Genomic DNA, 144179 nt, shown 5'->3' with positions numbered 1-144179 from the left:
CTGGCGGAATCACTGATCTCGTCTCCTGTTCCAAGTGACTAGGGGTCTCCTTCTTCTGTTGCTCCCAAGGTACCGGTTGTGAGTGATACTCTCCTTGTTATTCCGAGTATCCAACCGATTAACTCTCGTGCTCCAGAGGACGAGACTTACGAGATTCACTGGAACCCCATTTGGGAGCCTTCCGAAGAAGATATTCCCATACTCCTCCTAGCATTTCAGTCCCAATGTCTTCTTCCAATATGGAGGACACATTCCCCGTCACAAGTGAAGAATCCGTTGCGACGAGCGATGAAATTCCCACCTCAACAAAAACTCCACCTTTTCGTATCACCCCTCTTGGTGTTATGTTTCCTTTATGCTATAAGGCGTTGAGGGATGTTATGTCTTCTAGGCCCCCCCCTACGAGTTCTATGTGGTTGCACACCATCACTCCGACCTTGGAGTCCTTTATTCCTCAAATTCACATTGTGTCTGTCACTTCCGTCTCGACTATTCCAAACGTCTGTGTGGCTTCTTCAACCCCTATCGTTAGTGCTGTTACTACATCCTCAGTTGTGACCACTGCTGTTGGACCTTCTTCAGGGTCAGCAAATAGTGGTCCATCAGCATCCGTACCTGGAGCCGTTGATCCTACACTAAGTGCCCCACCTTCTTCTGGTTCTATTCCAGCAGGGGGGGCATACGATCAATATTTGCATGCTCTTCAGAATGTGGATCCTCAAAATACGTTTCATTATTATGATTCTAGAGGGGCTCATATCTATTATCGCGAACCTTTGCCACCTCAGCTTGCGGTTGAGGTCACGGTCCCATTATCCATTGCCTGGACCACCACTGGTTATGGCGGTGGCCAAGTATCGCGTGCACATCTTCAAGGACCAACTCATCAAGGCCAACAGTCTCACATGAAAACCTCTTATGGGAAGCAGTATTACGGGTAGTCTTATCTAGGGTAGCCTGGAGGCCCACAACGACAACCCTTCCCAGGAAAACCTTCAGCCTCTGGTGGTCTGTCTTTTACCTATTTCGTGCAACCTTCTGGTAATCCGGGACAACCTTACATGCAGCAAGGTCAACCTGGTATCCAGCAAGGCTACCCTTCTGGGCAAGTCGGTCAACCTTACGTTCAGCAAGGCCAACCCACTGTCTAGTATGGTCAACCATCTGGACAAGTCGGTCAACCTCAAATCCAATTAGGTCAACCAACTGTCCAGTCTGCTCAACCATCCGGTCTATCAGGACAACCCTCAGTTGTGCAAGGATAGCCCAACACCCAACAAGCTCAACCTTCTGGGCAGATGGGTCAATCTCAATCTCAACTAGGTCAACCTTCTAGCCAGATGGCTCAGCCTCAATTCTCTCAAGGACATCCTTCTGGGCCTGCTCAACTTGGCACTCAAATGATTTTTGCTTCTCAAGCTCAACCCGGTTTTCAGCCCCAGGCTGGGCTCCAGACCCAATCTGGTCTTCAAATGCAGGTTGGATCTCAATCCCAACCGGCCTATCAAACGCAGCCTGCCTCTCAGGCTCAGTTTGGAGCCCAGCCGCCTTATGGTTTCCAGCAATCCCAAGGGAAAAATCAATTTGCCGCATATCAAAATTATCAACAACTGCAGGTGAGTCCTTATCATAATTATCAGCAACCTTATGTTACTCCTACAGGCCAAGTTGGTAATCAATGGAATGCTGGGGGGCAAATCCAGGGTCAGCCATCCTATAACCCCTATGGACAAAATCCCTACGGACAAAACCCTCCTGGGCCAAATCCATCTGGACAAAATCAATGGGGGCAACCAAAAGCTAGCTGGAACTCTAGTACTACCTCCTACCCACGGCCTCAGATGTCCTTTAACCCTCAATTACCCTTTTTAGCAACGTTGGAATTACCATATGTGTCCAAACTGACAAATGATCCTATTCTTCATAATCCGTATTGGCCCCGAGTTCAAACTAAGATTCCCGGTGATTGTCCCAAATTCATTGGTAAAGCTGGAGAAGATCCCCAAGCTCACGTCATGACTTATCATCTATGGTGTTCATTGAATTCGTGGCTTGATGATTCAATCCGGCTCTGCCTTTTTCAAAGGACTCTCACTGGCTCTACTACTAAATGGTATATTGAGTTATCTCGCAGATCTTTTCAGGATTTTAACTCATTGGCCATGGAATTTTTAACTCATTTTCAGTTGCCGATTCGATATGAAATAGGCACACACCTCCTGACATCCTTAAAACAGACAATGCCTACGCATATCTCTGATCATATCCATGAATGGAGATGGCGTCGTTGTTTGATTAAGTTTTGGATTCCCGATCAGCTTCTCACCGACTGGTTCACGACCTCATTCGTTAGTCTGATAGCACGAGACATTGCTATGGGGGCATGTGTAACTAAAGAGCAGGCTATTGTGCACGCTCAGTACCTTGACTTGGTTTACTCCCAGTCCGGTACGCTATATGATTATTTGCCTGATGCCCCAAGACCCAAAATTTCCAATGCCCCACCAATGTCATCTGTTGACGGTATCATCAGTTCCGTTAATCCGCCTTCCAAGAAAACTTCCGCGAACCCTGGGAAGCAAAAGTTGAATGCTCTAAATGAAAATACTTCTCAAGGTGTATCCAATTATGGTAGTACTTCCGAGGTTAACGCTGTTCAGTCCACCACGGCGGACAAAGCCTCGAAAGGAAAGATGAAGGGAAAAGGAAAGAACAAAGCGGATCAACCTGTTATCTCAAAATCAGGCATTGGAAGGCTGTAGACCAGGAAGACTTCAAGTAACTGTTTCAGACCAATCTTTTAGCTAAGGCTTAGCCTCCTTAGCCTGAGAGGGCTCTCTCAAAGGGTTTAAGGTTTGTGATTGTGATTGAGATGGCTAACTCTTTTTATGAAACAAATAAGAATGAGGCTAGTAAGATCTAAATCAGCAAGCATCCATTGGGCTCATGGAGTCATATGTCATTTAGCATCCACAGTGAATTGGTTTTGCAATGAAATCAAGGCATTCAGACTTCAATATATATAAAGTACAACAAAGACAAAAGAGACAGTATATGAGTACATGAAAGAAATTAGAACACAACATGTGATTTCCAAGTAATCAAGTACTCATCCAACTGTAAACAACAATGAAAGACAACAAGAGGAATTCATACATTGAAGTCACTATGATTCTTGAGCAGCAAAAACCATTACTGTATTACCAAAAGAACATAGTCTTTACATAAGCTTCACAACAGGGATTTTTTACATAAACTTCCAACCCTTTGTGCATTTTTCTTTCTCCTATTTATAGAGTTCTTCTACCTGACTGAGATTCCTCCTTAAACATTAGGGGAACTCGAGAACTACTTCTAATGACACCTGTTTAACTTTTAACTGCTTATTAAATGTAACAAACTTCAACTAGACCTTCTAGATATCTAAATCAAGTAGGACTCTAATTCCATAACAGCCTTGGTCTACAATCATCCTCGTTCTTTGACATCTGGTCCCCTTCTAGTTTGGCTGTGATGGATCTTCAAGGCTCCATGTTGGTCTTCAATGTCACATGTTTTCCAATGCCCTGAAACATAGGAAACTACCCCTGTGTACCGGTCTTTAGTTTGCCTCAAAATGTTCGGATCCAACGAAGTATATCCTTTATCTTTTAATTACCCAAAATGGAGCAGACTGCCACGTCCTTGATGTGTTGTCCACCGTTTTCATGCGTGAAAGCCAAAATTCTTGCAAACTATTTCACATATCCTGAAGTGTGGTAAATATGCTCACTTTATGACAAAAATCTAAAGTTGGATTCGAATACATATTATCTCCACCTGTCTTGACCTGGTTGAATCTTAATAGCTTCAGTTGATGCCTTGCATACCTTGTAGACATTCCCCTTTCAAAATTCCCACTCATATTCAAAACCGGTTAATTGAAATTAGACTGTGTTGCTTTAGCAGTTTCGTAGCGCACTACGAAACTGTTGTGTTGTTCTAAAAGCACAGCTTGAACCAAAATTTTGCCATTTTTTAGCCTTTTACCATTTAAGGATTCTTTCAACAACTCCAAAACCTTTCAAAACTGAATGAGATGTTTGATTCTTCAACAAGGATTATACCAATCAAAATCATCAAAACTTTGAAACATAGCCTTACGTGTAGTGATATTTCTTTATGAAGATTCTTGTAGCTGGTTCAACTATATCTTTAAGTCTTCAATTTGTTTCTTCATTACTTTGATCCCTGACCTGAGGTTTGTGTTTACCTTTCGGATAAATTGAGCTTCTTTTATTGCAGGAGTAGTCCAGCTACGAAATTGAACACTAAAATCCACCACTTCAGGAATTTGAAATGTTTGGTCTTCCCACCGAGCTTGCATTTGGTTGAAATAGGCTTCTTTAAGTGCAAATTTTCTGGCAGCCTTCTTTAGTCTAGCAATTTCAAGGTTGGCCAATCCCAATTTCTTTTTCAAGTCTTCCATATTGCCTTCTTCTTGGGTGGCAACTGTTTTGCCTTTATCCTTTCTTTCACGAGGCCGAGTCTCCTCCCCTGTTTCATCTGCCCTTGGCGGTACCTCCTGTACTTGCTTGAACTTCCTTGTTATGGGTCTCCTGGGCTTGAAAACAAATTGTTCAACTTGCTCATCAAACTTGAGTTTCTTTGAGGCTTTAACTTTCTTTGTCTTCTCTTTTCCTGACTACATCAAATCAGCTTGAACTAGTGGGGACTCTTCAATGTCAATTTCTTGCAATAAATCATTTAAGTCTCCCTTTGAAACAGGGCTTTCTTCAACACTCACTAACTTACCTTTTTCTTTGGCCACCTGGCTCCTAGTTCTTCTTCTTTGAACTCCTCCACCTGTGCTTGATTCATGTGCAGTTTCTTTGACCTGAGTTTTTTCTTTAATTGACTGCTAGGGTGCATCCTGAATAGTCAGTGGCTTGGTAGACTCTCCAACTTGTTTCCTTGCTTTTAACTTTGAAACTCTCTTGGCTCTTGTTTCTGTTTGAGGACTGGTTGTTGTTGAAGGTTCTTTTGCCGTTGGAGCACTGAGACCGGTCTTGCTCTTGAAACCAGACATGAATATGAATGTGTCCCAGTCTCTGCCTACCCTCTGGAGTTCATGCAGAACCATTAACTTAACCAAGGCATGGTGAAATAGTGAAGTCTCACTGGCTTCCTTTCTCAGTTGTACCTTATCACACATTTTACTTAAGCTGCAGAACAAGTAAAAAGGTAGATGAATAGATGTTTTCCCTGTGAAATGCAACAACAGTTTAAAATGGTATGAATACACTTTGTTATATTTCCCTTCATAGGTCAGATACTTCTGTATACAAGAAATTGAGCATATGATTCTTTAACATAACTTCTAGGAACAGACTTGCTCAAGTCTGAGTTAATGAACTGCTGCTTTAGAAATTCTTTGCATGGATTCATGTCGAATTTGAAATTCTTGAACAAATTTTCTTGCCCTCTTGGTATTTCAGTAACTGTGGACATCATGTTTGGTAAGACCTGCAATTCCAACATGCCAACCTTTGAGTTTAGCCCTGTGAAATTCAGTGCAAATTCCTTAGTCACTTGTGCATGTCCTCCCTAGAGCTTCTTGCAAAAATTCCAACATCCAGCTTGTTTAAATGCCTATTCAACCTCTCTGTTCTTCAAGGTTATATCCAAACCTTCGGGCTCGTTTCTCAGACATTTGCCTGATCTATGGTCTTCCCTTTTTACTGATCCCTCCATGAAGATTCAGTGACCTGTAGGCTGGAAATGCTAGCGCTGCTCAAACTCCAAACTCTGCCTCACTTGAATGGCTGCCTCGCTTGATGACGATGTTTTCAAATTGAAATCTAGTAGATTTGTTTCTCATGCAAGGCCTACAATCATCATTAAAACCGAGCATACTTGGCCTTTTTTGGAACTTGTATTTCGTGTGTACCAATGTACCTAGTGATTGCAATGATGGAGATAAGCAGTTGGAGATGATGTATGGAGTGCATAAACTGACAATGAATGACGTAGCCATAGGTTAACTTGACAGATTTGACAGTTGGGAAAGATTCACTGCGGAATGCCCGAATCTCCGATTTCGGAGCGCGGTCAGTGTAAATTTTTAATAATGCGCTGTGAAATCACCTAAAACCTATCACGCCACAAAAACACCTAAAGGACTTTTGCGCTGCGTAATCACTTAATGGACCTTTGCGCTGCGAAAATACCTCAGAATGGTTACATGCACTACGCAATCACCTAAAAAGGCTGTGTGGTACATAATGATTTTTAAATCAAACTGACACATGGCTATGAGATTGGTGATGAATGAGGGTGACCAGTGATAAATGAGAATGCATGCTTGACTTAAGACCTCCTAAGGCTCAGACTTTAAGGAAAAACGAAATCAAACTTAGACTAACACTGACCTTTATCATCAAGCTAGTATGAGAAATTTTGGCATTAGGATTCTTAAGTGATAACACAACCTAAGCAGGATTCCCCTAAGCCTCCACCCGAGGAAGGCACCAAATGCAAGCCCAAGTACCCTTGTCTTATCTATGACGAGGATCACTATACCAAAGACTGCCCAAGGTGGTCCGAAGTTAGTCGTTTGTTGAAGGGTGCTCCCAGGACTCCTGCTGTGCTCAAAGAAGCTTTTCCCTCACAGCAAATGCAAATGGTGGCTGATCCATCCCAATCCTCTTCTCCCTTTGGTTCTCAAGTATTTATGGCTGGGATGATTCCCGTCCACATCAGTACTCGGGAAAAAGAGTATCCGTCGCCTACCGAGAAAGAGCATGAGGTCCCCTCTAGTGCTCCTCCGTCCAGTTCTAGTCCACTCCATATCGAGAGACCTAGCACTGAGATGCTCGTTCAACCCCCTCCTAAAGTTGTACTCCGGAAATCTTCTTACAACCCTAATGCTCGTGCTGCCAGACATTACAGCATCATTGAGGATTTAGCCCAGGCTCCATCAGCTATGTCCGCTTTAGAAGTACTCCAGAGCTGCCCCTCTCAGAGGAAGTCCTTGCTATCGGCCATCGGTGGCATAGACCTGGCTAACTCGGATCTGATTACTTTTGACCTGGAAAGCCATATACCGAGATTGCCTCACCAAATTTCCTTCCCTGTACAGGTCATCATCAATTCCAAAACAATTCATCGTACAGTCATTGATGAAGGTGCTTCAACTTGTATCATGTCTGTTGCCTGTTGGAAGGCTATTGGTTCTCTGACTCTAAGCCAGTCTCCTACGACCTTGGAAGCCTTTGAGTGGGAGAGAGTATCGCCCTTATGGTATACTCCAATGGTTGCCCATTACTTTGGAAGGGAAGACGGTCGAAGTGGAAGTTGAAGTTGTTGATGCTAATATTACCTACAACCTCCTAGGACGTAACTGGACATATGCCATGCGAGCCGTGGTTTCATCTCTATTTCATGTTATTCGTTTCCCTCATCAGGGGAAGATCATCACCATAGACCAGCTATCCTTCTTCGCCTCCTCTTCCAAAGGCAACGTACATTTTGTGGAGCATACCTCCATCCCATATGAGAGTGTGGGAGCTGGAATTTTTAAATATCATGCCCTGATGGGTGTTTTTTCACTCCCACCTCCTAACATCGCTCCTATCAACATGATTTCTGTTCACTCTGATCCATGGGTTCTTTCCCCTACTGATCAGATAGAATCTTGGGGCGATGAGATGCCGTTGAGTCCTATCGAGCTCAACTACGTCGAAATCGTTTCTGCATCGGCTCCACCTTCTAAACCTGCTCCCTCAAACAGAACTCCCAACTCGTACGCTCATTCCCCTTGGCTTGGAGATGACGCTTCTTTGGATCCGTTAAAGGAAATATTTCCTTCTGATGAAGCTATTATTGAGACCATGTCTCTTGAGGAACCCACTTGGTCTGATCATCACCATCATTCCTCGTTTCTCCCTGCCCATCAGGAAATGCTTAACTGTCTCGAGTGGTTTGCTCCTTGTCTCCCATCCCAACCCCTTCAGACACCCATTCAAGTTTATCAAGTGTCTTCTGAAGGAAATAGGAAAACATCACACAGACCCAGCCCATCGACATCTCTGTGAAATCAGCGATTGTCGAGCATATCCATGTCGGAGTAACTTGTACTCTGGAGGAAATTTAGCTCTATACTGATCTTTTTCACGAATTTCGTGATGTCTTTGCTTGGTCCTATGAAGAAATGCCTGGCATTGATCCTAGCATAGTGGTGCATGAGATACCTACATATCCGGGTGCTAAGCCTGTTCGCCAGCATCTACGCCCTGTGCACCCCCGAAAGGCTGCGGCTATTAAAGCGGAAGTTGAAAAGCTTCTTAAGGTTGGTTTTATTTACCCCATCCCACTCACAGATTGGGTTTCCAATATCGTCCCTGTGACTAAAAAACAGGGTACTATTCGAGTCTGTGTTGATTATCGTGATATTAACCGGGCCTGTCCCAAGGATAACTTCCCCACACCCTTCATTGACCAGCTCATTGATGAGTGTGCTGGGAGCGAAATGTATTCATTTATGGACGGTTTTTCTAGGTATAACCAGATCAACATTGCACCCACAGATCAGCACAAGACTGCCTTTATCTGTCCGTGGGGCACTTTCGCCTACAAAAAACTCCCTTTCGGTTTGAAGAATGGTGGTGCTACCTTCCAACGTGCAATGGCTTATGCATTCCATGACATTCGTCACATTGTAAAACCATACCTGGATGATCTACCAGCTCATTCAACAAAACGCCAGGACCATCCTGCTCATCTTCGCGAAATCTTTCTCCGCTGTCGACACTACCGCATCAAGCTTAATCCTCATAAGTGTGTCTTCTACATTGAGTCAGGAAAACAGCTCAGGTTTATCGTCTCCTGAGAGGGCATCCATTTGGATCCCCTTAAAGTCGAGGCTATTCGGAATCTTCCTCCCCCTGCCTCTTTGCAACAACTGCAGAGTTTGCAGGGCAAAGCGAATTTTTTAAGATGATTCATTCTGAACTATGCCGAAGTGGCTAACGGTTTCATGCGGTTATTAAAGCGAGATACCCCGTTTCATTGGGATGTCGCTGCTCAAGAGTCCTTCGATCGTCTCAAGGGTCTCCTTGTTCCCACTCTGTTGTTGCGTCCTCCGAATTATCATCACAACTACACTCTGTATTTGGCCGCTGCCGATACCACTATTGGCATGCTTCTTGTTCAAGATGACGATGATGACACTGAGCATGTCATATATTATCTCAACCACAATCTTCTAGATACGGAAACTCGATACGCTTACGTCGAGAAGTTGGCATTGGCTGCCATTTGTTCCATCCAACGTTTCCGCCATTATATCTTGTTGCGCACTATGACTGTGGTTTCTGATTGCAACCCGATGATGTACATTCTGTCACGTCAGTTGCTAGGGAGCAAGTATTTGAAGTGGATCATTATCCTCTAAGAGTTCGACTTGGAATTCACCACCGCCAAGTCTAAGAAATCCCTTGTCTTTGATGAGTTACTTTGCTCTTTTCCATCTCCTACCGCACCCTCTCGGTCAAAGGACCATATTCCTGACGAAACTTTGTTCCTAATTAGCACCCCCGATCCCTGGTACGGGGATATCATTATATATCTGCAGACATCCTCTTTTCATCCCGATGTGTCTAAGGATGCTCGGCGATAGATTCATCATCAGTCTCAGCCCTATCGTATTATTGGAGAGACCCTGTACCGTCTCGGCGCTGACTCTGTTCTCCACTGATGCCTAACATTCAAGGAAGCTGAGCACGTTTTGAATGACTGCCATTCTGGCGCCTGTGGTGGTCACATGTCTGGATATGCTACTCCTCAAAAGATCCTCCATGCCAGTTATTTCTAGCCCTCCATCTTTAAGGATTGCATTCTTTCCATCCGCTCCTGTCACGAGTGCCAGATCTACCAATGGAAGATGCGTGCGCCTCCCACTCCATTGCACCCTGTTGTTACCATCGACCCTTTTGCAAAATGGGGCATTGATTATACGACCTGTAACCCTTGCTCGGCCGGGGGGCATGGGTATATTATCATTGTCATTGATTACTTCACAAAATGGGCCAAGGCGATGCCCACATTATCTGAAGACGGTCACACAGCGGTGCAATTTTTTTTTAATCATGTCATTTCACGATTCGGAGTCCCTCAGGATATTGTCACTGATCACGAGAAGCATTTCCATAATCACATGATGACTGAGCTAACAACCCAGCTAGGCTTACGGCATGATAGTTCGACTCCATAATATCCTCACGCCAATGGCCAAGTAGAAGCCGTCAACAAGGTTCTAGTTACGATGCTTCAACGTACCTTTGGCATGCACAAGTCTAACTGGCACTTGATGTTGTTCTCTGCCTTGTGGGCCTACCGAACTTCTGTGAAGGATGCCACTGGTTTCACCCCATTTCAATTAGTTTATGGACTAGAGGCTGCCCTTCCAATTGAGTGCGAGATCCCTTCTTTGAAATTGGCCGTTGAATTACTCCCCAACACTACTCCAGTAGAAGAATGCCTTCTTTACCTAGAACGACTGGACAAGACCCATCGGCTAGCCTCTCTACCTATCGAAGCACAAAAGAAGAGAGTGAAAAATCACTTCGATCATACTGTCCATCCTCGTTCTTTTGTTGAGGGAGATTTAGTCCTGCTCTACGATCAAGTGAATGATAAGCTGGGGGCAGGCAAACTCGAGCCCATGTGGCATGGGCCTTATATTGTAAAGAGAGTTTTGCAGAAAGGGGCCTACAAGCTAATTGATTATGAAGGGAATCCTCTCGATAAGCCCCGAAATGGGCTTTACTTGAAAAAGTACTATGCGTGAATTCCATGCACTTTGGTTTGTACATACGTGTGTTTTTAGCAGGTGTGTTGAGTGTGTGTTTTTTCATGTTTTTGGCTTGGTGTGAAGGCGTGATTGCCGCTTATTATGTCTTTTGCTTCTTGTGCAGATGTCTGGTGCACCTTACGTTGGTTTCTCCGATGGTGCCTGCCGTAGTACTCGCAACTTGTCGTCTGTGGCGTGGGTGATCTACGATCCTCATGGTGAGTTGATAGACCTTCAAGGTGTTTGTTTAGGTTGTACCACAAACAATGACGCTAAATATAGTGCTGTGATTGAGTTACTAGCCGAGGCGATTAATCTCGGTATTCATGCATTGGTTGTGAACCTGGACTCTCAGCTTGTCGTCCACCAGCTCAATGGGTGATATTCTGTCAAAGAACAACAGATTTTAAGGTTGTATTTACGTGTTAAATTGTTAGAAAGGAATTTTGATTTCATTACATATCATCATATTCCACGACGACTAAACACGTTAACTGATGCATTGGATAATCATGTATTAGACAGACATTTGCGTAACATGTAATCAAAACAGCATACAAGAAGCATGTAAAACACAATAATAGACCATAGGAATATGTATATATATATATATATATATATATATATATATATATATATATATATATATATATATATATATATATATATATATATATATATATATATATATATATATCGTGTGGCGCACCAAGGCGCTCAAAAATAAGTGTACATGTCCAAATAGAGTCTGTGTTCTCCATACATCTGAGACACATGTCTTTCAAAAATCACCAGTAGGAAATAAAAACCTAGGTGTCTACTGCAGTGGGTTGTGCTCCCTATAGTACACCGCCGCTCGTGTCACTTGCCTCAACAGGCGGTGCATCCTGGGTTCCACTCTTGCTGTGTGGATCTGGGACGCTCTAGGGACCTCCTTGATCCCCATGTAATCTAGAATCCCTGCTAACAGGCCCTCAAGGTTCTGGATCACTGTCTCCATCATATCATCAACTGGAGGGGCCAAGGCTAGTGCTGCAATGCCCTGCGCATCCCTCCGCGCCTCTGGAGCCACCCCGACGGGTCTCACTGGTCCTACATCTGCATACCATAGCATTCGTCATAAGGAAATATACATGAAAAAATAAAAAAACATCATAAAAATCAAAATCAAAAAATGTGATCAAGTGTCTTACCACTGTCATCCCACTGCTCTCCAGCAGGCAACTGCATGTTAGGATCTCCGCGGAAGTCCATGCTGGCATATGGCCAATCCTCCATGAATATCGTCTGGCGCTCCAGCCACTCTCGTAACAGTGTCCCCCACGCTACTGGCCGTCCACCACCTCCTCGTGGTATGACGTGAGACCATCGTGTGGCCCTTGTCTCACGTGGCCTCGGTAAATCCAAATCCATGTCCTGTAACTACAGTGCCAGCACCCGCTCTAGCATGAGCGGGACTAAGATGGATCCATAACCAAACTGCTTCGTCTCTCCTCGATGAAAGTTGGTGAGTTGCCTCTTTATGTTCGCCGTCACCGTCTCTGCCCAGTTAAACATGGTGGGATTGAGACACTCGAGAGCCAGCCGGAGTTGGGTCTTCGAAGCCTCATGTTGGGCTTGGGAGCCCGCTGCCCATGTCACCATGAAAAGCATAGCACGAAGGACTACATCGTCCACTGTTGGGATTGCCACCTTCCCACTCCTCATCTTGCATGCCTGTGGGCACACTTGAGCCATCAGCATCTCTAAGGAATCACCCCCGGGTCGCTGCCCCTCCAGAATGGGCCTCTCACCTCGACGGGACAGCCCGGTCAAAAAATATATGTCTGTAGCGTCAAACTCGATATCCCGGCCTCGGATGATGAATTTCCCATCTGTGGGATTCCAGGCCCTAATCAGTAGCTCCAGCAAGTCAGGTTGTGACCGCAGGTGTGGAGTTAGGAAGAATTTGAGCAATCCGCATGCCCATAATGCGTTTTAGCACCCCACATTGGCAAAAGCTTCTATGTCGTTGTTATCATGCGTGCGTTCTTTCCAGACAAACGTCATTTGGAAAATTCAACGAGAAAAGTTGGATTAGCACTTCATTTGGAAAATTCAACGCGAAATTTGCATAAAAACATATGTTTGCATCGCCATTGCGTCTATTTTTTAAATAGATGCGATGGCGCGAGGTCGCTAGTTCAAATTTTTCGCGGTCATCTTGGAAGTACACCACTTTCCCGCGATGATTGGAGTGCACCATGTGTAAATTTTTTCGGTCATCGCAGACCCGATAGGGTATACCCGCGATGACCAAGCGGCGGAGCCTAGTTTGAAAGCCCACCTAAACTAACACATGGAACGTTCAAAACACATGAAAAGAGTATTAAATTGAAGTGTAGGGCAACGTGTGTCTACCTGGAACAAGTTTCAGGACGAATGATACACGAACGGGGCCAAATTCAGCTCGCCAACTTCAGTGCTCCAATTTGCTCCACGGTGAATTGAACAGTACTATGGTAAAAATGAATGAGTTAATCCCTTTTTATAGTAATTTTTGCAAATTTAAATTATATTTTATAAATGTTGGTTTTTCTCATTGTTTTGCCACATGGTTAGTCAAAATTTGACTTTTTAACTATGTTTTTTATGTATATTGTTCATTTTATCTCGAATGGATTTACGTGTGACATGTTTTTGTGCAGAGCTTCAGGTAGTGGAATTTTGACAGTTTTGTATACATTTGATCTATAAAGTCATCTTTAAGCTCTTTTCCTACCTAAAAAATGAAAAGATAGCCGAGTTTTCCTCTTGACTCATTAAAATGAATGAGAGGCGGTCGCCTTTAAGCTCTTTTCCGACCATTTAAACACAAAAGGATTGTCGGGCTTTTGTAATTTCATGCTCGTTATCGGTTACGAAATGACGTGCTTATGATTGCTTTTCTACTTTTTCGGGTCGAAGTCACTACCTACGAAAAGTACTCCTTGATCGTAATGGTTGGGCGGTTCTTTCGAGTATTGTTTTATACCTTTTCGGGCTCGAGAGACACAACTCTACGAAAAAGGACCCCCCTGTAGTTTTCTTTTTCGTGTCTTTTTCAAACTCTCTAAACATGAAAAAGACTCCGAGTTTTACCTATTTCAGACTCGTTAAATCCAGACGACATTGGACTTGTCACCATGACGAGACTCGAGCTTCTCCTTCCTAGGGCTCATTAAAATATTCATGTTGGACTCAACAACAGGTTTATCATTGATTATCTATGGTAGCTAGTCACTCTTGAACATCGACACTTTTGCTTCTTGTCAGGTTGGGACATCCATACATTTTCATTTGGCCTTCCGCAGGTTTGGGTTATCATTCTAGCCTCATTCCATCTGATTCATGCTGTTTCCATTGAGCTTCTGATCCCTTGATGCCTGAATGTTGCCCCCCCCCTCCGGATTCGTGTCGCCGATATGTTCAAGAGTATAATCCTTCTGTATTTTACACCCTCATATTCTCCTCTGATACTCTGTTTCGCCATCTACCACTTGTTCCTTATCTCATGTCATTGATGGGGGAAACATTATGGCCCTCCTGCGATGGGTCATCTCCTGTCGACATCAGCTCATTATCCAAGATATTGATCTAGAGATCCCCTTTGGTACCTTAGAGCTTGCATGCCTCAATGGGAAGTTCTTCGCACCTGATGGTCGACTTTCATCATTTGTCGTTGATTGGGTGATTCCATGAGTGTTTGACTTCAACTCGTTTTTCACACTTCGTGGATTGTGCCAGACAGTACCTTGGGAGCCATTGGCATTATTGATGGTTTCTCTCGCGCTTGTTAATGGTTTTCATCAATGACCGGTAATCAAGCGACTTTCTATCATGCTCGACCTCAGCACATCTATTCACATGTTAGAATCTGTACTATGATCGGATGGGTTCAAGACCCTGAACTTAGATTACACATATTCGAGCTGCGTGGATTGGTTTATTATTTCATGACTCATTGATGGATGGCTGCAACCATACCTGAGTCTTCATGGATGACTGCGACCATACCTTTATCATCATCATGGTCTCATTAGCTGGATGGCTACGTCCATACCATAGACCTATTTCATATGTCTTTTGGATGGTTGCGCCCATGCCTAGACTACATGTACTTCATTATCAGAGATATCAGTTATATTTGCATGCAGGTCCTTCCAGATGGTGTTCCAGCTCAGTCAGTTTCATAAAGCATTTCACCCCTCCCTCTCTCTCGGGCTTCATACTTTAGGGGGCATCTGTTACATAGTAATTTGTCACTATCTTCACTCCAGTCTTCCCACTGTGTCATGTGTCCAAGTTGTACATGCTCATGTTAGACAAATGCTCTCTGATGCTACCAAATGACCCACTTTTCCAAAGGTTTCTGCCTCATCACATATGTTGGCTAAATAAATGCGCTGAAGGGCGCTCCAAAACAACCCAGAAGCGCTGCCATCACAGAAGTACACCTGATTCCCGTGATGGTCAGATTTTATGTGCCAGCGCGACTGTCACTTGTAAAGTTTTGCGATGACCTGACTAGCTACGTTATTCAATAGCGATGTCAGCGCGGAAGGCCAGTTATGTGCCCCCGATGATCCAGGTTGGGTGAATTTGTTCCAACAGTCAGCCTTCTAGATGACTCCAGACCTGGTTGTTGGCCTAGTTTATGTCGCCCTCCTTTCTTTGGTGTGGCTGTTCTATCATTTGTGCTACCTTCCTTGGAGATAAGCTCATTCTCCCACCTTTCATGGAGACTCCTTCTCCTATTTAAACTCTCACCATTGCTATGTGCTGCTAGTTTTGGAGTTCTTAGTCTTTGGAATGGTTGCTGATAGTGTTGTTAGTATTTGTGAGTTTGTTAGATAGCTGGTGTGAGTGTGACAAGTGTGGGATTGTTGATAGCTTGAGGAAGGTTGTGAAGTGCCTTTGATCTTGTGTAAAACTTGTGAGTGAGAGAGACTTGTGTATTGGGAGATCCATCTTCAAGAGTGAATGCTTGAAGAACATGCTGGCTGGATCCCTCTGAGAAGGCTTGTGATGTCAAGACTTTGGTTGTAAGCTTACTCTTATTTCATAATTAATGCAATCAATGATGTTTTCCTATGTCTTGTATGTAATGTATTTGATAGCTCATGACTACTTGACTTTGTGAGTAAATAGATCATTTGTTGTTTTGGTTATGTGCTTTGTTGTATTTCCTTTGCATTGTTTCAGGTTGATCACTCGTTAGGAGAAGGAAGCGGAGGCTGGAGCAGTGCAATGCAACTCCATCGACCACCAGTTGAGGTAGGCCTCCAACTGTGACTGTTTAAGGAAAGCTATTGTTGATCTGTCCTTTTTTGTGACTAGACCCACTCTAGGGCTAGAGGGGTTGCCTTTGTCTGCAGAGGGAACACTTTCCTGCATCACAGTGTGGGTTGTTGATCACTGGACCGATCGAATTATAAGAGGATTCATTACAGAATTCGCAATTGATACCTTAGTCAACTACAACAAATCGGAGCAACGATTTTTCAAGGGACTGCGAGGTAAGTATTTAAAATATTTGAATACCCAGACTAAAATGTTGTTATGTGAAAAATGGGTTATGCCATTTCCTTGATGTTCAGAGCTACGGAAAGTGGAAAATATTCAGAAATCGAGAAGGATCAGGGCTGGAGTAAAGTCTCTTGATTGGAACTCCTGTAAGTGACGACAAAGGGGCATAAAGGACTCCATCGCGAAGTTCTGTCTAGATGACAATACAGGGTTTTCCGCAGACACATCATCCATCCACTCCACCTCCACCACATACACCTTCGTCCACACCTCCACCACCTCCACAACTATTCAACATGTTGAACACAATGAAGTTGCCGATTTTCAAGGGCATAGCGTTTGAAGATACAGAGTAGTTTGGTTTGTTGTGAATGGTGTTTGGATAGCGCAATAGATTACTGTTAACAATATAAAGAAGGAATAGTTGATTACCACTTTGTAGGATCATGTGCTGACTTTGTATATTAAGTATTTTTTTGATAATCCTTTGGCAACACTAGCAGAGACTAAGGCTACTTTAAACAAAGAGTTTAGTAAGCTTAAGTCTAACTCACAGTCAGTAGTTTGATTTAATGAAATCACGATGAAGGTTGATGAGACGCCTTGGGAATTATATCAAAGGTTGAAATGTGTGATTCGAGAAGCTAACATGTAGCTCACAGATGGTTAGCATCGTGAATGGTTTATAACTTCACTTCTACCACACCTAAGGATTTCTCTGTTGCAATAGAAAATAGGAACTCAGACAGAAGCCCTCGAAATCACGATGAGATCGCATGTAACCCCTATTCAGGAAGCGACCTTGGGGTTACAACAGATTGACTCTCAGTGACAAAGCCTATGCTTGGAATTGCTAAGCTTGAAGAAAGACAAGGAGACTAAACCAAAGGTGTGCGTAGAAGTCTAGTGTCTGAAGTGTAAGATCTAGGGGCATGATAAAGACCATTGTACCATATTCGCGAACTATATCACAAGAGCCAGACCAATTCCCCTAAGGCAAGAAGGTCCGGCAGGGCTGACCATGGCAGCTGTGCTATGGTGAGCTATTTGTCAGGTTGCTGGACAACATGTGAAGCATAACTGCCATTTGTTGCAAGATTTCATCCAAACACCATAGCAGTTGTTTTGTAACTTGTGCAAATCAGTGGGCCACGATGAGTGCCATTGTCACAGATATGAGATGATCATGGAAAGAACACCTACATATTAGATTCAATCAGAAACTCGACCTCTAGAGTAGGGTGATGGAGGAACACACGAAGGATATCAGGGATGAGGGTAAGGTTGAGGAGGAGGAGGGCTTGATAGAGGCTAGGGATAGGTTATCTATTACAACTACAGAACATCAGGGCACTATGTGCTAGAGTGTCAGAATCAGACACGCTCGTCATGTCAATATTGCAACCAATTTGACCACACTATAGAAGAATTCTTGGTGCTGATAGCTAAGATGTAGGAAAAGAAGGCACAACCTCAACTGTTGGACACCTAATCCTAAATGGTTAGTGTCGAAGTTTAATGGACAAAAGCAGTCCAAGAGACCTTGGGATCTGAAACCCAAGAGTCACGTATTGTACTATAAATGTATATCTGATGTTAATAAAAAAAATGTATTTGCATGATTTATCTTTCACATTGTCTTTGCTGTCCATGTGAGTTTAACATGGTATCAGAGTGGGCGATCTCCTGCCCTGCTCCATTGTGAGCCACCTATTTCTGTGAGCCACCTATTTCAGCGCTTCCATTCCTCTGTTGTGAGCAGTCCTGGCCCTCTGCCATATTCTTTTCAAGCACAGCCTTATAACGCCTCTGTCATCAACGGCTCTGTCACCATTGCGCTCTGTCCATAAATGCCCCATTTAAAAGCACTGCTCCACCTGCATTTAATACGCTACTCTCTGCACACGAAACGCTCCTTCACCCAGCGCAATTTGTGCCATTCTTTACCTGCGCCTGACATTCACCTGACATGGGAACGTTTGCGCCTGACATTCACTTGACAGAGGAACGTTTGCGTTGTTCATCCGAATAAGTTGATTGCTCTCTGGCTGTCCTGACATAAAATCCATAAATGTTTCATAAAAGCGCTGGTCCGACCTGCCAATACACTGTCCATACTATGATTGTGATTGAAATCATCTCTAATTTCTGAACCCTGCGTGCCCTCCATTGCCGACAAAATATTCTCTTTCCACCGCACAAAGGTTTCACTGGAGGCTCCGCCATATCCAAGAGAAGGTTGAACTTCTGGACCTGTGCAGCAATAGCAGCATCAAAGGAATCCATATAATGTAGAAACGGTTGAGGACGGGCACCACTGTTGACAGAATGGCACTCGTAGCTGTTGCCATGCTCTGTGCGCGATGCCTCATTCAAAAGATCTCCAATGCTTATGTTGGTTAGACTGTCAACCCAATCCATTGTTGACAGTAGTGCACCATTATTAGATTTCAACGTCTCCTGTAGGAACTTCTGATCACTATTGGGCACTGCACAAGCCTCTACAAATTCAGAAGAATCGGGCCGACTATGTCCAGAATTCATTGCCTGCTTCTCAGCTCCATAAACATCAACCATCCCTTGTCCAAGTTCATGCATTCTTTCTGAATCGACAGACATTTTCTATCCTATGTTATCACTATCAGTTATAAACAAAGAATTATTTCCGCCTTCTTTGGTTGAAAATGAAGAATGGACTTGTTGATCCTGACTATTTACACTAGTATTTACTCTCTTGTGACTTCCAAAAAAAATGAGCAGTTCTGAAATGCATCTAAACTGCTAGCAATCAGCCCACTTAAACTGATACTAATATCTCCTGCAATCAAGTCCTGACCATGTGTTCCAGAAGGGCGAATACCAATATCCAAGGACCCTAATGAATCAGCCCAATACAGTTCATTAGCTTGGTTTTCTTCTATTGGATGTGAACCCATTTTCAGGTCTTCTGTACAAGGTTCCTCCTCAGGGATTGAAGCATCAAGGACGTTGGAAGGACATAGCCAATGTATTTCTTCCGTTGTCTGGGTCGAAAACGATACTATTTATTCTGCCTCTTGGGACCATTCAGTGCGGAGTTGGGATGTTGAAACTGGCATTAATTCATTGACAGTGGGTTGCTGGAAAGCACTGCATTGTCTGAGTATCGGTGGTGAAGGCTCTTCACTAATTGCTGCAGGCGGGGCTGATTCTGTGCTTCGAATATGGGATCCGCGTATGCTAGGGACTTTTACTCCCATTCTTCAACTTTCATCGCACAAATCCTGGTATCACAACCGTTTTAAACGCTGCCAATACGTTTTGAAGCTGCTGCCATTACGTTTTGAAGCTGCTGGATTTAAAAGGCGTATTCGTGTTGCGCTCAATGGTCTCAGCGAAATGGTGTGTGCGCCCTGAATAAGTTTTGAACGCTGCTCCGATTAAGGTATATGAACGCTGTTCCATATACGCAGTCCAGAACCTGATCAACAACAGTTGAGAGAGATCCTTCTTACTCCGATGGAAACTTACGAGGAAGATGGACATCTCAAATTCGAGTTATCCTTTCGTCATGTAATATAATTCAAATATAGGCTATTTGTTTCTGCATGTGTATAAAGGGAAGGAATATTGTACTTGCATGGATAAACAGCGTTTAGTTTTTCTATATTTCCCATTTCGAGGCCTTAATGTTTGTTCCATTCAAATACGGCCTCTATTAGATTTGTTGTTGAGTTATAGAAAGTGGCTTCAGAGGCACTTGCATTAGTATTATTAATATGCTCCGTTGATTGCGTTTGGAAGGAATAGAAATTTGCGCGATCAATTTGTCTGCACAAACGTGTAGGGAAAATGGATCATCTCAAGCATTTCCTGATTTGTTTAAATTTAGCTTGTGAGACCAGAAAGTAATTTGCTCAGACACACAGTCAGAGCCAGTGGATCCATAGGAGCAGAACTTTTTGATTGAATTCTCTACGCCAAGAAAATCATAAACGTCATCTTCAAATATTGGATCAATATGTTGTAGTTCATGTAGAGAGAGTTCTGAAAGTTGGCATTCTACTGGAGAGCTGACAGAGAAGATGTTCACATGAATATAGAAGCAGCACTTACAGATTCGATTGGAGAGCCAGCGAAAAAAAGCTTCATACTGCAAGAAGTCGAAATGATCAAGTTTGCACTGATGTGCGTTTTACTTTGCATTCTCCATATTGAAGACACTCCATATTTATTTCTCTGTCTTGGAGCTGAATACGTTGCATATATTATCACTGTGGTGTTTTCTCTGTAATGATGGAGCTTCTTTGATGTTATAACACTTATCTACAACCACTGTTCTTCCTAACATTTGCTGGTTATTCTACTTCAGATCTCTGTTATTATTAGAGTTGATATATCAGAGGTATATGTAATCCATTCCTGTAGTTGAAGTTCGAATTTCAAAGAAGGAAGAAGTCATCTAGTTGTGCATCCATACAAAGCGTATCTTGGTATACCTGAGCATCTTAAGAGTGAAACATATCTATTGTATCTGTGTTGGAAGGACTTTGAGCCTCTCATTCTTGCTGGACACAAATCTGTTAGTGATTGGCTAAATTCCTAGCTGGAATCTCTGCATTTTGAGGGTAGAATACATAAAAAAAGCCCTGCTGAATTTTTTTACATCATTGGGGTCATTTCCAATAAAAAGAAAAAGAAGAGGTTGAGATTCTTGGATTTATGATTGAAGGAAGAGGTCGAGCTACCCTTGTGTATATTCGTGGAGTTTGAGCCGTGTCTCCATTGCTGGTATTCGCGGATTTTTTATTCTTTTTGCATTCCTGAGCTTCCAGAAGGGATATAGAGGCAAGTTTTATAAAGTTTGAAGGAATCAGCTACAAAGTCTAGTCAGATGTGAAATTTCTACAGAATTTAAAGAACAGAATCTCTGAAAGACTGGTATTGGACAATGTATTTTTCAAACTGATATTCTTAATTTTTGAAATCTTCAATAGCTGGGGTTTGTCTAGGCTTGCTGAGTGTTCATTTCTTTGTTGAGACAATGGCTACATTTGATGATGTATTAGAGTTACTGAATACACTAATACACTCCACTATTGGTGGGAAGGTAAATGTTAGCAAAGACACTCTTTGTGACATTCAGACCTGGCTGCATGATGCACAGGAAAAGATCGATTTTTTGCAGCTTGAATCACAGCTACAGCAAGAAGAACTACATCAAAATAGACACCATTCTGAACCTGTTTTTGTTCAGAACATTGAGACAACCACCCATCAGCAGCATGTTAATAATGTTACAGTTCATTCAAATAAAGCAACAGTTGTATATGCAGATGCAGAAACTCAGTCTGCACTTCCCAAGCCCATCATCAGACCTTGGGAACAGCTTGTCCACAACAAGCACAAAACTGGTCTTGGATATGACAAGGACTTGTCCTTTCATATTCCAGACTATGCCAAGCCCATTCAGTTTCAAAGTGCTGGATTCATTCATGACAGTTCACCTGCTCTTCATGACAGTTCAGCTTCAGTTGTTCCAGATTCTGCCCCTCTTCCACAGCAACAACAACAATAAAAACAACAGATCGTGAAATGCCAACACTGTGACCGAGTTGGCCATCTGAAAGATCACTGTTTTGATCTTCATCCATGTAAGCACTGTCATAAAACCAGCCATTCTTCACACAGATGCTTCAGAAATAAACATCCTACAAGAACAAAGATTCATCTTGGATGGATCGCTTCTTGGCAATGGGCATCAACAACCAAGAAGATATTCCAAACACATGTCAGAACTTGTTCTAGAATATTGAACAGTCTTGCAGTTGAGTTTTCTCCATCTTCTCACCTTGTATATGACAGGGGGAAATGATGGTCATCTACAAGCTTCAAAGCCACATCAAGCGAGCCTGAGCCACAACCTGCCACACCAGTTTCAGAGTTGTAGCCAGCGACAAAGATGCCCGTGAACATGCCTTCAGTTGGCAATCTGGGACACTTCCTCTAGCAGAAGACTTCAACTTCTTGCCAGTTTTGGAAGAGTTCCAGGAATTGCATTAAGCATTCCAGAGTTGTTGGTTATCCTTAAACCATCACAGGTTGAGACTTCCCTTTTCAGGTTGAAGTTTTACCTTTTATGCGGGGTGAGACCTCCCCTTTATGGTTGAAGGTTTCCCTCTTTAAAACAATAGGATCACTTCCTCTAGCAGAAAACTTCAGTTTCTTGCCAGTTTTGGAAGAGTTCCAGGAACTGCACTAAGCGTTCCAGTGTTGGTGGTCATCCTTAAACCACTGCCCTTTATACCAACATTTCATAGAGCACATTCAGCCTAGTGCTGCCATGCATTTTTTGCACATGTTGTATTACAGCTCTCTTCTTGGACTCATACATAACCCTTCGGATTAAGGGGGGGAATGTTGGACACCTAATCCTAAATGGTTAGTGTGGAAGTTTAATGGACAAAAGCAGTCCAAGAGACCTTGGGATCTAAAACCCAAGAGTCACGTATTGTACTATAAATGTATATCTGATGTTAATAAAAAAAATGTATTTGCATGATTTATCTTTCACATTGTCTTTGCTGTCCATGTGAGTTTAACATCAACAACCTATGTAAAACTTATAGACTATGAAAGACGATCCTTGCGAGGAGGATCAGAGCGTGAATATATTACTAAGAAGTGGAATAAAAATTGGTGATGATAAAGGAAAAGAGCCTAAAGAGGACAAATGGGTTTGAAAGACCCTAGAAAAGGAAGTTGGTTTTGATCTAGACCGCGTGAAGGAAACATTTATGGAGGCAAGGAAATGATTCGCTATGGCATCCACCTCAGGAAGTCAGGACAAGATGTAAGACACAAACACGCATGCAGATGTTGATCCCTCTGTGCTTACCACTTTCTTGGAGACCTGCATGAAACTATTTCGCAACCAAAAATCTGTGAAAGGCTTGCAAGAGTTAATAAACAAATGCGCCAGAAAAGAAAATGCCCTTGATGGACACTGCATAGTTAGAAAAATTAGCAAAGATAAGGCAAGAACAGGGCATGAGATGAGGCTCACCGCATGTATAGGAGATTATGAGATGGACCAAGTCATCTTGGATATTGGGTCTGATGCAAACGTCTTGCCAAAACAAACATTGGAAAGAATGGGGAGACTTGCGCTATAGTGGTCTTCGATTCAACTTAGAATGGCGAACCAGCAGAAGATCATCCCTATGGGATGACTAGATGGAGTAATTGTTGACATCGAAGGCGAGCACGATGACTGACTTTAAGGTGATAGAGATCATTGATGACAGTAATCCATACCCTGTGCTCCTAGGAATTAACTAGAACATTTACATGAATGAGTTCATCAACTTGAAAAAGAGGACATTGTCGTTTGAATGGAAATTGCTTCGGGTTGTAGTGCCATTGGACCTTGCAGAAGGAGCGCACTATAGTGAACCAGTCTGCAATTGTGAATAAAGTGAGGATGAATTGGATCAAATCTACAAAATAACAGCATGAGACTAGGACTAGATCAATCCGACGATATATGGATGGATTGCATCAGACTAGGAGAGTTCCTGCACCTCTGATTCAGATGAAGAGTTGGAGCATTGGTAGAATGGGCTTCATGAAGTATCTACATTATGCTGCAACATGATGACTAAATCATTATGTTGAGTTTCGTTGAAGGTAAGGAACTTACGTTATTATGATGGTTTAACTAATGTGGATATTTTTTTGGATATGTTTTAGCCTGAAGCCCCTGAGCATGACCGCTTCCAAGCATTAAATTTAGCATTGTGCACTACGCCCACATGATGGTGGGGTATGCACAAGGATAGATTTGATGGATGGCGGGACTATAGAAGAATGATGAGGTTACGGTTTGGGAGCCCTAACACTAGATTGACTGAGAAATATAGCAAGAAGGATGATCCCCATGATCACCTAGCAAAATGGACTAAAGCTTATGGAACAAAGTCGCAGCCGAAGTGGGTACGTTTATTTCTCCATAATTTGGGCACAATCCCCATGAACTAGTATTTGGAAACAAATCTCTGCCATGGCACTACGGAGTGGGATATATTGAGGGAAGGGTTCTTATTAACCTTTAGTTTTGAAGATGGTTTCGCGAGCATTGATGAAGCCCTATAGGAAATTAAGGTACTTATCTTGAGAACGCTACAAGAACCTCTGGAATGGCTCTAGCTAGATTGGAGCATCCAGCTACACCATGCGCTAGAATGTTATAATGTGGCTGCTAAAGAGGAGGATGAAGATCCAAGAAATTTTAATATTCTAGAGCCAGAAGGGAATCGCGAAGTCGAGGGCCCACAAATAGACAACCCAGACATCACTGCATCGTTGAAAACTAAGCAAGTAAACATTGGGACTGAAGTAGAACCAGAGTTTGCAAAGATTGGAGTATTAGGATGGTGCTACTATGGATAAAGTTGTTGAGTTACCCTGTGACTATCAAGATCTATTCCCTACCAAGTTTTTAGATTTGAAGAGCATAATAGGTGATTTAGATGTTATGAAAATCACTCTGAAGCTGGATGTGAAGCCTATTAAACAGAGGTTGTATCGCCTTAATCCTAAATACAAGGAAAAGATTCGTCTAGAGCTGGACAAGATGTTGGAAGCAAGCATCATATAACCTATTGAGGAATATGATTGGGTGAGCCTGATGGTGATTTAGGAGAAGAAGCAAAAGGGGGAAATAAGGATTTTCATATATATGTGGAAACGTAACAATGCGTGTGTCCATGATCCATTCTCAATGCCATTTACCGATGAATTATTAGACAACGTTGGAGGAAAGGAGGCCTACTCGTTCATGGATGGGTTATTTGGATATCATCATATTAAGATCACGCCTAAGGATAGGAGAAAAATGACCTTCGTTACAGAATGGGGTTGTTTTCAATACACTGTGATTCTGTTTGGACTTAAGAATGCACCTACAATATTTTTTCGCATAGTCATCACAACATTCAAGGAGTTCATTCAAAATTTCTTGGAAGTATACATTGATGACTGGACAATGTTTGGATTAGTAAAGCTCCTTGTAGCAAGTTTGTGCCTGATGTTGGATACATGTTGCAGATACCAGATTGCATTGAATTTGAAGAAATGCATATTCTATGTTCCCTTTGGAATCTTGCTAGGTCACATGGTGTACTACAAGCTAGGGCTGATGGTGGACCCGAAAAATATCGCGGTGTTAGTGAATATAGAGGCCCCGAGGAACATAAAAGTAGTTGCATGCAACGTTGGGACATACGAGATATTATAGGAAATTTATAAAAGCATATGCTCAGATTACTTTGCCTATGGAGAAATTACTAAAGAAGGATGCAACATTCTGTTGGGAAAAAGGAATGTCAGTGCAACTTAGATGTCTTAAGAGAAAATATGGTCACCACATTGACCTTGGTATTCTCGGATTGGAAGAAGAAATTTCACATACATGTCAATGCCTCTTGTATTGCATTGGGTGCAGTATTAACACAACCTAGTGAAGGAGAAATGGACCATCCTATTTCCTTCACGAGTAGGAAATTATTGAAGGCCAAGAAGAATTACTCAATGACTGAGCACGGAGGATTGGCCCTGGTGTACGCACTGCAAAAATTAAGGCACTATCTGTTAGGAGGGCATTCGAGGATGTACACAAAGCATTCTATCTTCAAATACCAGGTCAATAAGCCTGTGTTGCGGGGCAAGATCTGTAGATGGTTGCTATTCCAGGAGTATGACTTTGAGGTAATTGTGAAGCCAGGGATGTTGAATGTAGGACCTAACCATTTGTCACGGATCGAAACAGGAGAGGAGCCCAATAATCTAGAGGAAGGGTTTTTAGACACGCAGCTCTTCGTGGTGTGCATAGTGGATAATCATTTGGTAGATATTATTCACTTTTTTACTAAGGGGATGGCACCAGAAGGGGATACAAGTTAGGAAAAGAAGGAACTAGTAGTGTGTGCGGTAGACTTCACAGTCACTATGGGACATCTGTATAAGATGGGTGTTGATGAAATATTGTGAAGATATGTGCCCAAATTTAAGAGAAATAGCATTCTTATTGGAGCTCATGGAGGGGTTGTGGGAGGACATTATGCAGGAAGGGTGACTGCGCAGAATATTTTGTGCACAGGTTTGTGGTGGCCAATGGTACATAATGATTCCAAAGTGTATTGTACGGCATGCGATGCATGTAAGAGAATGGGAAGACCATTGCGAAGGGATGAATTTCCATTACAACCTCAAGTATTGTTGCATCCATTTGAGAAATGGGTGATTTATTTTGTTGGGCCAATTCAACCCTTAGGGAAGAAAAACGGTGTGTGTTATATCATCACCGCGACAGAGTATCTAACCAGATGGGTGGAAGCACAACCAGTTAAGGATTGTATGGGGGCTACAACAATAAAAAAATTGTTTTAGTATGTCTTAACCAGATTTGGCTGCTTGAAAGTGTTGATTAGTGACTTGGGTACGCACTTTCAGAATGAAACGATCAACGCGTTGATGGAAGAATTTTAGGTCTATCACTAGAAGAGTATACCGTATCACCCATAGGCCATTGGAATTATTGAAGCTTTCAATACAATTTTAGAGGATGCACTGACGAACATCTGCAATGCGCAGCAAAATGACTGAGATGTGCATGTACCTGCAGTACTCTAGGCTTATAGGACTACTTGCAAGAAGCTGATAGGACAAATGACGTTCAGGGTGGTCTATGGGGTAGAATATGTAATGCAAATGGAGTATATTGTGCCTAGTATGTGCATAGTAGCTCTCACAGGTATGGTAGATCGCGAAACCCTGAAGGCATGACTCCCACAACTGATGAAGCTTGAAGAGGACTGATTATTGGCTGGATTCCATCAGCAAGTATAGAAGGAACGTGAACTGGCACGATCTCCACATCAAGCTCCACACGTTCAAGGTAAATCATCTTGTCTTGTTATATGATAGTAAGTTCACTAAGTTTCTAAGGAATTTTAGATGCATTGGCTAGGGCCATATATTATGAAAGAAATTACGGATGGAGGCGCAATGTAGCTCACGAAGCTAAATGGAGATCCTTTTCCTGGAAGAGTGAATGGGAGTTGATTGAAGATGTATATAGGGATTCTACATAATTACTATATGGCAGTGGGACAATCTTAGTGCTCCACGCAGTTGCAAGGGAGTGTGGGACTATAAACTACACTGCCATGTTTGGAGGACTACGCAGCAGGAGGGTTGTGTGGAAAATGTCAAAGTTGTAACATATGACGATGTGTGAAGGAAGATGTGCCATGAAGAAATGTGTCGTGCAATATAGTAGAAAAGTGGTCGTTGGAGTCATTGTTCATGATTTGACGGCCAGAAGATGGTTAAGAGGAGTGGGCTGATGGAATTTAAGGCCAAAATATTTGAAGATATGCCGCCAAAACAACATTAATTGTCAGAGTTTGGGGGGAACAATCGGATTTGAATTCAAACACCCTATAAATTACGCGTGCTAGTCTGACATAAAACACTTTGTGCCCTTAGAGTTTTTGTTGAAATTTGTTGTCTGTCACTTATGAGTCAAGCATTTTGGGAGGAATTCTTCACCCACACATATGTTTCTCGAGAAGTCCGTGAATTGTTTATGGAAAGGATGACTGCCACTAACCCCACCGAAGCATTGATTGGAAGCAACTTCAAGTGCACGTAGAGGGGACATAGAAGAAGGATGCCTTGTTAAAGGCTAGGCTGCAGCCATGGTTGGAAGAAGTGTATCAAATCATGACAACCATCCACGATAGGATGAAGGGCTTCCAGTAGACACAAAAGACAATGTGGATGGCCATAGAAGGCCCAGCTATAGAGAAGCTAGTTGAATAAGTCATGAAGGAAGCAACGCAGAGCATTGCCGAGGTTGCAGTAGTTCAGGTGGAGCAAGGGGATATTTGTAGTAAGATCATAGCGCTAGCCAAGTGACTCGAGGTTGAGTCATGATATTTGTGTTGCGGGCCTATTGGGATGGGGTCCCCTGGGTTAGTTTTGAGGTTAAAATAACCCAAGTTTTGATGTATTTTTTAAGTAATATAAAGTCTCTGTGATTTGTTGATGCAGAGTGCATAGATCATTAGGAGTTAAAGGGGTTTTAGCCCCTTGTTTATGTAAATTTGAGTCGATTTTAAGATCCAGCCATGGCCCGTAGACCATGGGATTGTATGAAAGAGGCTATAAATAGGTGTGTCCTAGAGAGTCTAAGGTAGGTCTATGTGGATAATGAATGGGGTCTTAAAAGACATAGTGTAGAGAAGTGGGATAGATAGGAGAGAAAGGCTCTGCAGATGAGTGTGTAGAGGCCTAGGCAGAGTCCGCAGTTGAGTCAGTAGACCCCTGCAATTGAGTGTACAAGATAGTTTTGAGTTTATAATACCGTATTGAAGATCAATAAAGAATATTACCGAATAAATATTGCATATATCTGTTTATCTCTGTTTATTTTTGTTTACGATATATGTTGTGGATGAATAATGTGTTTATCAAATATTGATATAATAATGCACAATTATATTGAATAACTGCTAGATGATGTACGCAAGCATGTTTATGTAATTTCATGAAGAATATGATGAATAATCTGATGTTTATTAATAACATAAGCTTATCAGCGCAAACTCTAATTGAGGATTTCTTTCTAATGCGTGTAAGTGGATAAATTGACTATTAAGGGTCTGCAAAGATGGGTCATAGACCTTCGCTAAGGACTGAAGGCTATTTTATTAGAATTATAGTACGAAGCCAAGAGCTTATCAATCTACGTGAAGGTAGAGCTAGGGCGCTAAAAGTCATCAAACTCATCTCAGGATGCAAAAACATGGTTCTTTCATCCCCCCATATTGCTTCAGGTGAGACAATAGCCTGTGCTATGCAAGTTGTTTCTGAAAGGGCCAGTAGTGTAGAGATTTGTCAGTTTGCATAATTAACTCTGAACCTGGGTTAGGTCCCCCCTAAGGCAACAATAACCTTGGCCACTGGTTAATCACCTTCCTGAGCTCTGACTCAAGCAAGACCCAAAATATATTTGTCTCCATTACTCATGCAGGGTCTTTGGTAGCCCAAAGCGAAGCAAACTTCACGACCTCAGGTAGGTCTAAGTCATGATGAGGGAATTGGCTTTCTTCAGGTGTTCTCCAAGCCACCAACATGACCAACAATAACATCCACCTGTATTGGAGTGACTTTCCATCATCCTGGGCCTCTCTGTAGTCTTCCATAAATTCATGACATAAATATTGAGCCCAGTTATACTAGACTCCTTTGGCGCACTACATAGCTAAACAAATGATTGCCACTGACACTTCATCAGTGCAACACCTCCTCATGATCTTACCAGGCAAGATCTATGTAGAAAACTGCACCATGCGATCTGATATGGACTGAATGGAATATCTATGTGACTTCTTGACCAGATCAAACTTACACTTCATTTGGTCCGCCAACTTCTTTTCCTGTGACTTTCCTATGAAAGCCTCTGCATGGTCCACTCCTTAGGATGGAAACAAAATTATTCAGTGGATTAGTATGTCAGTGATTGGGATGGACCCTCCCAACCAGAGGCACCCATCGTGCATCCATGTCAACAATTGGCTCACAAAAACTGTATTAATAGTGGTGCAACTGAAGTGCGGCACCTGTTATCACTCATAAATTTCTCTAGAAGTTATTAGAAGAAAGAAGATGACCGAGGTAACCACAAACCAACTTTGGGGCATAGGCTCTAGCCAACCTAGGCTCAGAGAGGGCTCTCTCTATATGATTTAGCTTTGTTTGCTTGGATTTCAGGCTATTTATGAATGTTCTAGGGGTTTTTGATTTATATTCAAGATTGGGTGGTGGGATCCTTGAAACAAATGGATAGAATGATGTCTTTAGACCATTGGGATATGGAGTCAACAGATGGGTAGCAGAACTAGATCAACTCACTGAAGGGAATGTTCAAAGGGAAAGCTAGAAGAATAAAGTGGAGGTCTTTGGAACAGGGGGGTGAAATGGTTTTAATTAGGGTGAGAGAGCAATTAAGGGTTCTCAGATCGAAATGTAAATGAGGAATAGAGGGTAATCGAAATCAAATGGAAATTAAGAATCCTTTGATCTAGATTAACAAGAAACAACCTAAACTAAGGAGTAATTAAGAATTCCTTAACTTACATATCAGTTGAAAACATTTATATGCATAACTGTTAAAACATAGTGTAATTAAACAAATTTTGAGATATTGTTCCAGTTATAACATTCGGATTCAGAAATACATTAAAGATTGTGAAAAGAAATTAAGAAAGATAACAATAACATAATAAAATACTTGTCCGCACTTCGCTCAACACATGAATCCTGTGAAATATCCCGTCTTTATTCATCAATTCAGCTTGCTGGCTCAGTCAATGATACAATAGCTTTACAGTCACTTTGATCAAAATTCTATAGAAATGTCTAAGAATCCACCCTACATACTTCGAATTGTGAAGTATTTATACAAAAATTATTACAAAATATCTCAAACTAATTTGATATTTAATCCACGGCATAAAAATATTGTCTTACAAGAAGATAGAGACAACTATTGAACTGCTTTCATGTTGTCCCATTTATTTTTGTACTGTTGGCCTTTATGGTTTGATTTTAGCCCTTTGTGTTGCTTTGTTGTTTGATCCTTTACGCTAGAATATTCATTTACTTTTGGCTTTCATCTAATACACTTTGACACTAATACTCTTTGACTTTGCTGACTTGTCTTCATCCTTTCACCTGGTTGTTTTACTTTTACTATAAACTAAAATTTTTACTGCATATTTCTTATAGTAAATTAGTCAATTTTTCCCGTGTTTCAACATTAGGTAATTAGATCTTCAACATCCTTCTGTATATTTCATCTGCGTCAGTGTACTTGGAAAAAGTAGGCTTATTGACAAACAAGTGTTTTACTTCATGCTGGAGGTAAAACAAGTTTTAAGACATTTGGTATAGTATTTTTCCTGTTGGCAATGCCTTCATTGAAGTGTGTTTACTTGGTCTTTTTCTAGCTCTCTAAGTTTGTTGTTGTAATCCTATTGTGTCATAAGCTTGTCGTTTATGACTAAGGGACTAGGTAACCCTTTCTCTCTCAAAATTTGAAACTTAGTCATAAATCTATCAATGGATACCTGCATATTCTGACACTTGTCCTCCAAGTTTAACATCAAGTTTCTCTTGGAAAGGACCTTCCTCACTTCCAAAATTGTTTCAGTTTTGTCCTCAATTTCCAATTCCTGAAGTTCATACTTGTTTTTAATATTAAGGAATTGGATGATTCTGGTAGCATCTTCGAACATATCTCCTAATTCCTCTTTCACGCTTTGGATGGCTTCTGTAGCCATCTTTATTAGATCTATCTACTCAAAAATTACCTGAATAGATGGCCAAATATCATTGACAGAATCAATAATATTAGCCCATAATAGTTCCTTAGCTTATCGAAGAGGTTCTTTTAGTGTTAGGTCCTTCTCCATGGCTTGTAATATTTCATTCATTCTAGAAGCCTTTTGCACTTCTTCCTTGTGCATGATTTTTGTAAGCTTGCAATAAGTTTCCAAGCTTGTCACCTTTTCTTTCAGCTTATTCATTTATGTAGCCTATATGGACATTTCCTCCATAGCTCTAACTAATTTTACTACTTCATCTGATGTACCTGTTGTTGATGTAGACTGTGTTGAAACCTGTTCTGTTGTGGCCATAGGAGCTGTGGGAGCCAATGAGGCAACCAATGTGGAAGGAACAGCTGTTGAGACTATTGGGATGAAATTCACTGAGGTTGTAGCACTATCAGTCTGCTTCAATTGGATTAAGGTGTCCAATTCCTTATCTATTTCCCTTAAAGGATCATCAAGTTTGAGGACTATGTCCATCAACTCTTCATGTCTCGTCTGCTTTTCCAAGATTTCTTGTGTCTGGGGATGCTTCAGCTGAGGTGTCTTCAATTGTTTTTTGAGTGCTGCAATGTCATCATTCTTCTTCTTAATTAGTTTCTCAGTGGCTTTGATGTTTTTGGGATCATGTCCCAATTCAATCACTAAGTCTTCTAAAGACTTAATTCTGGTATCCTTGGCATATGAGGAGGCCTTGTCTAACTGATATTGAGCTGAGGTATTGGTCAAATAATTCTGCAGTTGATGGGCAGTTAAGGCTTTACCTGTAAGGGTGGAGTAAATCATTTCTCCAGCTTGTTTGTGGAATTCAATTTGGTAAATGGGATGAATATCCCTTGCCAATACCTCAAAATCAATCTTTTTATAATCTGTTGATGTCCTTGGTGGTTGCACAGTTCGCTTTATGAAAGGCATTTGCATATTTCCCTCCTTGATGTCAAAAGCTGACATCAATCTAGTTTGGTTTATAGGTGTAAGCTTGAGATATTGACCATAAGACTCTGCCTTCAGTTTCTCATTTCTCATTTTAATTTCTTTATACTTGTCTTTAATGTATTTGTCTTTGTCAGCAGGCCTATTGAATGAGGAGACTTCTACACTGATATGCCTTTCCAACATTTGAGTCTGTGATGTGGATGGATCTTGGGTTTCTCCAAATGGAGTTGTGTGCCTGCTCATGTCAAACTCAGTATTAGTTACCTCTGTTGATCCTTCGGTGTCTTCCTACTCTGAAATAGGATTAAGCCTTGGTCTTTTGCTATGGTTTCCTTCATACTACAGGTTGGATGTGTCCATTCCTGAAGTGGAGGCTCCCTCCCTATTCCTTTTGGGATTCCTTTCCTCATTCTAAGGAGTCTGCAAAACTGTAGGGGTACTCATGGTTGCTTCTTGTTGTCATGCCTACAAGAATGAGTTTTCATCAAGTTGTCTCTCTAAATCAATCAAGGTATTTTCCACAACTAACTTTGTACTATTCCTATCTACAAGAATGCTTTCCAACCACTCAGACTGATTTTCATATATTTCAATCTCTGGTATGGGATGATGACTGGCCCTAATTTGACCTTTTGTCAAAGTTTGGTCATGAACCCTTGAGGGTCATATCTCCACATAAAACTGTTTTGGAACTTCATCTGCTGCAGAATTAGATCTACCTCCTACCCATCTTCTCTAGAGTTGCAAATGAAAGGGCCTAACTGGTTTTTGAATCTGAATTGTGTTCTTTTCTTGGCTGAGACAAAATTGACTTCATGAGAGTTCGTTATTTGCCTATAGTACTCTATATAAAATAACCTCATCGGGAGGTATTTGGGAGTTTGTATGGGGCAATTTGGCACCCATAGATTCTTATTTCTATGTGCTTTTGGTAAAGGTACCAATCTCCCACTTTACTTTTCTTGGACAACTGGAGGACTCTTTTGATATCTTGACTTATTCTAGGTGGAGGGCTTCCTGTTAGCATGGTCATGACTGGATGGACAAAAGAATCAATGAAATATGTATAATTGTATGGTGATGAATATTTGTGGAAAACTGGTGTCCAAAATATGACAGACCTGGGCTGGCCTCTAGTATCAAGCTTTTGGAGGGTAAAGGGAAATATGTCTGACTGATAATATAGAAACATATGGTAAAGTGTAGATGAGTACTTGAACACACTCTCATTATGCATTCTAGTAAACTGTTCATTCATTCTTTCAGTTATGAATAGAGCATAATTGTATATAGTAGCAAGAGGCTTTCCTAGGGTGAAAATGGACATGAAGGCCAGGATTAGCTCATCAACAAATTCATCAGTGGTATATCCCAAAACACATGATATCATACTGATAATATGCTTGCCCCTTTTAGAGAAAATGGCAAAAACATATGGAGGGGCATCTTTGGGACTGTGTTGCTCTTCTACAATGAAAGTTTAGAACAGTTGGGCCATTTTTTATTGACTCAACTTGGTGTACTGGTCTAGCAAATCTCCAATTGAGAGTGGGGTTAGGTTTGGACCTAGTTGGACTTGTAACATCTGATTGATTGATTCAAGTGTGATGTTAAACTGGACTTTCTAGTTAGGGGACATTACAACTCTCTGGATGGGAATGTAACATGTATGACACATATGGACAATTTCAGGAAAAACATGTACTTGGGGAAATTGGTATTTGGGCAAATTGGATTCGCAAAGACCAATGTCATCAGAATGGTTTAGATATCTGTCCCTACTCAAACAATGAAGTCTGAGCAGGACCTCATATGCACTTGTATCTCTAATTTGAAAATCCCTGTCTGCCAGGTGTAGGTTTTAACCTCGTATAGAAATTACCTGCATACAAATTCTAAAACACAGAAAATAAACAATGTGAGAGCATAACACATAAAACACATATACACAAAAATTTTCCCTAGGATCCCAAAATCGGGACTACTAGCTTGACTTTTCATTATGTTCCTTTCAATGTTACAATAAATATTTATACATGTCGAAGCATCCAATACCATGGACCGAAAACCATCGCGTCCAAAACCATTGACCGAAAACCATCGCATCCAAAACCATGTGTGAAAAATCATGCACAAAACCATAGGTAGGTCCGGCGCCCTTCTAACCCCCTAGTTAACTACGTGGGCTAGTCATGGAAAGAATATAACACAACCCAAAATTCTCCCACTTGTTGTTTTCTTTCCACAGGGGGCCACAAGAGAGCTCAGTCATTTATCCAGCCCTGCAATGCTCATTATTTCTATACACCAAGTGAACTTCTCAGAGCTCACAGATTTTGTCAATGCATCTGCAGTATTCTTCAAAGTGTCCACCTTTACTAGCAACACCTTTTTGTCTTCTATCATATCCCTTACAAAGTGACACTGAACATCAATGTGCTTTGTCTTTGAATAATATGCAAGGTTCTTTGCCAAGAAAATTGCACTTTGGCTGTCACAGTCTATCCTTATAGCTCCCTGTACTAACCCCATACTTGAACACAATATTTGCAACCAAACTGCTTCCTTGCTTGCATGAGTGGCTGCCATGTATTCTGCCTCTGTAGTTGATAGTGCCACTACAGATTGTTTCTTACTCATCCAATTGACTGCACCTCCAAATCGGTTAAACACATACCCACTTGTAGATCTTCTCTAATCCATATCTCCAGCTCAGTCTACATCAACAAAGCCACAAATATCCAACACTCTGTCCAATCCTAGTCTTCCTTGGTAGCACAAACCATAACCACTAGTGCCACGCAAATACCCGAAAACCTGCTTCATTGTTGTCCAATGCTCCTTCCCTGGGTTTGACATAAACCTATTCAATACTCCAATTGCATGTGCAATGTCTGGTCTAGTACAGACCATCGCATAAATTATGATACCGACTGCACTTACATATGGAACATGGGACATGTCCTCTTCCTCTTCTTGTGTCTTCGGACACTGTTCAACAGATAACTTTACACCTACAGGAATAGGAACCTTCACCGGTTTACTATCCTATGTATTAAACCTCTACAATATTGTCTCGACATAGCTCCTTTGGTTTAATCAGAGCTTCCTCTTTTTCTGATCTCTTTTAATTTCCATAACCAAAATATAGTTTACAGCACCAAGATCTTTCATGTCGAATTTGGAGGACAAATGGGTCTTCAAATCCTGGATAATTTCTTTGTCATTTCCAACCAGCAACATATCTTCCACATACAAGACTAGATAAATAACACGGTCAACAATTAATTTAAAAAACACATAGTGATCTTCTTTGCTTCTGGTGAAGCCAATTCCTCGTATAAATTTATCAAATTTCAGATACCACATCCTTGGTGACTGTTTTAACCCATACAAAGACTTAACTTGCATACCATTTCTTTATTACCCTTCACCGTACCTTTAGGTTGCTTCATGTAGATCTCCTCTTCTAGATCCCCATTAAGAAATGTTGTCTTCACATCCATCTATTCTACCTCAAAATCAAAAGCAGTGGCAATAGATAAAATTAATCTAATAGAAGTTACCTTGGAAACATGAGAAAAAATATCACCAAAATCAATTCCCGACACCTGGGAATAACCTTTTGTTACCAACCGAGCTTTGTATTTCCACCTTTCCTTTTGCATTTGTCTTCATCTTGAACACCCATTTTCTACCAATGGGTTTCCTTCTAGCCGACAACTCCACCAGATCCCAAACCTCATTTTTGGAAAATATGCCATTTCATCAACCATGGCTTCTTTCCAAAATTTTCCATCCTTTGAATCTACTGCTTCCTTCACAGTTCTGGGATCATCATCAGTAATAGATAAAGCAAAGTTTGAAGGGAAAGCAGATGGACTATACCTTTCTGGTTGCCTTCTTTCTCGAACTGATCTTCTCACACCTGGAGTTTATGGCTCTTCATCTTCTGATTCCTCCTATGTTGTAGAGTATGATTCTTCCTCCTTTATCTCAAACTCTATCTTTTCAGGTTCTTTTGGTTGGACTTCATGTTTAATAACATCTTTTGCCTCTCTGAACACCACATCTCGACTGTACACAACCTTCCTTGTTACTGGTTTCCAAAGATTATAACCCTTTAAACCATCCTTATACCCAATAAAGATGCACTTTTCAGATTTACTATCCAACTTGGTTCATTTCTCCTTTGGAACATGTACATATGCATCACATCCAAATACCCTCAGATGTGAAAGAGAGGGTTTCTTACCAGTCCATACCTCTTGTGGAGTCTTATCCTCCAACATTGATGAAGGTGATCTATTGACCAGGTAACATGTTGTCTCCACTACCTCTGCGCATAATTCCTATCCTAACCCGACACCATTGAGAATGATTCTTGCCCTTTCCATCAACGTCTTGTTCATTCTTTCTATGACTCCATTTTGCTGAGGTGTATATGGAGTAGTCTTCTACCATGCTATACCACACTTCTTACAAAATTCTTCAAATTCCTTACTGCAAAACTCTCCACCGTTATCTGTCCTCAGCACCTTTATCTTCTTCTCTGTCTGGTTTTCCACCAGAGCCTTAAATTCTTTAAACCTGTCAAAGACTTCAAATTTATTCTTAAGGAAATATATCCATGTATTCCTTGAGAAGTCATCTATAAATGATACATAGTACACAGAGTCACCCAATGATGGAACCTCCACACGTCCAAACACATCATTGTGCACAAGCTCTAATATCTGTTTCGCCCTCTTACCACCAGAGGGGAAACTCACCTGATTCTGATTCACATATACACAATTTTCACAGAAATAAAAAACCAGAGATCTATTACTCATACGTTCTACCATACCTTTACGATGAAGTATTCAAAGGCTCTTCTCTCCAATATGTCCAAGCCTTTGATGCCACAACATGGTCTTCTCTCCAGATACCACTAGATTTTCTGCTCCACTTTCAGGAACCACATAACTGTTGCACCCATCAACAACAATGCTACCTTGTAGCTTGTATAGAGTTCCAATCTGAACTCCCAGCATCAATACCAGTGCTCCCTGAACCATCTTGTAGGTATCCTTCTCAAACATTGTTTTTACACCTGCATCATCCAGCTTGCATACAGAAATCAGATTTCTAGCCAATGTAGGAATATGTAGAACACCTGGAAGTGTTCTAACCCTTCCACCTTACAACTTCACCTTTACTTTTCCACAACCAACGATTATAGCCTTCCTATCATCTTCTAAGAAGACATCACCACCATCGTATTTCTCATACTCGCAGAACCACTCTCTATGGGGAGTGAAGTGAAAGGATGAACCTGAGTCAATCCACCATGCCTCATGATCTACATGTGTACTTGAAGAAGCCAAGTACACATCCCCACCTTCAACTGAGGTAGTTTTTGCCTCTATAGAAAGAGCATCATTAGATCCCTTTCCTTTGTCAAGAGCTTTAGATTTACAGTCCCTTTTGTAGTGCCCTTCCTTTCTGCATTTCCAGCACACCACCTTTATAGGTTTTCCTTGAGATTTACGTCTCCCTCTAGATTCAGATCTCCCACTCGATGACTTATTTTTGTTTCTATTCTAGGACCGTCCTCGTACAGAGAAGGCATCACTACTCTGGCTCTCCATATTTTTTCATCTCATCTCCTTCATCAGCAAGGATAAGATTATTTCATCAAACTGCCAAGTAGTTGCATTGCTACCTATTGCAATAACCAGACTATTCCATGAATCTGGTAAAGAACACAACAAACTAATGCACTTATATTCATCTGAAATTTTGATATCAACAGATGATAACTGACTTACCACAGTATTAAACGCATTCAAATGCTCTATCACGGAGTCTCCATCTTTCATCCTCATGTTATATAGCTTTTTTTATAGGAACCGTTTATTCACCAGAGACTTAGATTGGTACAAAGTCCCTAACTTGTTCCACAAAGCCTTACCGTAGCTTCCGCTGATACATTTAGCCATACTGAATCTGAGACACACAATCGTATTTTGCTCTTTGCCTTTCGATCCAACTTCTTCCATTCTTCATCGGACACTCCCATTGGTTTAATTCCTGGATCTATCGTGATCCACTGATATTTATCCACCAACAGATCCTCCATCTTGAGTTTCCACAACTCAAAACTCTGACCATTAAATTTATCGATCTCTATCTTTCCACTACTCACCATCTTCTTTCACCACCAGAATCGATCTCATGGATCTCCCACTGAACAGGGTTTACCACAGGCCCGAGTGAAACCCCTCAACAATAAAGGCATCCCCTTGAAGCAAAAACAACTCTGATACCAAATGTAGGTTTTAACCCTGTACAGAAATTACCTACATACGAATTCTAAAACATAGAAAATAAACAATGCGAGAGCATAAAACATAAAACACATATACACAGAGATTTGCCCCTGGATCCCAAAACTGGGATTACCAACTTGATTTTTCATTATGTTCCTTTCAATGTTACAATACATATTTATACATGCCAAAGAAGCTAATACAATGGACTGAAAACCATTGCATCCAAAACCATGGACCGAAAACCATCGCATCTAAAACCATGCGCGAAAAATCATGCACAAAACCATAGGTAGGTCTGCCCAACCTAACATAGGGTCCAAAACCAAAATTTTCTGGGGCACTGCTTCGAACCCCACAGAGTGGGGTTACCTGCACCCCTCAAACCCCCTGTGACTCCCCCCGCTATGAAATCGGTGCAACAAGGGGAGGGATCCATCCCCCTTCTAACCCCCCAGTTAACTACGTGGGCTAGTCGTGGAAAGAATATAACACAACCCAAGAATATTTGTCGCTACTCAAACAATGAAGTCTGAGCAGGACCTCATAGGCACTTGTATCTCTAATTTGAAAATTCTTATCTTCCAGGGAGAGGTGGTCTAGGTCCAAATGAGGAGTTGTGATGGGTCTAACATCCATGGTGACAAGGGTAGCCATAATTCAGTTCTTGTGGATTTGAATTTGGTAGGGTAGGTTTGTATCAGAGGGTTTGACAGAAACTGGTAGTTTTGAGAAGGGTTTGGGTAGCAGACTTTCAATTTTGAAGTAATTTTAATTAATTTTACTTAATTAAAATGCTTTACAGGCTGAACGTTTTCAAATTTGAAAGGGTGAGTGGTAATTCATGGTGAAATACCTCGAATTGGGTGAATTATCTTCAAATTTGGAGTTCATGGCAGCTACAAAAGTTCGAATGGCTCTGGTACGGACTGACTGGTTGATTGGGGTCTCTGCAACTCCTTTAGGAATGAATTTGGAGTTTAGTTGGTGATTCATCGTTTGCAGGAATGACGCTGGCTCACAGAGTTTCACAAAGAAAACAAGAGAAAAAGGCGAAAAAAGGGCTTCTCGGCCTTTTTATGGAGCAACGATTATATTTTGGTGGGTAATTTATGAATGAACAGTTGGTGGTTTATCTGTTTGAGCGACGAGGTGGTTTCCCAAGCCATCACACCACTTTTGTGGAGGAGGCAGTATTGAGGAGGGGTCACCTGCTCTACTCCAGCAATTGACACGTAGCAGTTGGGGGGCTGGGGAAAACCGCTTTATCGGGCGAGTAAAGGTCGGTCATCAGGTGTAGTCAATATGGTTGTGGACCATCGGATGAGGGGGATGGTGATTGGACCATAGTTGAGTGAGGGAGGTGTACGAGTGATAAGATATCGAGATTTATATAACAAAGTTAAAAATTAATATGAAATGAGCGGAGTGAGCATACCCTTAGAATAAATGTAAAACATGCACATTTTATTTCATACTTTCAATACCTAGGATAAAGTACTGTTGTGGGTGTTTTTAGTGAAATAAGATTTACATGGGGTTTATTTACTTTTCCTAGGAAAATGAAGTTTATCCTTAGGAAAAGGGGTTTTGTTAGGGTAGTGAAGGGGATTCTAACACTTGATGTCCATAAGTAATTAATTCGAGGGTCCAGTCCCACCAAAAATTAGGGAAATGCTTTGATCCTATTTGACTTGAAGGATTTAAAGTACTAGAACATACTTGTGGATGGGAAATTAGTAAGTAAGGGAAAAAATGAATGAGGGGGAGTTAATCACATTAACTTGCAAACTTTTGTTTTTTCTTCCATAATTGATCATACATATTAAAATATGTGTTTAAGCATGATGCATGTGTTTTTATCCAATCAAATTTATACTTCAGCAACCTTTCTTCTACTTACCTATTTACTTACCCTACCATTTTTTCTTCATTTTATTTGGGTGCATTTAGACTAGCAAACCCCTATCATCCATTTTTCTTTTGAAAAGTAATCTATCTAATTTCACCTTTATATAATCCAAGGGCTTAGATTAAACTGATGAGCTCCTTTTATTTTCTCTACCTATCTAATGATCTACCAAGATTAAACTGTTTGGTCAAATTTTATTCTCTAACTATAAACATAAAATTCAAAGCATGAAATAACCAAGATTAAAGAGTTTGATTACCATGGATTATGGCATGAAAAACAAGTTGCACACAATCATTATTATGCATAAAAGAAAATAGTAGTGGCATTTAGACTTGCACACTTTCATGGTCTCTTTTTGTTTTTGGGGTTCATATGTTTTCATTTTTTGACCTTCTCTTATTATTTTCTCCTTTGATATTTCTTTTAGGACATACCCCCTTTATATTTTTTAATTTTTTAATATGGAAAACATTTGTAGAAAGAAAAGGTATGTACAATATTACAAGGCTTAACCTCAGTCATTAAAAATTATGACTCCTATTGGTATAGGAACCTAACAGTGGCTCCACTTGGGGATGGCATTTTATAGTGAAATGTCAAGAACTCTAAAGATCAGTAGCCTTTGAATTGTTGCTGATGTTACATTGTAAAGTGTCCTTCTATGAATCTACATTATTGATACTTATGACAATAAATATTTTTAAAGCTCAGGGCCTTCTCTTCGGGCTTCAACTTCAAAGATCACCATCCAATCCAAACTATACTTTGTAAATAAAGTATGTACAAATGGGAAATGAAAATTAGTAACATGGTTCAAAGTAATGTTTTAGCATTTGACCATTCACTGGCCCACCTTCTACATTTCTACCATTAATTTCTATCAAGAAGAAAGCATTATTTCCTCTGTAAGCATAAATGACATAGGGACCTTTCCATAGGAAATCAAATTTCCCATGTTTTCCTTTGTCTTCCCTCCTTGAATCCCACATAAGCACTTTTTCACCAATGTAGAAATCTTCAGCCTTGGTTCTCTTATCAAAAATATTTTTAATCTTTTCCTGCACAACTTGAGACTTGACATAGACCTCTTCTTTGGTTTGTTGTAGGTGAATAGTTTGGTTGATTCTTCTTTCGATACTATTTAGTTCAGCCTGCAATGCTTGAAGTATCTTCATTACTAGTACTCCCAAATAGGATGGAAAGACAACTTCCATTCCATAAACTCGTTGATAGGGAGAAGTACCAATTGATTTCTTAGTAGTCAATCTGTCTTCCCATAAGGCATTGACTAGCTTTTTATTCCAAGTTTTCTTATTGTCCTCTAGTAACTTCTTGATGATATTTACTAGGCTTTTTTTTCAGGATTCTTCCAGTCCATTACCTTGAGGGTAATATGTTGTGGAATCGCCAAGGGTGATATGGTATTTATTGTAGAAATCTATCATTCTTTTGGATTTAGAGGTCGCTGCATTATCAGTAATTAGGTTAGTTGGACGTCCAAATCTTGATAGAATATTGGTTTCAAGGAATGTTATGATAATAGTATCTGTGGTTTTCCTTGAAGGTATGGCCTCTATCCATTTTGTGAAGTAGTCTGTGCTATGAGGATCCATTTGTGCTAGGCAGAGGAGGGTGGGTGAATTTCACCAATGAAGTCTAAACCCCATTGTTGAAAGGGTATTTCTGCAGAGATTGGCTTGAGGGGTAAAGGTAAGAGCTTTTTCTTCCCCTCAAAAATTTAGCATTTGTGATAGGAGGTCATGTATTTTTTTACATCAGCAAACAAGGTAGGCCAATAGAAATCAGATCTAAGGATTTTATCTGCAGTGGTCTTCCAGTAGAGGTGTCCTCCACAGTCACCTGCATGAAATTCTTCGAAAACTTTGTTAGATACTTCTTTTAATAAGAAATTGAGAATAATAGCTTCATGATCTCTCCAAAACAGAGAATTGTCTAATTTACAAAATTTGAAGGATTTCATCTTCAAAAACCTGCTTTTAGTCCTAGATAATTGAGGCGAAGCTTGCAAATTCAATAAAACATAAATAATATCAGCATACCAAGGTGATTCATTTAAGGCTAGGTTGATTAGTGGAGTCACCACCTCCTCTTCATTATCTATTACCGCAATAAAGTTTATATCTAAGGCCTAACAATTTGATTCATCTATGAGTTTGGATAAACCTTGGCCCTTGATTAACTTACTAGGTTTGATTTCTATATCATACTCTAAAATTGTAGCAATCCACTTTCCCCTCTTTCCATCAGGACCATCCCGATTTAGGATGTCTTTAACTACTGAATTAGGAACCTAGGCTACTATATGAGAATATAAGATGTATACCCTAAAGTCCTTAATGGCTTTGACTAAAGCCAAGTCTCGTTTTTCCATTATATTATATTTCAAGGGGGGCATCTCTCAGGGCTTTGCTGAAGAAAGCAATGGGTTTTTCATAGCCCTGGTCATTTTTCTGCAATAGAACTGTAGTAATTGTGTGCTTAGAAGCAAAGGAAAATAAGATGAAATCTCTGTCAAATATAGGATTGATTAACATAGGTGTTTTAGTCAAGGCTAGCTTAATTTCTTCAAAGAATTTATTAGCCTCAACAGTCCATTTTAAGGTGGAGTCCTTTTTCAGCATGTCGTTTAGTGATCTAATTAACTCTGCTAGATTAGATATAAATCTTCTAAGAAAAATATTTTTTCCTAAAAATGTTTGTAACTCTTTAATGTTCCCACGATGTTTTATTTGTAGGATGGCTTCTATTCTAGCAAGGTCTATTCTTATACCATCTTTTGAAATTATGTGACCTAACAACTTTCCTTCTTCTAACCCAAACAAGGACTTTTTGGGGTTTAAGGAGATTCCAAATTTCCTACATTTAATAAAAGCTTGCCTTAGATGATCCAAATATTGATTTTTGGACTTTGAAAATACAGTAATATCGTCTAGATATATCACAAGGAAATCATGAATTTATTTTGCAAAGGCTATATCCATAGCCCTTAGGAAAGTGGCTCCTGCATTCATTAGGCCAAAAGGCATTTTCACATACATAAATGTGCCCCAAGGAGTAGTAAAGGCAGTTTTGGGTTGGTCATCTAGATGAACCACGATCTGATTGTAACCAGAAAACCCATCCAACAATGAGATTCTAGTTCATCCAACTACTCTCTGTAAAATGTGGTCCATTTTTGGGAGAGGGTAATTTTCTTTTAATGTTTATTGAGCTTTCTGAGAATCACAGAGTCTGATCTCACCAGTTTTATTTCTAGTTGGCACCAAGTTTGAGACCTAATCATAAAATCTAATTGGTGCAATTATTTTGGCATCATACATCCTCTAAATTTCTTTTTCAATTGTAGGTAATAAGACAGGATTAATCCTTCTAAGTTTTTGTTTGAAAGGCTTTTGATTTTCTTTAATAGGAATTGTGTACTGGATGATGTTGGTGTCATAGGATTTGAGGTCCTCATAGCTCCAGGCAAAGACATCTTGAAATTCTTTCAACAACTCAATGTATTTCACTTTTTCAGTTGGGGGTAATGATTTTGGAAGTTTGATCAATTTAGGATTTTCATCGGGGCCTATATTACATTCCTCTACATTAGACCTTGAAGGTTCCATTTTAGGTTTCCTAGTAACATCATTTGAATCAAATAAATCTTCCAGAGGGGTTAATCCCTTTGGTAAGAAATTATCTTTGAGATTAATTACTTCGGTTTCTTCACTAATTATTCCATAAATCTCAATTTTCTCTAAGTTATCTAATCTAATTTGGTAAATTTAGTTGGGTGGAGTCTATCTATTTCATCACCTTCTATTTCATTTATTTATAACTTATCTTTAGTGTCAGGCTCTATTGATGTATCATTATCTATAATGTTATTGGTAAACTCTTCTTCTAACATTAAAAACTTATTTATTTGTTTATCATTAGAAAATATTTGCCAATTCTTCAAATTATTTGGAATTGCAGGTCTGTGCCTAACCTCAGCAGTGTACTGATGGTTGGGCTAGAAGGGTAATTTGCAGGTGCTGGAAAACATTTCTAAACTATGGGCTTGCATGTTATGTTTTCTAGGAATTACTGCAAGCTTTCTTTCTAGGAAAGAGTTAAGTATTTCTATGATAGTACCCCTATAACAACTTAATCTAGGGTCCTTTGTCATATATACACCATCAATCTGTTTTACAATTAGTTCAGAGTCTCCCATGACAGAAACTCTTTGAGCTCCTAGATTCCTAACTAAATTAAGACCTAAAATTAATGCTTCATACTTGGCCATAATATTGGTACATTTAAAATTCAATCTATATGCATGGCCTTCTGAGTAATTATTTTCCAAATTATATATCCACACTCCTGCTCCTACTCCTAACCTACTAACTGATCCATCAAATTCTAAATGCCATAATATCTCATGATCTATATCTACACTATCTGGTGCAAAAAACTTTTCATCATTTATACCAATTTGACCGTCTTGTTCATTGAACAATTCTGCAATCTGGTCAGTTTCATTTTGTGTAGAAACTGCAATTTCTTTTGGTTCTGTATTAGTATTGTCTAAAAATTCTTCTTGTGTTTGATCAACATTATACAGGATAAAATAATCGATATCTGAGCGTATGGAGTAGATGGGAAAGTTTGAGGCTGATCCTGGATATTTACCATATATTTCATTAAGGTTTCTCAGTATAGTTTCTTAGGTTGTCCAAAAACAGAGATTGTTGCATATGACATATCTAGTTGTAAGGATCCATGAAGTTTGGCTCCCCATGATCTGGATAACAGCATGCCATACTTCGGTCGAATGTCAGCAACTACAATATCCATAAGAATGCTTTTGGTAGGATATTGGACTAAAGTGACACACGGGTCTTTAATCAATCCTAGACACTTTACCTGACTGGAGTCAAATGAGAATAAGTCTTTATAAGGCCTTGTAATGTCTAGGTTTAATTTGTCCATCACCGATTTGGGCATTGAGTTGTGAGAGGCCCCAGAATCCAACATTTCATTGTGTAGAATTTTTTCATGGATAATAAGGCTAATGTAAAAAGGTGGAACTCCTCCTTCTAATGGTTTTCCATTAACATCTGGACCAAATATGATTTCTGGTTGGTCATCAAACAAGTTGATTGAATCCTCATTTTCAGCAATGTTTAAGGTTTGAGTTATTTGTGATTTATAAGTTTTATTCTTGATTAGTTCTATTAAAGGAACTGAAATATTTAGCTTTGCTATCTCTTCTCCCAAATTGAATGGCAAAGAGACTTTTTCTATTTGAAGGTTTTGAATTTTCGTAGCAAGGATTTGAGTAGGCTTGTCTTCTTTTCCTTTATTAGGGACCTCCTTATGTTCATTTTTAAATATGATGTTTTGAGCTTTATCCACTAGTTCCTTAGGTGGAATTGAAGTGGATGGTTGATCAACAGAAGGTTGATCAGAGGTTATGTCTACAATTGTGGAGCTAGAAGGCTTTGGGTTTTGCCTAGGGAGAATTTGGAGAATTTTTGAAACAGGGGATTCTTTTACTTTCTTGGGTTGATTTTGTACTGTTTTCTTAGTTTGGTCAGGGACATCAGCATTATTTTTGCTTCTTAGGTTATATTATTTATGAACTTCAAAGATGGCAAAATCATATCCTTGTTTGTAATCAAATGATTTCCCGAAATGTAATTGTAATTGCTGCAGCATATACAGTTCCTGCTCATCTTGGGTTAGAAAAACAGTGTCCTCATCTTTTATTCCCATTAGGTTAATTTGTGTATCTTGTTCTGGATCTTCAGGATGGGATGTCTCTGCACAATTTTCTTGAAAAGGAGGTCTAATTTTCTAATCCGGTCCATTTTTCCCAATGTTTTGGTTTTTTCTAAAATTTGGGTTTCTAACTGGAGGTTCTTGTTGGTTATCCCATTCGGGTTTCCTTTCTATGTTATCTATTCTATCCATTAGTCTTTCCATACTTTTGGCTAAACTATCTATTTTAATGTCAGATGGTGAAGTTTCATCCTTTGTAGTTCCTCTCCTTTCATTGCTAACTCTAGCCCTTTTAGCTAACAAATTAGCTTCTACACTGATTGCTACACTTTGAATTTCTTCCAATGTTGGGAGGTTTCTTTACCTAAGTTGGTATGCCATATCTATGTCAAAACCATCAGGGAATTTTATTAATGCTAAGTCAGGTGGGGTTCTAAGGTTAACTGGGGTTGCATTATATATATTATTGAATCTAGTGCAGTAATCTTGAACAGTTTCATTAGACCCCCTTCTAATATTCTCATATTCTGAAAGGATTTGTAGGGGATTCTTTTTCTTTTCCCACTTATCAATAAATAATCTTTGAAAATTTTCTAGGTCTGCAATATGGTTGGCAGGAAAGGCTTTGAACCAATTCTTGACGTCACTAGTCAAATTTTGGGCAAAGAGTCTCATCTAGACATCTGCTTCATCTATTTCATGCAATTAAAAAAAGTCATACATCTTGTTTACATGTTTTTAGGTAGTGTAATGATCAGTAGCATCAAACAGGAAAATATTACTCTGATAATCTGCAGGCATAACATGAAGTGGGGTAGGTAAAACAAGAGGAGCATATCTGTTTGTCATTGTTGTGAGTTGGAAGGGGCTGAGATGTGGGGTTGAGGTACTTGGAGATGATGCAGCATTGGATGAAGAACTAGGACTAATAGATGTTGAATGAGTAATGATAGGTTGGTGAGGGAGTGTAGCTATAAATGGTGGTGAAGAATGGACTTCATAAGGTATTATTGTTGAAGTTGAAGGGAACAATGGTGAACTCAAAGTAATCGAAAATTGTTCAGAAAGCTCAGGGGTTGTGGTAGTATTAATGGATGATTGTGGAGATTTCAGAATGTATTCATCAATTGATTTGTTGGCCTGTTGAATTTCAACGTCTGTAATAAAATCAGGATCTAGAACTGTTTCATCGAGTGCATTTTCAGATTTTGTTCTAAATAATGAAAGATCAAATGGCACATGAAAGGGATGTTCTTCTAAAAATAACCACTCATCAGGACATGAATTAGCTTTAACTAATGGTATTTGGCTAACCAAACATTCTTCTTTTTTAGATTTTCTTGAAATTAGGTTGGGATTATCAACTACTTGGGAAAGGTTTGGATCTAGATTAGCCCTACTAAAATGAGTCTTCCTAGAAGCCAAAATTTCAAAAATTTTAATTGTTTTTGTGAGATTTTTTCAATATAACATCTAAAAAATGACTTTAAGAGGCTCAGAATGTAGATTCAGAATTTTCTTAAAGATTTATTAGGACTGAGGATTGGCTGGTCCCTAGTGGAGTCGCCACTATGCTATCACTCAAAAATTTCTCTAGAAGTTATTAGAAGAAATAAAATGACTGAGGTAACCATAAACCAACTTTGGGCCATAGGCTCTAGCCAACCTAGGCAAGAGGGCTCTCTCTATATGATTTAGCTTTGTTTTCTTGGATTTCATGCTAGTTATGAATGTTCTGGGAGTTTTTGATTTATATTCAAGATTGGGTGGTGGGATCCTTGAAACAGATGGATAGAATGATGTCTTTAGACCATTGGGATATGGAATGAACAGAAGGGTAGCAAAACCAGATCAACTCACTGAAGGGAATGTTTAAAGGGCAAGCTAGTAGAGTAAAGCGTAGGTCTTTGGAACAGGGGGTGAAATGGTTTCAATTACGGTGAGAGGGTAATTAAGGGTTCTGAGACCAAAATATAAATGAGGAATAGAGGGTAATCGAAAGCAAAGGGAAATTAAGAATCCTTTGATCTAGATTAACAAGAAACAACCTAAAATAAGGAGCAATTAGGAATTCCTTAACTTAGATATCAGTTGAAAACATTTATATTCATAACTGTTAAAACATAGTGTAATTAAACAAATTCTAAGATATTGTTCCAGTTATAACATTCAGATTCATAAATATATTAAAGATTGTGGAAATGCTTCAAGAAATATAACGATAACATAAGAAAATACTTGTCTACACTTCCCTCAACACATGAGTCCTATGAAATATCTTGTATTTATTCATCAATCCAACTTGTTGGCTCAATCAATGATACAATAGCTTTACAGTCCTTTTGATCAAAATTCTATAGAAATGTCTAAGCATCCACCCTACATACTTCGAATTGTGAAGTATTTGTATAAAAATTATTACAAAATATCACTAACTAATTTTAGATTTAATCTAGGGAATAAAAATATCTTCTTGCAAGAAGATAGAGATGGCTATTGAACTGCTTTCATGCTGTTCCATTTATTTTGGTATTGCTGGCCTTTATGGTTTGATTTTAGCCCTTTGTGTTGCTTTGCTATTTGAGATTTTACTTTGGAATGTTCATTTACTTTTGGATTTCATCTAATACTCTTTAACTCTGCTAACCTGTCTTCATCCTTTCACCTTGCTATTTTACTTTTACTGTACACTAACCTTTTTACTGCATATTTCTTACAGTAAATTAGTCAAATTTTCCCATGTTTTAGTATTAGGTAATTGGATCTTCAACATCCTTCTATATATTTCATCTCCCTCAGTGCACTTGGAAAAAGTAGGCTTATTGAAAAATAAGTGTTTTACCTCACGCTGGAGGTAAAACAAGTTTTCAAATGTCTGGTATAGTACTTTGCCTATTGGCAATGCCTTCATTGAAGATGTGTTTACTTGGTCTTTTGCTATCTCTCTCAGTTTGATGTTGTAATCCTGCTGTGTCATGAGCTTGTCGTTTATGACTAAGGGACTGGGTAACCCTTTCTCTCTCAAAATTTGAAACTTAGCCATAAATCTATCAATGGCTACCTACATATTCTAACATTGTCCTCCAAGTTTAACATCAAGTTTCTCTTGGAAAGGACCTTCCTCAATTCCAAAATTGTTTCAGTTTTGTCCTCAATTTCCAATTCCTGAAGTTCATACTTGTTTTTATTGTTAAGGAATTGGATGATTCTAGTGGCATCTTTGGGAATATCTCCTAATTCCTCTTTCACTCTTTGGATGGCTTTTGTAGCCATCTTTATTAGATCTATCTGCTAAAAATTACCTGAATAGGTGGCCAAATATCATTGACAGAATCAATGATATTGGCCCATAATAGCTCCTTAGCTTGTCGAAGAGGTTCTTTCAGTGTTAGGTCCTTCTCCATGGCTTTTAATCTCTCATTCATTCTGGAAGCCTTTTGCACTTCTTCCTTGTGCATGACTTTTGCAAGCTTGCAATCAATTTCCAAGCTTGTCACCTTTTATTTCAGCTTATTCATTCCTGTAGGTTGTATGGACATTTTTTCCATAGCTCTAACTATTTTTTCTACTTCATCTGATGTACTTGTCGCTGATGTAGTCTATGTTGAAACCTGTTCTGCTATGGCCATAGGAGTTGTGGGAGCCAATGAGGTAGCCAATGTGGAAGGAACATCTGTTGAGACTGTTGGGATGACATTCACTAAGGTTGTGGCACTACGAGTCTGCTTCAATTGGATTAAGGTGTACAATTTTGTCTCTGTTTCCCCTAACTGATCATTGAGTTTGAGGACTAAGTCCATAAACTCTTCATGTCTGGTCTGGTTTTACAAGACTTCTTGTTTCTGGGGATGCTGCAGCTAAGGTATCTTCAATTGTTTTTTGAGTGTTGCAATGTCATCATTCTTCTTCTTAATTAGTTGCTCAGTGGCTTTGATGTTTTTGGGATCATGTCCCAATTAAATCACTAAGTCTTCCAAAGACTTAATTCTGGTATCATTGGCCTATGAGGATGCCTTCTCTAACTGATATTGAGCTACGATATTGGTCAAAGAATTTTTTAGTTGATGGGTAGCTATGGCTTTACCTGTAAGGGTGGAGTAAATCATTTCTCCAACCTATTTGTGGAATTCAATTTGGTCAATGGGATGAATATCCCTTGCCAATACCTCAAAATCAATATTTTTATAATCTGTTGATGTCCTCGGTGATTACACAGTTGGCTTTATGAAAGACATTTGCATCTTTCCCTCCTTCATGTCAAAAACTGACATCAATCTAGTTTGGTTTGTAGGTGTAAGCTTGATATACTGAGCATAAGACTGTGCCTTCAGTTTCTCATTTCTCATTTTAATTTCTTTATACCTGTTTTTAATGTCTTTGTCTTTGTCAACAGGCCTACTGAATGAGGAGACTTCTACACTAAGATGCCTTTCCAACATTTGAGTATGTGATGTGGATTTTCTCTTGGGTTTCTCCAGATGGAGATGTGCACTTTCTCATGTCAAACTTAGTATTAGTTACCTATGGTGAGCCTTATGTGTCTCCCTGCTCTGAAACAGGATTAAGCCTTAGTCTTTTTCTTTGGCTACCTCCATACTGCACGTTGGATGTTTCCATGCCTAAAGTGGAGGCTCTCTCCCTATTCCTTTTGGGATTCCTTTCCTCATTCTAAGGGGTCTGCAAAATTGTAGGGGTACTCATGGTTGCTTCTTGTTGTGGTACCTACAGGAATGAGTTTTCATCAAGCTGTCTCTCTAAATCAATCAAGGTATTTTCAACATATACCTTTGTACTATCCCTGTCTACAAGAGTGTTTTCCAACCACTCAGACTGATGTGCATATATTTCATTCTCTGGTATGGGATGATGAATGTAAGGTCCTAATTTGACCTTTTGTCCAAGTCTAGGCATGAACCCTTGAGGGTCATATCTCCACATAAAAATGTTTTAGAACTTCATCTATTGTAGAATCAGATCTACCTCCTGTCCTGCTTCTCTAGAGTTGCAAATGAAATCGCTTGACTGGTTTTTTACTCTGCACACTGTTCTTTTCTTGGGTGAGACAAAATTGACTTCATCAGAGTTGATTATTTGCCTATAGTACTCTAGAGAAAATAACCTCATGGGGAGGTATTTGGGGAGTTTGTATGGGGTAAGTTTGCACCCATAGATTCTTTTTTCTGTGTGGTTTTGGTAAAGGTACTAATCTCCCTGTTAGGGTCCCACCCTAACCCCCTTATTGATGTAGTAGGATCGAGTCATAGTAAAAGGTCAATAAAGCCCATATTAATAATTGTAAGTAGTTAACCTGAATTTAATGACGGGACCACAATTAGTTGCAAATGGGCCATGGTATTAGATAGATGGTATTAATAAAAACCATGGTATTGCATGTATGAGTCATATATAAAGGATAGAGACTCCCTGCAAGGAGCATCGTGTCTTATTTTGTAATCGAACTCTGCTATATTGGAGGTTGCCCCCTCGAAGAGGTAAGTGAACATTACTTTCTGAATAATAACATACTTTCTCTTGTTTCTCACTATTCTATGTTCTGGGTATATTTCTTCGCATATTTGGTATTCTGGTAATCGTCTTGCAGGTTAAGAGCATAACAAGTGGTATCAGAGCTCTTTTCAGGGCAGGTGGGATCTCCATTTCTTAGCAATTTTTTTTTTTGGCTAGAGACGTGTTCCGGCGTCTTTAAACCACGGGAACTGTCATTGAGTGCATAAACCTATGGATTTGGGGAGGCATGCACACAGGAAATACAAGAGGTGGTCATGCTTGTTTGACTCCCTTGTAACCCCTGTGGGTACCTTTTCGAGTAGTAGCACATTAGACAGAACCGTGCACGGACTGTCTTCCAAGTACCCTATGGGTATATCGGAAGCTGCCTAGCTCCTTTGAAACCTCGCCATAGATAAACCGTCGGCCATCTTGCTGCTACAGTACATCGAGAACAACACTCGGAGAGATTACTCACCCGTACGATAGGGTAGTCAGGTTGTACAACTAAGGGTATGGTTGATCCTCCTTAGTTAGAGCGCTAAAACATTGGGCTGAGTACTACTATCAGACCCTTATGTATATTGCGATCTGTAGCACCTGACACTCCTCGAGACCATAGTTCCTTTTTCTATCTTGGGATCATGCATAATCTCTGCCAGATCAGATCTCGCAAGGGGGTTTGCAGCAGCAGCAGACATCAGTCCCACAGTTATGAGTTAGAAAACTAGCCATTCCGATCTATTAGATCCATTAGATCCGCAGCAACAATCTGTTCCACCGATTAGAGCTACCCGATCAGCCATTTAGATCTCTCAGATCCACTAGATCTGAGTAGTTGTGTTGGGTTCCTATACCAGGGTGTGATTTCCGCAGAACTTTTGGCAGCATTGACATTTTGAGGATTTCTCTATTGCAGTATTCCTAAGCAAGGAGTAAAACTCCGTTAGGAGTTTTCAGAAAAAAAATAAATAAATAAATTAGGACGAGTTGATATGGGGCGCTTATTGGTGATCTAGCCCATAAGAATCAGGACAACGAGCTAATCAAGGTGGTACCATTCAATTGTTAGCGAAAAAAAATTTGGGCGGTCCCAAATTTCAAGTACATCGGATCGGTGCATGGTAGAAACTAGAGCTCAAGCTATGGCCAATGAGAAGATCGAAAAACTTGAACAATCCTTGCAAGCCATCCAAGCTCAGCTTGAAAAACTATCTGATGCACTCTCTAAGGGCAAGGAGGAAGCCCGCGAGGAGGCGTATATTGGCAATGGACACAGTGAGGGTGAGTCTAGCCACTCTCTTCACCTCTGGGGCACCCGCCAACAATCCAATCCGCGACCTCCCAAGCTGGATATGCATAAATTTGATGGTTCTCAAACAGTCGCATGGGTAGCACAAATGGAGTAATCTTTCAATCTGAGTAACGTCTTAGATAATGAGACTCAGCTTATGGTGGGGAGCATGTACTTGGACAATGAAAGATGGCAATGGTGGGAATGGCATCAATGTGGCAATGGTAGTTTTGTGACTTGGGCCGCCTTCAAAAAAGCTCTCTCAGAGCGCTTTGACCATGAATATGCTTTTTTGGGTCATCTCACTAAGCTCCGACAGACTGGCACAATGGATGAATATGTTACAGCCTTTGAAGCCTTAGCTTTCTGCACTCGGGATCTCCCAGATGCATTCTACACAGAATGTTTTATCACCAGTCTTAAAGAGGCCATATAAGCCCACGTCCGACTGCACCACCCTCCCACATGGTTGGAGGCTTGCAAGGTAGCTCGTAACGTGGAATGTGCATTAGCGGCCCAGTCCATTTGCCCAAATTTCACCACCAAGGGTCACCCCCCACAGGCTCATAGCATGACTCAAACACTTAAGGTTCAAAAGGTGTCACCTGCAGAAATGGCCGAAAGAAGAAAGCAAGGATTATGTTACTACTGTGATGAAAAATATTCCCCAGGTCATAAATGCATGGAGCCCAAATCTTTTCAAATTGATGCCACTGATTACAGCTCATTGGAGGAAGCCTCACCACTTGAGGAACCTGAGGAGGCAGAAGAGGACAACCAGAAGGACAATGTCCCTGACGAACCAGTTATTTCGCTACATGCCTTGGCAGGGATTTCTTCAGCTCAAACTCTCAAAATCAGAGGTTTTATTAAACATCGCCTAGTAGTAGTCTTGATTGATAGTGGAAGCACACATAATTTCATCCATCAAAAGGTTGCGGAAGCAGTGCATTGTTTTGTACGAGTAGTTTCTAACTTCCAAGTCCAAATTGCGGATGGGGAAACAATGAAATGTGAAGGCCGCTGTGAAAATGTCAAACTTCAAATGGGGGATTATCAGTTGAAGACCCACATGTTTTCCATACACATGGGAGGGTGCGACATTGTCCTCGGTGCTGAATGGATTCACACTCTTGGGCCAATCACAATGGATTTCTAGGAGTTATATATGAGCTTTAAGCAGAACAACTCCACACATACCCTCTGCGGACTCTAAGCAGGAGCTCCCTCTATCATCAGCTCACATAGGATGGAAAAATTTCTAAAAAAGGGCCATCATGGAGTTATAGCTCAATTTAATGTCATCCAGGCCGTCGAACCCAATTCTCTGACGATTCATCCTGAGATGCAACAGATTTTAAATAACCATCTGCCAGTCTTTGACAAGCCTCATGAGCTTCCACCCTCGAGAGGGGAACATGATCATAGCATCACCTTGGTTCCAGGGACCCAACCACCAAATGTGCACCCATACAGATATCCGTTCACCCAAAAGAATGAAATAGAAAAAATAATCAAGGAACTTTTGGAAGCAGGTGGCATTCGTCCCAACATTAGCCCTTATTCATCACCGATGGTCATGGTGCTCAAGAAAGATGGGGAATGGCAGACGTGTCTAGACTTTAGGGCCCTCAATAAGTTGACAGTCAAAGATAAATTTCCCATCTCGGTTGTTGATGATTTGCTGGATGAACTCAATGGGGCTCAATTCTTCACTAAGCTCGATCTTCGTTCAGGCTACCACCAAATTCGCATGAAGGAAGTTGACATTCCAAAGACTGCTTTCAGAACTCATAAAGGCCATTATGAGTTCCTGGTCATGCCATTCGGTCTTTGTAATGCCCCATCTACTTTTCAGAGCCTTATGAACCACCTTCTCAAACCATATCTCAGGAAATTTGTCTGTGTCTTCTTCGATGACATCCTCATCTATAGTTGCACTTGGGCCGCACATCTTTAGCATGTAGATCAGCTCTTGCAACTGCTCCGCAAGCATAAATTATTTGTTAAGATGTCCAAGTGTTCTTTTGGCATGGAAGAAGTTGAGTATTTGGGCCACATTGTGGGGCGTGAAGGTGTCAAGGTGGACCGCAAAAAGATCCAGGCAATGCAGGATTGGCCTCAACCTAAGACCTTGAAGAGCCTGAGAGGATTTTTGGGTCTCACAGGCTATTATCGCAAATTTGTCTACAATTATGGTCGCATTGCGAAGCCCCTCACTCAACTCCTCAAGAAAAATTCATTCTTCTGGAATGATGATTCACAACAGGCATTTACAGCTCTCAAAAATGCCATGTGTTCCACTCCAGTCTTAGCACTCCCTGGTTTCACCAAATCTTTTGTCATTGAATGTGATGCTTTGGGTACGGGTATTGGGGCGGTCTTAATGTAGGAAGGTCGACCCTTGGCCTTCACAAGCCAACAGCTAAGTGGGAAGAATCTGGGACAATCTACCTATGAGAAGGAAATAATGGCCATCTTACATGTAGTAGATACTTGGCAACCTTACTTACTGGGGCGACGTTTCCAAATCCGCACAGACCATCACAGTCTTAAATATTTTTTGGAGCAATGCCTATCCTCCCTACAACAAAATAAATGGCTCGCCAAAATGCTGGGATATGATTATGAGATCATTTACAAGAAAGGGCGCGAAAATAGTGTAGCAGATGCATTATCTCGTCAATTTGAGGAGGAAAGTACCCTGCTCGCAATTTCCCTTCCCATTCCAGAATGGATTGAAGAGGCTCGCAGGGAATGGTTTTCACATCCCTGGCTCTCCCAACTCATTACTCAATTGCAGGCGGATCCAAATTCCACCAAGGGCTACTCGTGGCAGGATGAGATTCTTCACTACAAGGACAGAGTGGTAATATCACCAACATCCACCCTCAAAAGCCGCATTTTGGCAGAATTGCACTCATCCCCCATTACAGGACATTCAGGCTTTCAGAAGACGTATGCTTGCACTAGAAGATCATTTTTTTGGACAAGCATGAAAAAGGACATCCTTACTTTTGTAGCAGAATGCGATGTCTGTCAACGCCACAAAGGGGAGACATTCTCAGCACTAGGCACATTACAACTGTTGCCCATCCCGGCATCAATATGGACATAGGTTTCTATGGATTTCATTACAGGTCTTCCAAAGTCAGGAAACAATTCAGTGATCATGGTGGTTGTGGACCGACTTTCTAAGTATGCTCATTTTTACGCCCTACCCCACCCATTTACACCAACTTTGGTCGCTCAATCTTTCATGGATCAGATCTTCAAATTGCATGGCATGCCCACTTCTATTGTGTCTGATCATGACCCGATCTTCACCAGTAATTTTTGGCAGGAACTCTTTAGGCTACAAGGCACCCAACTAAAACTCGGTACTTCCTATCATCCACAAACGGATGGTCAAACTGAAGCCGTCAACAAATGTCTGGAAACCTACCTTAGGTGTTTCACTTCAAAAAAGCAACATCTTTGGGTACAGTGGTTACCTCTAGCTGAATGGTGGTATAACACCAACTATCATGCCACCACCAAAGTGACTCCATATGAAGTAGTTTATGGTCAACTCCCTCCTCCCCCTACTTCTTATATCAAGGGGTGCTCAAAGGTACAAGCAATGGATCAACTCCTACAAAACCGCACAACCATGCTCAGAGAATATTCATCAAGCTCAAAACCACATGAAGCAGCAGGTAGATCAGCATTGCTCAGAGTGCCAATTTCAAGAAGGGGATCAGGTATTTTTGAGGTTGCAACCATATAAGCAAACATCACTCAAAGACAAAGGTTGTCAGAAACTATCTCCAAAATTCTACGGTCCATATCAAGTACTTCAGTGCATTGGAGAAGTGGCATACAAGCTAGCTTTGCCACCCACTACAAAAATCCATCCAGTTTTCCATGTCTCATGCCTCAAGAAAGTGATTGGGAACAATTGCAGAATTCAAACCAGTCTACCTGAATTGGATGAAGAAGGGTCAATCTGGCTCCAACTTGAATAGGTCATAGACACATGAGAATGGCACCTACGTGGTCACATGATCAAGGAAGTCCTCGTCAAGTGGAAAGACACCTCGCCAGAAGATGCAACCTGGGAACTAGCCACTATTCTTCAGCAGTTTCCGCAGCTTCAACCTTGAGGACAAGGCTATTCTTAAGGGGGAGGGCATGTTAGGGTCCCACCCTAACCCCCTTATTTATGTAGTGGTATCGAGTCATAGTAAAAAGTCAATAAAGCCCATATTAATAATTGTAAGTGGTTAACCCGCATTTAATGACGGGACCACAGTTAGTTGCAAATGGGCCATGGTATTAGATAGATGGTATTAATAAAAACCATGGTATTGATCCATGGTATTCCATGTATGAGTCATATATAAAGGATAGAGACTCCCTGCGAGGAGCATCGTGTCTTATTTTGTAATCGAGATCTGCTCTATTGGAGGTTGCCCCCTCGAAGAGGCAAGTGAACATTGCTTTCTGAATAATAAAATACTTGCTCTTGTTTCTCACTATTCTATGTTCTATGTATATTTCTTCGCATATTTGGTATTCTGGTAATCGTCTTGCAGGTTAAGAGAATAACACTCCCACTTTACTTTTCTTGGACAACTGGAGGACTCTTTTGATATATTGACTTATTCTGGGTGGAGGGCTTCCTGTGAGCATGGTCATGACTAGATGGACAAAAGAATCAATGAAAACTGTATAAGTGTATGCTGATGAATATTTGTGGAAAAGTGGTGTCCAAAATATGATAGACTGGGCTGGCCTCTGGTATCAAGCTTCTGGAGGGTAAAGGGAAATATATTTGACTGGTAATATAGAAACATATGGTAAAGTACAGATGAGTACTTGAACACTCTCTCATTATGCATTCTAGTAAATTGTTCATGCATCCTTTCAACTATGAACTAAGCATAATTGTATATAGTAGCAGGAGGTTTTCCTGGGGTGAAAATGGACATGAAGGACAGGATAAGCTCATCAACAAATTCATCAGTGGTACAGCCCAAAACACATGATATCATAGGGGTAATATGCTTACCCCTTTCAAAGAAAATGGCAGAAACATATGGAGGGACATATTTTGGAATGTGTTGCTCTTATACAATGAAAGTTTGGAACAATTGGGCCATTTTTTATGGACTCAACTTGGTGTACTGGTCTAGAAAATCTCCAATTGAGAGTGGGGTCAGGTATGGACCTGGTTGGACTTGTAACATCTCATTGATTGATTCAGTTGTGATGGTAAACAAGACTTTCTGGTTAGGGGACATTACAGCTCCCTGGTTAGGAATGTAACAGGTATGGCACATATGGACAATTTCAGGAAAAACATGTACTTGGGGAAATTGGTATTTGGGAAAATTGGATTCCCAAAGACAAATGTCATCAGAATGGTTCAGTTATCTGTCCCTACTCAAACAATGAAGTCTAAGCAGGACCTCATATGCAATTGTATCTCTGATTTGAAAATCTGTGTCTGCCAGGGGGAGGTGGTCTAGGTCCAAATGAGGAGTTGTGATGGGTCTAACATCCATGGCGATAGGGGCAGCCATAATTCAATTCTTGTGGATTTGAATTTGGCAGGGTAGGGTTGTATTAGAGGTTTTGATGGAAACTAGTAGTTTTGAGAAGGGTTTGCGCAACAGACTTTCAATTTTGAAGTAATTTTAATTAATTTTACTTAATTAAAACACTTTACAAGTTGAACGTTTTCAAATTTGAAAGGGTGAGTGGTAATTCATGGTGAAATACCTAGAATTGGGTGAATTATCTTCAAATTTGGAGTTCATGGCAGATGCAAAAGTTCAAATGGCTATGATATGGATTGACAGGTTGATTGGGGTCTCTACAACTTCTTCGGGAATGAATTTGGAGTTCAATTGGTGAATTCAACATTTGCAGGAATCACACTAATTCATAGAGGTTCACAAAGAAAATGAGCAAAAAAAGTGAAAAAAGGGATTCTCAGCCTTTTTATGGAGCAACGGTCATTTTTTGGCAGGTAATTTATGAATTAACAGTGGGCGGTTTATCGGGTTGAGTGGGGAGGTGGTTTCCCAAACCATCGCACCGCTTTTGTGGAGGAGGCGATATTGAGGAAGGATCACCTGATCTACTCCAGCAATTGAGATGTAGCAGTCGGGGGGCCGGCGAAAACCGCTTTATCGGGCGGGTAAAGGTCGGCTGTTGGGTGCAGCCGATATAGCTGTGGACCATCAGATGAGGGGGATGGTGATCGAATGATAGTCGGGCGAGGGAGGTGTGCGGTTGATAAAAGCATGGGCTCCAAGGGGGCCCAGTGCTTTAAGCTTCGATGATTTGGGATTAATTAAGGCTTAACCACATATTTAATCGATCGAGCGAGGTTGAATGACGAGATTTATCTATTCATTGGGATATGGGGTAAATAGTATAGTTTATATTTAAACTAAGGGTTGGGATATTTATTTAAGGGATTTAATTAATATATGAGAATATGTATATCGAGATTTATATAATAAAATTAAAAATTAATATGAAATGAGCGGAGTGAGCATAACCTTTGCATAAATGTAAAATATGTGCATTTTATTTCATACATTCGATACTTAGGATAAAGTACTTTTGTGGGTTTTTTGAGTGAAATATGATTTACATGGGGTTTATTTACTTTTCCCGGGAAAATGAAGTTTATCCTTAAAAAAAGGGGTTTTGTTAGGGTAGTGAAGGGGGAATGAATTTTATGAAGGGGATTCTAACACTTGATTTCCATAAGTCATTGAGCCGAGGGTAAGGTCGCATAAAAAGTCAGAGAAATGCTATGAGCCTCTTTGACATGAAGGATATAAAGTACTAGAACATACTTGTGGATGGGAAATTAGTAAGTAAGGTGAAAAATGAATGAGGGGGAGTTAATCACATTAACTTGCAAACCTTTGTTTTTTCTTCCATAGTTGATCATATATATTGAAATATGTGTCTAAGCATGATGCATGTGTTTTGATCCAATCAACTTTATGCTTCAGCAACCTTTCTTCTACTTACCCATTTACTTACCCTACCATTTTTTCTTCATTTTATTTGTGTCCATTTAGACTAGCAAACCCTTATCATCCATTTTTCTTTTGAAAAGTAATCTATCTAATTCTAACCTTATATCATCTAAGGGATCAGATTAAACTAATGAGCTCTTTTTATTTTCTCTACCTATCTAATGATTTGCCAAGATTAAATTGTTTGGTCAGATTTTATTCTCTAACTATAAATATAAAATTCAAAGCATGAAATAACCAAGATTAAATAGTTTGATTACCATGGATTGTGGCATGAACAACAAGCTGCACATAATCATTATTATGCATAAAAGCAAATAGTAGTGGAATTTATACTTGCACACTTTCATGGTCTCCTTTTGTTTTTGGGGTTCATATATTTTCATTTTTTAACCTTCTCTTATTCTTTTTGTCCTTTGATATTTCTTTTAAGACATACCCTCTTTACATTTTTTAATTTTTTAATATGGAAAACAGTTGCAGAAAGCAAAGGTATGTACAATATTACAAGGCTTAACCTTAGTCATTAAAAATTATGACTCCTATTGGTATAGGAACCTAACAACACCCACAACATATTTAGGATCCCCATGCCCCCAACTCTAGTCACCCAATTCATCAGTTCAATTCGCATGATGTCCGATTCTTCATAGTAGAACTTCTTGAGGTACTTACTCGACACCAACTATGGAAGCCGCTCATGGTCCCCTAGGTACCAATCCTCCATTTTTAAGTTTGGTATACGAGCAACCAACGTGCCCTCAAACAACACATTCTCTGGCAGCAAAGGTGTGGAGACCATAAACTTCACGAAATCTAGTTCTTTGGGCACTTTCGTCATGGATTTTCTAGGTGGTATATATGGTGGCAACCAATTTGTTGGCTCAACCTCTTCTATGTCAATCTCCTCTATTCCTCTACGCAATTCTTCCTCATCTACATCGAGTGGCTCTGGCGGCAATTTGGACTTGCCCTTTTGGCAGATTTCTGTTGAATTTTTCTGTGGTGATTGATGCACTAGTGCTTGCTGAGGCTTATTATGCTTCTTACCTCCAACTGTGGAAGCATATGGCTTAGGCCTTGATGACTATTACACAGTATTTTGTCACGCCTTCTACACTTCCCTGTGACCTACCCCAAAGTGTGAAAAACATGACCATTATACAGTATACTCATCCATGTATACAACTCAGATCGCTCCTTTAACTTTGCTTGGAAAATTTCTTGAGCTTTCCCTGAAGCAATAACTCTTAAAAACCTAAAATGAGGGTTATCATTCTTATGATGCTTAAAACCGCGATGGTCTCTTGTTGCACCGTGTTTGACCCACGATGGCATTGATTTTTTCCCTTTCATACCCGTGATGATCCCAAAAAGGTAATTTTCCCAAAGAGGACGAGAAGCTTCGTGATCTAAAAGCTTCTAGAGTGGTGAGCTGGAGATGGTTTCGCATAGATGAGGTCGAATCCTCCTAACTTGACCTCTTTGTATTATCCCTATGAGCTGCCTCCTTGAGATGTGGGCGTAATTCTATCTTTGGAGGAGTCCTAATTCACTCTCCCAGCCTATAAATTCCTACTCTCCCATTCCAAAATGGTTGGTCTATGTCCATTTGCACCCCTATGTTGAGCTTATGCTTAGAGGTTCTTCATTAGACTTGGATAAGGAGTGTTTGGAGATTTTCTTGGCTTGGACTTGGATTACCACTCAAGGAGAGCCCTTCAACATCAAGCCTATGGTTTAAGCTTCCCTTTATTCATTAAATAACATACAATTACTGGTTCATCTTACCAAAATATATATGTTCATGTATGTATTAGCTTGGAATTCCTTGATCAACTAAGCAGGTTATCATTGGATTTGCTATTGGTTTTGGTATGCTTTATTATTTCTTGATCACTTGTATAGGTACATAAGCACTGAGAGAAGTAGGAACAGGTCTGTGACATGAGTGGTTTGAGGCTCTCAACAAAGGAAATCAGAATAGCATTAGAACGAGGTAGGTCATCTCTCTCATTCTACTTTTCAATTATAATCTAGGAAGATGTCTAGTTGATTGTCACTTCAGTTGCTAGACCCACTCATTTGGCTAGAGGGATCGTCTCTGTCCATAGAGAGGATTAAAATTGTCAACAAAATGGCAACTCCACTAGGGAGCCTATGACCCTTTCCTTCCCTTTCTTCACCTTGTCTTTTGATGACTTTGATCAACCATTCATTTTTAGACTTCATTGCTTGTCTGTAGCCAGTGTCGCTTTATGATAGATGTGTGAAGGTTGTTAATTTGAGCTGTTTTTGAAGATTTTGAGTTTCTTTTTTGTGTCCCTCGACCATCATGGGTTTTACCCTGATAGTTGTGATGATATCATGGGATTGTGGCTTACAGTGGTGATGATAACTACTTTCCTCTTAACAGGTGTGATGATTGTGAAGGGACATGAACATAAAATATGCAAACTTGTGAAATCCTTGTATGGTTTCAAGAAAGCACCGCGAGTCTAGTATTAAAAGTCAAGTGAGCATCTTCTGAAACTCAATTTCAAACATTATGATCTTGATGATGCAACTTTGTTTGTCAAGAAAGTTGGAAAAACAATTTTATATCTTGTGGTATATGTAGATGATATTTTGATGACAAGGAACAATGAGAGCTACATTGCATCCATAAAGAAGGAATTGAGGAAAGGTTTTGAAATGACTAATTTGGGCTATGTTCATTACTTGGTATTGAAATAACTCAACATCTGAAGTCTATATTCCTTTCTCAAAAGAAGTACATTGGAGATCTGTTGAACAGGTTTGGCATGGATAAGTGCAATCCTCTAACTACTCTAATGGAAAAAAAATTAAAGCTCACATCCACTGAAGGAAAATAATTTGAGGATGCAACAAAATATAGACAACTTGTAGGAAGTCTCAACTACCTGACTACTACCAGACCAACGATTTTGTTTGTTGTTGGAATATTCTCCAGATTTATGCAAAAGCCTTGTGAGGGACATTATTTTGTTGCAAAATGAGTTCTACAGTACTTGAAGGGAACTCAAGAATTTGGACTCAAGCATAAATAGGTGGGTGACTTCAGCTTGATTGGCTACTCTGATTCAGACTTCAATGGAGACAAAGAAACTAGGGTATCTACTTCTAGTTATCCTATGAGTATTGGATCAGGAGCTATCTCCAGGAGATCACGCAAAGAATCATTTTCAACAGATTCGATAACAGAGGAAGAATATGCGGCAATAGTTGAGGCAACAAAAGAAATTGTGCGGCTTAGGAAAATTTTGGAATATTTGTAGGTAAAACAAGTACATTCAACTCTGCTCTTGATTGACAACACCTCTGTAATAAAGTTGGTCAAGAACCCAAGGTTCCAAGATTGAATGAAGCACATCAATACAAAATACCATTTGATTCGACATCATGTTGAGGCCAAGACAATCCATCTGCGCCATTGTTCCACTAATGAGCAGATTGTAGACATCTTCACCAAAGCGTTTGGAAATGAAAAACTTGAAAGATTCATAATGATGCTTGGACTCACCAACATCCATTCATATTAAGGGGGGGAATGTTGACACCTAATCATGGAGATTGGGTGAACAATTGTAAATAATGTAAATAATAAATAATGGAAAAGGAAGAGTCACCAAGAGGTGAAACCCAAGAGTCACTCCCTCATGTATATAACTATGAACAATCTAAATTAATAAACAGTTGATTTGAGGAGTCACCTCATGGTCTAACAAGCACTATAAGAGGCCTTAACGAGAAGCTAGATGATGATGTGGTAGTTCAAAAGGTGTTGAGATATCTTCCTCAGAGATTCAATCCCAAGGTTTCATCCATTGAAGAAATGACCAATATGAACATTCTCATTCTAAACCAATTACTTGACATCCTTACTTCCTATGAGAAGATAATATCAAATGGAATGCCTATAATAAAAGAATCATCCTTCAAAGAAGATAAGAAGCCCAAGGAAGAGCATGATGATTCATTTTGTGAATCAGATGAAGAAGAATCCATGTTTGTGAGGAAGCCCAAGAGAGGCTCGGGTAAATATAAGGGTAACTTACCTTTTAAGCGTTTTAATTGTGGCAAAGTTGGTCACTATGTACCAAAGTGTCCTAAAACAAAGAAGAAATATGTTGATCCAAGAGAAAAATCTAGGAAAATGCAGAAAGATAGAAAGAAGCATAAAAATAGAGGTCTCTATGTTGAAGAAGACAAATCATTTGAAAGTGAAGCCAACCAATCCTCAGATGAGGTAAGAGATGATGAAATCCCAAAAGAATTCATGCTGATGGTCATAGACAATCTATAAGTCAAGCTTATCAATTTTGATGATGAAGAGGGTGAAGTGGACCTAGAAGTAGAACTGGTAAGTACTCTTGAAGAAATTTAAAGATTGAGAAGGAAAAATAAATCTCAGAAGAAGTCACTAATCAAAGAAAAGGATGAATTTGTTGAAGCATTTCTCTTGCAAATAGAAGAAAGTAACAAGATTCAAGAATCCATAAATAAACAGTTGAATGAGAAGAATAAATCTTATGAAACGCTTGGAGATGAAATTATTTTACTGAATAAAGGGTTAGAAAAGGAAAAAACCAGATGAATTTCAATAAAAATTTTAGGAAAATGATTGATAAGTTAAATGAAATATTGGAAGCACAATGAGTCTCCAAAGATCGAATTGGTCTTAGATTTGAGGCTGAGTCCAGTGCAACAACATAATTAAAGGGTAAGGAACAAATCACTTTTGTGATAGAAACAAAAGAAGGTGAAACATGGCTACAAAAAGGATATATGCAGCCCAAAAACAAGTCAAAGAATTATTAACAACAACAAAAGAACAACTTTTCCCAAGGAGATCGAAATATTCAGAAATAATCCCGGCATAGAAGATAAAATTCTATGTATTCCGATATGTTTCTAGGATATTGTTTCACCCGAACCAATTATGGTCATAAAAAACAAACCACTAAGTCAATATCTCATATAGGTAGCTTAGATCCAAAATAAGAAATCAATAGAGGAAAACGAAATCCAAATACAACAATTATTTCGCTCCCTTGAACTATCTAGTGTAATTTTTTAAGTATCAAAATTTTGGGCATATAGCAGTAGATTGCAGACTTAAGGAAAGGATGCACGAACCAATTATCGAGGAAACCGAACAAAATCCCAAGGAATATAAAGAAAAGGAGAAAACATAGCAATGTGATATTGTCTTGTATGCTCAAAATGAAGGGAGTCATTGGGATGTGGACAATTGTTTTTCAAGGCACATGTTAGGAGATAGAAGCAATTTATTGACATGGAAACGAGTGGACAAGGATAATTTAATCATTTGCAAAAAAACACCTGGTAATATTTTTCGTAAAGGAGTTATTATCCTGTGTAATGTAAAAGATAAAGAAAATAATGTCTTATATGTTGATGGGTTGAAGCATAACCTGCTTAGTGTGTCATAGATGTGTGATTAAGGCTATGATGTGATTTTTAAATATAAAATCTATCAAATCATATCTATAGGCACAGGTGAAATAGTGGTGTAAGCTATGAGAACAAAAAATATTTTTTATGTTCTAAAACAGAAAATAGAGAGGTGTTTCTTATCAAACATTGATGAGAGTTGGTTATGGAATAAAATACTTGGACATTTGGCCTTTGACCAGATAGTTAAACTGAGAAATAATAATTTTGTCAAGGATTTCCTCAAGTCATCAAAATTAAAGAATAAAATATGTAAATCTTGTCAATTGGGTAAGAAAAATTGGGTACCATTCAAGTCTAAGGAGAGATCATCATCAAAGCCACTACAACTAGTACACATGGACCTGTGTAGACTATGAAGAACCCAATCACCCACATGTTAATTGTATTTCATGGTTATAATTAATGATTTCAACACGATGATGTGGGTTTCTTTTCTTACAGAGAAAGATAAATATTTTGAGAAGTTCAAAGATTTCAAAGCTATGGATGAAATGGAAACTAACTGCAAAATCAAGAGCATAAGATCTAACAATGGAGGTGAGATTACATCAAAAGAGTTTAATGATTTTTTATAGAAGCATGGCATCAAAAGGAATTTCACAATAACAAAGACTCCACAACAGAACAGTGTTGCACAGATAGAAAAATATATGTACAATAGTTGGCTAGAGATATGATGGATTAAAGGAAAGTGCAACAAATATATTGGGTCGAAGCCATTAATAGAACAATGGTGATTCTCGTCAAAGCTCATTTCAAACTAAACATTGAAAAAAATCCCTATGAGATTTGGTATGGCATACCTGGAACTGTCAAGCATTTCATATTTTTTGGCAATAACTTTTACATCAAGAGGAATGATGATAAGCTTGGTAAGTTCTAAGCAAGGGCCGATGAAGGAATTTCTATAGGATATTCTTGAAACATCAAAGGATTTAGATGTTATAATAATAATACCAAGAGGATTGTATATTGCATTGATGTCAAAGTGGATGCATATCTTAAATATGAAGATAAACAACCATCAAATACCAGTGCTAATCAACCAGTTACCAATAATGAGGAGGACCATGAGCCACTTTCAGAAGAAGATAATGAAGAGACCTCTAGTCATCAAGAAAAGGACCCCTCAAGGTATGCACAAAAAAATCATCAAGTTCACCATATTGTTGGTGATTTAAAAAAAAGTGTTCATATAAGAAGGAATCTTCTTATATTGTCCATAGAGGAACCAAACAATGTTGCACAAGCTATTCAAGATCATAAATGGTTAAAATACATGCATGAATAATCAGACCAAATAGAGAAAAACTAGACATGAGAACTTGTTCCTAGACCATAAAACAAGAATGTCATTGGCACGAAATGTGTCTTCAAGAATAAGTTAAATGATCATGGAGAAGTGGTAAGAAATAAGGCAAATTGGTATGGAAGGTTAAATGCTCAGATGGAAGGACTAGATTTTCATGAAATTTTTTCTCCTGTTTCAAGATTAGAGGCAATCAAAATGTTTTTGGCAATTTCATGTTTTACAAAATTCAAAATATATCAAATGGATGTCAAATATACCTTTCTAAATGGAGAATTAGAGTAAGAATATTACACAACACAACCAGATAGTTTTCAGCTAACAGAGAATCCTGATTGTGTTTGCAAGAATAAGAACGCATTGTATGGTATCAAGTAAGCCCCTAGGGTATGGTTTTCGAAGCTAGACAAGAACCCACTCAAGTTTGGATTCAAAAAGGTGCAACTGACAATAATTTATATGTCAAGGAAAAGGATGGAAAACTCATAATGGTGGTTGTATATGTTGATGACATTATATTTTCCATTGATTCAAACTTATTAACATGCCATTTTGTAGCAGATATGAAGGTGGAGTTTGAGATGTCCATGCTTGGAGAACTTTCTTATTTACTTGGACTACAAATTGTGCTGACCCCTAAAGGGATTTTCATTTCACAAATAAAATATCTCAAGGAAGTTTTGAAGGAGTTTGGCATGGAGGAATGGTTTTTAGTGAGCAATCCAATGGTTACAGGTTGCAAACTTAGTAAGACTGATGAATCACCTAAAGTTGATCAGAGTCTATAAAGAAGCATTATTGAAAACCTATTGTATTTGACAGCTTTAGGACCAAAAATTATGCAGGTCATTGGTATTGTTGGAATGTTTCATGTAGTCCCATACATAGCCATTTAATAGTAGCCAAGAGGATTCCCAGATATCTTAGAGGTACAATGGATTATGGAATGTGGTACCCAAGAGGTAAATATTTTTCACTAATTTTTTATACTGATGTTGATTGGGCAGGTGATATAGATGTCTAAAAGAAAACTAATGGTGGTGCTTTCTTTATTAGATAATGTCTAGTTTCATGGCTGATCTAGAAGCAAGCTTCTATTTGTTTGTTAACAACTAAAGAAAAGTATATTGCAACAACTTCTTGTTACACTCAACTATTGTGGATGAAGTTGAATTCACAGGATGTTCAAGTTTCTTATGAATAACCTGTTCCTATTACTTGTGACAACACAAGTGCTAGTGGCATGTTAATTCAAAGAATCTTGTTTTCCACTCCAAGACAAAGCTATTCCAATCAAGTATAATTTCTTGAGAGATAAAGTTTCCAATGAGATTTTGAAGTTGGGGTATGTCACTACAAAATAAGAGGTTGCTGATATCTTCTCCAAACCACTCCCAAAAGATCATTTTGGGTATTTGAGGTAGATATTAGGAGTTCTTCCTCTTGCATCCCTCCACTGGCTCTTCCTTCAAGAGGAAGAAAGGCAGCTGGAATACCTTCAACACATCAATGGAGCTACTAGGTCCATAGGATCAACAAGATAGGAGAATATTATTGAAAGGGGGAGTAAGGTTGCAAAGGGGGAAAATTTTGGTGTCTTTTCCATTGATGTTAAAGGGGGATAGGTACATGGTAATCAAACAAAAGAATGTAAACTTTGAAATGGGAACTGATATGATTACCTGTTTCCTAGAGGTAGCAAAAAGGTGACCCGATTTTGAAAAGTGCCGATGCAGAATATACGTATTCTTTTTTTAACCATAGTTTTAGGCACTTTAAATTTTTGTATGTACATTAATTTTTAGAATCTTAGTGATTTGCATGCTGATTTTAAAAAGTGTTGATTGTGCATAAAGCCCTTTTTTTAAAAGACCTATTTTTTTACTTTAAATTTCCTAATATATTAAATGCGAATAATTATTTTCTAAATTTAACAATTTTTGAAGTGGTCTTCTTCTTCATATTTTCTTGTTTTTATTTTAATTTTTTAATTTTTTGTAGTGAGGTTTTTATTATTTTTCATATTTAAAGAAGATGGTCGATATTTTAAAGTTTCGATATTCTACATATTTGTATATCGTTAATTAATTTTTCCATGCACATCAAATAATTGTCTCTAAAAAACAATAATTTTTAACAATTGACATAAAAATAACCATTTTCAACATAAATATAAATAAAAAATTACACATTTTGATAATTTTTTGCTAAAAATGAATTGTCAAAATCACAATTTTTATAGGAAAAATTTAACAAAAAATTGTTAAATAATAGTTTTTTTTATGAATTTCATGTCAAAAAATAATAATAATCATTGGTTTTTTCAAAAAATAATAACTCACATAAAAATTAATGCGAAAATCACATAATAAAAATATTGAACACATAACAACATTAATTGAATGCTTATTCTTCTCATAAAATGTCAAAGTCAAAACAATACAAGTATAACTAATTAATAGTTGCAAAAAATGAGCTTGATTTCTAAGCATAACCTAAATTTAATCAACAATATCACGTAATCCAAACTCTTCATCCTTTAGAGTTTCATCATTGTATTCTTCCACAATATTTTCTGCTTCATTTTGCTCATTTTCCTCTTCTAATGGATCTTTGATGTCTGCGAATCTCCCAATGTATGCATTTCCAATCATTCCATGTAATGGTGGTTGAGGTTCCTTTGCCTTTTTTGCCACACCCGATTCACTAAAATCCTGTTTCTTCAACCTAATTTATTGTGTTGCATCTAGAGGAAATTGAAGAGCATTAATTCTTTGTTGAATAAAATTGCATTGTACTAGATCTTTTTCAATGGCAGTGCAATTTCTTCCTTATTGCAGGCAACATGCTAGTGTTGTAACTAATTATCAAGCACAAAAGAAATAATGAAGTAAATTAGTATAATGACATATAAATTAAGAAAGAATATATTGAAATTCAATTCCATATAATAAAACTTACTTGAGCCAAAAAATGAATCCAGAACCCAATCTCTTTCATTTGAATATATGTCTATAAGATATTTAATCAATAACCGTGGTTTTTGATAAATGTTAACTATCTCTCCTTTTGCTTCTTTGTCTTCATGTGTTAGTTTTTTTACAACAACATCATAGGCCAGTACTTGGCTATGACTTTTTCCATCTACCTGATTAAAAATCATAGACTTATAGTTATCATATTTTGCCCAACTATCAATATGGATGAACTCACAATCATTTATAAATGGTTGATCTTCATGGTTAAGAAGATTTGACTTTTTCCTGTAACATGAAATAGTAAAATTTCAATTAACTTGTACATAAATGATTTTTTAACATTAATCAAACATACATTTTCAATGTCTTACCATGTAAGCTACATCCTTTAGTTTGCTTTCCCCTTGAAGCTTGACAATAACATTGCTAATTGTGTGTTTGAATGAAATGTCACAAATCTCCATAATGGTGATGATATGACTTATAAAAATCCCACAACCACTTTACTAAGAGATTGATAAGTATAAGGGTCACTATCATAGTCAATGTTTGGGATATTGAAACCATGGGGAATATCTATAATAACTAGGACATAATCCCTTTTAGTGTAGAAAATCTGTGATAGGTTAACCCGATAATGCAATATAAATCAAACAAGAATATTATAACCTACTTCTACTATCAATTTGTGGAAGTTTAAAGATCAAGCTGAAAAATATAACTAGAAGAAGAAGAATCAATGGCACAATACACATGAAAATACTTTGGGGAAAGTCTCAGATAAAAACCCCACATTATTGTATTATCATAAACATGGTGGAAGTACATAGGAATTATACAAAGCCTTAGCTCTCACAGCTAGCCAACTCTCAATACAATCCTCATAGATCCTCACAGGCAATCTTTGCTTCTCTCCATCCTTCCTCTCTGCCCTCCAAGTTCATATTTCCTTGCACTGTTCCTTGTGGATGATTAGCCTATTACCAACTGGAAAAACAAACCTTCAAAACTGCACAATCCTCAAGTATGAATCCTTGACTACATGAATGAGTTTTCTCCATGAGAAAACACATGCAACTGATAATAAACTGTCCTTGAACATTAATCTCAACTGGGTCTTTCTTAAAATAGACATGCATGAGTTTCTGATGAGGGAATCTTTAGTTAACTGGAGTAGCACTAATTGAGTGCATTAATGCATCAACTAACTATTAACTCATTATTAGTTCCTCAAATAGTTTGGAACTAATTTAACTAGACTTAACTCAGTAAACTGAGTTAACTAATTACAAATCAAATATAACTCAATCTTATCTCCTTAATTTAAGGGATAACTCTTGCATGACTTCAGAAAGACTTCTAACTTGAATTTCTCCAACTAATTAATTTAAAATAAATTAATTACTTATTTGAAAGTAGATGTTAAGACTAAATTTGATTTTGATTCACAATTTAATTCAAGGAAAAATTAAATTGGAATATTCTTGTTGTCATATTTCAACACTCCCTCTCAACAAGAAAGGGATTATCTACCACCTCGATCCTGTCTCTATGGAACTCGAATTTACACTTTGGCAATGCCTTTGTCAAAATGTCAGCATCTTGCTCCTCTATTGAAATGTGCTATAGCAACATGATCCTCCTCGCTACACAGTCTCTGAGATGATGATACCGGATGTCGATGTGCTTGGACCTATCATGAAATATTGGATTCTAAAAGAGTTTGATACAACTCTTATTATCACAATAGATCACAGTTGGATCCATCCTCTAATCAAACAAACCAACTAGGATTTTCCACATCCAGATGGCCTCACATGCTGCCTGACGTGAAACCATGTATTATTCCTCTGCCGAGCTGAGTGTAACCAACCTTTGTTTCATGCTGTACCAAGAAACTGCTGCTGGCCCAAGGTTGAAAGTCCCTCCTAATGTGCTCTTCTGATCTGATGGATTCTTTGACCAATCTGCATTAGTGAAGCCTTGTAACTTCACTCCCTCTATTCGTCTGTACCATAATCCATACTGAAATGTGACTTTGAGTTATCTCAATACATGCTTTTTCACCTTCCAAAACATCTTGGTAGGTTGAACCATCGCCTGACTCAGCTGATTCACAGCATAGCACAAATCTAGTCGTGTGTTCATTAAGTACATCAGTGAACCCACAAGCTACCTATACATAGTAGCCTCTACCACGTTTCTTGAAGTAGCAACCTCCTTCCTCCAGTTACGTACTAGAGGATTCTGCATGGGCTTAAACTTCTCCATGTGGAATCTCCTAAGTATCGTGTTGGCATACTTGCCCTGAGACACAAACAACTCCCCATCCTTTTGCCACACTTCCATGCCAAGGAAGTAATGCATGAGACCCATGTCTTTCATCAACTGATCATCACCAGTCAATATGAGATCATCAACATAAAGTATGAAGATCAACAGCTTACCTTTCACCACGATGTGGTACAGGTTCGCATCCACTTCACTCTTTGTGAAGCCCAACTGGTGAAGTAGTTGTCTATCCTAGTGTACCAAGCACGAGGTGCTTGCTTCAGCTCGTACAACGCTCTCTTGAGTCGACACACATGCGACTCAAGATCAAAGGTCTCAAAACCTTTTGGCTGCTCTATGTACACCTCTTCCTCAATCTGGCCATTGAGGAATGCTGTCTTCACATCCATTTGATGGATATTCCAACCCATCTGTGTTGATAGTGCCAACATAGATCTGATAGATGAGTACCTTGTGACAAGAGAAAAAGTCTCATCATAGTCAATCCCCTCGACCTATGAAAAGCCACGGGCAATAAATATTGCCTTATGCTTCTCCACACTAGCATCAACAGCTTGCTTTACCTTGTAAATCCAATGGGAACTCACAACTAACTTGTTCTCCAGTCTCAGAACCATGTCCCAAACACTATTACGAACTATGGGGTCATACTCCTCCACCATAGCATCAACCCATATTGGTTGCTGCACTGCTTCTTCAAAGGAAGATGGCTCAGTCTCAACACATTCCCTAGCAAGGACCATGTATCCATTGTACCTGTTAGGTGACCTCCTCTATCTGCGCTGAGAAGATGGTGCTCCCACATTCTCTCTCGCATCCTCCAACAATTTATCAGCTTCTCTTGTGCACTTCCTTCCATCCCTGGAAGACTCTGCTTGAGTGGATGTCTCCACTCTTGGAACCTCTACATGTGGCTCCTCTGTGTCAGTCTGAGGCTCCTCCTACTTAGGAACCAACAGTTCCTCCACAACCTGTAGTTGGAGCTCCCTCTCAAGGGAAACTCACATGGCCTTCTTCTCATCAAACTTGATATCTTTGCGAACCACTATCCTCTGACTGGTAGGCATGTACACCCAATAGTTGTGAGGTGTATCAGTGTACCCACAAATATCCCCAACTCTGCTATCGACTCAAGCTTCTTCCATGCATTCTTTGCCACATGGCAATATATCGATGAGCCAGAGATCCTGAAGTGACCCACATCTCGTGTCTTACCAAAGAAAGCTTCCTCTAGTGTCTTCATCCCAAGTATGCGATGCAAGATTCTATTCTGCAAATAGATCGGTGTTGCATGCCTCAGCCCACAAGTGAAGTGGTAGGCTTTGGTCATGCAGCATTGCCCATGCTGCCCCTACAATAGTTTTGTTCTTCTTCTCGGCCACCCCATTCTACTGTGGATTATGAGGTGCCGTCAACTCTCATTTAGTTCATTCCACTACACAGAAGTCCTTAAACTCTTGAGAGACATATTCTCCACCATTGTCACTTCTCAAAGCCTTGATCTTCTTCCCTGACTCTTTCTGACCAAAGCTTTGAACTCACAAAACTTTGTGAAAGTTTGGTCCTTCTTCTACATGAAATAAATCCAACATTTATGAGAATAGTCATCAATGAAAATCACATAATACCTTTGCTTCACTATGCATGCCATCAAGAATGGTTCACACAATTCAATATGAGCTCGCTCTAAAATAGCCTCTACTCGACTGTCTTGATTATGAAAAGAATAATTGGTGTACTTTCCCAAGGTACAAACCTTGCATGTGTCAACTTGCTCAAGTTTACCTTTGGGAAGTCCTGTAGATATCTATTGGATTATCTTCAAAGCCCCATGATGCAAATGGCCCAACCTCCTATGCCACAACTTTCCAATGTCTTGGCTTTGCACCAATTCTTCTTTCATTCTCAATGTTGCATAATCATCTACCTCTATTTTATAGAGATTCTTCACCTGAATCCCTATCCTCTTGGTTTGACCCGTGGCTATGTGTCTTAGGAACACATTTCCTTTCCTAAAGACAACATCGTATCCTTTGTCCTTCAACATCACGATCGATACCAAGTTCTTCCTCAGTCCAGGCACATACATCACATCTATCAAGGTGAGAGGAGCTCCATGCTCCCCCTGAAAAGCAACCGTGCCCACTCCTAAAACACTATACCTTCCATCGTCACCCATTTCTATGCGCATCTTGAGGTCTTTCTCCTCCAAGGCACTGAATAAATTTTTATCACTGGTCATGTGGAATGACGCTCCACTGTCAAGATACTAGACACAACCCATCGTCGATGACACCATGCATGCGATGAGGGTAAGGTCCATTTCGAACTGAGAGGTTAATGCCTCACCTTCCGATCCTTCCGAGGATCCATTCTTTGACTTCTTTGATGGGAAATTAGTCACATAATATCCCATCTTGTGACAATTAAAGCATATTACTTTAGAGATGTCACCCTTCTTCCCTCCATGAGAAGAATTCGATTTGAAATGGGAAGCCTTCCTCTTCCCTTTCCTTGCCTTACTTGATAAGGCTAGATTTTTTTCATCATCATTCTTGGATGAAGAACCATCTCTTGTGCTCCTCCTGATCTCCTCCTACATAAGATCCGACCATAGTCATTGCAAATCCGGCAGTTTTTCCTTTCCATTCACAAGGTCTTGGTAGCTATTCCATCTCTTTGGAAGGCCAAGGAGAGCAAGGCTCACAATATCATCATCGATAGCAGTTATTCCCACATTATCAAGCTCATCTTTGTAGGTGGTGAGCTTGTTCAGATATGTGGAAATAGTATCGCCCTTCTCCATCTTGGTTCTTTGAAGCTTATCCTTGAGCGCCAATTTCCTCTGGTCACTACTATTCTGGTATAGGTCCTTCAATGTCTTCCACATTGAAAATGGAGTATCCTTCCCATGGAGACTCGAGACAATATGGTCTCAAACTCCCTCAAGGATGACCCATCTCGTGTTCGCCACACACTTCTTCCACTCAGCCAACTCTTGTGCATTAGTTGAAGATGGCTTTGGGATTTCTTGATCAATGAATTTCTTCAAGCCATTATCTTCTAATAAAACCTCCATTCTATCTTTTCATGCTATGTAATTCGAGATACCTTCCAAGGCATACTCGAGTCTCAAGCCATAGAATGTCATTGGCCAACCTTGAAGTATGATATGAATTTGATTTGCACCTGCAAACCCGAACTTCAAACTTCAAATTCTATTCTCAGTATACTGTTCACAACTTTGATACCATGTAGAAAATCTATGATAATTTAACCCAATAATGCAATATAAATCAAAGCAGAATACTATAACCTAATTCTACTATCAATTTGCAGAAGCTTAAAGATCAAGTTGAACAATATAACTAGAAGAAGAAGAATCAATGGCACAATACACATGAAAATACTTTGGGGAAAGTCTCAGATAAAAATCCCACACTATTGTATTATCATACATAGTGGAAATACATAGGAATTATACAAAGCTTAGATCTCACAGCTAGCCAGCTCTTAGTACAATCCTCACAGATGCTCACAGGCAATCCTGGCTTCTCTCCAGCCTTCCTCTCTACCTTCCAAGCTTTTATTTCCTTGCACTGTTCCTTGTGGATGATTAGCCTATTACCAAGTGGAAAAACAAACCTTCAAAATTGCGTAATCCTCAAGGATGAATCCTTGACTGCATGCATGAATTTTCTCCATGAGAAAACACATGCAACTGATAGTACACTGCCCTTGAACATTAATCTCAATTGTTCATTCTCAGAATAGACAAACATGAGTTTCTGATGAGGGAATCTTTAATTAACTGGAGTAGCGCTAGTTGAGTGCATTACTGCATCAACTGACTATTAACTCACTATTAGTTCCTCAAATAGTTTGGAACTAATTTAACTGGACTTAACTCAGTAAACTGAGCTAACTAATTACAACTCAAATATAACTCAATCGTATCTCCTTAATTTAAGGGATAACTCTCACATGACTTCATAAGGACTTCTAACTTGAATTTTTCCAACTAATTAATTTAAAATAAATTAATTAATTATTTCCAAGTAGTTGTTAAGACTAAATTCGATTTTAATTCACAATTTAATTCAAGGACAAATTAAATTGGAATATTCTTGTTGCCATATTTCAACATTTAGGTATGATTTTAGCAATTCCTTCACAGTCGCCTTGTATTACTTGATATTGAAGAGTGTAAAGCCCATTCCAAATGAAATGAGTAAGAGTTGGATCAAGTTCAACATTCCTAAGACACTACTTTTTAGTCTTTTGATCTTATTTCTTTCAATAAAGGTTCTGAAAATATCTGGTGCTCGATTTGCATCCTTCCCTATCTCTAATAAAATAAACAAATATATGTATAAGTTATAAAATAAAAATAGTATACAGATAAATAAAAGTGAATGTATAAATCAACATACCTCTTTAAATGCAAGATAAAAAAAGCTTTAGTGTTGATGTAGAACTTGAATCTGGATAGTTGCATACAACATCATCCCAACTATCATCATTCAACAATTTAACCATTTGTTCTTGTATTTTCATGTAAACTTTGTGATTGAATAGATAAAGTAAAAAAAAGTTAATGTAATGATATGTATAACAAATACTACCAAGAAAAATATCTTATATTTAAAAGAAAATTATAATCTTATAGAAATAAATCAAGATAATTCAACAAAATTACATTTGAAATTCCTTAGACATTTCCTCCAATGATAATTCTCCTCACCTCACACGAGATAATATTTCTTTGACAAGTTTTTCATCCTTCACTCCTTGCAATGCTCTCCAAGGTGTGATAGTCATATCTTCTGGAAACTGCTTCATTTCAGGACCTGATTTATTGTTGCTACATGTCAATGGTTTAGACCCTTTGTCCTTCTAGTTTTTAATATCAATGTTCTCCTACATGCTAAAAATATCATTAATCAATTCCCATGTCTCTCTAGTTCTAAATGCCAACTGGAAAATATTGTCAATACCTCTGAACATATCAGTATTTACTTTGTCACCTTTTGAATTGATTTTCTCCTCAATTTGATAGCTTAATTCCATACAACATTCATTTTAGAAATCTATAGTAACATTTATCTTATCCCTATTATATTCTTATACCAATAGGTGTCACATATCATGACTGACTTGGTTTAGCTTTGAAATATGTACATACCTTTGCTTTCTGCAAATGTTTTCCATATTTGTAAAAAATCACAAAATCAAAAAATGTAAAGAGGGTATGCCTTAAAAGAAAAATCAAACGGCAAAAAGAATAAAGAAAAGGTCAAAAAATGAAAGAAAATGAACCCCAAGAAAAAGAAAGAAATGTCCATGAAAGTGTGCAAGTCCAAATGCCACTACTATTTTACTTTTTGTATAATAAATATTGTGTGCAACTTGTCATTTATGCCATAATCCATGGTAACCAAATAGTTTATTCCTGGTTATTCCATGTTTTGAATTTCATGTTTATATATATAGAGAATAAAATCTGACCAAACTGTTTAATCTTGGCAGATAAGTAGATAGGTAGAGTGAATAAAAGGAGCTTAACAGTTTAATTTGAGCCCTTGGATGTAATAAGGATAGATTTAGATAGATTTACATTGTAAAGAAAAGAAAAGTTTAATAAGGGTTTGCCAGTTTAAGTGCACCCTAATAAAGAGAAGTAAAAATGGTAGGATAAGTAGGTAGGGTAAGTAGATGAATGGTTGCAAAATTATGTATGATGAATCGCTAAGTTAAAAGCTCAAATCATTTGCTTTCATCATTACATTACTTTGGCAAAGAAATGTATGACAATGAAGACATTTACATCAGAGACAAAAGTCAAACTAATTAACCTCCTCACTCATTTTTCCCTAAATTTTACTAATTTCCTATAAAGTACTAAAGGCACCAACAACCTAAAAGTTAAAGGGGCTCAGAGCATTTCTCTGACCATAAATCACTCATCCCTTTCAAATGCTTTTCCTAAGTAAAAAACACTATTTTACTTAGGAAAAATAAAGGTTCTTTATGAAAACCCCCCAAACACATTTTTGCCTAAGTTATAATGCTGGATAATGAATATATTTTCTGAGACATTCACTTAGCGCATTTTTCTTTTCATAAAGCATATTAACTTTTAATTTTATTATTATTTAACTCCCAAAGAAATTACCCTTTCAGGTATATATTATTAACAAAAAACCCAAAATAAATATACATCCCCATCCTTAAGGGTTGAAAAATAAACCATATATAAAGGTAATTAATTTGGATTAATTAATCAAACTATGATTAATTAAGAGCCAAACCCCCGATGCATTAAAAAAGGATTAATTAATCATTTGGATTAATTAATAGCCTCTCCGCCAATCATGTCGCCCCCGATACAATCAACGTCATTTGATTATGATAATTAAATTGTCGGGTCCCCACCATTAACTCCCTAACACCTTTCAACGCTGACTACCATCTGATCAACCTCCCCACATCCAATGGCTCTCACCCATATCGCATAGCCTTTGGGCCGAACGTTAACTGCGTGATACGAGTGGTTTTGACTTTTCACTGGTGCTACGTGTCACTCGATCTATGGCATCGCGTGACCCTCTTCCAAAACCAACAACCTCCCAAAGGCAGTGCGATGAAAACCATTACCGCTCCCATATATCGCCTCCACCAAATGACAAAGTGTCCCATCAATTAGTTGCCGCCAACTGTCATTTACATTCCTTTGCCAAAAATCATTGAATTTGTGCATAAAAACAAAAATGTTTGTTGTTTTCACTTTTTTCCTGAGAAAGTGACTTCTGCCTTCCATGCACACACAGAGTATGTCCAGTCCAGCAACTGACTTCCAATCATCAACCGCCATCAGTTATTGAACTCCAGACCACTGCAGACTATTGTGTGCACCTTGAAAAGCCTTCAATGTAGCCATTTGTCTAGATAGTCGACCAAAGCAGGTATTTACCACATTTCCATCTCAGAAACCCTATTTTAGTATTAAATTACCACTAAATTGATTTAAACCCAAATTATTCAGTACGATTGAGTTATTTTCTTAGTCCCCAGCTTCCCCAAGCACCTGTTTTTCCTGAAATTCCTTGAAAACCCCCAACTTTCTCCTTGAAAACACAAGAACCAAGGATGGAAGTTCTTATTTCCCTAAACATTGCTCCAATCACTACTCCCCACAAGGATTTGGACTACCTCCCCTTGGCCAATAAGGATTTTCAAATCAAAGACCTCACTTTTGAGGATAGTCCCTTGAAATTCTACTACAAATATCGAGACAATTACCTGAACCATTCTGATAATATAGGTCTTTGGGAATCAAATCTACCAAAGTATCAGTTCCCCACTGTCCATATCTTCCCGGATATTGTCCACCAATGCCATGCAAATTACAATCCCAATTTAAGAGTTGTAATGTCCCCTGACCAAAGAATCCTTTTCACCATTACAGCCGAGTCTATTAATGAGATGTTGCAATTATAGAACCTCACTCCCCTCTCCATTGCAGAATTACTTGAGAAATCCACCAAGATGTCTAGTTATGAAATCAACCAAATTTGTCAGATTTTCATGGACGAAAAATACAGGCCCAAAGACCCCCCTCCCTATATGTCAAGCTTCTTCACAACTCTAGGAAAAGATATCATCACCATGACTGCTTGCATTTTGGGTTTTACTACTAGTGAATATGTTGATGAATTAACCTTGGCCTACATGTCTATTTTCACCCATGGCCAACCTCCTTTAGCCACATCCACAAACTGCAGAAGTCATTGAGAAACAGAATGAGGAGGAACTTATGGACTTCGTCCTTAGGTTAAATGAACAACTGAAAGAAATAGAACAAGAGTTATAAAATTCTTTGCAGTCTAAACAAGGTGAGTCAACCACCATGCCTCAGACTGCAATACCCATGGTTTCTACAATAGTGACATCTACCATTGTAGCAGCTTTGGCACCCAACATTCCCCTAACCACAACTCTTCCAATAACAACAACAGCAGGCACTTTGAAACAACAGCAACTTCAACACAGCAAACAGTGGACTTAATCAAGTCCATGGAAGAAATGAAAATCCAGGCAACTGAGATTCAGAAATTAAAAGAAAAGGTTGCTAACTTAGAATACAATTATGAGATATCACAAATAAACTACATTGAAGAGGAAAGAAAGAACATAAGGATGACTGATAGAATAAAAAATTTAGAGAAGGACCTAACATTTGAAAAGACCTTAAGAGATATCAGAGATATTTTATGGACCAATATCATTAATTCCATTAATGATATTTGGTCTTCTATTCAGATTATCTTTGAACAAATTGATTTAATGAAACTAGCTACAAAGGCTGTACAAAAGACCAGAGAAGAATTGGGAGAGAAACCTGAAGAGGCAATATGATTAATCAATTTCTTGAATAGCCAAAGCAGGGAAGAACTGGAACAAAAAGATATAGAAGATAAGACTGGTACCATCCTTGAAATTAAGAAAGTTCTGACCAAAAAGAACTTGATGCTTAACCTGGAAAGGAGATGTCAAATTATTCAAGAAGACATTGATGAGTTTATGATAAAATACAATATTCTCAGAGAGAAAGGACTTCCAAATTTATTGGTCATAAACGACAAACTGATGAAGCATGAAGAATACATTGACATACTGCACCAACAGACTAGAAATCAGGCCAACTCTTCAACAGTGAAAGCACTACCCATAGGAAAAGTGCTATATGATGGCTTAGAAAATCTTCTCTATTGAGCATGAAGTGAAACACTTGTTCATAGCTCAACCCAATTTTTCAAAGCACACTGACGCTAATGAAATTTATAGAAAATTGATTAGGAAGAAGATACCCCGAGAAGAGTGGTGGACTGATATGCTCGAAGTCCTGTAAGTTACCATGGTAACTCTGAGGTAAAAAGAAATATTCACTGAGGTAAAGTCTGGTAAACAGGTAAAGAGTATCAATGAACAGGCAAAGAGTATCAATAAACAGATAAAGAGTATCAATAAACAGGTAAAGAGTATCAATAAACAGATAAAGAGTATCAATAAACAAATAAAGAGTATCAGTATGGAAAAGTAAACAAGTATCTAGCACACAATTACCAAAGCAACAGCAAGAAGTAAATTCGAGCTTCAAACTCTAGCTCATGCATGAAAAAAGGGACAGCAACAATCTGTTTCACATCTATCTCCATATTTTTGTAAAGGATATTTTGTAATTCCTAGAGTAAATGAGATATTTTTGATGTAAATTTTGTATAACTACTTCTCCACTCAAAGTACTGAGTGTGGATTCTATTACATTTCTGTATATCTATGCTATCAACCTGATAAAGCTCTTATAATCAAACTTATATTTTTGCTGGAAAAGGAATGAAAGTTGAGGACATTTCATCAGATTCTTGTGCAATGTGATCACAAATAAGTATTCTATCCTTGTGATTTTATTTGTTTTCTATATGTTTCAATTTTTCATGCATCCTAAATCTAAATGGTATAATATGTCAAAAGTGTATGAGAATTATCTTTATTGCTCTCTGCTATAAACAATTTACCATTTTTATGTTTTTTTCTAAGTTATTTTAGTAAAGGAATTCTTAATTGCTCCTCTGTCCCCATAGTTTCTCTCATAATCCCTGGTATAGGATTCTTAATTGCCCTCTGCCAATTGACCTATCTTCCTTTCTTCTTTCTAATCGTGACTTGAGGATTCTTAATTGCCCTCTTGTTTTGAGTAGAAATATCACCCATTCAAGCCCCAGAGTTTGTTTTTATTCTGTTATCTTGCCTATTGAACTCTTACCTCAGCAATTTGATTTGATCCAACAAAGTATCCCTGATTGACTCCATAGCCCAATGGCCTAAAAGCTTAGTTTACCCATCTGTTCCTAAATTCCACCACCAAATCAAAAGAAATCCCTCAAGCTTTAATAACTAGCCTAATATCATATTAAAACAAAGCTAAATCATAAATAGAGAGCCCTCTTTGAGTGTAGATTGGCTAGAATCTATACTTAAAAGATTGGTTTGTGGTTACCTCTGATCCTTTCCTTCTTTTAATAACTTCTAGGGAAAATCTAAGTGATAACATAGTGGCGAATCCGCTGGGGAAGAACAAATCCTCAGTTAAAACAAACCTTTGAGAAACCTAAAAGTTTGATTTAAAGTATCTTAGAGGATTGTTAGAAGTTATTTTGAAAATTCATAAAAAAAATAAAAAAAATAAAATAAAATCATTTTAAAAACTTGAAATTTGGCTTCAGGGAGAACTCATTATTCTAGGGCTAATCCTGATCCAAATCCTCCCCCTGTGTTTGAAAATCCCAACCTGATTCCAAGAATCCTTAGAAGGCAGGCAAGTTCATTGAGTCCCAGACATTGGTTCAGATCACATTCATGTCTTGTTAAGCGAATTTCCCTAGAAGATCTTCCTTTTGATGAACACTTTGAACTCTCTCTACTTAGAACCTCATATGATAGTGAATTATTAGACCTAGTCCAAGATCTAGAATTCCTCAAAGAACTTGAAATCCAAAGAGGCAATTTGTCAATTGATCAATATCTGCAGGATTCCACTCAATCATCTCTTACCACCAATAGAACACCTGAATTTTCTAGGACTACTTCTCTTTCTGCCAGTTCATCGTTATTCCCTCACTCATCTGAAATCCAGTCCACTTCTCCCTGTTGGGTCATTAATATACCATTATTATTGTCACTTTTGAACGCTTATTCCAACCATTTCTACCATTATTCATCACGTCATTTATCATAATTTATCATATAATTCTATTTTACAATGATTTATGCTCGTATGTAAAAATATTATTTATTCTCCTTTATTTCTAATAAATTGATGATTATGCATGATTTTATCAATGAAAGTTTAATAAATTGGTTATAACATCATTCACCATTTTTAGCCTCCAAGATAATTTCGAGGTTGAAGATTTGATCATTAAAAGTGCCAACTCAGAAATGCGCTGGAATAAGAAGTGACAGCTTTGCGGTTGCGATTTTGAGCAAATGAAGATGAATCTAGAAAATATACAACATGGGTTGTGTCCAGAACGGACCAAATTAACTTTACTATAGAACGGTTTGCCCAAATTCAGCTTTTATTGAGAGAAACGCAGGGTTCTTTGAGCACGATTTTCTCATATTCGCTGTGTGGCCGTTTTCCAAATATCAGCTGCAAAGCCAAATTCGCCTTGCTCTTGTTGAAATATGGATGGAACTATATCTTCTTGTTGATCAATTGGTTGGAAAGAATCTAATTTTGTAATAGAAATCATGTTGTAATTATCTCTGTTGTAACTTCTCTCTAATCTCTCTATTTAAATGAAAACAGAGATCAGAGAGGGGGATGGATTCGAATGATGGAATTGAGGATGAATTAAAGATTAATAATTGAGGATGGCAGAGAGAATGGATAATGGCTGAGATATGGAGAGATTTCTTGTTGTAATCCACTGTAACTCTGCTTTGATATTTTAATATAAATCTGGTTGCCATTCCATCTTTGATCCTGAAGTAACCCAGCAGCATCCGCTGGCGGCTAAGGGCCCAGCCTCTGGTGGATTGTGCTGCTGCTGTATATTATCTCTTTGGTTTATGCGTGGTTTTCATTATCAACTTTATTTGGTAATCTGGTATGTTCTATTATTTTACATCACGGTTCTGTTATATCTGATTTATGTTCAATTGAGTAATATCGTTCTCTATGACAGGAATGCCGTATTGATTCATCTTGACTTGGTAACGCATTGTTGTTCTTTTAATCATTGATATAACATTGCTGGTCCTTACAGAATGTATTGTTGTTCAATTACAACGTATCCGTGTTGTAACACTCTTTAATTGGTATTACTGAATTCATCTTAGAGACTATATTTCCTTGCGATTGCTAAATCTATGAACGTTGCTGTTCCATTCCAAAATACAGTCATATTCTTTATAACTAAGACTAATAATCGGATTACCAAGATCAGATTACTATTAAGGTGTGCCGTGTGTTAAGTTATTGTGTATTTATATTTGACTTTCCAGCGTTGTTTCATATTCCATCATTAATCAATGTTGTTCTATTTCCGTGTGCTGTCCGATTTATTCTTAAAGTAAAGATTGCTATTAATTTGGCTTTGCTGTTGTTCATTTCCATTAATTAGAGTTTGTTGTTCAGATTCCTTTAATTACAGTTTGCTGCCCATTTACTTTGTTGTTCATTTCTATTGATTAATTGCAATAGTTTGCTTTTAAAGAGTTTTCCTAGTTTACTTTCAATGGCAGCTTTAGTTCAATTTCTATTTCCTTTTAATTGCTTTAAAGCAGGACTGTCAACTATAGAGAACATTGGTTATTGCTTCCTCATTCCCAGATTGATTGTCTTGTTCTAGTTTGATTTCAATTGCATCAATCTCTAGAGGAATGAGTTATTGCTACTGTATCCTCAATTGATGTTTGCTGAGTGAATAGTTGGATTTCAGAGCATTTGAGTTTATGTTATTGTTATATTTCTTTTTCAAGCATTCATTTACTTTTGGATTTTAAGCACTATACTGCAAAACATTACGCTTGAATAAATATCCGCCTCAGACTGAGTACACTCTTGAAATAAAAAGTCGTCCCTGGGTTGATAATTAATGTGAAGGTAATTAGGAGTTAAAAAGACACCTTTTCATCGCTCGACACTCCCTTCATCCCTTCACTTCCTCTTCAAGCACTTATCACTCAACACCCCACCAACATCTCCAGTTCTTCCTCCACAACCCAAACACCCCTTGTCACTCCAACTCCAGTTCAAACTACTACCCAACCTAGAATCATGGCTAATAGATATGATCATCTTGTGATTCATTGTCCTCTAGGTGCCATGCCTCAGGACTATCAAAGTAAAATTACTACATTCGATGGCATTGGAACCTATACAACCCAACAAAACACTAAGAAAATGATCGACTATTTCGAGATATATGAAATTGACACAGTTGATGTTCAAATGGGAATCTTTGTTCAGAGTCTAACTGGGGAAGTTAGAACTTGGTATATATATTTAGCCCCCCAAAGTATAGATATCTTAAGAGTTCTCTACCAACAATTCTTAAATATATGGGAGAAGAGGAAGGACCCCTTACAAATTTTATCTGAATATGAGAACGTCAAAAGGGGACCTCATGAAATCATTTAGGAATATTGCACTAGGTTCAATAGTGTTTATGGCACCATTCCACTTGACTTAGACCCCCACTTGGTCTAGCCCTGATCAAATTTCCTGATGGATTTGATTCAAATATGGCTTTCTAGCTAAGAGAAAGAAACCCCCCCACTCTAGAGGATATGCAGAGTGTAGCAGTAAGTGTTGAAGTTAACCTGCTTTCTAAAAGAGCCAAAGCTAGGAACGAGAGAAGAATACCTGCTAAAGAAGAAAGTACACCCCTTGAACAAAAGATGGATGCTATAGTTAAAGGAATGGATAGATTGTTAGACCGAGTTGAAACTATTGAAAAGAAATGTCCCCGAGATGGCCAATAGGCTAATCCAGGGAAAAATCCTAACTCTATAAAAAATTAAAACCAAAATTCTAGAAAGAATATTCCTGACAAGAATATCGGACCACCTTTCCAAGAGAACTATGCAGAAGCCTCACATTTAGATGACCCCCAAGAATATACTCAGATAAATTTAATTGGCCTAGATGATGAGGAAAAAGTTTTCCTGACTCAGGATGATCAAGAGGCATATATGCTCCAACAGTTCCAAACCTAAACAGGAGAATCATTCAATTTTAAACAGGGGTATGACTCTACTATTTTTGAGGTACATAAACAGTATAATTTAAGAAGAAGAAGAAAAATTGATGCTCCTGAACAAAACCAGACAACAACTCCCATTCAATCTGATAAAATGAAAACAATTCTAGTAACCAAAACTCTTCGAATCCTATCTAGATCAACTCAAAATCCTCCCAGCCCTACCATTGAAGATGTGTCCGATAATCAGCCCAATAATGAACAACCTTCCACTTCTCTTCCCTTCAAGGAAACAGTGGAAGAGTCCCCAAATATTGTGTTAGAGAAACCAAGAAAGAATGTCCCAAATTCTGAAAGAGAAGAAGACATAGAAAATATTACTACCAGAAATCCAAAAGACAAAATATTCCTGCCCTTTAATTTGGGGGTTGAGGTTGCAAAGCTTAAAATTTCAGTTCCTTTGACCAAATTGATCAAGCAGGAAACTTAAAAAACTCAAATTAGTAAATCTCTGAACCTAGTTGAAAATGAAGATTCTGTAAATTTATGTGATGATCAACCGAAATTATTTTTTGGACCAAATGTTAATGGAAAGCCCGTTGAAGGAGGGGTACGACCCTTCTATATCATTCTTAACATCCATGATAAAACCCTACACAATGCCATGCTAGACTCTGGAGCCTCACATAATCTTATGCCAAAATCTATAATGGAAAAACTAAACTTAGATATCACTAGACCTTATAAAGATCTTTTCTCCTTTGATTCAAGCTAGGTTAAATGCCTAGGTCCCATAAAATATTTGTGTGTTTCTCTAGTTTAGTATCCTACCAAAACTATACTCATGGACATTGTTGTTGCTGATATACCACCCAAATATGGCATGCTATTGTCTAGGTCCTGGGGTGCTAAACTTCAAGGATCTGTCCAACTAGATATGTCCTATGCTACCATTTCAGTTTTCGGACATCCCAAGAAATTTTATAGAGAAACTTTGATGAAGTATGTAGTGAGTAGTCAGGAAAAGCCTCAGAACTTTCCTATATATTCAGTACATTCTGACATGGATTCCTTTATTCTTTACAATGCTGAAACTAATCAAGAAGATATCCAAACTGATATAACAGCAGAGCCAAAAGAAATTGTAAAAGAAACGACAAATGTTCAAATTCAAGAAATATCAGACAACAAAGAAAATTTAGATGCCCTAATTAAGAAAGATTCCACTACCCTAGATGAAAATTATGAACATGAAATTCTATGGCATCTGGAATTTGATGGTCCAGTAAATCAGTTAGGTGCAGGAGTAGGTGTGTGGGTTTACAATCTAGAAAACGACCATGCAGAAGATCATGCTTACAGGTTAAATTTCAAATGTATAAACAATATAGTCAAGTACGAAGACCTTCTGTTAAGACTGAAACTGGTCAAGAGATTAGGAGCTATTCGAGTATCAATCATGTGAGATTCTGAGTTAGTGATCAAGAAAATCAAAGCCAGTTACATGACTAGGGATCCTATATTAGGAATTTATAGAGGAACAATCATAGAAATACTAAACACCTTTTTAGAAACTAAACTTGTTGTTATCCCCAGAAAACACAACATGTAGGCTCACAGCCTAGCGATGTTTGCTAGTACTTGTAAGTTTCCTTTTGAGCCTAATCGTAAATATTCTACTGAGGTTAGGCATAGACCAGCAATTCCCGACAATTTAAAGAGCTGGCAAGTATTTGAGAATGATCAACAAATTAATAATTTTTTAACTTTAGACGATGAATTTGTAAATACAAACATAGATACTGATATAGAAATAGATTGTAACTATTCTAATGAAGTAGAAATAAATGAGCTAGAAGAAAATCAAATAAAAAATAGACTTTATCCTACGAAATTCTCACAAACAGATATTAAGGATTTGAAACAAATGGAAATTGATGAAATAATTGATGATGAAACTGAAGTCATAAACCTCAAAGATAATTTCTTGCCCAAAGGATTGACTCCTTTGGAGGACTTATTCAACTCAAATGACATTCCTAAAAAGCCGATGATGGAACCATTGAAAGCAGACATTGATGAATGCAACATAGGGACTCAAGAGAATCCTAAACTGTTAAAATTGTCTAAATCTTAACCCCCTGAACAAAAATTGAAATATATTAACTTGATAAAAGAATTCCAGGATGTTTTTGCCTGGAGTTATGAGGACTTAAAATCTTATGCTACCAACATTATGCAACACACAATCCCTTTGAAAGAAGATCATAAACCTTTTAGGTAAAAGCTAAGAAGAATCAATCCTATTTTATTACCTTCTCTTGAAAAAGAGATTAAGCAAATGTATGAAGGAGGAATTATTTCCCCTATTAGGTTTTCAGATTGGGTTTCCAATCTTCTTCCTACAAGAAACAAAACAGGGGAAATCAGACTGTGTGTTGACCTTAGAAATTTGAACAAAGTTTCACTCAAAGATAACTATCCCTTGCCTAAAATGGATCACATTCTGCAAAAGGTAGTAGGTTCTACGAGGATTTCACTTTTAGATGGATTCTTAGGTTACAACCAAATTTTAGTCCATCCTGATGACTAAGGAAAAATTGCATTCACAACTCCATTGGGTACCTTTATGTATGTCAAAATGCCATTTGGATTGAAAAATGTAGGGGCCACTTTTCAAAGGGCAATGGATATTGCCTTTGCAAAGGAAATTCATGATTTCCTGGTTATATACCTTGATGACATAACAGTGTTTTCTAGGTCAGATCAACAACACCTGGATCATCTTAGGCAAGTATTTCTTAAATGTAGAAAATATGACATCTCTCTGAACCCAAAGAAATCATTGTTTGGGCTGGAAGAAGGAAAATTTTTAGCCCATGTTATCTCTAAAGATGGAATCAGGATTGACACAACTAAGATTGAAGCTATCTTGCAAATACCTCATCCAAGAAACATTAAAGAACTCCTTGCATTTTTAAGACAAATAAATTTTTTAAGAAGATTCATCTCTAATTTAGCTGAATTAATTAGATTATTGAATAACATGTTGAGAAAATATTTGACTATTAAACGGAAAGTAGAGGCTAAAAAGTCATTTGAAGAAATAAAATTAGCCTTAACTCAAACACCAGTCCTTACAAGCCCAAAATTTGGCAGAGACTTCATGAATTTTTCATTTGCATCAGAACACACCATAGCTACAGTTTTGCTACAAAAGGATGATCAAGGATGTGAAAAACTAATAGCATTTTTTAGTAAAGCTCTTAGAGATGCCTCATTAAAATATAAAATAATGGAGAAACAAGCTTTTGCTTTGGTAAAAGCCATTAAGGATTTCAGAATGTATATATTATATTCTCATGTAATAGCCTATGTTCCCAATGCTGTAGTCAAAGATGTCCTGACACAGGATGGAGTTGATGGAAAAAGGGGAAATGGATAGCTACTATTTTAGAATATGATATAGAGATAAAACCTACCAATTTAATTAAAGGTTAGGGTTTGGCCAAAGTTATGGCGGAAACAAATTTCCAAGCCCTAGCCATAAATCTATTGCAGAATTGGATAACAAATAGGAGATGGCGACTCCACAAATCAGTCAGCCCTCTCTAGACTCTCCCTGGTATTCTGATATTATATATGCACTACAAAACCTGCAGGCTCCTCCAGGGTTATCCAGAACTAAGAGTAGGTTTTTGAAAATGAAAGTTTCAAAATTTTTCATTCTAGATAATACTTTATTTTGGAAAACTCATGAAGGAATTTTGTTGAACTGTTTATTAAAAGAAGAAGCTGAGAAGGTACTCCAAGAATTTCATGCAAGGGACTATGGTGGACATCTCTATTGGAAGTCAACTGCAGAAAAAATTCTAAGAGCTGGATTTTACTGGTCAACGTTGTTTTCAGATGTTAAAAAACTTGTAACTTCTTGCCACAAGTGTCAGATCTTTGAAGGAAAAAGAAAACTCTTACCCTTGCCTTTGAAACCTATTTCCACAAAAAAACCTTTTCAACATTAGGGTCTTAACTTCATTGGAGAAATCCATCCACCCTCTTCTGCTCAGCATAAATGGATACTCACTGCAACTGATTACTTCACCAAATGGATAGAAGTTATTCCCTCTAGACAGGCCACTAATACTGTAATAATAGGTTTCCTAGAGGCTAATATTTTATCTAGGTTTGGTTGTCCTGACAAAATTATCACAGACAATGCTACAGCCTTCAAATCAAAGAGAATGATTGATTTTTGTCACAGGTATCATATAACGTTGGGTCATTCCGTAGCTTACTATCCTCAAGGGAATGGACTTGCAGAATCCTCCAATAAATGTCTAATGAATATTATCAAAAAACTATTGGAATACAATAAGAAAACTTGGAACAAGAAATTAACAAATGCTTTATGGGCAAATAGGCTTACAACTAAGAAATCCATTAGGACCAGTCCCAATGATCTAGTATATGGAATGGAGGCAGTTTTTCCTTCATCTTTAGGAGTTCCAGTCATGAAATTAATTCAAGAAGCCCAAGTGGAACCCAATGATATACAGAGGAGAATTAATCAAACTATCCATTTACAGCAAACCAAAGAACAAGTATACAACAGAACTCAAGTACTGCAAGAAAAACTTAAGAAAATCTTTGACAAAAGGACTAAAGCAGAAGACTTTTATCTGGAGAAAAAGTGTTAAAGTGGGATTCAAGAAGAGAAGATAAAGGAAAACATGGGAAGTTTGACTTCCTGTGGAAAGGGCCATACATTATATATGCCTTCAGAGGAAATAATTCATATTTTCTTAAAGAAATGGATGGTACAGATATTGAAGGATGACTATTCAGTGGTCGAATGTTAAAGCACTACATTAACCCAATTTACTAATTTTATAAGTTCAGTTGTATATACTATATCCTTCATAATGTTCAGTGTTGATTGGATGGTGAAAGTTTTGAAGTTGAAGCCTAAAGAGAAGGCCCTAAGCTTCAGAAATATTACTATCATACATACTAATAAAGCAACAGGGAAAAGGAAATTGCAGAGTAAAATCATAGTCTTTGAAAAGGCCATTGGTCTACAGTTCTTGACTTTCCACCAGGAAAAGCCATCCCCAAGTGGAGCCACTGTTATATTCCTATACCAATAGGTGTCATATATCATGATTGACTTGGTTTAGCTCTGAAATATGTACATACCTTTGCTTTCTGCAAATTTTTCCACATTTGTAAAAATAAAAAAAATCAAAAAATGTAAAGAGGGTATGCCTTAAAAGAAAAATCAAAAGGCAAAAATATTAAAGAAAAGGTCAAAAAATGAAAGAAAATGAACCCCAAGAAAAAGAAAGAAAATACCATGAAAGTGTGCAAGTCCAAATGCCACTACTATTTTACTTTTTGTATAATAAATATTGTGTTCAACTTGACATTTATGCCATAATCCATGGTAACCAAATAGTTTAATCTAGGTGATTCCATGTTTTGAATTTCAGGTTTATAGATATAGAGAATAAAATCTCACCAAACTGTTTAATCTTGGCAGATAAGTAGATAGGTAGAGTAAATAAAAGGAGCTCAATAGTTTAATCTAAGCCCTTGGATGTAATAAGGATAGATTTAGATAGATTTCCATTGTAAAGAAAAGAAAATTTTGATAAGGGTTTGCCAGTTTAAGTGCACCGTAATAAAGAGAAGTAAAAATGGTAGGATAAGTAGGTAGGGTAAGTAGATGAATGGTTGCAGAATTATGTATGATGAATGGTTAAGTTAAAAGCTCAAATCATTTGTTTTCATCATTACATTACTTTGGCAAAGAAATGTATGACAATGAAGACATTTACATCAGAGACAAAAGTCAAACTAATTAACCTCCTCACTCATTTTTCCCTAAGTTTTACTAATTTCCCATAAAGTACTAAAGGCACCAACAACCTGAAAGTTAAAGGGGCTCAGAGCATTTCTCTGACTTCCAGAGGGATCGGACCCTCAGCCCAATGACTCGCAAGGCCTAAGTGCTAAATTCCCTTCATCAAAATTCACTCATTCCATAAATCACTCATCCCTTTCAAATGATTTTCCTAAGTAAAAACACTATTTTACTTAGGAAAAAGAAAGGTTCTTTATAAAAACCCCCCAAACACATTTTTTCCTAAGTTATAATGTTGGATGATGAATATATTTTCAGAGACATTTACTTGGTGCATTTTTTGTTTTTTTTCATAAATCATATTAACTTTTAATTTTATTATTATTTAACTCCCAAAGAAATTACCCTTTCCCGTATATATTATTAACAAAAACCCCAAAATAAATATACATCCCCATCCCTAAGGTTTGAAAAATAAACCATATATAAAGGTTATTAATTTGGATTAATTAATCAAACTATGATTAATTAAGAGCCAAACCCCTGATGCAATTAAAAAGGATTAATTAATCATTTGGATTAATTAATAGCCTCTCTGCTAATCATGTCACCCCCGATACAATTAACTTCATTTAAATATGATAATTAAATCGTCGGGTCCCCACCATTAACTCCCTAACACCTTTCGGTGTTGACTACCATCCGATCAACCTCCCCACATCCAATGGCTCTCGCCCATATCGCATAGACCTTTGGGCCGAACGTTAACCATGCGATACGAGTGGTTTTGACTTTTCGTTGGTGCTACGTGTCACTCGATCTATGGCATCGCGCGACCCTACACCAAAACCATGAACCTCCCAAAGGCAGTGCGATGAAAACCATTCCGCTCCCATATACCGCCTCCACTAAACGAAAAGTGTCCCATCAATCAGTTCCCACCAACTGTCATTTTCATTCGCCCGCCAAAAGTCATTGACTTTGTGCATAAAAACAAAAATGTTCATTGTTTTCCCTTTTTCCCAAGAAAGCAACTTTTGCCTTCCATGCACACACAGAGTACATCTAGTCCAGCAACTGACTTCCAACTGTCAACCACCATCAATTGCTGAACTCCAGACAACTACGGATTACTGTGCACACCTTGAAAAGCCTTAATTGTAGCCATTTGTCCAGACAGTCGACCAAAGTAGGTATTTACTACATTTCCCTCTTAGAAACCTTGTTTTAGTACTAAATTACCACTAAATTGATTTAAACCCAAATTATTTAGCACAATTGAGCTATTTTCTTAGTCCCTAACTTCCCCAAGCACCTATTTTTCCTGAAATTCCTTGAAAAACCCCAACTTTCTCCTTGAAAACACAAGAACCAAGGATGGAAGTTCCTGTTTCCCTAAACTTTGCTCCAATCACTACTCCCCACAAGGATTTGGACTACCTCCCCTTGGCCGATAAGGATTTTCAAATCAAATACCTCACTTTTGAGGATAGTCCCTTGAAATTCTACTGCAGATACCGAGACAATTACCTGAACCACTCTGATAATATAGGTCTTTGGGAGTTAAATCTACCAAAGTATCAGTTCCCCACTGTCCATATCTTCCCGGATATTGTCCACCAATGCCATGCAAATTACAATCCCAATTTAAGAGTTGTAATGTCCCCTGACCAAAGAATCCTTTTCACCATTATAGTCGAGTCTATTAATGAGATGTTGCAATTACAGAACCTCACTCCCCTCTCCATTGCAGAATTACTTGAGAAATCCACCAAGATGTCTAGTTCTGAAATCAACCAAATTTGTCAGATTTTCATGGAGGAAAAATACAGGCCCAAAGACCCCCCTCCCTATATTTCAAGCTTCTTCACAACTCTAAGAAAAGATATCATCACCATGTTTGCTTGCATTTTGGGTTTTACTACTAGTGAACATGTTGATGAATTGACCTTGGTCTACATGTCTATTCTCACCCCTGGTCAACCTCCTTTAGCTAACTTTGACTATGCCACATTCATTGCAGACAAGATACATGACCAATTCATGAGACTAGAGAACGAGAGAGTCTTTAAATATTGCTCAGTATTGTATCATCTTTTCCTTTACTACCAGTCTGATAAATTCCATTTCTCTATTCAAAAACTTGACACCAAAGGGAATCCCAAGTCTGTTGTCTTCTGGACTTCAATTTTCACAATTCACCTTCTTCCCCTTATTCTTATATAGATTTTATCGATCAATTTGTCCATCCTGTAACTACAATGTTGATAGGAAGTCCCCCTCCTAGAATTAGTGATGATATCAAAAGAATCCTTCAATTATCCAAGCATTACAGGATTGGTGACTGGTACTTATACCAGAACAATACCGAGATCAGAGTTTGTGGGTGTGAATTGCCTCCATACAAATTGCCCAAATATGTCCCTATGAGATTGTTTGCCCTGGAGTACTACAAGCAAATGATCAACTCTGATGACATCCACTTTATGAAAGCTAAGAAGAAAGCTGAGTTGAGAATAAAGGATCACCTAGGACCATTTGTTTGTAACAACAGAAAAGCAGGGAAAACAGCAGAGGAAATCCTAGAGAGGATGAGATTGAAGAAAAGTTTCATATGGATTTATGATCCTCACAGCTTCATCTGTGACAGAAGACAAGAAGACAGACTATCCCCCTACATTCATCATAGAATTCTAGAGATAGAATAGTATGCAAATCCGAATGAATGGGTGGAGGGAACACTTATAGATCAGGATAGTACTCAGGTTAAAATAGAATATGCTATGAAGGATTTAGAAAAAAGACTTGATCAATATTCCTTTGAATAGGTGCCTGAAGGTTCATCACAAAGACCAACATAGGAGCACAATGTAGAGATTACAGTACAACTAGAGACTTCAAGACAACAAAAAATACCAACACAGCAAAAGGATTCAGGGTCACAAAGCATTTATGAGGAATTGACCCAAACTGAAACAAACATGGGCAATCCTCCAGTATTGCAGACTCCTCTTAATGAGGAAAGAGATCAAATGAGAAACAGGACTGAGGCTAGTCCCTCAACAGTGCCATTAGACCAAGTATATGTTAAAAGGACAAGATTGAATCCTCTGTCCGAGAAGTAAAATGAAGAAACAAGGAGTGACACAGTACAAACTACAGTAGTAGGAGAGACATCATCTACCTCCCAAACTCAGGAATTAAGCAGGCAACAAAGTGTAGAAGTGTCATCATTCAGAGCAGCATCAGAGCAAAGCTAGGATTTGAAGGAAAGATACAAAGAGATTAAGGCTAGGAACGAGCAGCTCAAAGATCAAACCTATGCCAAATATATGAAAATGGCTCCCACAAATCAAACAAGGTTGATGTCAGCTTTTGACATCAAAGAAGGAAAAATGCAGATGAGTTTCTTGAAGCCAATAGTACAACAGCCAAAGTCCATGGCTGATTATTTGAAATGAAAATTGGAAGTTCTTGCTAAATATATCCATCTAATTGATCAAATTGAGCTCCACAAGAAAATGGGTGAGATGGTTTACTCCACTCTGACCAGTAGAGCCATCATTGCACATCAGCTGCAAAATTCTTTGAGCAATACTACAACCCAATTACAGTTAGAAAAAGCCTCTTCTCAGGCTAAGGACACTAGGATAAAGTCATTAGAAGACCTAGTGATTGAGTTGGGTCATAATCCCAAAGATGTTAAGGCAACCAAGACTTCCATAAAAAAGAAAAATGAAGACATTGCTACACTTAGAACACAAATCAAGGTCCCCCCCCCCCCCCCCCCCCCCCCCCCTTATACATCCACAAACCACAAAAGTCATTGAGAAACAGAAAGAGGAGGAACTTATGGACTTGGTCCTTAAGTTAAATGAACAGCTGAAAGAAACAGAACAAGAGTTAGAGAAATCTTTGCAGTCTAAACAAGGTGAGTCGATCACCATGCCTCAGACTGTAGTACCCATGGTTTCTACAGCAGTGACATCTACCATTGTAGCAGCTTTGGAACCCAACGTTCCCCTGACCACAGCTCTTCTAGTTACAACAACAACATGCACTTTTGAAAAAACAACAACTTCAACACAACAAACAGAGGACTTAATCAAGTCCATGGAAGAAATGAAAATAAAAGTGACTGAGATTCAGAAATTAAAAGAAAAGGTTGCTAACTTAGAATACAATTATGAGATATCACAGATAAACTACACTGAAGAGGAAAGAAAGAATAGAAGGATGACTGATAGAATAAAGACTTTAGAGAAGGACTTGACATTTGAAAATCCCATAAGAGATATCAGAGAGATTTTATGGACCAATATCATGAATTCCATTAATGATATTTGGTCCTCTATTTAGATTATCTTTGAACAAATTGATTTAATGAAACTAGCTACAGAGGCTATACAAAATACCAGAGAAGAATCGGGGAAGAAACCTGAAGAGACAATCTGATTAATCAATTTCTTGAATAGCCAAAGCAGGGAAGAATTGGAACAAAGAGATATAGAATATAGGACTAGTACCATCCTTGAAATCAAGAAAGTTCTAACCAAAAAGAACTTGATGCTTAACTTGGAAAGGAGATGTCAAATTATTTAAGAAGACATTGATGAGTTTATGATAAAATACAATACTCTGAGAGAGAAAGGACTTCCACATTTATTGGTCATAAATGACAAATTGATGAAGCATGAAGACTACATTGACATACTGCACCAACAGACCAGAAATTAGGCCAGCTCTTCAACAGTGAAAGCACTACCCACAGGAAATGTGCTATATGATGGATTAGAAAATATTTTCTATATTGAGCATGAAGTGAAACACTTGTTCACAGCTCAACCCAATTTTGCAAAGCACACTGAGGCTGATGAAATTACAGAAAATTGATCAGGATGAAGATACCCCAGGAAGAGTGGTGGACTGATATGCTCAAAGTCCTGTAAGTTACTATGGTAAATTTGAGGTAAAAAGAAACATTCACTAAGGTAAAGTTTGGTAAACAGGTAAAGAGTATCAGTAAACAGATAAGGAGTATCAATAAATAGGTAAAGAGTATCAGTAAACAGATGAAGAGTATCAGTAAACAGATAAAGAGTATCAATAGGGAAAAGTAAACAAGGATCTAGCACACAATTACCAAAGCAACAACAAGAGGCAAATTCGAGCTTCAAACTCCAGCTCATGCATGAAAAAAGGGACAGCAGCAATCTGTTTCACATCTGTCTCCATATTTTTGTAAAAGATATCTTGTAATTCCTAGAATAATCTCATATAGTTATGAGATATTTTTGATGTAAATTTTGTATAAATACTTCTCCACTCGAAGTACTGAGTGTGGATTACATTTCTATATATCTATGCTATCAAGCTGATAAAGCTCTTGTAATCAAATTTGGATTTTTGCTGGAAAAGGAATGAAAGTTGAGGACATTTCATCAGATTCTTGTGCAGTGTGATCACAAATAAGTATTCTATCCTTGTGATTTTATTTGTTTTCTATATGTTTCAATGTTTCATGCATCCTAAATCTAAATGGTATAATATGTCAAAAGTGTATGAGAATTATCTTTATTTCTCTCTGCTATAAACAATTTACCATTTTTATGTTTTCTTCTAAGCTATTTCAGTAAAGGAATTCTTAATTGCTCCTCTGTCCCCATAGTTTTTCTCATAAGTCCCTGGTATAGGATTCTTAATTGCCCTCTGCCAATTGACCTATCTTCCTTTCTTCTTTCTAATCCTGACTTGAGGATTCTTAATTTCCCTCTTGTTTTGAGCAAAAATATCACCCATTCAAGCCCCAAAATTTGTTTTTATTCTATTATCTTGCCTATTGAACTCTTACCTTAGCAGTTTGATTTGATCCAACAAAGTATCCCTGATTGACTCCACAGCCAAATGGCCTAAAAGCCTAGTTTACCCATTTGTTCCTGAATTCCACCACCAAATCAAAACAAATCCCTCAAGCTTTAATAACTAGCCTAATATCATATTAAAACAAAGATAAATTATAAAGAGAGAACCCTCTTTGAGTGTAGATTGGTTAGAATCTATACTTAAAAGATTGGTTTGTGGTTACCTCGGATCCTTTCCTTATTTTAATAACTTCTAGAGAAAATCTAAGTGATAATAATCCTCAACACATTTTTCTTCAAATTCACTATGAATAAATCTAACCCTTTGGATGAAAGTCATAGACATCCTATACTCATTAACTGAATTATGATCCCATGCCACTAAATTTTATTTTGTATTCGATAAGCCAACATAAATGATACATTTCATTGTTTCAAAATGTGGGTTATTGGGATATTCATCCAATTATCTTTGAGCTTCTACAGAATTGTTCCCGCCAAGAACATAATAATTGTATTCAAAAAAAATTGACTTATCAAATGCTTAATTATTGGGAACTTGAACTGGATCAACAAGAAGCACATAATTAACCACATGAGCATATGTATTGTACCTCATCAATGTCTTCAAGTTGTGAACATGCAGGTGGTGTGGCTTTCTGATTTTATATTTACATTTTCCTTCACTTTCCTTATAGATTAGTCTCAAATTAACTTGAAATGTATGACCACCCTCAATTAAATTTCTCTTTGTCAAGTTCTGTCGAATGGAATTTTGTTTTTCTTTAATAATGCCATCCTCTAAATCAGCTCTTGGTGCAATGATTTCCCTAATTTCTTTTGAAGTTTCACTAGGATCTTCATTGTTGGTAATGACTGCTTGAGAATGTTCAGCTTTACTTTTCTTCCTCCTATCATTATCATCATTAACTAGAATAGAGACATTCCTGGGTATTGTTACCTTTTCTCTTTTATGGCTCTTCTCCTTTCTAACATTAGTTCCAACGTCATCCTCAGTAATGACAACATATTCTTCAGTGTCAATTTCAACTTCCTCATCTTCAAAAGTAACATATCTACCTTTGCTAGATTTACGCACTAGAGGCATATTTTTTTTATCCCTTGGATGTAGTTTTGTACCATCATGAATTACTACTTTTTGCTTGTTTGCCATATCTTCTTCTGACCATAAATATAAATTGCTGACAACATTCCTAACATCTTCCTCTATGAAATGAATGCCTCCCAACATAATTGAAAGAATTTCAACAAAAAAATTTCAAACAAAATATCACATGTCAATAAAATCTAAGTTATAAAAATATAATGAGATAGTTACAATAACGCAAAACACAAAAATAAATAACAATACTTACGATATCTTGTGCAATCTCATTTGCGATTTGTTTATACAACTTTGTAGATACCTCTCTCATGTCATACAATGAATATAATAACTGATATTTAATCATGTCATATGACTTGGGCGGTTTTGTAAGTATATAAACAACTTCAGTGTCCGGTACCAAACACATGTCTATGACCTTTCCCAACACCTCATAAATTCCACTATCGTTAGGGATATCAACATATAGATATATATGCACATCTTCACCTTGTCTTTCTTTCACATACCATACATTTTCTGGGAGTCTCACTTCTTTTGATTTCTTCTAGTATAAATTCATCTTCTTATCGTTTGAGGCGCTTGAAAGATTTGTAGCTATCAACTGAGGTTTGATTCGTTCAACACTGATTTTTGAGGATCCACCTTTAATTTTAGCATTCATTGGTCTAGAAATATTCACATGAATTTTCTTTGATGCCATTTTCCTGCAAGAAAAATACACATATATAAATCAGTAAATTACAAAAAAATAATAGCTTAAATTAACAAAAAAAACGATAAATAATAATTAAATTTTTAAAACATAACAATTTAATTTATTTTTTTTAAATAACAAATTATAAAAATATAGCCCCTTGTCACCCCACCCTGGAAAATTGGTCCCCCACCTGGGCCAGCGCCGGGGCCCCCACCCCTCCCCAACGATGCAACTGCCCACCACTCATGTCAGCCGTTGGGTTGCCAATGTGGGGCGGGTGGCCGGGTGCCAGCCCCCTCGCCCCACCCCGACAGTCCAATGGCCCACAAACCCAGCTGGCCCTTGGGCCATCGGGATGGCAAGTCGTTGGGCCATCGGCGTGGGGTGGGGGGTTGGCCATCAGTCCCTCCGTCACACCCTGACGGCCCAACCAAACCCCCCGCCCCACCCCGACAACCAAATGGCCCGCCAAGGTGGCAAGCCGATTCCGAGAATCAGCTAGCCCCCTGCCCCTCCTTCATGGGCCCGTTGGGCCACCGGAGAGCATGACCGAGCCCACCATGCCCACTTCAGATGTGTTGGCATTATGATACAAGTATGATATAGGTGTTGTACTTGATGGAAACTCACTCAGATGACAGATCATAGTGCAGCAAGTCAATAACAAAGAATTACAGTTCAGGCCACATAGAATGAAGAAAGAAAGGCATACGCAGCTTCACCTTGACCAACTTGCATATACACGTAGGTTCATTGAAAAAAAGGAGCATATACGTACACATGCACTTTCAGGGAAGGAAAGGCGCGTACATGTTGGAAAACTAAGTTTTTGTCCGTGGTATTTGATCCATGGTAGTTTGGTATTGATCCATGGTATTTGGTCCGAGGTATTGACCCTAGGTATTGGGTCCAAGGTATTGGTCCTACATGGTTTTGGACCATGGTATTGAGAGGGATCTAAACCTATATAAGGAGAAGAAGATCATTAGGCCAAAGGGTAAGTGTGCAAGTGATGAATATCGGATGGTGTGAGATCTAGTATGCTGACTATGGGTTTGTGATGCTTTACTTGATCTAAACCAAGGATGCACCTATGCAATTGATGATGGATGATGGATTGGGATCATAAGGCTTGGAATGTATTAAAATTATGTGGTTTGATCATGGATAGACTAGATTTGAATTATTGACGCATTTTTTATTGTATAAATGTTATGATCTGGGTATGACTGATGTCTAGTATAGCTACAAAGTTTTGAGTTAATATTTACAAATCTGTACGAGGGTTAGCTTTGGTAAAATCGTGTATACACGCTAGTTCAGCTCATCAAAGTCGCCTATACAATATAAAGTATGATATTTGAAGTTGCAGTTGGATCTGGTTGTTGTTGCAGAATTTTGTGGTCTACTCTGTGTTCTAGTGATTGTGTTTTGTTGACAAGGTTTCAATGTTTCAGTATTGGGTGATTCAGAGATTGATGATGCAGTTGTAATTGATGGGTGTATTGCAGTGGTGATTAATTTTGTGCTTCAATGTTGTTGATGGGTCCAGTATCAAAATTGGATGAAACGTGGCCTTCAGATTATGGTGTTGTGCTTCAAGAGTATCTAGTCTGAAAATTCATGAAACGTGGTCCCTGGAAGAAAAGAGAAGATCGTAGGTCGGCGGCTATGTACTAGTAAACATATCGGCTAGTACAAGAGCCAAGGGGTTGTAGCTCCCTTCCAGTAGTAGCTGGAGAACGAGAGAAGTTTGTATCCTTCTACAGGTGGGTATCTGCGTACTGGTATGAGTCTGTGCCAATACAAGATTGTAAATAGGTTTTTCTAATATTAAAGGAAGATGGTAGCAAGTGGTTTTTGTCCCGCATTGGGTTTCCACCTTATAACATGGTGTTCATGTGTGCTTCTTATGTGTGATGATATGTTATGTTTTACTACACCTGTTTACTATTTATATGGTTAATGAAGTTCTGATGCACTAATTAAAGGTCAACATATAATGTATTAACTGAATCATAAGTTTACTGGGTATACACTAGTTTCCTTATACATAGTTGCGTATACACGTGGTTTCCCTTAACTAAAGTAGCGTATATGAATTTGAACATGGAAATGAAAAGTTACTGATTTTCTAATACTGATTCACCCCCCCCCCTCTCAGTATTATTTCCAACAATTGGTATCAAAGCAAGTCCTTTGGTAGAAGCTTGATCGCTTGAAGGAGATCCGTAGAACAATGGGAAAGAAAGCACGTCAGAAGAAGAAGATAGCTCAAAAGAACAGTGACATCTTGCTGTCAGGTGGAAGTAAGTATTAAGATTCTGAATCACCTCAGATTGAACATGAAAAATCATCAGAGTGTGCCCTCAAAGAAGAAGTTATTAGCTTAAAAGCTCAGCTAGAGTGTGCCTTCAGAGTACGTCAAATGTTGCAGGAGCAGAATGAGGAACAAGAAAATGAGATTCTCAAACTAAGGCAACAAGTGGAAGAAGGAAGAAAGTCTAAAGAAATCCTGAAGAAGCAATATCGAAAAAAGGAAGAACAACATCAGGTTGAGGTAAATCTCTTGAAAGGTAAATTAGAAGAAAAAGATAAATTATTAAGATTTCAAGACAGTACTAAGATTTTGGATGATATTCTTAGTAGTAAAAGGTTGCCTAATATCTAAACTGGTCTTGGCTTTTATGAATTTACTGAAGGTGAATCTAGCTCACAAGGTGAGGCAAGGAACTCTAATGCAAAATCTGAAATGCTCAACAAGGAGATGAGAGGTCAACCCCATCAACAACCAAGGAATGAAATTCTTCAAAGAAAATCTTTTGCTCGTAACTGTGGAAGTGATAGACGATTATTTTCTCCGATGAATAATGTTGAATGTTATGTATGTCATAATCTTGGACATGTTGCAGCCAGATGTAGAAGTAGAATGGTTCAAGACCATCACAAAGAAAGATCATCGCGATCCAGATACTTTAAGGGATATTTTTTTGCTTGTAATATGTTTGGTCACAAAGCTATTGATTGCAATAAAAGGAATATGAAACATGTAAGATGTTATGCATCTAACAAGTTTGGACATAAAGTAAAAAAATGCAAGAGAAAAATTCAGACACCAAAGAAAAAGGAGCATACATCATCTCAATCTCAGGTATTGAAGAAGACATAATTAGTGTCAGAAAGATGTGGCATAACTCAATTAGCAGACATAACAGACCCAAGGGAAGCTGAAAGTGTAAACCTTCAGTATTCCAATTTACATACGCAGATGTTATGAAGAGAAGTCACGTATATATGTGAGTTAAAGGTTGCAGAGTCGCATATATGTAGCTTTGAAGAAAAGGAAACAGAACAGATTCATGAAAAGAAGTCTGATATGGTTCGGTCATGGTATATGTTGATTGGCACAGGTTCAGGGGGAGCATATGCTTCGAATAATGCATTTTTGGCATTATGGTTAGAATTATTTGGTGATGATGCTTATGTGGCTAAATGATACATCTTGCTACTTATTGTTGGTTGGTCAAGAGAATGGTATTGCAGGGTATAGGTTGTTGATGTTGCTGACAGATGCTTATGGTGCAGATCATATATGGTGTATGATAGTTGTTGATGACTATCATCGTCTTGTTTAGATTGTTGGTCCTTATCATGTATATCTTTCATATGATGTAATTTGTACCCCCACTATGCATGGGAATGATGATGTAATAATTTCTATTTGAGTCATGTATAAACAATTGGTATATCTCCACTTGGTTGGGTAGATGAGTCAAAATGGTGTGTCCCCACTTGGTTGAAAGATTGATGTACGTATGGGTGATAGGAAGGTCATACTCACTTAGTTGAGTTGTAGAGTAATGTTATTCTTTTAAAAAATATTTTTGCAGACTCTGCATGTGCTCAGGGGGAGCATGGACGGATTGGTACATCTTGGCACATACAAAGGGGGAGCTCAATCAGAGATTTCAGCATGTACTCAAGGGGAGTATGGACAACAGAATGTATATCAAGGGAGAGAATATCTTGGTTCACCCTTTGCCCTTGATGTCAAAGGGGGAGAGTGACTTGGTGTGGTTATTGCCATCAAGTCCAAAGGGGGAGATTGTTGGCATTATGATGAAGGTATGATACAGGTGTTGTACTTGATGACAACTCACTCAGATGATAGATCATAGTGCAGCAGGTCATTAGCAAAGAATTACAGTTCAGGCCACATAGAATGAAGAAAGAAAGGTATACGTAGGTTCACCTTGACCAACCTACATATACACGCAGGTTCATTGAACAAAAGGAGCATATACATACACACGCACTTTCACAGAAGGAAAGGCATATACATGTTGGAAAACTAAGTTTTGCTCCGTGGTATTTGATCCATGGTATTTGGGTGTTGATCCATGGTATTTGGTCTAAGGTATTGACCCCAGGTATTGGGTCCAAGGTATTAGTCCTACATGGTTTTGGACCATGGTATTGAGAGAGGCCTAAACCTATATAAGGAGAAGAATATCATTAGGCCAAAGGGCAAGTGTGCAAGTGATGAATATCGGATGAATTGTGAGATCTAGTATGCTGGCTATGGGTTTGTAATGCTTTGCTTGATCTGAACCAAGGATGCACCTATGCGATTGATGATGGATGATGGATCGGGATCATAAGGCTTGGAATGTATTATCGTTATGTGGTTTGATCATGGATAGACTAGATTTGAATTATTGACGCATGTTTTATTGTATAAATGTTATGATCTGGGTATGATTGATGTCTGGTATAGCTATAGAGTTCTGAGTTAATATTTGAAGATCTGTACACAGGTTAGCTTTGGTAAAAGTGCATATACACGCTGGTTAGGCTCATTAGAGTCGCGTATACAGTATAAAGTATGATATTTGAAGCTGTAGTTGGATCTAGCTATTGTTGCAAAATTCTGTGGTCTGCTCTGTGTTCTGGTGACTATAACTACATAGTTTCTGAAGGCATTGAAGTCTGGCTGAGGTAAAGGACACTAGGAGAAGCATCTGCACAAGCTTGGGTGCCAAGGGAGGCTAGGCTTCTACACATTGATGTTGTGAAATGTGCAGTTATGGCATGCAGAGACTAAGAATTGTGTAGTGCCAAGGAACAAGATTGTTGTTTGAGGGATACGAATGAAAAGTACAAAGTTTAGGAGGGTTTGATGAGGCTAGGTTGCTAGGAATCCTTTGAAAACCAGCTAAGTGTGGGGTCAATGGAACTGATGTGAACAATGATATAACCTGACCATGACCACACAGTTGAACACTTTGTGACACAACGTATATAATCCATAACATTTGAAAATATACTTCCCGTAATGCAATAACCTTTGTCACAACTTACAACAAGTGCGACAACGAATAGACTTTGTGATGATAATGATGGCACTTGTGTATAGTGAGTGAAACTTATGAAATAAATGTGAAACATGTCTATATGATGAGAACAATTCATTTTCACAAATATTTCCCATTGAAGCAAACCAAAACTCCCATTTTCATGATAAGCGATAATTCCCATTCCCGAAGATGACACTTTCTGTATACGGATACAAGTGAGAATGACACTTGAGATCTAAGAAGGGAGCTTGAAATCATCAGCTAACCAATAAGTGAATAAAGAACGAATGATCACAGGATCTATAGTACGTTCCAAAATTTGAGTGCAGGCCAAAATTTTGGAGGGTGTTGGATTTGCTGCAACACTTGGCGACACACTGGTAGAATCGAGCTTCTCTTTTTTGGTTCTCTTTCATGCAGGGCCTTGGTTCTTCAGGGAGTATTGATTCATCGTGTATATCAGTTTGATATTTTCCACTGACCCCATGACTGGACATGGTCCCCTCTATACCTTATCTGTCGAACCCAACATAAGATTCAACATAATCACAATGTTTTGAGTTTTGAAGCGTAGTGTAACTCACGAGCTTAAGATTTCTAGAGTGTAATTTTTCATCTCTGTTGTTGCTCCACTACCAATAGGCCTAGACAGTACCTCGATGAAGTCATGCAAGAACACAAACATTGCTCCACTGCCACCGAGCCAAGACAATACCATGGTGGATTTTCTTACTTAACCTCTCTCCATAGGAAGCCTTTCTCTTCTTTCACCTTTATTTATTTATTTGAAGACAATTGTGCATTGGCACTTATTTAATTTTGGTCGGAAGAAGGATCTTCACTTATTGAGAGAAGAAGAGGTTGTTCCTACGGAGAAGAATATAGAGACCTCTGATTTAGGTTTTCTCACTTATATTTTTTCCCTTCTCTATTTCTACTAGTTGGATAAGATTCAGAACATCAAAGAAAAAAAATGAGAATAGGCATGAGGTTTCTGGACTAGACATGGGTTCATGGTTGGACTAAAACTCTCCTTACGGATGGATCATATCTTCGATCAGAACTTCATTAGCCAAAAGACAAAGCCAACACAAAGAAGACAAGTTGGAGGTTCAACCAAATGTTGCAGTGTCACAAGGCTCTTTCTACTTTAGACACATACGTACTAAGAAGCCAAAATGGGTCTAGGAACAACACTTTTTCACTTAATTAAAATAAAAGCAGAAACTCAACAAGAAATAAAAACAAGACAGAAGGAAAGAAAAAACACAACCAAAAGAGAAGAAATAAAATGGCTATAACAAACGTGATGTAGAACCAGAATAAGAAAACTAGGATACCTACAGGGAACGAGTGCAAGATGAGTGCAAGGAAGTGAAAACGAGGATATAGCTAATCCTACTCCTATCCTATCAGCTAGAAGGTAACAAACATGATGTAGAACCAGAATAAGAAAACTAGGATACGGCTAATCCTACTCCTAACTTATCAGCTAGAAGGTATGGGTCACATATAATGAAATTTCCATTGAAGCCACCATAGTTGTTCCCAACCTTCATTCACAAATATACGAACAGTTAAAACAAATATAAAGTGATGTGCAATAGAAAATATAGAAGATTGAGTAACTTGCACAAGAAAAGGAAGGTCTTACATGTGGGTAGAAAGATGTGTCACAACCACTACTTTCATCCAATTTTCATTCTTACCTTCCTGATGAATACCATATTTCAATAAACCTTGTAAGCTTCTCATTGATGTGTCTCCCTCTACACTGAACTCTCTATCAAGCATGAGGGAAGACCAAAACTTGTTATTCATGACAAAGCTTGCCAAGTAAGATTGTTCCATCCATTTAGTGATTGGATCATACAATTCATGACAACCCTCTTGAAATATTTGAAAATATGAGTTTTCAATTAGAAGCATGGGATTATGATGAGAATCATGTAGGGGAAAATAGATTTGATCATTTTCAACAGTCACATTGAGACAGTGAGGACCCGACATAACTATCAACGAAGGTTGAAGAGTTTCAACTACTCGGCACAAATCTGAACAGTGAGATATTGAACAATGAAGGTCAAGAGATGTAAAACCACTGTCCTTGGATGTGCTAATGGGAAAATGATAAGCTGAATGACAGTCATTAAGGAAAAAATAATATTATATGAGTTTATTGAAGCATCATATTCCCAATTTATGATCAGCATAGATAAATCAATTTGAACAATTTAACAAATGTTTTGAATAATAGAATCATCTTCTTCACGTGCTGAATGTGACAATCCATTTCTTTGTAACTGGTGACACACTATTCTAGCATCATAATCATCAGGAGAAGTGGGAAGGTATGCTAGTGCAACAAACACATGACACCAACTAGAATGGAATGAACAAAAAGGATATTGATTCACACAATAACTCGTGCATACATTCGCACTTAAGAGGGCTTCAGGTGCAATGAAGGAAGATATTTGATATGTGATATTAAAAAGGAAAGCTAGGATCTACTCATCATGGAATACATACAATAGATATGATTCCTTTGACTAAACAAGGTATTTGGAATTATCTAATTCCATGAGAGGTACACATTCCAAACTCGAGTTTGTTGCAAGAGAATTGCATGAAGACAAATGAACTGGAAAATATTCTTCAATACGATTAAAAGTGAAATCTTGAGAGTTTGAATGATTACATACAAAACAACAAACATCTTTCAGAAATAGATCTACATTGAATGAAACCATGCAAAAAGAAGGATTGTGTGAGAGAAACCAAATCTTACCTAGTTCAGGGAGCTTACTATAGTCGCGATATCCTGACATAACCATGAATGAAAGTTGAAGCGCCTCAACTCCTTGGAGGGTCTCGAAACTTCCTAGGATTGTAGAATCACATTTTAAATATTGAACCATATCATGCATGGTTTGAGGATGGTTATTTCTTTTGGTTTCAACATCGTTCACCGGATGACGACCATCTCTGTCACTGATTTCACCAGATTTTTCAACTTCAATAATCCAATTACTCATATAGAAAGGCTCTTTTGATAGCAAATTCAAAGATAACTGAATCGGGGAAATTTTGTGAGAAAACTAATTTGAATACTTGTCTTCATACAAGGAAAGAGATGATGACGGATAGGAAGGGTACTGTTTAGATAATCTTCGGCAAAATCACATAATCAATCTTTTGTCGACGCGTTTCGAACCAACCAGTGTGGTTCATCGTCAGGACAAGTTGAAGAACCAATCCGGCTAAGCTGAATAAATAGAGAGTGCAGAGACTCCAACGGCTATATTGCCAACTGCTAAATTTGACCTAAGGATCCTAGTCAAACCCCTAACAATACTATAAATAGCTACAACAGGTAAACTTGTTAATTTATATCTAAAATTAGAATCGATTTGATATTTTTAGTATATAATATAATATCATATTAACTATAATGGTCATATGTCTATAATTATTATTATTTAAATATTATGTCATTCTTAAATTTAGTTACATTAGGTAATTTATTCTTTAAGATATACTATTCTACATTATATAATGGTCCAATCTAATAAAATAAGTTTATTAATAAATCTATATTTACTAAAATTCTTAATTCAATATTAAAAAACAAACAAATAAAATCCCTATTACCATTCTTAGACTAATATATATGAACATTATTAATTATAAAAATTAGTTATATATTTCAATTTAATACATATTAAATAATATACACAAAAACTATATTGAATTTATATTATATAAAACAAATAAATAAATTAATTTTATATAAATTAATTATATTATTATAATATAACAAATATATTAAATCTGCCATATATTTATATTTAATATATATTAAACAGATTAATATACAAATAAATTAATATTGAATTTATATTCTATGTAACAAAAATATATTAAATTAATATAAAATAAATTTATATTATTATAATTTAACAAATATATTAACTTTATATAAAATATATTAAACTTATATTATATATAACAAATAAATTTTAATCTATATTAAATAGATTAATATACAAATAAATTTATATTATATATACCAAATAAATTAATATTGAATTTATATTCTATATAACAAAATTATATTAAATTAATATAAAATAAATTTATATTATTATAATTTAACAATATATAAACTTTATATAAAATATAATAAACTTATATATAACAAATAAATTTAAATTCAACTTAATGATTTATATTCACTCTACATTCAAAGGACAAACCTGCCAAAAGAGAAATTAAAGGAGGAGGAAGACAGAAACCCTAAGACCTAACCCAAAGAGGAATGAGGAGGCTAGGAAGACAGGGCTGGGACCCAGCAACGGCTAATCTTCCAACCATCATCCCTATTAAGATTGTTCGGCCTTTTCTCAATCTCCAGGGCCTCTCTAAATTTGCGATGGTGAAACTGCGGAATTTTGGCAATGACTTGAGCATCCTCTATGCATATATGATGCATAGTCTTCCCCGCATGCCATTAAATTCACGATGGAAAAAGAAGAGAATGGTTGTCTTCCGTTCTTGGATGTTCTCATCTCGAAGAAGGTGGATGGTTCCTTTTCTCATCAGGTGTTTAGAAAGAAGACACATACTGAGCAATACTTGCATGCTTCGTCGCATCATTTCCCCGCTCAGAAGTTAGGGGTTCTGAGCACTCTTGCCACCCGTGCTGTGAGAATTTCGGATAAGGAGAGCCTGGAAACGGAGAAGGCTCACCTCCTAGAAGTTTTTGAGAAGAATGGTTACAATAGACACCTCGGTCAAAAAGCCTTCCTCAAGGCCAAGAAGGAGCCTTCAACCCGAAGGGTTCCTAAAGATCATGTCTTGGGTGTGAACCTTCCTTACATCCAAGGGACCACGGACAGGATTGCGAGGATTCTAAGGAAGTATGATGTATCCACAACTTTTAGACCTCTCAATACTATCCGTGGCTCCCTCAGGTCTGTAAAAGACCCGGTTGACCCTAAGAGCATGAAGGGTGTCTATGTCATTCCCTGTTCCTGTGGGACCCCTTATATTGGTGAAACTGGTCGGTCTATCAATCAGCGGATCAGCGAGCATTCGGCTGACTTAAGACATGGTAGGACCAAGTCCTCGGCCCTGGCTGAGCATGCGGAGAAGACTATGCATCATATATGCATAGAGGATGCTCAAGTCATTGCCAAAATTCCGCAGTTTCACCATCGCAAATTTGGAGAGGCCCTGGAGATTGAGACAAGGCCGAACAATCTTAATAGGGATGATGGTTGGAAGATTAGCCGTTGCTGGGTCCCAGCCCTGTCTTCCTAGCCTCCTCATTCCTCTTTGGGTTAGGTCTTAGGGTTTCTGTCTTCCTCCTCCTTTAATTTCTCTTTTGGCAGGTTTGTCCTTTGAATGTAGAGTGAATATAAATCATTAAGTTGAATTTAAATTTATTTGTTATATATAAGTTTATTATATTTTATATAAAGTTAATATATTGTTAAATTATAATAATATAAATTTATTTTATATTAATTTAATATAATTTTGTTATATAGAATATAAATTCAATATTAATTTATTTGGTATATATAATATAAATTTATTTGTATATTAATCTATTTAATATAGATTAAAATTTATTTGTTATATATAATATAAGTTTAATATATTTTATATAAAGTTAATATATTTGTTAAATTATAATAATATAAATTTATTTTATATTAATTTAATATATTTTTGTTACATAGAATATAAATTCAATATTAATTTATTTGTATATTAATCTGTTTAATATATATTAAATATAAATATATGGCAGATTTAATATATTTGTTATATTATAATAATATAATTAATTTATATAAAATTAATTTATTTATTTGTTTTATATAATATAAATTCAATATAGTTTCTGTGTATATTATTTAATATGTATTAAATTGAAATATATAACTAATATTTATAATTAATAATGTTCATATATATTAGTCTAAGAATGGTAATAGGGATTTTATTTGTTTGTTTTTTAATATTGAATTAAGAATTTTAGTAAATATAGATTTATTAATAAACTTATTTTATTAGATTGGACCATTATATAATGTAGAATAGTATATCTTAAAGAATAAATTACCTAATATAACTAAATTTAAGAATGACATAATATTTAAATAATAATAATTATAGACATATGACCATTATAGTTAATATGATATTATATTATATACTAAAAATATCAAATCGATTCTAATTTTAGATATAAATTAACAAGTTTACCTGTTGTAGCTATTTATAGTATTGTTAGGGGTTTGACTAGGATCCTTAGGTCAAATTTAGCAGTTGGCAATATAGCCGTTGGAGTCTCTACACTCTCTATTTATTCAGCTTAGCCGGATTGGTTCTTCAACTTGTCCTGACGATGAACCACACTGGTTGGTTCGAAACGCGTCGACAAAAGATTGATTATGTGATTTTGCCGAAGATTATCTAAACAATGTTATGGATCACAGAAGTCTAAATTCCTTAGGAAGGGTACTCTCTGATTTGACTGTTTTCTATCTCGTCATCGACAACCTCACTGCCTTGTGTCAAACGAGAAGATAACTAAACAGATGAAGAAACTGAAGAGCATGGAGTATCTCCATGTAAGGTAGGTGCATTGCAACCACCATAACACAAGGGGTAGTCAGGTGAAGAGGATGTTTTAGTAAAAACATCTTCTTTGGCAAAATCAGATTATAGATCTAAATTAAAATCTTTAGGAGAAACCAAAAGATCAGATGGTGAGCTTGGGAGTTCATCATGACATATGTCAATAGAGTAACCATCATTGGAACAATTATTTCCCAAGGCTACAAATTGATTGAAATAATTTATTGCATTCTATAAATCGCCGAGATTAGAAAATTGAGGATTATTGAAGAATGGAAACTCATTATACATGGAAGATTTTCTAAAAAAGAGAGGAAAGATTGAAAGAATATTCACCTTCCTTCTCCTCTACCTACATAATGTGACTACTTTGTACCTAATTGTAATTTGAGTCAGGAGCTTGAGAATTGAGATAATGTGAAGAACTATCTGGTGGATCAGATTGATCAAGCGCGTCATGGTACAAAGAGTCAGGATATGTAGATGATAGAGGATAATAAAAATTAGGATTAGCTTTGAGACTAGAGTTGTGAATGGTGACATCATCTTGCAGAATGTAGGGGTGAGTTTTCATCATAGGCTTCATGAGACCTTTTGCAATTTCTTCAATTGAATATGAATCATGAAAAGTGGAAGAAGATGAGAATATGGACTAAAGATTTGATTTGTAGATTTCCCAATTTTACAACCACCGTAAGGAGGAAACCACATCGGGATTGGAAAGGGAGGAGGACAAATATCAAAAGGGGAAGTAAGTTCCTCTTTTGAAATTTGAGGTGTCTCATGGTTCGCAAGACTTGGGGGAATAGAAAAATCATGAGTTTTGGGTTCACCATGTAATGAGATAAGAACCAAACGCTCAAAATCTTTTCACAAGAAATCCCAATTCATAATTTTTTTAGGAGTCTCATAAATATGGTGAAGAAATCGATCGAAAAAATCTGCAACTAATTCATTTCACTTCATTCTTAAGAGATTGATTGTTGGGTAGTGGAGGCCCCGTGTAACAAGTTTGGGGCTTAAAGCCCACAATTTTGAGTAAAAGCGTGGTAAAAGCTCCGCGAAGTGCACAGATTACGAATTGTAATGAGTCAAGTCAAAGGGTTGTCTGCACGAAAATAATGTAAGAAAATAGAAAGTGAGTCGACCTGAACATCATCCACGGACCATGGGAATGTATAAATAGAGAGAGGCTCTAAGAGTAGAAGGCAATTTTTGTTTGGATCTTGAAGGTTATGGGTTTAGGAATGTAATATTCACTCTGAGTTTGTGAGTCTGAGTCATGGTGGTTAGTAGTTAGAGTAGGCTCTACAGTTGTGTGCGCAGAGGCCTAGTAGAGTCCGCAATTGTGTGCGCGGACCCCTGCAGCTAAGTGCGCAGGGCGGAATGGAATTGTACTGAATGGAAGACTAATAAAGATAAGTGTTTCTGAATTGTTGTGTATTTGGTCACCGATATTTATGTTTATGCTTATGATCTGAGTTTATGCATCTATGTAAGATGTATGTTTGCACGCACTGGTTATATCTGTTGAATGCTTGATTAAGGACCTTACAAACTAGATCAGAACTATAACAAACACATTAATAATAAGAATCTAAAAAGTGCCTGGTCATGGATCTATGGGAAGGCCTGACAACAGAACATAGTAGCACAAGGGTGCAAATTAGTCCTTGACCCTTCCAGACTTCATCAAGACATCCCAAGGGTGAAGAATCTTGCTTCCAACACCCTCCCATACTGCCTCGAGTGAGACTTTCATCCGCACTCTACGGACTGTTGCCGAAAGGGCTGCGAGTACGAGATTTTTTTGGCTAAAACACTTCCGAACCTGGGTCATGCCCCAACAAGCCAGCAAATGGTTCTGTTCCCGGGACCAGGATCTACCTAAGGGATGTCTAATGTCGGAAGACTGGAACCTTACGAAGAAAGAAATTGAATATTGGTTGGATCAGAAGTTGCACGAGTTCGCGATACAGGAAAAAAAAACTCCGCAGATCTCTGAGGAAAGGCAGTTGGATCGCTCCATATATACAAAAATCCACGAGGTCTTCTTCACAACATTCTGTTTAGAACTATATGATTGGATAGCGAGGCTAGCAAACAGCAGTGAAAGGTGCAAGCTTGATCAGCTGATAGTGTGGACTCCGGAGTTGGTACGCAGGCTCGAGGCATTTGAAGATAAGATTGTGCGGGTCATAGATCATTGGTTGGATCAGATAATAGGAGGGTTCATCACTAAATTTGCGATAGACACAACTGTCAGCTACACCGAAGCCGAAAGATGTTTCCTCAAAGTATTGCAAGGTAAGTACATCAAATCGTTGAACACCTAGATTAAAAATTTTTTATGGGAAAAACAAGTTATGTGAATCCATTGATGTCTGGGACAACACGGAGTGGAAGAGGCTACCAAGGGATCGAAGGATTAGAGAACAGTCCCCTGATCTCTATTTCATGAGAAAGCAAGGAGGAACTCGCTGGGTTCTCTCCAAGAAGTGTGGTCCGGTTGAAAAAGCAACACATTCCACAGTTACCACCTCCATCCATGCCATCCCCCACTTCGCCTACATCAACCCCATCTTTGTCCACCCCACCTCCACTTCCTCCTCTTCCACCTCCACCGCCTTCGAGGGTGGGAAGGGTGAGTGTGATCAAGTTTTTCGTATTTAGAGGCATAGGAAATGAGGAACCAGATCAATTCTAGTTCGTGGTAAATGCAGGATGGGAAGCCCAAGTCATTACGGATGATAACATTAAAAAGGATACATTAGTAAGCGTGCTACAATATTGAGCGTTGACGTGGTATATCAAGCACTCTAGTGATAATCCAAATGCTGAAATAGTGAAGATCTAGGATGCACTGAATAAAGAATTTAGTCGACCAAAATTAGAGACGCAGTCAATCATCGGATTCAAGGGAATCGCGATGCTTCCAAGCAAAACCCCCTGGGATTTGGATCAAAGATTGAAGAGAACGATCTGCAAAGCTAACATGGTTCTGATGGATGCGTAGCACCGTGCATGGTTTGTGGCATCCTTGACACCTCATTTGAGGATGGCGGTGTCATAGCAGAACATCTCCACCCAGGCTAAGGTATTAGAGATAGCGATGAGGTTGCATGAAACTCCAATACAAGATCCTAGGTTGGAGTTCAGTAAATCCACATGCAACTACAAAACCTATGTTTAGAGATGTAGAGTTTGAAACAGGATAAGGTGCCCTGATCAAAAGCGCGTGAAGAGTTGTGGTGCATAAAATGTAAGGGCTAGGGTCACAATAAGGATCATTGTCTGGTATTCGCGAACTATTTGGAAGGGGGGGACCCATGCCGTTGAGACCAGAGGCCCAGGTGGGGCCGAGTGTGGCACCCGCACTCTAGTGCGTGATCTATTAGGTGGGAGGAAAGCACACAACGGGCAACTGTCGTCTATTACAAAAGTTTACACAACCCCCCCAGCAACTGTTTTGAAATTTTTGTAGATCGGTGGGCCACGACGAATGAAATTTTTGCAATTATGAGTTGCTAATGGATTGGACACTTACTTACAGGATGAAAATTGAGGCGCGAGGTCAAGATCCATCAGCTGCAATAGTGTGCGATGGATTCCAAGGACACGGATGAGGATGAGGAGGGATGGGACCCGTAGGAGGGCGTGGAAAATTAATCTGCTACAATTATGGAGGACCTCGGCACTACGCGCGTGACTGCACGAACCCGACCAGAACATGTTGCCCGTACTATTACCAGTTTGATCATGAAGCGATAGATTTCCCCACACTAATCGCACAGATGCGTGAAAAGGGGGTGTTGTAGTCTACTCCAACACAGAACGTCCAAGTGATGAAGGCTGAACCGCGCAAAGAGGACCCCAACGTGAACATGGTGCTCAAAAGCGGTGCAACCACAGCAAAGGATAAGGGGAAACAACCTGAGAATAATACATGGGTTCGTAAGGCACCTACAAAGCAACTGAGTTTGATTTGGAATGTGCAAAAGAATAATTTATGGAAGCCAAGAAGAGCTTCACAGAGGCCTTTACTTCAGGTAGTAAGGATCAAAATGAGCCAGAAATGGATCCCTCCATGCTAACTACCTTTTTAGAGACATGCATGAAGATACTAAGGGACAATAAAGGAGTTAAGGGATTGCAAGAGCTAATAACTAGGTGCACAGGGTTGGGCAAAACACGCATGGTTTGGAAACTAGGCAAGCATGTTTTCGCACTGGATGGGAAATGCGATTGATGGCTTAGACTGGTGACTTTGAGATGGATCAAGTCATTCTGGACGTGGGGTCAGATGTGAATGTGCTAGCTAAACTTACCTGGGAACGTATGGGCAGGCCCACACTACAATGCTCCCCTATTCAATTAGGATGGAAAACCAGCAAAAGATCTTACCCATGGGGAGATTGTAGGGAGTAACAGTGGACATCGAAGGCGCAAGCACACAAATAGATTTTGAGGTAATAGAAATTGTGGATGACACTAACCTGTAACTGACATTGTTAGGGATATACTGGGCCATGGACATGAATGGAGTCATCAACCTGAAGAGACGAAAAATGATATTCCAGAAAATGTCTCTCCGTGTAATAGTTCCACTAGATCCAGCTGAAGGAGCGCTCTACACAGAACCTGTGTGCAACGAAGACAGTGACGATGAATTGGACTACATTTTCCAGATAACGGCACAAGAGTAGGATCGGGTAAACCCCAAAATGGACAGAAGAATCTCATGGGAGCATGATAGTTCCTGCACGTCAGATTCAGATGAAGAAATAGAGTGATGGCAGAAACGATTACATGAAGTAACCACGCTAAATTGTAATATGATGATTAGATCACTACGACGCGTGACAACCAAAGTAAGGAAAGTGCCCACAGATGATGGCGCAACAAAGGGGGAGGAATTCATAGAACACTGTGGGACTACAATCATGGAGCAAGAGTAGCACGGTGCACAAAAAGGGGCGTTGCACGTGCCAACTACACGAGGCCGGAGCACACCTGGGAAGATTAGGTGGAACGGACGAGAATGTAGAAAGCGGCAGCAGGTTGGAGGCCTTCAACGTCAGATGCAGTCAGGGTAGCTAGGACGAAGCTGGTTTGGCACCTACCTACAACCACCACTCCAACTAAATCTGTGCATAATAGGGGTTCAATGGGCCAATAAGACCATAAAAAAAATAGGGCAAACGAAGATGAGCCTATCATTGATAAGACGAGATGAAACTAGGAGGTCAGAGGAAACTCCCTAGATTGCAGCCCTCGTGCTTTGGATAGGATGTGAGGACTAGGGTAAAGGAATTCGACAGTTACAAGAAGCAGTTTGGCGCGAGCGATTGAAATGTCACAAACTCAATGAAGAATGGGCACAACAAAAGAAGAAAAGCATGCGATTGGGTGAAGAAATCAGCAAACTGAACATCGGAATCACACCTGTAGGTCATGCAAAATTAAGCATAAGGGGACCAGGCCTAGTCGGCCCCACTATGGCCTTGGAACAAGTTGCGACCCTACTATCATGGCTATGACCGCACCTTACGAAACAAGGGAATGTAGAACACAACATGCTACTAGATACAAAGGTACTTGAAGGGTGCCCACAACCTGGGTTAGCAGGGAAGCGGAAGTCTCACATGTTGAGTGTGACCACCTGACTATCTGTGGAAAGCACAGTCTCAGCATCCCAAGCAGTTGAAAGAAGGCACGAGACTATAAATGAGTCTGCAGGAGAGCTGCGCAAAAAAGAGGTTCCACGCAGAGCCAGTCGGTCATCAGGATCGCGGTCGCGCATAAGAGGCTACATTTCTACGTGAGACGGCTGAGAGGTGACCATTAACATCACTATTCATGACAAGAAGTCTAATTTATGGCAGAGAGGAGTGGGCGGTGGGCCATTAAGACAGGAATTCTGAGTTAGATACAGGAAGATCTACTGCCAAGAAGATATTAATGACTCAGAAGTAGCGGGAATGGTCAAAGTTAAATTCAAATGTGCTTATAAATCCCCTTGGGGTAGCCTCAAGTTCCCCTTGGATATTGGAGATTCGAGCCAGTACATCGTAGCAAGCACCAGAGTAAGTACCCAAACGACTCCAGGATAGAAACCATGTCTGCTAGAACCAGAGTGAAATTCGCAAAAGAGCCCTATCTGACCCAGGAGGAGCCAGAAGAGGTGGTTGCTACCCCAGAGGTTCCAAAATCCCCAAGCACGCCGCAACCCCGAAAATACAAGCACACTATGTGACCAATCCGGGTATCACCACGATTCAGTAAACTGTCAAGGCTTGTTGTGTGTGGAATTGGGTAGATTTAGTAGATCTAGGATTATTTTTTGTTTTTCATAACTTTGGGAGAGGACCGCACCCTTGGGTTGGGACACAGTGCGGACCTATCCGCACTTTTGCTTTTAGCACAGAGCGGTATCGCACCTGTGTTAACTGTGGGCCTGCGGACCCTGTCAAAATTTTGGAAAACCTAAGATTTTCTCTGTTAGTAAGCTTAGTTTTTGTTTAGATTTTGTTATCTCCTGCCCAAACCTGCATATAACTTGTCAGAAGCTTTTCTTAGGTTAATTCCATTGGTGTTATAGTTTTAGGTGAAATTCCTAGAAGCTTTGATCATTGGGTTTGGTTTTCATTTTGGTCTTGTAGTAGCTCTGAGCTTAGAAGCTGTAGAAACCTCAGATCGCCTTGGTTTTTGCTAGCCTTCTTATGGGTCTGACCATTTGCAAAATCTATCTTTGCTGAGGAATCCACCTTGAGTTTTCTCTTTACGAAACTTCGAAAAAGCTTGTGTTAAAAGTTTGGATTTCATTTTTAGAAAAGAAAACAAAAAATTGGTTGCTTTTTGACTGATTTATGATTCTGGACAAATTAGTCCTTAGTTTGCTTGTAGCTAAGTAAAACATCCTTGAAAAAGACATCTTGCAAGCTTTGACTTCAAATAGCTTTTTATAGTTTATAGATCTCAAGATTAGTTAGTTCCATAGTTTTGAGTGTTTTATAAAAATAAAAATTCTCTTTTGAAAAAAGTTTGTTTTTGTAGTGTTTGAGTGTTTTGAAAGAAAAGGGAAATTTTTGTGAAAATAACTAGTTGTCTCATTTTGAGTGCATTGGAAAAGACAAAAGCTCTTCTTTTAATTTGTTTGTTAAGAAAGATTTGTGTTTACAAGTATTTGCATTCTCAAACTCTTTCCTAGCTAGAAGTTCATTGAAGGGAAAATATTGCTTAATCATCTTAAGTGCATCTTTTAGTGATTTCGAGTCGAGTCTTCACACCACGAGTTTCATCTCCGCACCTCTTGACTTAAACAAAAACCAATAAAAATAACACTTAAAGTAAAATCTATCTAGTAATCTTTTTGTTTCTAGGGCTCTGATACACCCACATAGCTTAGGCTAGTGTCTGGGAGTAGGGAGTAATTAACACTCCAAGACAGTAAAACAAACAAGTAGTTGTATCTTGTGGTAGGAGAGAAATCCAATTGTTGCATTTATGCTCTGGGAAAGCTCCTCTTAAAGGAGAAGCATGAGATCGTGTCCGAACCAGTGTGGGAATCAATCCTTCCTCATTGGGAACGATGCCAGATATTCACGTATTAAAAACGGTAAACCTCGGATTAACCATTGTCGAGGAGCCTGGGGTCACTTGTTGGTAAACCTTGGATTATGTCAAGGAGCCTTCAAGGGGATTAAGCTTGTTACTCTGCCCTTGCGTGCATATCGGATCGTAGACTATTCCCCCAGGTATATTTGTTTCCGTTGGTAACCTTAGTGACCATATTCTATAGGATTCTTCCTAAGGTGACAGTGGTGGGAAGATCCCACTGTACCTGGAGTAGACGTCGGCTAGACTCACTTGGATTTTCTGGGGGGTTATCTTCACTCGAGATGGTTTAGTGGAGAAACTTGTACCAGTCTATTCATTAAGCAGGTTGCCGGGGTAACTGTTCCAACCGCCATTTCTGTATTGAACTCTGCGACGTTGGGCTTCATCACCAACTAGTGTTTTCAGTACGGAAAGTTATTGTTTGTGTGTGTTTGATCTCCTAGATTCTTTAGGCGTGTGATTCAATTTTTTTTGGTTATTTAGAGGCTTTAGGTGGTTTTCATTGAGATTTTACTTTGTTTGCGTGTGAAGTAGTTAAAAATTTTAATCGTGGCTGAATTATCGAGGAAGTCCCGTAGACTTCGGGGCCAACCTCCTGAGTTTTCACCGAGCTGGCATGAAGGGTTAAGAGCCCTTGTAACTCCTAGAGACAGTAGAGTTGGGTCACCTGAAGAAGGAGAGTCTTCTTTGGTGGTACATCCTGATTTTCAAGCTTTAGTAGCAGATTATAATCCACAATCAGTGTCTGTTTCCGAAATTACTGGTAGCTTTTCATCTACTAGTGATATAGGTGAGGAACCTGAAATATCCGAACCTGAAAGTGAATTTGCTGCTACCCCAACATCGGGGTTTACCTCTCCAACTTCTAGTGGTCCTGGTTCACCCAGGGTAGAAAGAATAATTACCCAAAATCTTCCTTCTGGACTTATAGCTATCGAAGAACTTGCTACTCTGGAAGAAGAAGTAGGCATCCCTATCCCTGAAAATCAACCTGTTATTGAACTTAGGGAGCGTGAATCAATTTTTTACAGTCCACCTAGGAGCAGTGCTTGGTATCTTTCATTGACTAATTTTTTGGAAAACCCAGGGCTAAGTTTTTCACCACCTCGTATTCCTTATCACCCAACACCTAGAGGTTACTATCCTCCGTTAAATATGTCAAGACAGTTGTCCATGTTTACTCAATCACCAGAATCCTTTTTGTACGGCGGTCCTTCTGTTCCCTCTGGGTATCAGTCACTTTCTGGTACTTTTGCGGGAGCATCTCCTCAACCCATTGAACAAGGGTTATTAACTGGAAACAATGGTACTAAGCCGTTGAGTGTAGAAGATATTCTCATGATGTCAGGTACTATTCCTAATCCTCAACCTCAAGGTGGCCAGTTACCGCCTGGGGGGCAACCTCAAAATCCTCAATTATCGCCTGGTGGGCAACCTCAAGGTACCCAATTTGCGCCTGGGGGGAAACCTCAAGGACAGTACATACCTATGGGACAGTACGTTCCTCAAGGTCAACCCCAGACTCAATATGTACCTCAAGGTCAACCCCAGTATCAATATGTACCTAAAATTCAACCCCAGTATTAGTGCGTGCCTCAAGGGTATCAACCCCAAGGTCAGTACTCGAACCAAGGTTTCCAACCACCCTCCGGTCAATCATATGTTCAAGGAACGGGAAATGTAACTTTGAATTATCAAGCCTACCCTCAACCTGGTTATGGTCCTCAATATTCTCAACCTGTTATGGGTCTGTACCCCGGAATGAATTTAGTGTGGGATCCATCAAAAACTCAACAGGTCTTGCAACCGAATATACAGTTGTCATCTCAAACTGGACAACCCTTAGTTTCCAGTTCACCCCAGCAACATGTCCAGTCAACTATTAAAACTTTTGTACCTTCGGTAGTTTCTCAGCCTGGGCCTAGTACGCCTCGTACTCCACCTCAAACGACTACTGCAACTGCTGCAACATCTGTTCAATCTACCCCACCTACTTCTGGAGTATCGACAGCTCCGGTTTCTACTGTTCCTGTATCTACTCCTCAGACATCTTTACCTCAGTCTGGATCCACAATTCAAACTTCGATTCAGATGCATGTAGGACAACCTAGTTCAAGTACGGTTGTCACAAGTCAACCACAGTTTACTTATCAATTGTACCAGGGACAGTGCCAATTCAGTCCTGCTGTGCAGCAACCAGTCTATCAGTATCAACCGTACCCTGGGTATACATATCAACAACCTCAACAACCCCAGTACGGTCCGGTTAATCCTAGTTTTCCGAGAGGATACAATATCCTAAATGCAATTCCTATTCCTAGTTATCCTGGATATCCTCCTCCTGGGGCTGGTCTCATGACCTAGATTTTTAGGGACCCTAACTTTGGACTTGCCTAACTTGTCACGCCTAACGAACGATCCCATTAATTATCTTCCGTTTTGGCTGCCAATTCCAAATAAGTTGCCTAGTGATATTCCCAAGTTTGAAAGCAAATCAGGAGAGGACCCGTCGAACCATGTGGTGACTTATCACCTCTGGTGTGCGTCTAACTCCATTTTAGATGATTCAATCCATCTAAGGCTTTTCTAGCGCACTCTAATTGGTCTTGCGGCCAAGTGGTACATTGAGTTACCACGAGCCACTTTTAATAACTTTAGTTAGTTAGCTACCTCGTTTTTAGCTCATTTTCAGTTGCCAGTCAGATATGACAATGGCACGGAATTACTAACTTCATTAAATCAGTCGACATCCACTTATATTTCAGATCACATTCATGAATGGAGATGTCGACGGCGTTTAGTGAAGGTTTTTATTACGGATCAGATATTAGCTGAATGGTTTGTGAAATCTTTATTGCCAAAGATCACTGAGGATGTAGCTAAGGCCGTAGTTGTTACTGAGGAGCAAGTAATTGCTCAAGCACAATACCTTGACTTGGTTTATACTCAGTCAGGTACGTTACACGAGAAAATCCCCGATCTTCCTAAGCAAAATCAAATCGCCGCAGCTCCTTCTATTGGAAATAACACTGAGAGGGGTGGGGTGAATCAGTATTATCAAGTCAATAAAACTTTTTCATTTCCAAACTCTGATTCATATATTCTACTTCCACAACTTCTTATGATTAAGTTAATTGATCTTCAATGAGGGCATTAGAACATTATCAACCATATTATCAGTTAACAGATGCAGTAACATAGAGTAGATCATCACACATAAGGCACACACATGAACACCATGATATAAGGTGGAAACCCAATGCGGGAGAAAACCACCTGCTGCAAGTCATCTCAATCTTCTTCTTAATAAGAAAATCCTTTTACAATATTTTGTACTGGTGCAGTCTTATACCAGTACGAGAGCTACAACCCCCTTTGCTCTTGTACTAACCGATCCATTTACTAGTACGCAGGCTGCTTCATACTACAATGCTCCAAAGAATTCCTTTAGCTCTTGTACTAGCTTAGATACTAGTACGTAGGTGCTGACCTACAATCTTCTCTCCTCCAGGTACCACGTTTCTTCAATTTTCAGACTGGATACACTGAAGCACAACACATAATTTGAAAGGCCACATTTCATCCAATTTTCATACTGGACCCAACAACATTGAAGCTCATAATCAAACAACCTTCTGAATCACCCAATCACCAGATCAATACATATACAATGAGAGTTATCAACCAGATCTAGTCCACCAGATCATATAAGGATAAGTCATTATGAACCTGATCCATTCATCTATCAATACTGAAGCTAATCATAATCATTCAATCAATCACTGTTGTTATCAGAACATAATACCAGACATCACTTCAAAACCCAGAACACAACAATAATAAATAGGGGTAGCTAAATAGATTTCATGAAAAGTCTGCAGCTTCACCCATAGAACACCTGCGTACATCCGCACTGTTTCCAACTGCTTTCCTGCGCACCCACGCACTATGCCTCACGGACTTCCTGCGTACCTCCGCATCTGCACCCCTTCTGGGCCTGCGTATCTGCACACCTGCAGCGCTTCTGTGCCTGCGTATTTGCGCACCTGCAACGCTTCTGTGCCTGCGTATCTCCGCACTTTTCTTTCGCTGCACTTGCGGTCCTGCGGGTATAGACAATTTTCAGACTTCAAGGATAACCCAGACTATCAGATCTATAGATCTGATCATGCGCCGAAGGGATCTCAACCCATTAGTAGATCTGACTTGTAACCCTCATGTTTCTCCTTGATTTAGATTCAGCTATCTCTCACAAACCCATCACTAGAATTTCAGATCTAGCTTCTCTTAAGATCTTCTTCTTTCACAAGTGTCTAGCCAAATGATCTCCTTTGCTTTATATAGGCAAGCTCTTGCTAAAGCCATGAATCAATACCATAGATAACAAATACAAGGGATCCAAACTGGGGCTAAATTAGATCCTATACCACGGGCCAAAACCATAGAATCAAGAACGGCGGGCTAAATACCACGGGCCAAACATAAGAAACCCCACGGGAGCGCGCTTCTCTGCCTTAAAGTGAGTGAACTGGGGTCCGCACCTTTTACATGGTGTACCTGCGGGTATGTACGCACTTTATCTATGATATTCCTGTGGGTCTGCAGCTTTTGTACGGTCTACCTGCGTACCTCTTATTTTCTTCATTATATGTGAGCTAATCATCAATCTCTGCTACTAACCTGTTGTACAGTGATCCATCACCCGTATGAGTTGCCATCAAGGACAATACTTTAGCCATAATGCCAACAATCTCCCCCTTTGGACTTGATGGCAAAGCTTACTTGTCATACTAAGAACTTGTCATTTGATTCCTTTGAACTGTCCTGCATCAATGAATTATGTTACATCTGATATCTCTTCTGTAGATTCATCTGAATGTATATAAGTGAGATGTTCTTCTATGAGATGGTTTCCATCAAGTACAACACATGCATCATAATGCCAACAATCTCCCCCTTTGGACTTGATGGCAACAACACCAAATCACTCTCCCCCTTTGACATCAAGGGCAAAGGGTTTTGCTCCCCTTAAGAACATGCTCCTCTTGACTATAAACCAGATCTGCTGAAGTCTCTGAATGAGCTCCCCCTTTGTATATGCCATGGTGCACCAATCTGATCATGCTCTTTCTGAGAACAAGCTGAAATGTCTGCTCTGCTATATAGTGTTGTTTATGCTCAAGCTTCCCCTGACTGTAAGCAAGGTCTGCAAAAAGATGTTCTATAAGAAGAACATGACTCTATATATCATAAATGACCTTCCTATCACCAAAAGACTCAATACATACATCCATCACCCAACCAAGTGGGGATACATCAGGAACTAAATACATTACATCTTCATCCCAGGCATAGTGGGGAAACCAACATAGGTCGTTACATGACCTGAAGAGATGACTACAATAGATAGAGACACACTATTACATCATGAGTCTTGATATGACCTTTACAGAGATCAGACACCTAAATAAGATCATGATAAACATCAGCAACAACATTGTATGATCTGCTTCATAGTATCTGTCAACAGCAATTAGTGCATGAATCATCAAGGTATGTCCGCATCAACAGAATTTCACATTCTATGTGAGAAACACCATAGCCATCATGATCATCATTTGGGAATATCTGCATCAATCAACATATGTACGAAACAACCTATCATCATATAGGTAAGAGCTCATCATCATCATGTCTCCAACAATGTAACTTTGAATAATCACCCATGTATCCAGCTAACAATCCTCATATGTGCCAAGAACAATACGAATCTTGCATCATAATTCTTCTTATCCTTATGAAGATCGCCATGTAAGCACCAGATATGTAGCATCAGAGAATCAACCATAAATCTGATCTGAAAATCAACTATGTAAATCCAAGAATCATATGAGATGGACAACTCATAACCACATCATAGCAAGATATATCATTTAGCCATATAATCTTCATCACCAAGGACCATTAACCATAATGCCAACAATGCATTAAAAACATATGCTCCCCTTAAACTGGTGCCATCTGTCAGATCTTATCAGTAAGAAAAGTCAACCAATAAATGCCTCAAGACAGATCCACAGTTTCTCATTATATGTCCTGTGTGGCTCCGCACTTCACCTTCCGCTCCTCTGCGTATCCCCGCACTTGACTTTCTGTGTTTCTGCATATTCCCGCAGAGAGCATTCTACTACAGCGCGTACCAACGCACTGTTTCTTGAATCACACCGCGTACTACTACTGTGGCCACACACCCTCAGATGCTATCGCGACGCGTATCTACGCACCTGCAGCTTCTGTAGCACCGCGTACTTTCACTGTGACTCCGCACCTGAACCTCTGCCACGCCGTGTACCTTTACTGTTCTTCCGCACCTGAACCTCCATCACGCCGCGTACCTACACACTGGGACTATGCCTTCGCTGCGTATCCTCGCACTTTCATTGTGTATCACCTGCGTTCCTCCGCACAGGAACTTCTGCTCTGCTGCGTACGCCCACACTTTCGCAGTGAATGGTCTGCATACCTCTGATTAGAACCCAATTAAATAGTCCTCCTCTGTGCCACTGACAGTCAGATTCCCAGATCTGATCTTGTGCTCGAGAGATCATACTTCATAGATTCACTTCCAACTTCACTTTCCCTACTGCCTTTCTTCAAACAATCATATACGCGATTTTGCAGTATCCAACTCGCGTATATACGCGTCATTCCTTTATGGAGTTTGCATATGAGATTCAGGACACTGAAGTTTTGTACTTTCAGCTCCCTCTAATTCTGGTATGTCTGTACGTTGTGCTGTGCCGCCTTTTTCTGACTGTACTTCCTTTTTCCTCCATATCTTCAAGCGTGATGATGTTTTCTCCTTTTGGTGTGATATTCGTGCTGTGTTCCTGCATTCCTTTGCTATGTGTCCAAGCTTGTTACATGCATAACATCTTACATGTTTCATATTCCTTTTGTAGCAATCAGCAGCTTTGTGACCATACATATTGCAAGCAAAGCAATATCCATTAAAGTACCTTGAATGAGATGATCTTTCTGCATGATGGTCTTGAACCCTTCTTCTTCTACATCTAGCTGCAACATGTCCAAGATTATGACATACATAACATTCAACATTATTCATAGGAGGAGTAAAATATTTTCTTTGAAGCATCTCTTTCCTTGGTAGATGATGACATTGACCTTTCATCTCTTCGTTGATCATTTTAGATTTCTCTTTAGAGTTCCTTGCCTCACCTTGTGAACTAGATTCACCTTCAACATTTTCATGAAAGCCAAGACCAGTTTTGATAGCAGGAGACCTTTGACTATTAAGAATATCATCCAAGACTTTAGAACTATCTTGAAATCGTAAAAGCTTATCCTTTTCTTCTAATTTACCTTTCAAGATATTTACCTCAACCTGAAGCTGTTCTTCCTTTTCCAGACATTGCTTCTTCAAAATTTCTTCAGATTTTCTTCCTTCTTCCATTTGTTGCCTTAGTTTGAGTATCTCCTTTTCTTGTTCTTCATTCAGATCCTGCTGCATTTGACGAACTCTGAAGGCACATTCCAGCTGGGATTTTAAGCTGATGACTTCGTTGTCTTGTTTTTCAATTGCTTGGTGTAGATCTTCATTCTGCTTCTTTGATTCTTCAAGATCTTCCTTTAGTGAGAGGATCGTGGCTTCAAGACTTTCATAATAACTGGATCGATCTCTGAGCTCCTTGATTGTTGTGTTCTTTTCAATGACTTCATTTCTTAGAGATGTTGCTTCAACCTGCAACTTTTGATACTTTTCCTTGCATAACTTTTGATGAGCTTTTTGTCTAGTAACAGCTTCTTTGAGGGCACCACTCTTTATGTTCAGAAGTCTTTCTTGTTCATTAATTTTGTTTGTCAGCCTGTTAAATTCTGCCTCTATTTGATATCCTTCTTCCTCACCCATAAGAGCACATTCAGTTGTTTCGTTATCACTTCCATCTTTTCCAAATGGATAGATAGCTGGAACATCAGAGGATAGCAAATTCATACCTGATAGTTCATCTTCATTCTAAAATGATTCTGAATCTGATTCTGAATCTGAAGAGCTTCTTATACCTAATCCCCAATCGATTCTCCCACTGTCATAGTTCTTCTGAGATGTCTTCTTCTTCTTATGAGCTTTCTTCTTAAGCTTCTTTCCCATTGTTCCACGGATCTCCTTCAAGCGATCAAGCTTCTATCAAAGGACCTGCTCTGATACCAATTGTTGGAAATAATACTGAGAGGGGGGGGTGAATCAGTATTATCAAGTCAATAAAACTTTTTCATTTCCAAACTCTGATTCATATATTCTACTTCCACAACTTCTTATGATTAAGTTAATTGATCTTCAATGAGTGCATTAGAACATTATCAACCATATTATCAGTTAACAGATGCAGTAACATAGAGTAGATCATCACACATAAGGCACACACATGAACACCATGATATAAGGTGGAAACCCAATGCGGGAGAAAACCACCTGCTGCAAGTCATCTCAATCTTCTTCTTAATAAGAAAATCCTTTTACAATATTTTGTATTGGTGCAGTCTTATACCAGTACGGGAGCTACAACCCCCTTTGCTCTTGTACTAGCCGATCCATTTACTAGTACGCAGGCTGCTTCCTGCTACAATGCTCCAAAGAATTCCTTTAGCTCTTGTACTAGCTTAGATACTAGTACATAGGTGCTGACCTACAATATTCTCTCCTCCAGGTACCACGTTTCATCAATTTTTAGACTGGATACACTGAAGCACAACACATAATCTGAAAGGCCACATTTCATCCAATTTTCATACTGGACCCAACAAAATTGAAGCTCATAATCAAACAACCTTCTGAATCACCCAATCACCAGATCAATACATATACAATGAGAGTTATCAACCAGATCTAGTCCACCAGATCATATAAGGATAAGTCGTTATGAACCTGATCCATTCATCTATCAATACTAAAGCTAATCATAATCATTCAATCAATCACTGTTGTTATCAGAACATAATACCAGACATCACTTCAAAACCCATAACACAACAATAATAAACAGGGGCAGCTAAATAGATTTCATGAAAAGTCCGCAGCTTCACCCATAGAACACCTGCGTACATCCGCACTGTTTCAAACTGCTTTCTTGCGCACCCACGCACTGTGCCTCACAGACTTCCTGCGTACCTCTGCATCTGCAGCCCTTCTGGGCCTGCGTATCTGCGCACCTGCAGTGCTTCTGCGCCTGCGTATCTGCGCACCTGCAACGCTTCTGTGCCTGCGTATCTCCGCACTTTTCTTTCGCTGCACTTGCGGTCCTGCGGGTATAGACAATTTTCAGACTTCAAGGATAACCCAGACTATTAGATCTACAGATCTGATCATGCGCCGAAGGGATCTCAACCCATTAGTAGATCTGACTTGTAACCCTCATGTTTCTCCTTGATTTAGATTTAGCTATCTCTCACAAACCCATCACTAGAATTTCAAATCTAGCTTCTCTTAAGATCTTCTTCTTTCACAAGTGTCTAGCCAAATGATCTCCTTTGCTTTATATAGGCAAGCTCTTGCTAAAGCCATGAATCAATACCATAGATAAAAAATACAAGGGATCCAAACCGGGGCTAAATTAGATCCTATACGACGGGCCAAAACCATAGAATCAAGAATGACGAGCTAAATACCACGGGCCAAACATAAGAAACCCCATGGGAGCACGCTTCTCTGCCTTGAAGTGAGTGAACTGGGGTCCGCACCTTTTACATGGTGTACCTGCGGGTATGTACGCACTTTATCTATGATATTCCTGCGGGTCCGCAGATTTTGTACGGTGTACCTGTGTACCTCTTATTTTCTTCATTATATGTGAGCTAATCATCAATCTCTGCTACTGACCTGTTGTACAGTGATCCATCACCTGTATGAGTTGCCATCAAGGACAGTACTTTAGCCATAATGCCAACAATTAGCTGAATGGTTTGTGAAATATTTATTGCCAAAGATCAGTGAGGATGTAGCTAAGGCCGGAGTCGTTACTGAGGAGCAAGTAATTGCTCAAGCACAGTACCTTGACTTGGTTTATACTCAGTCAGGTACGTTACACGAGAAAATCCCCGATCTTCCTAAGCAAAATCAAATCACTGCAGCTCCTTTAGGGTCTCATGCCGCTGATGGTATGATTGGTACGGTTAACACCAAAAGTAAGAAGAAGTCTTCCAAGAATTCTTCTCCTATCATAACCTTGCCAGATTCCCCTACAGGAGATTCTTCCGTGGAGATTTACGCCGATATTCACGTTGTAGAGTCATCTACAGCCAAATCAAAATCTGGTGGTAAGAAGAAAGGGAAGAAGAAAAATAAAACGGATAAAAATTCAAAAGAGAAACCAGAAAAAGCGGAATCAAATGATGAGAAACGCAAACCTCGTTATCCTTGTCTCATTTGTGACGAAGAGCATTTTACAAGAGACTGCCCTCATCATGCAGAGGTTGCAAAGATTGTCAAAGGTTCCCAAACGCCTGCTGTTTTGAAGGATCCTTTTCCAAGTCAAGACAGTAAGATGATAGGTTCTTCCTTGAATGCCAATGAAGAACCCATAATGATGATGTCCCATGTTAGGATTGCGACTCGATCACATGATTATGGTAGTAAAAGTCCTGTTGATGGTAAAGAAGCAGAATCTTCTCATTCTAACCCATCAACCTCAGCTCCCGGTTCTGATCCACTACAGATCGAGAAACCTAATCCAGACTTAGTAATCAAACGCCCCACCAAGGGTATCCTTCGAAAGTCAGCTTTCAATCCACATGCGAGAGCGGCTCAGAACTATAACATTGTTGAGGATTTAGCTGTTTCACCTTCAGCAATGTCGGCTTTGGAAGTCCTGCAATCATGTCCAGCATAGCGTAAATTACTTTTGTCGACTATAGGAGCTATTGACGTTCAGGACTCGAACCTAATAATTTTCGATCTAGAAAATAGTACACCGTGCTTACCTCATCAAATGGCTTTCCAGATCCCAGTGATAGTCAAAAACAGGCCTATTCATAGGACTGTGATTAATGAAGGAGCCTCAATGTGTATTATGTCGATGCAGTGTTGGAGATCGCTTGGTTCTCCTTCACTAAATCAATCCCCGACAATTCTAAAAGCCTTTGATGGCCGTGGGTTTCATCCTTTTGGCATTCTGCAGGATTTACCTATAGGGGTTGAAGGAAAAACTGTTAATCTAGATGTGGAGGTGGTTGATGCCCCTCTAGATTACAACCTTCTCTTGGGTCGTAGTTGGTCTTACGCTATGACAGCTGTCATTTCATTGGTCTTTCGGGTTATAAAATTTCCTCATAATGGAAAGATCGTAACAATAGACCAGCTGGCTTACTTTTCATCCAACCCAGCCTCTTCTGAAAGCATTCAGCATGTCGGTAAAACGACTATCCCATATAAGGATGTTGGAGTAGGACTAGTTAAAGATGTTGGTTTACTGGGAACTTTTCCTTTTCCTCCGATCAACGCATTGTATTCTTTTGCAACCATTCATATGATTTCGTTAGACACCATTGTTTATGACGATCCTTGGATCGTACCTTCTCAATCTGAGATAGACTCATTTGGTGATGTTATGCCTTTGAGTCCATATGAAATTGCATATGAGGCCGTGCAATCATTTTCTGACCCATCTTCAACCAAAATTGACTTAATGAATGTGGTCCATGAGGAATCACTTTTCACATCAAACTCGGATGCAACAACATTTTCCGAACTTGTTCACTCTGATGAGCAAATTCATGAAATCCTATGTATAGATGATTTACCATGGGAAGATCTCCATAACAGATCTTCGTTCTTACCCGAGAATGATCGTTTTGAAAATGATTTTTCATCAATTTTTACGACTGAATATGTCAAGGAACCTCAGAATCCAATGAAAAATCTTGATTCAGAGTTAAATTTGGGAAACATCTGTCGAACTATTCCTATTGACATTTCGGTTAAGCCTGGAATTGTTGAAAACATTCATATAGGTGCCTTGTGTACAGAAGATGAAATTCAAATATATAAGGCCCTATTTCAAGAATTTCGCGACGTGTTTGCGTAGTCATATGAGGAAATGCCAGGAATTGACCCCGGAATTGTTGTTCATGAAATCAATACTTACCTGGACGCTAAACCCGTCCGACAACGTTTGCGTCAGATTCACCCAAGAAAAGCTATTGCTATTAAAGAAGAAGTTGAAAAATTACTCAAAGCAGGTTTCATTTATCTGATTTCGTTAACGGATTGGGTATCGAATATTGTTCCGGTTAACAAAAAGCAAGGGACAATAAGAATATGTATCGATTATAGGGACATTAATCGAGCCTGTCCAAAGGAAAATTACCCAACTCCCTATATCGATCAAATCATTGATGATTGTGCCGGCAACGAAATATTCTCCTTCATGGATGGTTTTTCTGGATACAATCAAATCAATATTCTACCTGCCGATCAACCAAAAACGGCTTTCATTTGTCCATGGGGGACATTTTCTTATTGCAAATTACCCTTTGGGCTCAAGAATGCTGGGGCAAATTTTCAAAGGGCCATGTCTTATGCGTTTCATGACATCAAGCACATTGTGCAACCCTATCTCGATGATTTGCCTGCTCATTCATTACATCGAGCTGATCATCTCATCCATTTACGAGCAATCTTTATGAGGTGTAGGCATTATCGGATTAGGTTGAATCCACACAAGTGTGTTTTCTGTATAGAAACAGGTCGATTGCTGGGGTTTGTTGTTTCGAAAGCCGGCATTCGCGTCAATCCCTCGAAGGTTGAAGCTATTGTCAAATTGCCTCCTCCTTCGAGTCTTCGCCAATTCCAAAGTTTGCAAGGGAAAGAAAACTTTTTACGACGATTCATTCCTAACTACGCTGAGGTTACAAAGGGTTTTACCCGGTTGTTGAAACATAATACTCTATTCTATTGGGATGAGATAGCTCAGAAATATTTTGATGCACTAAAGCACGCGTTGACCCATGCACCGTTATTGCATCCTCCCAACTACAACCAGGACTACTTCTTGTATCTCGCCGCCTCTCATTCCACCATTGGAATGGTCTTAGTTCAAGAAGATGAATTCGGTACTGAACATGTGATATATTACCTTAGTCGCACTTTAAATCCAACTGAGCTAAAATACTCACATGTGGAGAAATTGGCATTGGCAGCTGTTCAAGCTGTCCAACGTTTTCGTCACTACATTTTACTACGTAAAACTACAGTAATTTCTGATTGCAACCCTATGATCTACATTTTGACCAAGCAATTTCTAGGGGGCAAGTACTCTAAATGGATTGTGATCCTGCAGGAGTTCGACTTGGAATTTGAAAAATCTAAGTCTAAGAAATCTTTAGTTTTTGCGGAGTTAATGTTTGACTTCCCGCGTGTTGACACGGAAACTGTGGCAGATTAGCCCATTGCAGACAAATTCTTGTTTCTAATCAGCACTATAGATCCGTGGTATGGGGATATCATCGTTTATCTCCAGACCCAATCCTTTTGGCCAGAAATTTCAAGGTCAGAACATCGAAAAATACGATTCCAGTCCCAACAATTCAGAATTATTGGAGATACTCTTTATCGCCGTGGGGCGGACTCTGTTTTTCGACGTTGTTTAACTCACGAGGAAGTTGAAATGGTTCTAAATGACTGTCACTCTGGAGCGTGTGGCGGTCATATGTCTGGGTATGCCACAACCCAAAAGATATTGCGCACTGGCTACTTCTGGCCGTCTTTGTTTAAAGATTGTATTAACGCGGTCCGAAAATGCCACAACTGCCAAATTTTTTATCGAAAGATGCGTGCTCCACCTGCTCCTCTCCACCCTATAATTGCCATTGGTCCTTTCGCGAAATGGGGTATCGATTTTATTACATGTAACCCTCACTCGGCCGGGGGGCATGCGTATATCATCCTTGCGGTAGATTATTTTACCAAGTGGGCCGAGCCGATGCCTACATTTGAGGCAGAGGGAAAAACAGCTGCAATTTTCATGTTCAATCATATAATTGCTAGGTTTGGTGTTCCACAAGTGATTATCACTGATCATGGGTGTCATTTTCAAAACGTTATGATGACCGAACTTACAAGCCAACTTGGTTTGCGTCACGATAGTTCAACTTCTTGTTATCCACAATCTAATGGTCTGGTTGAATCCATCAACAAAGTTTTAGTCATCATGATCCGACGAATCATTGGGATTCATCAGTCGAATTGGCATAAGATGCTATTTTCAGCGCTTTGGGCATATCGAACCTCAGTAAAAACGTCAACATGGTTCACTCCTTTCCAACTAGTTTATGGTCTGGAAGCTGTGTTACCCATTGAATGCAAAATCCCGTCATTGCAAATGGCCATCGAGTTACTTCCAGCAACTTCCAAAGAGGAAAAACGTTTGTTATACTTGGCTCAATTAGATGAGAATCAACGTGATGCTGCATTGGCGATCGAAACTCACGCAAAACGTATTAAAGCTCAGTATGATCGAAATGTGACCCCTCAAAATTTTTCGAAAGGCGATCTAGTCTTATTGTACAATCAAGCTAATGATAAATTAGGCGCTAGAAAATTCGTTCCTATGTGGCATGGTCCCTATGTTGTCAAGAGAAAGCTAGAGAAACGGGCCTATGAATTGGAAAACTTTGACGGGGACTCTTTAGGTAAACCTAGAAATGGTCTTTACCTGAAGAGGTATTATGCTTAAGGAATGGGTATGGAGATTTTTTAGTTAGGATAGTTTTCTTTCTAGCTGGTGTGTTTTAGTTTAAAAGGTGTGCTTAGCTTAGAGAGTGTTTTTTATCATTATTCCTGCTTATCTTGGTTTTACTCTTGATATTGCAGATGTCGATGCCTCTCCAAACATACATTGGTTTCACTGATGGTGCTTGTTGTAATACACGGAACATTTCTTCCGCAGCTTGGGTTATCTATTCGCCCTCTGACGAGTTCGTATCTATGCATGGGGTAAGCCTCGGTCAAACAACGAACAACATTTCCGAGTATAGTGCAGTGATTGAGTTATTATCTGAATCTATTTCATTTAGGATTCGAAGTTTGATAGTGAGGTTATATTCTGAACTCGTTGTATTACAGCTTAATAGAGTGTATGCCATTAGAAATCCAGTGTTATTGAGATTATTTTTGAGAGTGCGTCTCTTGGAACGTGAATTTGATTATATTGAATATCAGCATATTCCAAGATCCTTAAATACATTAGCAGATGCAATTGCCTCTCAAATGTTAAGTAGACATTTGCAATAATCATACATGTAAATTTAAAAGCATTCCATAACATGATTTACAAGATAAGCCGGTAATAGTGATATATATAGGAGTGTGTCAAAATATACATCGTCCTCGATCATAGGTTGAAAAACACCTTATGATCGGCAAAATTGATAAGTACAAAAGCAAAATGTCATATGTGTCTACAATAGGCGATCATCCTATCACTGGTAATGATCTCGATAAGAAACCACTGTATGGGCCACCTTACAAAGGAACATCCTAAAAGGTCCTGGGACCCCAATCACATAGCGCTATAATCGACGAGGAATATCATATATGCCAGTCTCTGGAATGTCCCCTGTCAAACGCTCTAGATGACTCTCCAACTCGACCAAGGTCTCTGTTGATTCATCCTGTGGGGCTGGTGCCGCTACAGCTGGTTGTTTCCTCTCGTAAGGCCGGAGAGTGGCTAGTCGCTGTGGACGAACATCTGCATTGAAACTTTTACTATTAGTTTTTGGACGACATAGAAAAAAAAAAATTAAATAGGAAAATGTTGAAAATGATTTTACCTGAATCATCCCATTGCTCTCCGGGTGGAAGAGCCATGTCTGGGTCACCGCGAAAATCTACCCCAACATAAGGGAAGTCCTGAATAGCAAAAACCTGGTTTTCCAACCAATGGAAATACTCAGGTTTGAATCGAATGACCTCTGTCCCCTCGTCCGAATGACAGGCCATAACTGCAACCCATCGCATCAGTTTGGGCTCTCGAGGAAGCCCAGCTCCAACAGTAAGGTGCTGCGGGACCAACATTGGGACCCTCTCCAGACCAAAGCTCAGAACCAAAGCCCCATAACCAAAGGTCTTCAGTTTTCCGTTCTTGGCTCTAGTTAGTTGGCCTTTTACATTAGCCAACACAGCATCGCACCAGTTGAAGATGGTGCCTCGAAAGCAGTCAACTGCCATCCGCATCTGGGATCCGGTGGCAATATGTAGTGCGGCACTCCCGCAAAGTCTGGTGACAGTAAATGCGATCACCTTGAGTTCAGAACGGGATATGGTTTTAATATCTATCCCATTGTCTCTAGCCTGGTTGTTGCAGAACTCTAGCCGGAGGCTATCGACAGACTGGCCACCTGGCCTAGTCTCGAATAGAGTCAAGTCTTCGCCTCTCTTAGGCAAACCAATCAAAAAGTATATATTTGCCGGCTCAATTTCGAGCTGGTGGCCACCAATGAAGAAGCACTGGTCCTGTATGCTCCACCTGTCTACCAGCCACTGCAAGAAGTCCACCTGGGCCCTCATGTCAGGTATGGCCCAGAATTTGTACAAGCCGCATGCCTTCAATGCATCGATCGAAGGTTGTTGATTTAACGTGGCAAGATCTACATCCTCATGCTCCCGTTCTCACCAATCTAGCATGATGTACACTCTACATCCAACAAAAAGGCAAATTAGAATGCAAGAAATTAAATTGTTTGGGTCAATTTTGAGAATTCTTGGGTTAAAAACCCTTGCTGCGGGGACCACACCCTCTGTATTAGAGACAGTGTGTGGGTCCACACCTTTCCTTCATGGAAGGTGCGGACCCCTGATTTTTTCCCCATTGAGAAAAAGTCGGGGTCCACGGGCTGCCAGTGTTATGCCTGCAGGCCCCCGCGCGCGGGTTTCTAGCCTAAAAACCCTCTAAAGAATGAAATAAAACCCTAAAACACAAATTGAAACGGTTGAAATTGAAGAGTAGGATGATGTGGATTACCTAAAGGAGACGGTGTTCGATTCCGATGGATGTATTTTCCACAATCTTCACGGGAAGTTTCTGAACAAAAGCACTATTTTCTTACCCAAATCTTGTACGGTAAAAATGAATTGACGAAAGCCCTTTTTATAAGTTTTTTGAATAAATGAATTGTAAATTTGTTTATGTTTCACTTTAGAAAGGTAATTTTTGCAGCATTTTTATCCATCTCAAACAGGTATGAGTAATGTTTGCAATTTTTGTTTAGGATAACGGATTGTTTAGGCGAAATCGATCATTTTCGACGAAAAAACATTTAGAGTCACCTTTAAGCTCTTTTCTGACTCCTAAAACATGAAAAGATCGCCGAGTTTTTCTTTTTAACTCGTTAAAACAGAACTAAAAAGACTGTCCACTTACAGCTCTTTTCTGATCATAAAAACATGAAAAGATTACTGGATTTTTGTCGTTTCAAATTCGATATTGGTTATAAAACGATGTGTCGTTGATCGATTTTTTACTTTTTCGGATCAGGGGCACTAATTACGAAAATTACTCCTTGGTCGTAAAGATCAAGCGGTTCTCTCAAGTATTATTTTATACCTTTTCAGGCTTTGGAGACACAAATTTACGAAAAAGGTCAACCCTAGAGTCTTCTTACGTTTTTTCAGACTCTCTAAAATTGAAAAACACCGAGTTTCTCTTATACTAGACTCGTTAAAATTTAACAGTAAAGGACCTGTTCAATTACAAACAGGAACAAACCACTCATTCTTAGGGTTCAAATTTAAACTAAGTTGGACTCATCCAAAGGATGAGCTTATAATCAAGCAAATGTTATCCTCCTCAAGCTTGTCAAAAATAAAGAGGTACTTGCCAGAAATGGTGGGGGAAAAGAGAGAAAAATGAGCCTGTTTGTCATACTTTGTAACCACTCTTGAACACGACACTTTTATTCACCTGGGTTGGGAAATCCTTTGCCTAACAGTTGACCAAACCACATTGAAAGTCTTCAGCCAGTTTCTGGGTATTAACTTTTTGTCAATTGTCACCAAACCATCTGTTGTATTGTTATGTGTTCAAGAGGTCACTGCCAATAAAGCCATTCATCTGCAAAATATCTGTCATCCATCTTGACCATCCCTGAGTCAGTCCTTGCAACTAAATTTCTTCAACTTGATCTATGATTTCGTGTTGTGGGCTTGCCTACGACGGATCGCTTTCTATCGACTTCAGCTCATTATCTAGAAAGATGATCTAGAAATCGTCAGTACCTTGGGATCTGCATGCCTCAATGGCAGGTTTCTCGCCTTTGACGACAGGTTGCATCCTTTACCTTTGATCAAAGGATTCTGTGACATGTTCGACATCAACACATCTATTCACATCTCATGGATTGTACTGGGTACTTTGAGAGCCATTGACATCACTGGTGGTTTCTCTCACACTTGTTAACAGTTTACATCATTGACTGGTAATCAAGTGGTTTCTACCATGTTTGACTTCAACACATTCATTCGCATGGATAGAATCGTACTGTTTCGGGAAGTAGAAATGAAGACCCTGGATCTAGTTTCCACAATCCAGGCTGCAAGGAATTTTGTATTCATTATATGGTGGACTATTCATAAACAGATGGCTGCGTCCATATTGTGTCCACATGAGTCTATACTTGTGATGTATTACAAGATCATTCCTATATCAGAGCAGTAGTTAGTTTTCTAGGTCAGTTTTGATCTGAGCATGGGAATGCCTACCTCAGCGATGATATGATCTCATATATATATCTTGCATTGAATGTTTTTACAGGTTCCGACCGGGCTCTCCACAAGATGATCCTCGAAATGATAAAGTACTTCACTCTTCCTAAATGATAAATGAAATCCTCATCTACTACAGACTTCGCACTTTAGGGGGAAATCTATTACCCAAAAATATCATCACCATGATTATTTGCAGTCAATATAGGTATATCATCACTTGTACTGTCCTCCTAAGCAAGTCTCAGACCTCAGCTCTTCAAGTCAAGCTTTGAAAATGAGAGAAAGACATTGAAAATCAACAACGCTCTGGTTCCGCACTTTCTCTCACTATTGTCTGCGGTCCCGCACCTCGTGTTCACAAAAACTGCGGACTTGCCCGCTCTATCCCTAAAGGAGTGGGTGCGGACCCCTGTGAAAGTAAAAAAGGCACAAGTTTATTCTAAAAAACTCACTTTGGGTTAATTCTAGATGATTCTAGAAGGAATTTTGACGTGGATTGGTTGCTCTTAGGTGGTTCATGCATCCCAAAAGAGAAGGAGCTAATCCCTTAATGAGAGGAGCTATCCCTTTGAAGGAGGACTTAGTAACTTCCCTCCATTGCACTATAAATTAAGGCGTTGGGCTGGTTGCTGGGGAGGTTAGAAGCTGAACATTTTTTAGGGTAAATGTTGGTGGAATTGAGACTTCCTGGATAAGCTTGAGAGGAGAGATCACATACCTTTTGGCTTCATTGGGAAGAGAGTGAAACTTGTCAAAGTAGAGGAGACTTCTTGTTGGACCCTAGGAGGAGCTTGTACAACATCAAGGCACAGGTTGTAAAGTTCTTCTTTGATTTGAATTAATACAATGAGATTCATTTTTCTCAACAAATTGTCCTATGTCATTTGTTTCATGAATTCCTTGATCATCATGTTAAGTATGCTTTATGATATTGGCTTTTCAGGTGCTATTTAATTTGTTTACTTGTTTGTGTTTGCAGATTCGCAACAAGGGAGCTCATTTGGATCAAAGGAGCGAGGCTTCCACAAACTTGCATTGGACCCAAGGTAGGCCGAAAAACTTGTATGCCTTTGTTTATAAATGCATATTTAGAGAAAGATAGTTTTTGATTATCTTGCTTGTCACTAGATATCATTAGATTCTAGGAAGGTCTATCTTGTCTGCAAGATCGACTCATTTTGTGTGACAAGTATAACTCACTCCGGGCTACGAAAGACGCCACAAGGATTCGTGAGATCAAGGTGTTTTGGACATTCATGGAGGAGAGTATCCAGACACGAATAAACCATAGACAGTGGTTATCCCCGACAATATACAACCGGTTGCAAAGTGCGACCGAGTTCAAGGCAGATATGCATAATCTTTATATTCGAGCATGAAAGGATCCCACTTGGACATGAGTAAAGCTTTGGTTCATTTCAACAGATGATGCAATTTTCGAGGCAATGGTGGCATGACCTCCGGAATTGCACACCCCGTACTTAGCCAAATTAGAAAAGATTGTAGCTCAATAGCGGAAGAAGGAAATAAAGCTACACATCACAAAGTTGGGAGAAAGAATGCGCCAAGAATGGAACACGCCCACATAATGGGAGGCGACCGAAACAGCAGCAGAGACCATCACTATGCCCATCGAAGAGATGTGGAGGCTCAGGAACTATCCATGGTGCAGGACATTCAGAGGGAAGTGGAGACACAGGAGTGCATGGACCCGACCACAACATCAACTCAACTTACGAGGCTGCGCGCCTAAGAGCAGCCATATACATGCAAAAAGACTAAGATGGTAAAAGCCTTGGAGAAAGATCTTCTTACGAGCAGTGAACCAGCACTTGATGGCAATAAGGGTGGTTTGGAGGAGTTGATGACAGAGCAGACAAATCTGTTGGGGGAGGTCAGGGCACAGATGCAGGCATTATAGGTGCGACTCCCAGGAGGGATGATTCCGACCATCGCGGAAGGTACACTCGCAGTGGAGCAGATGGTGTGTGCCACCATAATGAAAACCTTAGTATTACCAGCAGGCACTGTCCTAGTGGAGGACGAAGGTGACCTAAGGGGTTGGGGTTGAACTTGGCCACCTTCCTAGAGAAACCCTATAACAATTGTAGGATAGGGTAACCACTAAGCTCCGTGCCAGGGAAGGTCGTGCCCTCCAATTATTAATGGAGCAAAAAGGAAATCTAGAGCAGATCATTCTACAGCACAATGACTTGATTGCACACAACAAAGGATTGGAACAGGCCATGGAGGAGGTCTATAGCAATGTACTAGAACTGGATGTGCTAGCAGAACTCCCTGCAACTGATAAGATTCATCACATGGTAGCAGGATTCCAAAAGGCTCAAGCAGAGGCCGCGAAGGCTTAGTGGGAGTTGAAACTGCAAATCGTGGAGCTAAGGATGAAGGTGCAACCTACTACACCCCTGGAAGTTAGAGAGCAGTTCCATTGTGAAATTCAAGCAGGACTAGAGGTGATAGAGCACGTTGTACAATATTGCACAGGATTGTTGGATCAATCCCTTCTCATGCTCACATCACTACAAGAAGACCCAAAACTGTAGTAGGTAGAGATAGAAGCATGGCAGTTGCAGAAGGCTTATGAAAATGTCCAGGGGACTGTGTAAACGGTTGCCATCACTCAGCGCTTGGCCAAGATGAGGGAGGGTCAGGCTTTGAAGGAGCAAGTGGATGCCGCACAACAATGAGAAGCTAGGCTCAAAGCGCGCATCTAGCCTTGGCTTGAGGATGCGTTCATGGTTACCACTACGATCGAGGGGAATCTGACCCAGTTGTAGGACAAATATGCGCTAAGGCAAGAAGAGACCTCCGACAATGCATCAGAACGTCGAGCACAATTGATATAGCAGACAACGGAAGAATGTGTGGCAGATGTCAGTGCAATGCAAAGGTTGTTGGAGGAACTACGGGCAAAGATCAACGCACCAACCGAGTGACACGAGACGAGTCATGATGATTGTGTTGGGGGCTTATTAGGTAGCGGAGGCCCCGCGTAATGTGTTTGCGGCCTAAAGCTTGCAATTTTGGGTAAAAGCGTTGTAAAAGCTCTACGAAGTGCGTGGAACGTGAATTGTAATGAGTCAAGTCTAAGGGTTGTTCACCCACAAATAATGTAAGAAAATAGAAAGTGAGTCGACCTAACCGACCATGGGAATGTATAAATAGAGCGAGGCTCTATGGGTAGAAGGTAGTTTTTGTTCGGATCTTGAAGGTTATGGGTTTAGGAATGCAATATTCACTCTGAGTCTGTGAGTCCGAGTCGTGGTGGGTAGTAGTTAGAGTAGGCTCTGCAGCTGTGTACGCAGAGGCCTGGTAGAGTCTGCAGCTATGTGTGTGAACCCCTGCAGCTGAGTGCATAGGGTGGAATGGTATTTTACTGAATGGAAGACTAATAAAGATAAGTGTTTCTGAATTGTTGTGTATTTGGTCACCGATATTTATGTTTATGCTTATGATCTGAGTTTATGCATATCTGTAAGGTGTTTGTTTGCGTGCACTGGTTATATCTATTGAATGCTTGATTAAGGAACTTATGAACTAGATCAAAACTATAGCAAACATATTAATAATAAGAATATAAGAAGTGCTTGGTCACAGATCTACATGAAGGCTTGACAGTAGAACAGAGTAGAATGAGGGCGTAGATTGGTTTGCGACCCTTCCAGACTTCATCAAGACATCCCAAGGATGTGGAAACCTGGTTGCAACACCCTCCCATATTGCCTTGGGGGAGACTTCAGTCCGCGCTCTGTGGACTATTGCCGAAAGGGCCATAGTGCGAGATTTTTTTGGCTAAAACACTTCCGAACCCGAGTCAGGCCCCAACAAGCCAACATTGATTCTTCCACAAATATTTTTGTATTCATACTTATCGGAGGCTTTATGAACCTCCTTGGAAAGTTGGATAAATGCATGTATAGAGGAAATTGGTAATGTATGACACCATCGACTAATGCGACCCTCGACTGTGAGGGTGAGTAGTCTAGCCATGAAATATTTGCAATATATTTTTTTATCAAGACAAAAATGAACAACTTGAAAAAGGTGTTCGCGAAAAATTAATTTACCCTCACTATCGTACTTCAATTGGGACAGGTTATGAATAACGTCCCCAGGGATGGTAAAATTAAGCTCTTTAGAAAAACATCCTGGGATTATGATTTGGGAAAGAACCATTTTGAATAAGAGATTCAAGCTAGACTCAAAGGGCATATCTTGTTGTCTGACCCTCCTTCTAGCACCATTTTGTTGACGATGCTGGAAATCCGTCAACCAGGGGGATCTCCTCGATGTAAAGTCCAATTTATACCTCACACTATTTGGTGTAGGATTCCCATCTCATACAAAGTCTTGACTTCCAATTCCTTAAATATCTTCCTCAGCTATAGTTGTCAGCACAAGAGAGTGATGCAATGGTGTCTTCGAAAAGAAAGGGAGGTGTGCCTAGTGAGTGTGTAGTTACAACTATGTCAAGGTTCTTCTACTGCAAAGGGGGCAAGAAAAGTGAGCCTCTAAGTGAGAGGTAATAGTACCACCCACGAAGAGACAGACATGAACTAGAAGGCTTCATCTAACATCCAGAGGAATAGTCCACAATGGATGTGATGGTCATTACAACCAACAAACAAGGAAATATTTGTATACTATCCTATGGAATAGTCCACAAGGATGGGACAACAATAACAACCATTACATCACATTGTGAATAAGATAAGAACTAAAATAACTTAAATAGTTCAACTATCTTAGTACATGTGAAAGCAAACATGAAACACAAATGTCCATAGAGCAGTCTTACAAACATTCATAGTCCATGCATGAAGAATGTGCTGGCCTTAAAAGGCTTTTGTTATTAAGAAAAATTACGAAGACACATTTTTACAATGTACATCACTAGCCCCAATAGTGGCACATTGGAGCCACTCCTTGCTCCTCAAGGAACTAGCTAATCTCTCTAATGCCTTGCAAGAGGAACCAAGGTGAGAATTCCTTTACTCATACAATGAAAGGGGTATATATAACCAAGGTGTTATATATATATATAACCAAGGGGGGTACAATGAGAGTCATGCTTCCCCTTTGTGAGTCTTTGACTACCCTCATGATTGTTCGACTTCCTATGACTTTTCAACTTACAGGACTCTCCATATTCACGCGTGTTCTTTGGACTTCCACTTTACCATACATTTGAATATAATGTACATGGTCCAAAATAGTGATGTGGCACATGAATACTAATGACATGACACTACTGACATGGAATTCTTGGTGATATGGAAATGTCAAGTCACTGTTGCTTTTGTGAATGATGTTCGCTTGAGAGTACTCTTGTCTTTCACCTCCTCATGTCTTGGTGAGAGGAATCTTCAATTATCTGATGTCTGGGGTTGTGGTTGCGAGTTGGTTTCCTTTTTCCTTGATAAATCATCTTGCATGCTTAGCTACAAGAATGTCCTTTGGATGTCTTCCTCCTTCATCATCCGGCTAGGTTCTTGTATCTAGAATTCACACATGATGAGATGATGCCAACTCAAAAACCTCCTAACCTAATATGGTGCATTCTAGTCCAAGGAATGATTCAGAACTGAGTTACAAGTTGGAAAGGAAGGGTCAGTGACTATGCATTTCGTAGTACTAATAGTGACGGTTGAGGGTTGAGGCTTGGAACTGTGTAATGTATAGTCCAGGCTGGGCTCCGAGGCTATCTTCTGTGCAATTTTGGAGATGAGTGAATCCATATCAAGAAGGGGCC

Source organism: Pinus tabuliformis, chromosome 1_2 (genome assembly GCF_031772625.1).
Source record: "Pinus tabuliformis cultivar Carrire ecotype Pingquan chromosome 1_2, CPIR1, whole genome shotgun sequence".
In the NCBI taxonomy this organism is placed as follows: Eukaryota; Viridiplantae; Streptophyta; class Pinopsida; order Pinales; family Pinaceae; genus Pinus; species Pinus tabuliformis.
Note: the sequence above shows the minus strand (reverse complement) of the source record.